Below are 144179 nucleotides of genomic sequence, written 5' to 3'. Positions count from 1 at the left end.
TGAGGGGCAGCAGAGATTCAGATCTTTAGGAAACATGGTCTGTTTAGCCTGAGCCTGCGATGGAGGGGCTCACAGCATTAACACCCCAAAAGGTCTTGCTTCTCCCATAGCCACAGCCTTGGATTCCAGCAGAAAGCCAGTGTGGTTCTCCCTCTCTGCTTCTGCTACTCTGGCTAGTGTCCTTCTCAGGAGCAGCCATGTGAGATGGGGCACACTTTCACCTCCAGCACAGAGCAGATTCCTTCCTTAGGGTCATTGCCAAGAAGTTGGCCTGGCTACTTCAACAATGCATTCCCCAAACTCACAACAATATCTCTATTGATCTATACATGGAACATGATCAGGCTGTATTGAGAGTATCACCATCTGGCTCTGAGACAAAGTTTACTAATATCCATGATGATCTGATTTCTTAGAACTTTGAGTACATTCCCACACTTAACCATTTTGAGAAAAAATTGGTGTTACTTTTTTAAGAGGAGGAATTATTTCAAATACCTGCTTCCTGACAGGTATTTTAAGAGGAGGAATTATTTCAAATACTGTACCTATTTCCAGACAGCTCCCCCCTCCCCCCCGTCACTTAGGTTGTGATACTTCATAGCTGAGTAGATTAGATAAAGTCTGTAATAAGATGTTAGTGACATAGTTATTTTTTGTTGTCTAGAGTGAAGAACGCTCCTTGACAAGGAAATAGAACTAAAGAATTAAGTGTAGGCAGTTGCCACATAAACGCCCCTCATTTCAACAAAAGGATGCAGATTTAGAGGACTGGAAGAAAACACAAAGTCATTTAGCTCACCCTCTGACCTTAAAATAGGATCCTCTCAGCATTAACCCTCTAAAACTGGGACCCCCAACCTGCTTGGGCCCAGAGGAACATTTGGAAATCTAAGAAATTGTCATGGGCACACACACAAAAACACCAATTTCATAGAAGGAAAAGGGAGGGAGATGCTCAAATGAGCAAAATACCCACCCCCACCCCCAAAACCAACCATACACAGGCAAAACAAACAGGTAATACCCCATAGAAAAGAAAACACTGAAAAACAGGCAGCACACACACACACACAGACACACACCAAGCAAGCAAACACACCCACACACCTGCTTCTCCAATGCAGACAAAACACACTTCCCCAAACAAAATGAAGAAACCCCCCCCCAAAAAAAACCCTATTAGGGAGCAGCAGAGTCCATTTTCCTTTAGCCACTCTGCCCTCTTTCTTTACTTTCCTAGGAAAAATGACCTCAGGCCCCAAATGGCGACTGGAAAAGAAGTCACCATGCCAGATGGAAGCCTGGTCTTCTCTTTCCAGCCAGCCTTGCAAATACCAAAGGTTGAAAAGGCGGAGGAGAACGTCTAGAGAGCCATGGAAAGGTGGAGGGCTGGGGCTCCGCATGGGAGGAGCCTGGGGGTGCCATGGTCCCAGGCCTAGTGTGTGGCAAGTCCCTTTGAGCTGTAGAGCTATGGGCATACGCATATAACATGGTAATCATAGAATTGTAGAGTTGGAGGGGATCCCTGGGGTCACCTAGTCCAATCCCCTGCAAGGCGGGAACCTCAGCATACATACATAGCCCGCCCATCTGGCTGGGTTTCCCCAGCCACTCTGGGTGGCTTCCAACAAAGATTAAAAATACATTAAACACCAGTCATTATAAACTTCCCTAAAGAGGGCTGCCTTCAGATGTCTTCTAAATGTCAGATAGTTGTTTATCTCTTTGGCATCTGCTGGGAGGGCGTTCCACAGGGCAGGTGCCACTACCAAGAAGGCCCTCTGCCTGGTTCCCTGTAACCTCACTTCTCGCAGTGAGGGAACTGCTAGAAGGCCCTCGGCGCTGGATCTCAGTGATATAATAATATATTTTTACAAAGCTTTCCTGGAAATTCTTTTTTTTAAAAAAAGGAATCAGCAGCTATCTAACAAAACAAACAGCAAATGTATAATTAAAAGCAGCAGAAACAACAAAAATAGAACTAGCAAAGCTTTGTAAATAAAAGGTTGCTAGCTGTCTGGCAGAAACTGTATAATGATATTGGTGCCTGGCTGGGTTGCCAAAAAAGGCTCATCTGCATAGGATTGTGCAGAACATTCTCAGGAGAACTTTTTTCTCAGGAGAAATTTGGGGAGGGGGTCAGGGGCGGTCAGCCCTGTTTAGCTACCTGAGGTTCCAGGGATATCTTGTGAGAACTTGTGGAGCACACTAGATCTCACAAGATTTCAGTGAGATCTCGCCAGCAGCTCACTGCCTCTTGACTTCTGCTGCCCAGCGTAGCTGCCTCAGCCTTCTCATGAGCAGGTGGGCATCAGCAGGGCATCGGTGCAAAAGCGGGAAGAAGAAGTGGGGTGGGAAATGTTTTATGACTTTGGTGTATTATTTCTAATCTACATGCGCAAACACACATGTCCTTGCTTGAAGCAGTTTTTGCTACTATTCTTGTGTCGTAGCAGCAGTCCTCCTCTGACCACCCTCAATGCATTTGAGAAAGGGGCTACCAAAGAGAAGAGCTGCTCTGTGCATGGAGGTGGGGATTTTCTGTGAACTGAAGGAGCACGGAGTATGTTAAGATCTTAAGGAAGCTAGGGAGATTCCCGTGGGAGAAGGTGCACCTGATGTTCTGCCTGGCCCTGGCCCTGATTTCTCTGTCTTTCATCACTGGAATAATAGGCACCTGCATTAAGGCAGGCGATTCCTCTTTGCTGTGGAGTGCCAGAGCTGTGTTCTTGCCAAGATCCAAAAACCTTAATTCCAAACTTTTAGTGCTAGGAAATTTTGACATCATCTCTGTTTAGTGCATGAAGGTTATTTTGCACATCAGTTCATTATGTGCCTTTCATTGCATTGCATTTTTACACTTTGCATTTTAAACAACACAGACAGATAAGAAATTTTGACAGTGCTGGTTTTTTGACACTTCATGTTGGCATTGTTCCACTCACAGCTGACAGGCCTCAGTGAAGTTTCCAACATGTCATTTTTAATTTTTAAACTCTTCCAGAGAAATGACACAGCTCTTTTTAACTAGCTCTTCTTGGGATTAACCCAAACAGAACCCACAGAATTCAAACAGAGAACTGGAATTCTTCACATTGTCGGAGCCAAACCTGAGCAGTTTATCACAAACCACATCCAACTAATCCTTTCTAGGAGCAAGGAGTTTCAGGATTCCAAAGTTACTAACACACAAATGAGCCAAAGCACATGAAAGTCAAGAGCCAAGCCAAGCCAGAGATACTCTTGTTGGCATCTATCTATTTTGAGAGACAATGGAGTGTGCCTCCAGGGGTGAAGTTTAACTGCTGGAGAATCACAGCGCCTGCTGTGGTTGCAGAGACCAGTAACTCATAACTGCTGCCTCCTGTGTTGTTTGTGCAGTGTTGGCGGCACCAAAGTGACCTTCTTGAGGCACAAGCCTGGGCAGTGTGAATGGAGGTCCTGGGCTGCCCTGACGACAACTCATGTGGTCCAAAGGAAAGCAGAGCGAGACGTTTCCCACCAGTTGGGCTGCAACATTGCAGGAAGGAGGTGTACAAGATACCATCCAACCATTTTAGGAACTCCACTTTGGATTTGTGTAGGGCTACTCCTCAGCCTTTCTTTCCTCCCAAAGGTGTCCCGCAAGGCAGCAGTTAATGGGTGTTTGCTCAGTGTTTACTCCAGAAGCCTTTCTCATGAACGAGTAGCTGCAAGGTGGCGGAGATTTAGGGTAAGAGTTTTCCTTCTCCTAGATAGGCTCCCTTTCCAGGTTGACAAGCCCCATCTGCCCCTCACGTCCCTCTACAGTGTGTGCAGAATACGCTTTCTTGACCATTAAGTGCATGATTAATACTTTGAGCCCTGCACCAGTTGATTGATAATATATATTTAGGAATGCACCTAAGCATTCCTGTGAAACTTTAATGAGGCAATAAGCAATGAAAGAAAGCACATGTGAAACAAACTGGTGTTCAGAAGCTTCTCCCTCAGCAGTGGTCTAAATGCCTAGCAGGCAGTGGTAAATTTCTCAATTTTAGTACGCAATAGTTTGCTCCCTAACTCTGCACCACTTCAGAAATAGCTTTCCCTATGTATTCTTCCACAGGGCTGTTTTGTTGTAAAATAACTGGTGGTCCCTCAGCATAAGAAGGCTATGGCACCCCATCCATTGCATTTTCGGGTGGGGGGGAATAGGCCTCTGTGCACATGGTCAGCGGCAGCTGGGGTACATTCAGATATCTGGCATTGAGAAGGACCACTTGGTGACCCTGTGTTTGGGCCACCATCTGCAGCCTTGGCAAAGAAAGGGGACAGCAGGGAAGGCTCGGTTAATGAACTAAATGTGTCATCTTTGCCTCATGGTTCCTCCATTCTGCCAGTCCTTGCCCTGAGCAATGGTCAGCCCTTAATACCAAGCTCAGGCAGAGTCAGTGTGCATTGGAAACAGAGAGAGACATACTTTGTGTTCAGTTGCTATTGAATCGATTGTGAGTCGTACGCTTCCAGTTCATCAGAGTTGGCTCTAGAAACCGCCAACCGGCCTACCCACCCCACAGGTATAATCCTCTAACATTATAACAAATATATAATCACATAATGTTTACAAACTTGTTTTTCAATAAATTCAGTTGGGAGTTCTTTTTGCTTCATGGTCCCATTCAATTTACAGCCTGCCTTAGCAGTTTAGGATCAGTCTGTTCAATTCCTACGTAATTGGGCATCACTTAAAAAAATAAATAAATCTGTGATGCTGTTAGGATTGTTTCCAGTCTGAGGGAACAGCACATATTTTTGAATGAATTCTTTCTTAATTTAATTTGGGTCAACCACTTAGAGATGCAGAGAAGCGAAACGCTTAACATGAACAGTAGCATTGTGTCCTTCTGACCCACTTAAATTTAAAATTATTTTAAATTTATTTGAGATTTCTTTCAAAGTAAGCAATATAGAAGTCTTATTCAATAAATAATTGTATACAAGCTCTGGCTTGTGGGTCCTCTCCTTCTAGACTCTGATGCAGCCATGTGACTAGATACCCAGATATGTTAATATAGTTGTTTCACTTCTTATCCAGGGAGTTGGTTTCAAGCTACCATATGCATGCAAAAATTGCACATAGCCAACATTTTGGTTGCTCTTGGAGCCACCCCGCAGCTAGCCAGCCTGCCTTCTGTAAGGCAGCCAGTGATCGGAGAGAGAGAGTCTCCAATCCCAGAACTGGTGTGGCAAGCAGGCCTTGCCTAACAAAGGACTCAGCTACACAGCTGCAAATATAACGTTTTAAGTGTGTTTTAATGCATTACAGTGGTACCTCGGGTTACAGATGCTTCAGGTTACAGACTCCGCTAACCCAGAAATAGTACCTCGGGTTAAGAACTTTGCTTCAGGATGAGAACAGAAATCGTGCGGCGGTGGCATGGCAGCGGGAGGCCCCATTAGCTAAAGTGGTGTCTCAGGTTAAGAACGGACCTCCGGAACGAATTAAGTTCTTAACCTGAGGTACCACTGCATACAAATATGACATTAGATGGTGAGCTTATAGCAAATTAAATATATTTTTCAAAACATTTTTTTTAAAAAGCATTTCCACAGTGTTTTTTATATGTGTCTAGATTCCACCAAACAAGACCAAGAACTGAAAAACTCTTTTCACGCTAAGTGCACTTGGGGTTACCTGGCACAGAAGGAGCTTTTAAGTTCTCGGCCTTGCCTGCCAGGCAAAGTCTGTTTGACACACTGGCTCTGGGGGTGTTAGGGATGCTCCTGTGAGATCTCATGGGACAATCTGACTTCCATGAGACATCACGGGAAAATCCTCATCTTGCCCTCATAATTGAAATTGGGCAAGCTAAATTCATGTACTGTATGCAGTTTATACATAAGGGGTTTCAGGTAGCAATTCTGGATAAATGAATTTGAAATAAATAGATACATGGTGTTTTGTAGGCTTTTAACTTGTGCTGTAGTTTCAGAATAGCTTGACCATCTGCTTTCTGGACTGATCCAGAACAACAACCCAAAATACATTTATTTGCTGTCCAGGTGGGGAAAACAGCAAGTATGCATGTAAACATCACATATGAGGGGAAAAACATCTCACTCCTTACAGAAACACTTGTTTTTCTTTCTTAGAATGCTATTTTTGGGAGATGGGAGCAAAGAAAGTTTGTGTATGAGTGGATTTTTCACTCTTTTGGCTGATTTGCAATACTGCATATCAAAAACAGTTAACACAGGCTTCTTCTTCTTCTCCTTTTGCACTTTTGCAACAAATAAACCAAACTTCTCCAAAATGCTATCTGACCTCAGCCACAAACTCAGTGCCAGAGATAGGGTGGTGAGGGCACCGAGCTAAGGGGGTGCATAATAATAATAATAATAATAATAATAATAATAATAATAATAATATCTATTATTGCCCAGTGAGTTTTATAGTTGAGAGAGAGCTTTGATCCTCAGTTTTTTACAACCAAGATCAACATGTCATCCTTGCCTAAAGCTTGGTGCCAACATACATGGCATTTTTCTGAGAGCCAAGCCTCTCAATTTAGTTCTGTACACCATATAAATTTTAGCAGATCTGTTTGGTTGTCATTCCGTTTCACTAATGCTTGGTCATTAGCACAGAGTCGCATGTTCTGTTCTTAAATGCACACACTACTTTTCCTAAAGTGTAATGTCAACAGATAATCAGAGCAGTGTCCAGAAAGAAAGAAGGGAGGCAAGAAAAGCACACACTGTTCTTCCTGCCTGTGGCTCTTCTGAACACGCCTGGTAAAGGCACATTGTGTCTGGGAAACAAAGCAAGACGAAAAGTGTGCTGGTCCAACATTTCAGCACATTCAAATACCTGCCACTCACTGCTACCCACCAGTGCTTAACTAGCTAGTGATTACTCATGAATGACAAAGATTCAGTAGTCATAAAATCACAGAATCTTAGAGTTGGAAGGGACCCAAGGGTAATCTAGTCCAACCAACTTCAATTCAGGAATCTCAGCTGAAGCATCCATGACAGATGGGCACCCAACCTCTGCTTAAAAACCTCCAAGGAAGGAGAGTCCAGCATCTCTCCTGGGAGTCTGCTCCACTGCTGAACAGCTCTTACTGTCAGAAAGTTTTTTTGAATGTTTAGATGGAATCTCCTTTCTTGCAACTTGAAGCCGTTGGTTTGAGCCCGCATCACACTGTTGACTCATGTTCAGCTTATGGTCCACCAAGACCCCTAGATCCTTTTCACATGTACTACTAGTAAGCCAGGTGTCCCCCATCCTATATTTGTGCATCTGGTTCTTCCTGCCTAAGTGCAGAACCTTACATTTGACCCTGTTGAAATTCATTTTGTTAGCTTGTGCCCAGTATTCCAAGCTGTTAAGGTAACTTTGAATTCTGACTCTGTTTCCTGTGGCATTAGCTATCCATCCCAGTTTGGTGTCATCTGCAAATTTGATGAGCATCCCCTCAATTCCTTCATCCAAGTCATTTATAAAGACATTGAACAACAACGGGCCCAGGACAGAACCCTGCAGCAGCCCCCTTTTTTCCAGGATGTTGAGGAACCATTAATGAGTCCTCTTTGGGTTTGGTCAGTCAACCAGCTACAAATCCAGCTAACAGTTACCTCAATCAGCCCACATTTTACCAGCTTCCTTGCGAGAATATCATGGGGGACTTTGTCAAAGGCCTTACTGAAATCAAAGAACACTCTGTCCACAGCATTTCCCTGATCCACCAAGTTTGTAATTCCATCAAAAAAAGAAATCAGGTTGGTCTGGCATGTCTTATTTTTGAGAAACCCATGCTGGGTCCTAGTAATCACAGCATCCTTTTCTAAATGCTCACAGACTGACTGTTGAATTATCTGTTCTAGGACCTTCCCTGGAATCGATGTCAAGCTCACCGGTCTGTAGTTCCCTGGTCTTCCTTTCCCCCATTTTTGAAGATGGGGACATTTGCCATGTTTTCACCTCACCTGTTCTCCAATAATTCTCAAAGATAATAGACAAGGGCTCTGAAATTACATCTGCAATCTCCTTTAGTACCCTCGTATGCAGCTCATCAGGCCCTAGAGATATGAATCCATTTAAAGTAGTTGGGTGTTCCCTTACTACCTCTTGTCCTATCTTGGGCTGCAGCTCCCTCCTTACGTCACTTATTCTGTTTTCACCAGGCTGGGCATCACTTTCCTTTGGGGTGAAGACACAGGAAAGTAGGTGTTTAGTTCCGCCTTTTCTCTGTCACCCAATAGCATTTCTCCGTCTTCCCCATTAAAGAACCATAACATGGTGAAAGGATCCCCCACCCCACCCCATCTTGGGTTGGGCCCAGTTTTCTTGAACCATAAAAAGAAATGACATGCAGAAAGCTGCTGTTGGTGGGAAAAGAAAGGTTTTTAAAAAAGAATTCCTGGATGCCAAGCAGGGGCAAAACTTGGCTTTCTTTCACTCGGGTCCAATACCGAGTTCGGCACACGCATAAAGGGCATAAAAAGTAGGCAATATATTATTTGAATAGAAAGTTGTATTTTTTATAGTATTTTAATTGGTTCCTTGTGTTTTCTTTCAGGAAGAAAGAAGGCAGGCGTGGTAATATGCACCCACTCATACAAAGAGCACACAGAAACACACCAACTTGCCAAGTTCCTCTGAGCCCCAGAACTTCAGAGCACATTTTTTTGTAGCATGGTTGAGCAAGAGAGACCAGGATCAGGCCGTTTCATGTGTGGGTGCATGTTTTCCCCCTTCACATACAGTGGTACCTCAGGTTACATACGCTTCAGGTTACAGACTCCGCTAACTGAGAAATAGTACCTTGGTTAAGAACTTTGCTTCAGGATGAGAACAGAAATCGTGCTCTGGTGGCACGGCAGCAGCAGGAGGCCCCATTAGCTAAAGTGGTGCTTCAGGTTAAGAACAGTTTCAGGTTAAGAACAGACCTCCGGAATGAATTAAGTACTTAACCTGAGGTACCACTGTATTGCCAAGGAAAGGCTGTTCCCACTTCACCCCACAGCTATGAGCTCTGCACGTCAAGCACTTCCCACAGGAGAGGCTCTGCTCAGCACCAGCCAAGATAGAACTATAATATGGAATGGAATGGAAACTGTGAGAATGATCAGGCACATACCAGAAAGGAAGTCCTAGAACTCCGTGCTAACTCTCCTCATGAGAAGGCATTCCTGAGACCACTGCAAAGAAGACCCTCTCCCAGTCTAACTGCTGGGGAAGGTGGGAAGGGCGGCTGTTGCTGATCTTATGGGCAGGTGAATCGAGGTAGTATTAAAACAACTTTGCTTTCTTTTAATATTTTATGGGTATTTGCATTTTAATGTACACTGCCCTGGAACCCATGTGCAGTTTAGATTTTAAGAAACAAACAAATAAATAAATAAAATACTGTAGGGAATCTGAAGCTCTTTGAGTAAGGCTAACACCAACTCATAAGACTCACCTTCCTAACATAATCAAAATGTGCAGTATGCTATTAGGAACTATCAGTACTCTTCTAAATTATTCAGTGCCATGTGGGGAGTTGCAATGTTTGTGGATTTTGCTATTATTTGTGGGTTATTTTTTGCAGTTTGGTACATATATTTAGCATACATATTTATACAAGTGTGTGTGAGAACTGTTTCTCTTTCATGCACCCCACGACTTCCTGAACATATTTTTAAAAGCAAATACATACATAAATACATTCAACACACGGTATTTGCTTGCTAGCTATATGGAACCCAGCTCTGAGGGGACTTTGGAAAAAAGAGAGCTGGGGGAGTGGAATGGATGGAGCTGAGCTGCCCCTCCCCCAGGGGCTTTGAGAAAGGGATGGCAAGGGGATGGGTCCTCCCTTTTCTATTTTGGTCAAATTGCTACTAAGCGAAAGGAAAGAGTTTTTTCAAATGAAATCTCTGGTCTGGACCTTGTGCAGAGTAGAAATGATAAATTCCCCACCAGAAGAAAGTGTTTCAAAGCTTTACTGCAGAACAGGCTTAAAATAGTTACAAATAAATGTTGCAAAATACAAAATAACACATTGCTCTTTAACAGCAAGCAATGTGGTCCCATCTCCTTATAGTCCTTTCTTCTTCTTTATAGTTTTCCTCTCTCTGGTCCCAGAGAGAACTCGTTCATCACTGTGGAGCTTCCGTGACTGACTAAGATGCTGAGTTTGCAGGTTTCATCCTCCTGCCGACAGACATTGCAGCTTCGGTTTCTAGTGATAAATCATCAATTAGTCTAGGGTTGCCATATTTCAATACGTGAAAATCTGGACACACCTTTTTAGGCAACGTTGTTGAGTTTTTGTTTTTCGGTGGGGTTTTTGGCCTAAAGTTGTTGACATTGAGCTTATTTTTTCCCCACCCAGACACTGGTTCCTACAGTGTCCGGGAAATTCTGGACGTATGGCAACCCTAAATTAGCCTAAACCCTCAAATGGAAACATCTAACCTTCCTTTGCTGCATTTGCTCTCTTGTCTAATACAAACCTCTCTGTGTAGCATTTTAAATACAATGCATTCAAACATAACATTTTTTGCAGGTTAAACTTATTTCTGTAACAAAAAGCACTCCATTTTATAAAAAGCTTTTTTATTAAGATTTCTCCCTAATACAGAAAAATTACAGCATATATATATATATATATATATATATATATATATATATGTATCTCCGGTCATTCATGTCCAGACCCATATGTTCAGTTCCATTTCTGTTGTGTTTACATTGGGTATCCCAAACAAAAAGCATTCTTGATTTGGTCTGGTGCTACTTCAGAAGCATTTGATCTGTTTTTAGCAACTGCTGGAGATCAAGTGGATTTTGCAGACCATAATTCTAACTCAGTAAACGGTGGTTGTTATTGTTATTTTAGGTTTCTTGCCTGCTCTTCATCATGAGCTGAACATCTTGCTGCTTCAACAGCCAGGAGATTCAGCTGCAGAATGCCACTTGTTGGAACATCAGATAACAAAGGGAGCGGGAAGACGGAGCTACACCTTTGCCCTGATGAGGTGGCTATTGTGTCACTGTCTATTTTATTGTGTTTAAAATATATTGTAAGCTGCCTTGAGAACTTAGGTTGGTAGGCAAGGTATAAATGCTCCTAAATAAAATAAACATTGAGGCCTCTGAGGGGATTACAACAATTTGAGCATATTAAAAATAGTTGAAACAGATTACAGTCAAATGAACAAAGTGGGTCCTAAAATGTGTATCGCTAGTCAGGGTAAAGAGCATACAATGAAAACACCATAATGAAGGAGCCAGGTGCATTTCTTTGGGGAGGGAATACCACAGCTTATCCCTGGCTATCCCCACCCCACCCCCCAAAAAAAGTTTGAGGGCAGTGGAACTCCCAAGAGACCCCTCTGCTGTACTCAGTACCTGAGAGGATCTGTAAGGGAGGTGGGAAGGTATAGATGTTGTGCCTGAACTGAACCTTCTGCTGATAAGTTTGGAAAATGCTTCACTATGGGACTGTGGAGAGAGCCTCTCTTCACTATTGTAATTTGGAGGCATCAGTCGCCACCAAAACCATGAATATACATCCTAACCTATAGCTATTAGACGATATGGTTTCATACAGTCCTAGCATATATCCATGAGCAAAAAGCAGAGTGGACTAAAAGATTACTGAACGCTCACTCCCTGGAGGCCAGTGACATTTGCCAGATCGCAAAGATCAGCAGTACAGCCTGATCTCACCTCTGACTGAAGACGCTGCACTCTGCACGTGTTGGGGGTCTGCGGGCATCTCTGCAGGGTCACCTGCCCAGTGATGTATTTCATGGTTTGAGAGCCAAGTTAATGACAGCAAAAATGAGTCCCTCTGATATTGTAAATGAATATCACTTGCAGAGTGTTCAATGCTAGCTTTTCCAAAAGCATTGTGCAAGAGGGACGAGCAACATCAGACTAAGTATAGAGTATAAATTAAATTGCAGGTGAACAGCTGCTCAATATTTTGCATAGAAAATCAATTTTCTCCCTCCTCTCTCCCTTTCTCTCTCTCTGATATAGAGTTGTAGAGTTGGAAATGACCCTGAAGATCATCTAGTCCGGCCGCCTGCAATGCAGGAATATGCAGCTGTCCTCTACAGGGATCGAACCTGCAACCTTGGCATTATCAGCTCCAAGCTCTAACCAACTGAGAGAAAAAGGTTGCAGTGGGCTACATCCCAAGTTCACAGAAACCTCAGGCAACGCAGTTATGGCATCAACAAAAGTGTGTGCTAGTAGAAGAGGACTTTTCTGTAGCCCCACCTCAGTTGCGGAACTCTCTTTCATGCAAGACTCTTTTGCTCCTGTCTCTTTTTAGCTTCTGTTGCCAGGATACAATTTTGCTCAGGCGAGCTTTTTATTAACCTTGGTATTTTAAGCTGACTGTGATGTTTTCGTTCCTCTTTCATGCTGTTCCTGTTTTTATTTATTTTTATTCTTTTAATTGTTTAATTGTTGATGGTTGTTTGTTGGAAGCTGAGAGCTGCCTCAAGCTCTTCTTTGGTTAGTGGATAGAATTTATTCTAAATCAAACATAACGGGTGACATCCAGTGGCCTCAGCTCACTAGTGCAATGGACCTCCTCTTCTTCCTCTCCTACCTGCAGCTGCTGCACACTCTCAATATCTGTTCTGAAGGACTCGAAGACTATCTGGAGCATGGAGTAGGGTTTGGGGGTTTGGGTTGGGACTGCAGGGGTGGGGGGAGAAAGGGGCAGCCCTGCCACATCTAATAGCATGACATTGGATGTCACCAATATGTACCTGCTGAGAATGCTTTTCAAATCATGCACATTTCATTCCACACTATTATTCTCCTCCCCTCCCCCCATCCCAGCATCCAAAAACCCATCCAGAATGGCCACATTTCTGTTTTCCAGATATCTAATTAATGATCAAAATTTTATAGTGCTTTCTGTGATTTTACTATTCTGAAATGATGTATAATATATGATGTGTCTCCATTCCTGGGACCATGAGGTGAAGGGCAGACCATAGATAAGTTAAATAAATAAACTTTTAAAAGCTGCTGTCAGTGAAAGGAAGAACATTTTCCTAGGCATTGGCAACTACCCAGTTAACAGAAACACCTTCTCCATTCATCAAAGATATGGGGTATTTCCTCTGGGAAACTGGATTCCCCATCCAGCCCATCATTGCCTTCTGCTCCTGTTCCAGCCTCTGAAGAGCCTCTCCTGATTCAAATCCCTAGATAACAGCCCTGAACAGAAGTCTCCCAGTGCTGTCCTCTGCTACTCATCTGGCAGATAAGTGTGTAGCCATAGTTTTGTGGGGCCCCCAGTTCCCAAGCTGTAGAGTTGCTTGAGGAGGATACCCAGAACCAACAGGGTTGCACCTCTCTCCATGTCACAATAAAGGTAATCAATCAGAAAGATCAATATGTTTTCAGAGCTCATCCGTACTTTGCTTTGCTGCCTAGAAAGCAACTTACCATTTCCCCTGCCACTTTCCCTGGGAAAACCTGCTCTTTACTGCCGAATTGGAGGAAACATCAATCCTTAGAAAACCTGATTGAAGTTTGCTCCAGTTCAGCATTAAGCAGCGGGTTTTCCCTTGGGGAAAGTGGCAGGGCCAGCAGAAGTGTGGACAAGCCATCAGTTTTGAATGCAGGCCTAAAGCCAGATGGATTATCACCTCCAGCCAGCATGGTCAATTGTTGGGGATGATGGCTTAGTCTATCAGTAATCAACTCTGTTGGTTTCTGATGGTTTGGGGAAGCAGGTCTCCTCTGTTTGCCATAGGAATCTGAACAAAAGGCTCTCTAAACTTCCAGGGATTATCATTTTTTTTCTACCTGTGACCTTCTTCTCTGTCTCATCTCTCATGAAACAGGGGTCACATTATATATGACATTAATTAAATTATCTATCAAACTCATTGGTGGAAAATGTGTCTTCTTAACTACCTCCTTTGTTGAGAATTAAGTGCTTCATCAATCTTGAACATATCAATCTACATATGCAATTAAAGCCAGGTAGAATAATGACTAATATCAAAGGGTATACAGTACTACAACAGGAAAGTAGATCTGTTCATTAGTCATTTTGTTTAAATGCCTACACCTCTTAACTTTCACTATGAAATCTGGAGAAAGGCTACGCCTAGTTTCTCTGCCAATACATGCATGTCTGTGGAGCATTTCTGCGCAATTATATGTGCTCAGGAGCAAAAACGGGATAACAAAGAGAAGCCGTGGATGAAAGAAGGTTGAATTAGCATGTGCAGGAAAAGGAAGGGGCAGCACCAAAGCATTAGGTAAAGGTAAAGGGACCCCTGACCATAAGGTCCAGTCGTGACCGACTCTGGGGTTGCGGCGCTCAACTCACTTTACTAGCCGAGGGAGCCGGCGTGCAGCTTCCAGGTCATGTGGCCAGCATGACTAAGCCGCTTCTGGCGAACCAGACCAGCGCACGGAAACGCCATTTACCTTCCCACCGGAGTGGTACCTATTTATCTACTTGCACTTTGACGTGCTTTGGAACTGCTAGGTTGGCAGGCGCTGGGACCGAGCAACGGGAGCTCACCCCATCGCGGGGATTCGAACCGCCGACCTTCTGATCGGCAAGTCCTAGGCTCTGTGGTTTAACCCACAATGCCAACCGCATCGCCTAACAAAGCATTAGGAACCAACGAAAAGAAGAGATGTCAAGGTTCCATGTTACTAAATGGGTAGAAATTTATTAGAAAGTATGATATTCCCAGTATATTTTGGCACAGCACCTTCTTCATAGACAAATAATTATACTCTACTTATTGTGGCAATTCATTAAGAATATGAGACAACATGCTTTGAATGTATCCGAGTAGTAAAACTGCAAGCCTAAACAAACTTCCCATTAATTCAATTGAACTTACTTCTGAGTAGACATGCTTAGGGTTGCTCTGTAAGTGGACCTGCAATATCTTTGTCCTGAAGTGAGTTATGCCCAAATGTATCGAATTACATGCTCTCATCCAATCCAGCAAAGGAGGTCTAACATGGAAAGAGCCTAATACACAGTTAGTGCAGACGCTAACACACTTTCACATTTGTATTACATTGCAGTGCTACTGGGTTGACTGATTTACTCTTTTGATGCACTTCCTCACCCAGTTGTTTCCTGTTGGCTAAACTACACTGAATGGTCCCCTCCCTTCCCCACAAAAATTGGAATGTGTTAAGAAATGCAGCAATAATACAATTGGCTGGATGTTTTCTCCTATATGCGTGCTGTTGTTTTTTAATGTCCAGACCTTAATCATGATGATTTCAAATACACCACATAGCAATTCTCTTTGACTAAGAAGCACTCACCCACTTCTCGCTCAAAGACGTCTCCTGTGTCAAGGCTCTGTTAACAGCAGCAAAGCAAATCAGAAGTGCCAATGGTGACCCCACTGGTATCAGTGACACCCCATGTTGCCGCTCTTGGACTTTTCCATGACTGTGACTCACTGAGGCCACTTACAAAATGTTCAAATATATAAAAGGGTGTCACATAGAGGAGGGAGAAAGGTTGTTTTCTGCTGCTCCAGAGAAGCGGACACGGAGCAATGGATCCAAACTACAAGAAAGAAGATTCCACCTAAACATTAGGAAGAACTTCCTGACAGTGAGAGCTGTTCGACAGTGGAATTTGCTGCCAAGGAGTGTGGTGGAGTCTCCTTCTTTGGAGGTCTTTAAGCAGTGGCTTGACAACCATATGTCAGGAGTGCTCTGGTGCTGTTTCCTGCTTGGCAGGGGGTTGGACTCAATAGCCCTTGTGGTCTCTTCCAACTCTATGATTCTATGAAAATGGTCAACAGAATGGGAAAAAAATGTATTAGACCTCTACCATGTGCTCTCCAAAAATAATAAGAGAAACTGATACATATATTTGGATTTTTCTCTTGTGTCTTATACTTCCTCAGCTACAATTAATTATGTGGTATTTTACCCTATTTCCCCGACCCCAGCCCCTATCTAGATGTCCTTTTCCAGCTTAAATTCTTATTTCATTTTTATGGCTTCACGCTTGAGATGCAAGTCTAGCCTTAGCTGGCAGAACCATTATATCCATTACAAACATGTGCTTTAGTATGAAGGGCAGTGACCTCAGTGCTTCAATGTTTAGAGAGGTGAAGAATAATTGCTTCTCAATCATAGATCTTGCCTTCTGCCCAAGACTCTTCCATCTCTGTGTGTCTCTGAAGCTCTAGGTACTAATATCTATCCATCAGTTGTGGGATTGGCCTTCAGAATATTATCATTCTGAAGTTCAACCCCTGGAACAAGTTCTCATGCTCAGTGGCCTAAATCAGCACCATGACTCCAGTCCACCAGAGTTGGACTTCACCAAGATGCCATGAACTGGACTCCTTTCCAAACCACCTGTGTTAGGAATTCTGTCCTATAATTTTTCTATTGAAATGGGATCTTCAATGGTGATGCTGATTTCCAGCTAACTGAGATAGCTTTGATAAAATTTATCCATGTGTTTCTCTACCCCAGGCATGGCCAAACTTGGCCCTCCAGCTGTTTTGGGACTACAGTTCCCATCATCCCTGACCACTGGCCCTGTTAGCTAGGGATGATGGGAGTTGTAGTACCAAAACAGCTGGAGGGCCAAGTTTGGCCATGCCTGCTCTACACAATTAGGGTTGCTGGCTCCCCCCAGCTCTTTCTACTGGCCCAAATCTCTAAAGCACAAGAGTGCATATTGCTTCTCTTGGGTTTTTGTTTGTTTTACCCCAGCTTTGTCTTGTCCTTAACCCAAAACCACCACCCCAAGCCCTAGCTTATTCCAGTTATGGATTCTGAGATGATTTAATTAACATCTTTGATCAACAATAAAATCCTCATGTCTCCTGTACATTGTGTTTCAACAGGTAAAAGCCTGTCAGTGCACTGGTACTTCCTAAATACAGTCACACAAACAGTAGCAGACAGGGGATTATCTACAACAGAAAAATACCTGCCAGTAAGCTTTGACACTTCAATGTATTGGCTGTGAACATATTTGAGGTACAAGAGGAGTGTGATGATCCCAGCCATGACAATGTTTACAAGTAAATATATATATCGTGTCTGGATGATGATCTCCTCATTAAAGTTGAGTATTTTCCAGGGTGACCTCTCTGGCTGCCATCTTCTCAGTCAGCTGGTGTGGAACCTGCTCTTGCTAGGAGGCAATTAACAGGTGCTTTTCTTGGCTCCTTTCCACTGGCACTTTCCACGCAGCTTGCTAAGCCATCTTTTGCTTTTCCACCAGGGTGTAAATGTTCTTCTAAAGACTGAATTCAGCTTGCCATATGATTCTGGGCTGATTTCAGCCCAAACTGCACATTGCACACAGCAGGCCCATGCTCCCCCCTCCCCCCTCTTGCATAATGATTAGGAAGGGGAAACGTGATCATGTGACCTCATTGCACTGCAAAATTCTGTGCCTTATTCCCCTTCATTGCCTGCGGCTTCTGTGGGCATGGAAGCCTGCAATGCAATATTGTAGCTTGGGTGAAAGGACGGAGAGCGAAACCTCTGTTTTGAGAGGTGGGTTGCCAGACATAGTTCCAGCTTGAGAACTTTTTACCTGGGATTCAAAAGGGGGGCACAAATTGCTACCCGTACATTCATCCACATCATCCTACATTTGCTAGTGTTGATGAAAAAATAAATGAACAACAACAACAACAAAAAGAAACCAAAATATACATCTTTGCAATTAATCCATTTTTGTGGATTTCTAAATTGTTTGTTACAAGTCGTGAGCAATAAGTGAGTTGACTGGACTTCTGTCTCCATTAACATTTGGCAACCACCCACAGTTTAGATGCCTGATCAAAACTTCTTTGTTTCAACCCGAACCTCTCTGAACATATAAAAAATTACATGTATGTGTTTTAAAAATTTTGCTAATTTTATTTGTATATTGATAAGACAGAATTGTAAAAGTCCTATGTATACCACTTAGGAATTCTTTAATTAAGTAGACTTCTAAATACATAAATATCCCATAGTGTTGATAGAACTTGTCACTGGTTGTCATGTCATGTTTCACAGATCAAGATATGCTATACATGGTTTTTAAAAATGATTTCTTAAATTTGAGGGTGTTTATTCTAAAGTAAGTTAACTTAATGCCCCCTCCTCCTTGCCACCTCCCCTGAAACGACTATCATGAGACATTAATGGACTATTTGGATTACAATGTAATCATGATGGGAGATATGAATGGAGTGGTCTCTACAAATATGGACAAAGCACTAAGACAGGTGGTTTCTAAGGATGGGAGACTACCTAAGACTTTTTTTGAAATGACAGATAATATGGACTTCATTGACATCTGGAGAACAAGAAACCCTCTGGAGAGAGAGGGAACTTTTTTCTCTGAAGCAAAAATGACCTGGACCAGAATCGACCAAATTTGGGTAACTAGTGGAATGGCACCTAAGATAAAGAAAGTGGAAATCTGCCCAAAGACTTGCTCCGACCATAACGCCGTAAAGATGGAAATGAACATAGCAACAGCTGGTTCCTTCAGATGGAGGATGAATGACTCCCTATTTAGAGATGAAGAGGTGTACAGAAAGGCCCAGAAAACTATCAAGGACTACTTTGAGATAAATCTGAAAACAGAGGTGGAGAAAAGAACAATTTGGGACGCAAGTAAAGCCGTCATGAGAGGATTCTTGATACAGCAGAATACCTTAAAAAAGAAGAGACAGAATGAAAAGAAAGATAAGATTTTGGAAAAAATAAAAGAAGGTGAAAAGAAATTGAGATCAAAGCCAAAGTCTCATGAAATTTTAAGAGAAATAAAGTTCTACCAGAGACAGTATATGGAATTGATGAACCAGGAGATAGAATGGAAAATAAAGCAAATGAGACAAAAGACATTTGAATCGGCAGATAAATGTGGGAAACTTCTGGCATGGCAACTGAAGAAGAGACAAAAGTTGAATATGGTTACAAGCTTAGAGGTTGAAGGAAAGAACATTTTTAGGCCAAATGAGATTAGAAACTGCTTTCAGAGTTATTTCAGGAAACTTTATGCACAAGGGCCGGTGGAGGAAAAAGAGATGGAAGAATTTCTTAAAAAATATGGATTACAAAAAATATCTGACCAAAGTAAAGTGATTTTAAACCAGAAAATAACTGAGCAAGAAATAGAGGGAGCCATTCAAAACATGAAACTGGGAAAATCTCCAGGACCAGATGGCCTGACTTCCAGATACTACAAAGCTTTGAAAAATTGGCTGATTCAACCGTTTAAGGAAGTCTGCAATGAAATTTTAGAGGGGAAGAAGGCACCTGAATCGTGGAAAGAAGCATATATTACACTTATACCAAAATCTGAGACTGAAAAGAACCAGATCAAGAACTACCGCCCTATATCATTGCTTAATGTGGATTACAAAATTTTTGCAGACATTTTGGCAAAAAGACTGAAGAGGGTTTTGGTGGGTGAGATTCATAAAGACCAGGCTGGCTTTCTCCCGGGAAGACATTTATCTGATAATGTGAGAAATATAATAGACATTATGGAGTTACTTGAGAACAATATTAACACTAAGGCAGTATTAATATTTGTGGACGCTGAGAAAGCCTTTGACAATATTTCTTGGAGTTTTATGAAAAAGAATCTCAAAGGAATGGGGGTAGGCCAAGGTTTTGAGAATGGTATAGGTGCAATCTATTCTGAACAAAAAGCAAAACTAATTGTAAATAACGTGGTTACTGAAGAAATTGCCATTGAAAAAGGGACACGACAGGGGTGCCCAATATCCCCACTACTTTTTATAACTGTTCTGGAGGTTTTATTAAATATGATTAGAGGGGACCAGCTGGTAAAAGGGATTCAGGTCGGAGCTAAACAATACAAGTTGAAAGCGTTTGCAGATGATTTAGTTTTAACTTTGCAAGAGCCAGACACTAGTACGAAAAAAGTTTTGGAGATAATACAAGTTTTTGGTCGAGTGGCAGGTTTTAAGTTAAATAAACAAAAAACAAAGGTACTGGGAAAGAACTTAACAGCGGAGGAAAGAGAGAAGTTTCAGAGTGAAACTGGATTAATGGTAGCAAATAAGGTGAAATATCTAGGGGTTAATTTAACAACTAAGAATGTGAACTTATTTAAAGATAACTATGAGAAATGTTGGACAGAAATTAAGAAAGATTTGGAAATATGGTCAAATTTGAGACTTTCCTTGTTAGGCCGAATTGCTGTTATTAAGATGAATGTTTTGCCAAGAATGTTGTTTTTGTTTCAAGCATTGCAGATTGTGGACAGAATGGATTGTTTCAAGAAGTGGCAGAAAGATATATCGAGATTTGTCTGGCAGGGCAAAAAGCCCAGAATAAAATTTAAGATATTAACTGATGCAAAAGAAAGAGGGGGGTTTGCCCTGCCGGACTTAAAACTGTATTATGAAGCAGCAGCTTTTTGCTGGCTGAAAGATTGGCTACTTCTTGAGAACACAGACATTTTGGACTTAGAAGGGTTCAATAATAGGTTTGGTTGGCACGCATATATATGGTATGACAAGGTAAAAACACACAAAGGTTTCAAAAACCATATTGTTAGGAAAGCATTATACAATGTTTGGATTCGTTATAAAGATCTGCTGGAAAATAAAACCCCTAGGTGGCTGTCACCAATGGAGGCTAAGGAAGTCAAAAAACTTAATATGGAATCTAAATGGCCAAAATATTGGGAAATTATAGAACAAGAAGGAGGAAATGTGAAATTACAGAGCTATGAGAAACTGAAGTCTAAAGTAAGAGATTGGCTTCATTATTACCAGATAAATGAAGTATTTAAACAGGACAGGAAAATTGGCTTTCAGGTGGAAAAGTCAAAGTTAGAAACAGAATTGTTAGAACCCAATACTAAGAATTTGTCTAGAATGTACAATTTGCTGCTGAAATGGAATACACAGGATGAAACGGTTAAATCAGCTATGATTAAATGGGCACAGGACATTGGTCATGACATTATGTTTGATGACTGGGAACAGTTATGGACCACCGGTATAAAATTTACGGCATGTAATGCCTTAAGAGAGAACCTTATGAAAATGATTTATAGGTGGTACATGACTCCAGTCAAGCTTGCAAAAATTTATCATTTGCCCAATAACAAATGCTGGAAATGTAATGAAACTGAAGGTACTTTCTATCACCTTTGGTGGACGTGCCCAAGGATTAAGGCCTTCTGGGAAACGATATATAACGAAATTAAGAAGGTGCTTAAGTGTACCTTTCATAAAAAACCAGAGGCTTTTCTCCTGGGCATAGTAGGCCAATTGGTGTCAAAGAAGGATAGGACGTTCTTTATGTATGCTACAACAGCAGCAAGAGTGTTACTAGCAAAGTATTGGAAGACACAAGAACTACCCACACTGGAAGAGTGGCAGACGAAGGTGATCGACTACATGGGACTAGCAGAGATGACGAGCAGAATCCGTGACCAAGGGAAAGAGACGGTGGAGGAAGACTGGAAGAAATTTAAACTTTATCTTAAAAATTCTTGTAAAATTATTGAGTGTTAAAATGTCATGGGTAAAGCATAGCAGATTTGCAGCGATAAATGATTGGACAAGAGGAAAGAAAAGGGTTAAAGAAAGGAATTAATAAGTAACTCAGACCAGGGGTTGCTGAAAAAATTTAAAACAGGGATGCAGAAAGGGGAGGCATGGGGAAGTCGTTGAAATTGGGTATATGAAAAAAATTATGAAATTATACATGTTTATATGTTTGTTTGTTAGTGTTTGTTGGTTGTATTGTCTTATATTCATGTTGAAAAACCAATAAAAATTTTATAAAAAAAATAAAATGAAACGACTATCATGAGAGTCGGGGGAACTTTTATTTCCCCTTAGACACCTAAGCCGAATGCACCTGGCAGTAGGTTCCAGTACGTCCCTGTTTTTATTCAACTAGCTGACCCAATAAAATACAGTTTTACAAACTATTTTGTATTTCTTCTGCCTTAGGTAGGATTTGATTATAGCAGTTTCATCAGTTTGCTTGTAACAATAACTAGACAGCCGTAAAGGTCTCTCCCATCTCAATCAAGAACCGAATGAAAAAGAGTGGGAGCTGGGAGTCTCTGGAGACCTGAAGAAGACTTGTAGCAACACACTCTTTGCCTCTTGTATCTTCTGCCCAAAGCTCAAAGTTTCAAGAAGACTGGGGACTCCACTACATTAGTAAAGAAAAAGTGCTTTATATGCGCTGTAACACGGGGACTGTGGAGTCCCGTCTTTCACCAACACGATTTCCCATAATCAAGTTTGCAACGTGTTTTCCTGAAATGCTTCTCTGATGTGTCTAGATCCAGCCTGGGTGAGGAAACCTCATCCTATGAAGGAGTCTGACATCCTGGTTGCTCATTCCAAGGTGTGCCTGCTTGGTCCCCACATCCCAGAGCAGTGAGAAGTTCCAGAAGGGGCACTGCCCCACTTTGGTTTCCTTTGAGTACAAGGCAGCAGCAGACCAGGCAGTAGCAGGAGGGAGAGACCTAAGCCAGGCCTCCCCAAGTCACCCTTAGTCTCCTGAGGCATTGTGAAGTCCTGTGGTACTTCACCCTGGGCTTGCGGTGCCCTAGTTTTCCAGGGACAGTCCTGGAATTATGAAAACCATCCCGGCTTCTGATTTGATCCTGAAATTCCCCTATTTCCTCTGTCTGTGCCACCACTGCTGACCTCGATGAGGAGGAGAAGGAACCAGCACTTGTCCCAAGCGATGGCAGCTGCTGCTGCTGCTACCAGGGACCATCCCATGGCCTCTCCATGGCCGCCGCTGCCGGCCTCCTCCCTTGGGCAGCTCATGGCGGCTTCTGGAGAGTGGAGGAGGAGGAGGAGGAGGAGGAGAGGCCACTGTCCCCAAGGCCCAGCCCTGTGTGATGCCCTAGCTCTGAGAGGCAGGCAGAGGGCCATCCTGAGCAGGAAGAAAGGGGGAGCAGAGCACAAGAAGTCTTGTTTTTTAATAATAATAATAATAATAATAATAATAATAATGTTTTGTGCATCTGTGTCCAATCCTGCCCCTTTCTAAAATTTATTTAGTGGTGTAAAATTGGGATTAATGGCTTTTCTCCCTTTTTCTGATAGGAAGTGCTCTGTGAGGGTGGGGAATGACATTCGATGTCAAAGCCTGCTATATATGACAACCCAAAGTTTCTGGTGTTTTATCAAAGTGGCACAGCTAAATGGTATGATTTTATTTGTTCCTCAAAAAAAGCAGAACTCCTTCAGGGATAATACTTCCTTTTGTGTTGGATAATACTGTACAAAGAACGCCCCACCTCCCAATAATATTTTACAAATATCCAAAAATTTGGCTCTTTGGATTCTAATTAGTGCTATGTCAAGAGCAGCACAATGTCAAGATCTCTTCTCTTCTCAATCTAACTCATTGTTCAGCTAAAAAAACCAAGAGTACACGCTGGACCAAAATCTCATCTATGTCACTTGCGCTGGAGAAAGATGCAGAGTGTGCTTTGTGTAATAAAAAGGGAATGATATATTCCATTCGAGCTCATTATGCACTTCAGGTTATTTGAGGTTGTCCTAATTAGTTGAAATGAACAGGTGGCAGTAACAGCTCAGCGTAGAAAGCAAAGATTTAGATGAATAAACATTGGCTGCTTCTACAGTTGGGGGGGGGAGAGCTGGGCTTCCATGAGGCCATCTAGTGGCAGACTTTGGAATCGCTATATTGGCCATTTTAAAATTGCTCAGCAGAAATATGGAATTAAAAAGAAGGAAACAGCAAGCTTATTACCACCTTCACAACTTGGCACCAGTTAACCTATGAGATCGCCTTACCCTGCATGTGCCCACTTGGCCGCTTCGATCAGTGCAATTGGCACTGCTGCAGGTGCCACATAATACCCATTTTCTGCACTTGTGAGAACTAGACCATTTAGTGTGGCAGCCCCTGCACTTTGGAACTCCCTGCCTATTGAAATCAAGCAGGCGCCTCACTGTACTCTTTTCAGCGCCTGATAAAAACATTCCTGTTTAGACAAGCCTACCGAGATGCTTTGAAATCAAGGTAATTTTAATCTGTTTTAGCTTTTTAACTTTTGTGATTTTACTGTTTTATACTTTGTAAACCACTTTGAGGGTTACACACACACACACACACACACACACACACACACACACAATCGACCATATTTTGCATGATGGCTCCTAAGATCAAGGAGGAGGTTTTTGGCTATGTTTGGATATTGTTGGATGCCATTTCGAATCAAGATGGCAGACTGAACCTTTCAAAACTGTGCTGAATTTATCTACTGATTTTCAAACTGCAGTGAGTGAGTTTGTTTGTTTGTTTGTTTGTTTGTTTGTTTGTTTGTTAGAATTCCCAAGCAGTGCCAGGTTAGAGGCTGCTAGTGTTAAATAAATTTAAATCAAATTGATTTATCGTGTTAGCGTTTAGCAATTGTGCTTAACCTTCACCCATTGAAACCAATGGCACTTTCAAGTGCACTACCTTGGCTGGATCATGCTCTTTGTTCATTCCATGTGCTCTCTTAGAAGTCTCCACCAATAAGGCCTCAATGCTGCACAGTTTAGTCATGATTTATTTATTCCATTTATCTCCCATCTTTCTTTTAACTAGCTCAAAGCCGCCACCAATCCTGCAAAGGTAGGTTAGGCCAAGAGAGAGGGGCTGGTCCAAGCTCACCAAGTGAGGGGGCACCTGAACCTGGAGCTCCCTGCTCCTTGCCCATCACTCTAACCAGCAGATTTCATATAATTTGATTGTTGTATGTGCCTTGTCCAAGAAAGTAGCCTAATTATTTGAAAAAATAAATAAATGCAAAGTCAAGTGTTTTGCACGATTCTAGGCCTCACTCTCACTTTGCTCACATATTTTAAGGAAATCACAATGCACCGTGACAAGAAAACCTTGTCCTATAAATATTTTTGCTGCTCAGGACTCAGTCGTCACACATTCCATTCCCGTCTTCAGCCTTATTATCCTTTTCCAGTTTGAGATGTGATTTATGATGCAAGTGATTCAGGACCTCACCTCCGTAAGGGTCCCTCCCAACAGGTTCATCAATAAGCAGAAATGCCACAAACTTTCTTTATGTGGCCACTCAGGTAAATAAAAAGGAGCAAAACTATGTAGCACAAGACAGGGTTGAAACAGCTTCCCAGCAGCTTGGAAAATGCAGGGATATGAGCATTATATTTGCAGATTTCTCAGCTTCTAAAGATGATAGTTTGAAAAAATAATAATTTAAAATTGCTAAGTGATCTCCCATGATAAAGTCACCCTTATTCAGTTGGTAACCAATTCATACACAACTGACATTGTTCTGGGAATATTTAACAGGTTACATTATTAGCCAATAGTATCAGGCTCCTTCACTTCACCTATTACCAATATGTTAGGCTTGAAGAACCAAATTAAGGAAGACAGAGGGACCAGGGGGTTATTTAAATACATTAGTGTCTTTGTTTGACATCTCTAATTTCATATGCTAGGTTTTCAGTAATAATTACACCAAAAATAGAAGCAGAAGTTTGATGTAGGCAAACAACTTGTTTTAAAGACTAAATGTCAGACATAATCTAGTGCTATTCCCCTGCTTGTCTATCACCCACCTAAGGAGCTGTTTTGAACACACCAGAAAAGACTCAGCTTCGTCAAAATGCCATATCGAACTATTTTGTTATTTATCTCCTTATTGCAATTGTTTGTCTCAACTCAGACCCTAAATAAACCTACACATGCATATTGTGCTGAGTTTATACATGACCTGAATCTATGGTCAAGTACTATTATTCTGCTCTATAATTTAGAAGATATAGGCTTTTGTCTAACCACAAATACATTTATCCAAGGGAAAGAAAATAGAACAAGTGATCTTATCACTACTGCTGTAATTCTGTAATTTAGCAATTTCTGGGCTAGTCTACTGTAATGTCCTCTATGTGGGGCTGCACTTGGAGACAATTTGGACATTGCAGCTGGTGAAGAGGAGAAGGTCCTGCTGGGTCAAGTCAATGTCTAATCCTCGCATCCTGTTCTCACAATGGCAAACCAGATGCCTCTGAGGAGCCTACAAGGAGGACCTGGAGGCAGCAGCACTCACCCCCCAGTTAATAGACCTTGGTAGTCCTGCCCTCCATGAATTTGCTGGTGACCACCACTGTCTCTTGTGGGAGAGAATGCCGCAGTTTAACTATGTACTGTGTGAATAAGGACTTTCTTTTGTCTGTCTTGAATCTTCCAACATTCAGCTTCCTTGGACGCTCCTCAGTTCCAGTGCTGTGAGAGAGGGAGGGAAGCTTTTCTCTATCCACTTCCTTCACGCCATGAAGCAAGTTTTATACTCATCTATCCTGTCCCCTCTTACTCGCCATTTCTCTAAAGTGAAAAGCTCCAAATATTGTAACCTCTCACACTGATCATTTTGGTCACTCTCTTCTGAAATTTTGGGGTGAGTGGACAGAACTGTCTATAGAACCTGCATGCGGTTGCACCAAAGAGTTGCATTATTTCGGCAATTTTATTTTCAATTCATTTCATAATCATCCCTAGCATGGAATTTGCCCTTCTTCTTTTTTTACAGCTGCTGCACAATGAGTTCACATCTTCCTCAAAACAACCACTACAGTCCCAGAGGCTCACTTGTGGTCAGTCACAGCCAGTTCAGACCCCATGGACATATTTGTGAAATTAAGCTTTTTTGTCCCAATGTGGATCACTTAGAGTGAATTGCATTTGCCAATTTCCTGCTCATTCACCTAGTTTGCAGAGATCCTTTTGGAGCTCTTCACAATCCCTTTTTGTTTTAATTGCTCTGAACAATTTGGCATCATCAGCAAACTTGGCTATCTCACTGCTCACCCCTAATTCTAAAGCATTCGTGAAAAAGTTTAAAACATAGGTCCCAATAGCAATCCTTGGGGGGCTCTACGTTCTACCCAGTCAGATGGGGTCTCCCTTGGGGAGCAGCCACAAGGCTCTAGAACTTCCTTTCAGGGGAGATCAATAAGCCTCCTCCCTTCTGTCTTTCAAAAATAAAAAAATAAATCCAGAAAGACGTTGGAATTGCTGCTTATTTAAAAAAGCCCAATGGCGTTCCAAGCAGGACATTTGGGTCTCACCACTATTTAACATTCCCACAGGGATGCAGTGTTGGGGACATGGAGGGGAAATGAAGTGGCAATTGGATCCAGCCACCTGGAGTTGTTTGGAAAGCTGTCCAGAGCGTTGCTGCTGTCCAGCACTGTTGCCAGAAAAGGCCACTCAGGCCCACCAGTGGGGGAGGAAGAGGCAACCAGAGGACCCCTTGCCTTCCTTGAGCTCCCTCAGACATGGATCTGGTCCCACCTGAAAAGCTGAGGTCAGTCTCTTGTTCCTCTGCTAGAGAGTCTGGTTCACATTTAAGTTCCCAGCACTGGCAAGACCGTCAGCATCATTATTATTCTTCACCAGCAGACATTAATTTCCTTTATCCATCTGTAATGAGAACCAAAGTCCCCTCCATACATGAATATTTGGGGTCTTGAAGGAGGGTGTGTTTTGTATTCAAGAGATTAGCTCATATACTTTACCTTCTGCTACTGGAGTTGCCATGTGAATTACTCTTTCAGAGAGATTATTATAGCAAATCCTTCCACACAAATGCTCAGAGTACAAAATCAAGCTGCTGTAAAACATCTTATGCACTTCACTAGGAAAAATTGCAAGCGGTCTTTTTTCTGAGAACTGTGTGTTTTATAGTCCTATTGGACTCCTCTTTTAAACAAAGAGGCCTGCTTATTAGTACATAGTATTGCAGAACAATGCTAAGTAAAGAAAAAAAATCAGGCCATAGTCATGGGATACATAAATCATGTTTATGTCTGCATGTTCCCCTCAGAGTGATTGTATGAGATGTTACATTCTTTCTATTTGCTGTCTGCCTGTTTTAGTTTTTTTTTCTTCATTGGCAAACTGAATCAAAGTGCAAAAAATGGTTGAGAAACGCAAATCCTGCTCCTGAGTGTCTCAATGGCAGCCCCAGATTAAGGCCGTGTGGGTGGTTCCCCCGCACAGGGCGACAAAAGGAGGGGGCGCAGAATAATAATACATAAAAAGAAGTTATTGTGAAAATTATAAATATTATGGGAAGGCACCAAATTTTGTCCTTGCTCCGAGTGTCATATTACCAAAATCTGCCTCTGTCAATGGGCAACATAGGTCCTCATATTTGAGAATGAGAACTAAGGAAATCTGCAGGGAACAAAACAAGTCCATTATCTGCTGGGGTGACATACACGGCAGTGACCAGGATCCAAAGGGATACATATGATTATTACATGTGTGCACTGGGGCTTTTCTGCTAGCGGGAGAGGCTTCTCAAAAATAAACCTATCTTGGCAACCCCAGCATCGCACCGTTCCAGGATGATGCATTTCTGCAAGCCCTGTTCAAGAGAGGCTGTCATTTTCATGGCCTCAGTGCATTGGCTACAGAAATGGTGATGATCTGTGGCTTGCTGAATTAGAAGTTCCTGCAGGGTCATAAATGCTACTCTAGGGGAGAAATGCATTTTTGACAAGATGTTACTCACAAAGGACTCCTTATTAGCCTTTCCTGTGCCAGCTAGCACACAGCTGCATGAGACGGAATAAGAAGCGAGCTGCATCGTTTTGCAGCGCAGAAGGATGACTCTTTCTCTATACAGGCAACATTAATTAAGGAGTAGTAAGAGGCAGGAGGGGGAAGCAGTAGCGGTGTTCACTGCTTCGAGGAACACTACAGGGCAGATGTAGGCACAGCAATAAAGGGCAATACAGGAAAGAAGAGGCTTTTCATCAAAGCCTATTATTTAGCTTAGTGAACAATAATAGCTTAACTGCTGCTCAGACTGCTGCCCTCTGAAGTGCATATTATTTCAAGTATTTCTAGATATGAAACAAGGACGGCATGATCCTGCATTTTCAAAAATAAAAAGTGGGAGAAAATCAAAATGTTTTCTGACATTTTTCCGTACTTGAATTATAAGGACTTCGAAAGAAAGAAAGAAAGAAAGAAAGAAAGATCAGCACAATAGCTTAAAGTTTCCCTGAATGCCTATTTCCAGCCAAAGAAAATTGTGGGTTCAGATAACTGAGAAATGAAAAAGAGAGAGGCAGTTTCTTAAAGGTTTGTCATGTTAAACGTTTTTGCCCAGTTCTATTTTTTAAAAGCGTGACAGCTTTCTTGCATGCATCTCTAAGGTGATTGCCAGCTGCAATGTGGGTTTTGTTAACTTGAAATGCAAGAATGGCCACTTCCAAAGCATTTGTGTAGCACTTCACCAAACATCATTTGCTGAGGTGAATTTAGGATTAAAACTGTACACAAGTTAAAATGGCAGCCTTACTGAAAACTAGGATTCAACCAGGCTATCACAAGCTGGGCGTAAAGCCTAACTGGTGCTGCCCAACCTATGCTATGCTTCTTAGATCTACATTGTTTAATGTTTATTTATTACAGATTAAACCCCCTATGAATTTAGGCTTCATAACTACTGTAGCTACTGATCCCTTTCCTCTCCCAGGTCTTGTGTGTGCTTAAGGAGTCGAAGGCAAGGGAAGTGCCAGTATAGCACACAAAAGATGGGTTGACAGAGGCTGCTTTAGGGGATCATGACGAATTCAGTTGCACCGGGCAGGCACGGGGCATCGGGGCCCCGCAACTATTGCCCGCAACGGGGCAGGGGCCACCGCAACTATTGTTCAGAATGGAGCATGAGAGGTCGGGGCCTGCCAAATTTGGCATTGCACAGTGCACCGCCGAAATCTGAGACCCCAAGTTCTGCCACTGGGAATCAGGAAACACTATGGGTGTCCCAGAAAGTGGAGGAGAAGCCGTGGTAGTTTGTTAAGGGGTGTTTGGAATTGCAACTCCTTGAGGGTTAAACCACAGTGCCCAGAATTCTTTGACTGAATGAATGTGCTTTGAATGTATCTTAAAGGTACAGTTCTAGTTACAGGTAGGTAGCCGTGTTGGTCTGCCATGGTCGAAACAAAATGAAAGAATTCCTTCCAGTAGGACCTGCAGAGACCAGCTAAGTTTGTTATTGGTATGAGCTTTTGTGTGCATGCAGATACAGTGTGAGATATGGCTACGGGTTATGGGATGGGGCAAACACCACTGGGAGGGTGAAAGCAAGAAAAAGTCCTCAGGTCCTCAGATGTGCCAATAAACTCATTAGCAGCTCAGATCCAGTTTTTTCTCCTTCCTCTTGGCTCCTGCAGCTGAGGCTGGATGCTGAAACATTTAATACTGTTCTTCCCAACACACTGTTAGGAATTGCTGTTGCTGGGGGGTGGGGGGTTGCAATCTCTTCCCACAATTCAGTCTCCTGAATCTTTCCCATCCTAAGTGGAAATACCAAATCGAACCCTCTTCTGCATTTTTTGCACACACCAGAGGAGTGGACTTGGTCATCTAAGCCTAAGATCCCTTCTTTCTATGGTATTCATTTATTAAGCATATGGGCAGCTGTTGCAAAATACCATCATTGAACAACAGTGAAGAAAATGATACCCAGAGAAACTGGGATATATCAGAGCTTCATGAATGAAGCTATTTAAAAAGTTTGTGTTAGAAGAACAAGCAGTAGATAAAAAATCAAATGCATTCAGAACTCCAGTAGAGATAGGCATTGTTCTCAGGCATGTTTCCTGCTTTTTTGCAGCTCAATGTATGCATATTTCTTGTAGACAAGGCCTTAGGGAAAGAGGGAATTCAAATGAGATGTGCCATAGCTCAGCTGTCTGCGTCAGTCTGATTATCCTTTCATATATTCAAGAAGATTTACAAATGGATCGGCGTGCGCTTTCATTCTGCAAATGCCCTTGTCTGCACGATAGTCAGCAATTCCCAACTATGGTCCTCTCAAGGACGCTTGTTCTTTGTGCAGAGAGGTGGCATGATCTTTATAAGGGAATATCTCTGGTTCCTTGGTGCTAAATAGCAAGGATAACTGATGGGTAATTTTGCCTGCATGCAGTATCAAGCCTCACTGTAAAAAAACTAACACAGAAATCAGACTTAGTTACACATACATGCGCTAGCACACTGTGGAGGCCCACTATTCCTATGTTCCTTAAACTACAAAAGTGTCTTTAAGAATGATTTTATTTTGGGAGAAATTATCACTCTACACTGCCCCCTTCTGGGCTACAATGGCGTTTTCTTGCTGTTTCTATTATGCAAGAACTTCTACTCTTTTTAGTTAGTGCACTGCTCTTCTCATTCATTCTTATGTCCTAGTCCTGAAGGGTAACACATTTCTTTAGCCCAAAACATATTTAGAATAAATTTGCACAAGTCAACCTGTAGTTTCAACACAGTTCCAAGTACATACACATAAAAACAATGGCTTACTAATCTTGCTAAGCTTATTGTAACATATGCAGCATAAGGACTTTACAGTTGATTCAAAATACTATGGACTGCATTGCCATATTAGAACAAAGTATTCTTTGCCTTGTGATCTTGTTTTCTGCATTTTATTTTTCTTCCTTTGCAAACCATGGATCTACAACTTGTCTTGAAGAAACTTTACTAGACAGCTGTTGTCAGTGCACTTCCAGATAAGCCTTCTTCAACCCTGAGTATCCAGATATTCTTGGAACTACAACTCCCATCATCCCTGAGGGTACTCCAACAACCCCTAGGAAGCCCAGGTTGAAGGAGTATAGCAAAGTCAAGAGTGGGCAGTGGGGTGAGGTGGGGAGGCAGCATTCACCTGACCTCGTGACTGCTGACTTTGCTCCTACTTAACAGAAGGTCAGGAGGAGGTGGTGAGGAGGTTGGTGCAGTGCAAACGCAGCAGCAGGAGCACTGAGTTGCCTCTGCTAGTACATTTGCAGCACACTGACTGCCCTTCAAGCAGCAGGGATTGAGCTGTCAGGAGATCAGGTGAGCACCTTTGGCCCAGCACCCCATCTGGCCACCTGTTCCATCCTAGCATGTTCATATTACTTGTTAGCCTTTCAAATGGTCAACCAAATTACATTGTGGAGATTGTCCTAATATTTGAGATTGAGGAACTAGGAATAAAAAGGCCATTCTTTCACATCTGTTTGAGTCAGCAGTGTGTCGGTGTAACATCACCAACACTGATAGAGACTGTTTTGATAGCATCATGATTATTACTGCAGTCTTTGTTTTCTAACAAAGTTGAACTTTTAGCTCACTTACAGTGTCTTCGGGTTTATTGTAGAGGGCTCACCAGCAGTAGATATGTAGGTTGTCTGGAGGCAATCTTGAGAACAAAGCTCTGAACGACATACTAGCCATTCCAAATGTCACCTTATTTTTCCTTCTTACTGCATCAAGCCAACTACAAAACAGGGGCAAAATGCTTTGAATACTATCCAGGAAAAGCAATGTATCAATAGAGACAACTGACTCATGTAGTTTACCAATGGGTCATTGTTAGATTATTGGCTATATTCACAATAAAACCCAAGCACTTTTTTTAAAAAAAAAGCATAGTCAACAATATATAGAGACCAGTTTGGCTATATAAGAGGCTTATCTTCAGTTTAGATTACTGTTCAGTAAAACCCACAACTGTAAGAATCATAAAACCATTTGTATCATAAAGAATCATAAAACCAATTGTAGAGTTGCAAGGATCTCTAAGGATCATCTAGTTCACCCCCTGAATGTCAGAATATGCAGCTGTAGTGAACCTACAACCCTAGTGTTATCAGCACCATGCTCTAACCAGCTGAGCTATCGAGTAGACCACTTTTAACTCTAGACTACAATCATCCTGTACAATCATCCTATGGAAACACATTTCCTGTAAAAAGAACATCAGATGATGAACTTTATAGACATTTGATTATATGGACTGCATTCATAGACACATGCTGTCCCCTAATCTATAAGTGTGTGTTTCAATGTATGGCTAACATCTTTAATTATTCTTTTAGGATGCATTACATTTAGTGAATTATATCAAAATAAGGCATTTTAGAAAGTAGGGCTTTCACAGTACTAAGAAGAAAATACTCAGAGAAATGTTAACTGAACCTATCATGTAACTAGATATGGACCTTATGGACCTAACTTAGTCAGGTTTCACTCTGAGTAAAACTTTGTTGAATATCTCTTTGTAAGAGGTGGGAAAGGTTCCAACCCTTTTCCAAGCAGGTTTCTCACTGTGAGCTCTCCATGGTGCTGAGGCAACTGGCCATGTGTGACCTGACTAGAACTCATGCAGCTACAGTAGCAACTAGGGGGAGGGATCTGCAATGGTGTCCATGGGGACTTCTCTCCTAAGGCTCCAAACTTCAGGAGTGGGTGGTTTTATTTTTGCAAGGGAAAAGAGATAATCCTCCCTCACATACACATGCTGTATCCATGGTCAGGATCTACCCCTTGTGTGTCTGCAATTTTTCAATAAAAAACCAGAACTGCAGCTAATGAATGTTTGTTTGGCCCTAAGGCAGGATTAGCAGTTTTGCTGCTGGCTGAGAACTTGATTTCACTATGCTCTGCTTGAATATTTGAAACAAAGACATCATGGCTCTCAAGTACTCTCTCTCATCCAAAGAAAAATAAACCCTGTAGCAGTATCCTGGATTCCCTGCTGCATTTAATGTTTCAGTAAGTGAATATTGGAATAGGAAAACTTATCTGATTAACAAGTATTTATTTCTGGGGCTGAACTATTTGTAATGTTCATTATGAAGCTGCAGTCCTTCAGCTAAGAGCAGACACCAAAGTCCTGACCTTTTGTGTTCCTTGAAGTTCCCACAGTATTTTTGCAAGACTAGATGTATTAAATATAGCTTGTGGCCAGGTTCCAACCTGGGCAATTATATTCTGCCTTAAATCTCTTGTGCAGTTCTAAATAGTACTTTGCACTTCCTGACACCTTTAGCTGTGCTTATTATATACTGAATGCAATTGGAGCTGAAAATATAGTAGCTCTATTTAAGGAAAATACAAACTGAACATTATTGGCAAGTGAACATTGTTGGAGTAGTTATCACAAACAGGAATGTGCAAAGGTTTTCACAGCACAATCCTATGAACATTTACCTGAAAATAGGTCTGTGTTCACTCTTGAGCAAATGTGCTTAGGGCTGCAGCTGAGGAGAGTGAGAAATTCAGTTTTAGTTCTGATACTCAGTGCTAAATTACCTGGAGTGGCTTTTCTGTCTTTTTAAATGTAAGTACTATTTCTCACTGAAATAATGACCATGCAGGCACAGAGGCACCATTAATACCATGCAGACAAATGTTTCCAGGCTTGATTTATAACTTTCATGGTCTTTTATTACTGTGGAGAAGGAGGGAAAGAATGTGTGTGTGTGCGTGCACACACACACACACACACACACACACACTGTATGGAACTGTCATGAGCCTCTCATGTTCTTAGTAGCAATGATATGTGCAGGACTTCCGGGTTGGCGCCTCCGGACAATGGCAGAATTCCTCTGATCGGGAGGAATTCGCTGCGTGGAAATTAGGGTCTGGCCGCCACGGCGAAGGTGGGGACCCATAAAAATCACAGGCGGGATAAGCCTGTGAACGTGGGATTCGGCTGGCACCTTTTGCGCCTCCCCTACTCGCGGGGAAACCCGGTTTCGGGGATCCGGAGCGACGTGGGGTGAGTGGCGCGGTGCTTTGAATCGACTCCTTTTTTCACGGAGTGAAGCCGCATTGCTGTTGCCGGAGAGCGCTGACTTTTTCCTGTGGACAATTTGATCTTGAAACAACTACCCGTGAGTAGAACGGAAAATTGGATTTTTAAACGTCTTAATTTGGCACCGAAACGGGGAGGTTTTAAACAGGAAGTCCGCCTCCCCCTTTTGTAAATAGACTGAAGCAAAGAGGCTGCAAGCTAAAGTCTTGGAAAGTCTTCTGTAAAGAATTAAACCTCCATCGGCTAAAATCGTTAAACCCCCCTTGGAAGCAGGAGAAGAGGGGGGAAATTTTAGATCGTCTAAGCCTGCAGGAGAGAGAGTGAAGAAAGATAAATTACCACCGTTTTGAACCTTGAAACGGGCTGCCAGTGTGATTAACGTTTTGGGAAAGTTCATTGACTGTGAATAAAACGTATGTTGACAGATAGTTAAACAAGAGAAATATATTTTTTCCATTGTTTCCCTCTGCACTTAAAAAGGAGCAAAAGTAACTGAAAATTGAAACTAATTTTGTTGCTGGATCTGCGTTTAAAAGGACTGATACAAATAGAAATTGTTTCCTCTAGAGGGAGCCTTTGAAACTGTTACAGGAGTGGAGCTGGGGAATTTTCCAGCTGCAGAGATAAAAGACCGTGAGAATCAGGGATTGACCTTGGACTGGTAAGAATGTCGACAGAAGAAGCCTTAGTGATTGCATTTTGCAAGATAAGTGCTTCATTGGAACAGCTTCATAAGAAGACGGATGTGATGACTATTAAAATTGATAATCTGGGACAAAAAATGACTGATTTGGGACAAAAAGTGAACATCTATACAGAAACTACTCAGGAATTGATTCAGGAATCTACTTTGACATGGCAAGTTGTGGAGAAGACGAGGGAGAAAGTTATTGTTGAACCTCAAGTAATACAAGTGGAGAGAGCCCCAGCCTTACAGAGGCAATTTGATGAATATAAGTTGTTGCCTTCTATGACTGAATTTAGAGAAAGTCAGATTTTGAGGATTGGAGCCCCGCTTGGATTGGAGAAGGAAAGTTGGACAGATCCCCTTATGCAGGGATGTTCTGGCTTTTGGGACCTGGATTTAGGTCAGGAGGAGATTGGAGTTGTGGGGGCCTTCAGTTTTGGAGGGATTTTGAAACACGTCCTGAAATATCTTTTGGACTTTAGTTTTGACAACGGAGAATGGGCTGACCTGTCGAGAAGGAACAAAGACATTGTTAGGTTGGAGCTTCCTCGAGATCTACTCCTCAGCGCCAAAGGAAGGAAATTAAGAACAAGATCAGCAGAAGATAAAGTAAAATGTATGTATAAATATGAAGATCTGCAGAAGGGACATGGAAAAGAGTTAAGAGCCTCGGACAGAAGATCCCCAGGTTGATGGACCATATGGAATTGATAGTAAGGACTGGCAGAATCCGAGACCAGGGAGAAGAGACGGTGGAAGAAGATTGGAAAAAAGTTTAAAATTTATTTATAGAAATATTGTAAAATTAATGAGTGTTAGAAAAATGTTGGAATGAAATTACATGGCTTTAGTAGAAATGTTATAAGGAGTTAAGTACAAATACGTTTTATGGTATTAAAGGTAAGATAAGGTTAAAATAAATTAAGATAATTATATGACAGAAAACAGAGAAAGATGGAAAGGATTTGCTGAAATAATTAATAACTAGAACACAAAAAAGGGAGGTGTGAGGAGGTCGATGAAACAAGTAAATGAAAGACAAAGATATGGAAATATTGGATGTGTTTTTTAATTGTTTTTGCTTTTGTTTTTGTTTTGATGTATTGTTTTTTGTTTTTTTATGTATTGTAATGTATTGATTTGTTTTGTTTAATCTTTCTCTTTTTTTCTTCTTTCTGTAATCTTTAAACTTTTAATAAATATTATTTTTTTAAAAAAAGATACGTGCAGTGCATTGGAAAGTTCAAACCTAATATCTCATGAGAAGGGAGTTGAGGCTGGGGGGAGGGGACCTTGGGTGACCTAGTGAATTCAGAGTCTGAACAATGATAGTGCACTTTCATAGAATCATGGGATCATAGAATTTTAGAGTTGGGTATGTTATAACAATGTCCCAATGGGAAAACCTGTGAAAGAATAATTGGAAATCTACTACGTGCTAAGCCATAAAGGAAAACTTGTTTAGAAACGCAACATCGGTGGTATTTAACTCCATGGAAATTAGCCAAAATATACAAAGGAGCCAAAAGTAATTGTTGGAGATATGGAGACCAAACAGGCTCACTGTACCATATGTGGTGGCAATGTAGCAAAATAAAGAAATTTTGGGAGGAAATCCACTTTGAACCAGAAAAAAAAGTTAAGAATCTCATTTATTAGGAAAGCAGAGGCGTATCTATTGGGCATTACTGATTCAGATATTCCTAAAAAATTTAAAGATCTTTTTTTGTATGCAACAGTGGCAGTGAGAATTCTTATAGCTACAAGGTGGAAGAGCGACATAATTCCTTCTAGACAAGAGTGGATACAAAAATTGACTGAATATGCTGAATTAGATAGTCTATCTGAAAAAATAAAAAATAAACCGAGAATTGAATTTGTATCAAAATGGGAGGCCTTCAGATCATATCTTAAACAAAATTATACCATGTTGAAATCTGTAGCAGCTTTTGAGTGATCCCAGAAGTTTTTAATAATTGCTTATATAAATATAAACATTTATAAATGTGAAAATATTAACATAAAAAACAGTATTTTGACATGGCAGTAAATTTATGTAAAAAGAATTAAGGAATAAATGGGAGGTCGGGTATAAAAGATAAAGAGATTTTAATTTTTACTGTAACATGAAATTGCAATCACAATTTTTTGTCATAATTTTTATCTCATTAACAGATTGTGCAAATTTTATTTTATTTCCTTTTCCCTCCCCTCTTAAGTTGTACCCCCTTTCGGTATTGTTTTCTTTTTGTATGTAATAAGCATTGAAAAAAATGAAAAAAATTAAAAGAGAGGGGGAAAGAATTTTAGAGTTGGAAGGGATGACAAGGGTCAACTAGCCCAGCCCCCCGTGATGCAGGAATCTCAGTGAAAGCATCCATGACTGATGGTCCTCCAGCCTTTGCTTAAAAACCTCCAAGGAAGGAGAGTCCACCACCTTCCGAGGGAGTCCATTCCACTGTCAAACAGCTTGTACCATCAGAAAGTCCTTCCTGATGTTTAGCCAGAATCTCCTTTCTTGCAATTTGAATTCATTGGTTCAGGTCCTGCCCTCCAGAGCAGGAGGAAACAAGTCGGCTCCATCTTCCATGTGACAGCCCTTTCAATAACTTCCTGGTTATTTACTAATTCTTTCCAAAGCAGCAAAAGAGCAAATGCGCAGCTTTTTTTTCTAGAAGGAAAAGGAAATGTTTCATTTGTTAGCTTTGTTTTTAGCTAGGCGAATCAAATATTTTATTTGTTTTCTATTTTAGGTATTTAATACAGGGGCCTCAACCAGGAGACCCAGACCACAGAGGGAAAAGAAACCCAACTGTTATGAAGATATTAATCCTTAAGACTAAGAGAACAACAATAACCCGTAACCCATTAACTGCACCACATCATCACCCAGGCCCAGCTGAGGTCCATGATTGTTGTTCAGCTGGTTGTTGCTGAAATGCTGGCTACTCAGCCAAAGTAGGCATAGATCAGTGCTGTTGTGGCATTTATGAGGGAGGGTAGAGAACAGGATGGATCCAGACTAACAGCGCAATCCAAATCATACCTACCTAGAAGTAAATGCTTTTAAATTCAATGGGGCTTACTCCCGGTAAGCTGAGTTAGGATTGCAGCCTTGACTTAAAGGTAAAAGTAAGGTTCACCGGAAGCGGCTTAGTCATGCTGGCCACATGACCCGGAAGCTGTACCCCAGCTCCCTCGGCCAATAAAGCAAGATGAGCGCCGCATCCCCAGAGTCATCTGTGACTGGACCTAATGGTCAGGGGTCCCTTTACCTTTAAAGGTAAAGGAACTCCTGACCATTAGGTCCAGTCATGGCCGACTCTGGGGTTGTGGCAAACCAGAGCAGCGCATGGAAACGCCGTTTACCTTCCCACCAGAGTGGTACCTATTTATCTACTTGCAGTTTGACGTGCTTTGGAACTGCTAGGTAAGCAGGAGCTGGGACCGAGCAACAGGAGCTCACCCTGTCGTGGGGATTTGAACCTCCTACCTTCTGATCGGCAAGCCCTAGGCTCTGTAGTTTAGACCACAGTGCCACCCGCATCCCATGACTCAGGTCCCACTTATTTCAGTAGGAACTGGCCTAAACCCACCTACATGGGAAGAAGCTCCACTGAATTCAGTAGAACTTGCTTCTAAGTAGACACAGTTAGGACTGCAGCATAAATGTTCCTAGCTTCCTGTCCAGATCAGCCCACTGTGCTTAGCTTATGCACCGAGTTTGTGAGAAGGCAGGGCAAGAAGGACTCTTGGGCAGCAACCATGTCAATGAACACGGAGGTACCTGTTCTCACCTTATTCACTTCAGAGGTGGTTCACACAAAACACATTGCCAATGAACTATACCCTAGGTTTGTACGTTTACATTATAAACCCATAAAAATAATTCAAAAGATTCAAAGCATTCGGAACTTTGATGTTTTATCTCATTGGTAGCTGATTCAACTTTCTTCTCTGGATTTATTACACAGTAGGGGATCTTTGACTTGAAGAACTTGGGCAAAGAGAACAGACAAACAAATATTGAACTAAATGTAAGTGTATATTTCATAATATGCTTGGTATTTTATTAATACAACCATCAAATTGCAAGTCAGAAAGAGGGTGGGTGGGTGCTCACACCTGGAAGACATTTAAATATTTTCATGCGGCATGCATCCATGTTCTTATTCTGGTTTAGCCTTTTCTAATCTTTACATAACTCACTAGTAAGTGAAAAAAATATTGCAGGCTTTCCACAAGTAGCTATTTTCTGAAGTCGCCCCAGGAAATTTGTGTGATATGAAATCCACATGCTTACATTATGTCCTTCACACAGCCTTGATGCGCAAAGGCAGCAATAGCATTGTGTGTGGCCACTTTTGCAGTTTGTAACCTAATGGCAGCAGTATTTATTTTCAGATTGACGGGCTGAAAGAGACCAAACCCTGGAAAATATCCATGAATTCTACCCAAATTATACTTGCGATCTCTTCTCCCAATCCACTTAATACAATTTTGAAGTCAAAAATGTTGTCTTGGTCACATGCTCAAAGCTTAAGCAAAGAAACTCCAGGGAAGTATAGCGATCCTATTACCATAGCAATATAAAATAGGAAATCAACACACATCAGCTTCTTTAACTTGATTCAGAAGACAAATGAGAGGAAAGAGGAACTGCGGACCTGAGTTGTACAAAGGCCGTGCCAGGATGTGGCAGGAGCAATATGTTCATCAAGTTCCTAGCTTGGTCCTGGGAGCACTCCTTGTTTAGGCTCATGCTGGAGTCACTTTGAATCGTGGATCTGGGAGTGTTGTATCAGTGTAATTAAACTGTAGCAAAAGTATTATTATTTTTTGAAAAAAAAATTATTCCTTATTCTGAGGAAAAACAAGAGGATTTTTTGTTTTGCTTATCAGTCATTTTCCTCTCACACCTCTAGGTCAGGCACGTCCAACCAGAAGTAGAGTGTGATCTACGAACCAATATAAAAACTGGCAGTGATCTCCCACCCAGGGATGGGAGCAGGGTGGGCAGGCGATGCCAATCCTGCCTGTTACCCCTTCCTTCCTCCCTCCACCCCCCCCCATCAAAGAGAGCCACTCAGATGATTCTGATGCCAGTCCTGCCTCCCTCCACCCCTGCGCAGGCAATGCTCTTGCTGGTCCTGATCCCGCCTTCCCTCGTCACACTTCCTCTTCCAGTTTACTGTACAATGTTTCCTCAGATAACTAGCAAAAATGTGCATGTTCCAGATAAGTGTGGAATTTGAAAATCTCGTTGCAGAGGAAGGTGTGCCATTCCCTTCATCAACATACCGCCCGGAAGTAAGAAAGAAATTTCCACAAACTAATGTGGAAAATGTTGCAAAATGCAATCCTGGCCCTCCTGAAGATCTGGATGGATGGTTCTTATAATGCAGGGGTCCCCAAACTACGGTCCGCAGGCCAAGTCCGGCCCGCCAGGCTCATAAATCCAGCCCGCCAGCCAAAACGCCCTGCCGGGTTTACCTCAGTGCGCGGGGACTGACTTAGCGGACGGTGAGAACCTTCTGCTCATGAGTGAATGTGATGCCATTTCTTCTTTCATCGCGGCCTTTTCCACATTCTGCATAATCTAAATAGGATCATTTGTTTGTATAGTTAGGTTACTTCCTAAACAAACAATGCAAAATTAAGAGACAGTCTTTTTTAAAAAGAAGAAGAAGTAAGTGGTTTGTACCCTATGGCTGGGGGTGCTAGGATGGGAAGCACCCACGTAATCCAGTGACGTTGCATCGGGGAGCATCTTGCTTGATTTAGTTTTTCGGGGGGAGAGATAGATAAAGAGATAGAGAGAGAGGTTGCATTGGAAGTAAGCAAGGGCACCGCAGGGACTTGAACCCCGTCCTGGAAACCAGGAGTGCCAACCACCAGTGCCTTTTGCTCTCTTTTTTGGCAATGCAACAAGGTGAAAAGCAAAACCTGAGAGAACACTCTGAATACAGAATGTTCTCTCAGGGGGAAAAACCCTTAAATGTTATGAAGTTGCAGACAGAACACAATCAAGGATTTATCCCTTGCCAAGCAAGGGATATTCATCTAGATGTGTTTAAGTCACAGAGTGTCATGTTGACTGCCATTCATTTGTAGGACACAACAGAGAGACTGGTTCCAGTCTTCAAACGCTGCCTTTAAGCTCACCTTTTTCTTTGTCCCTCTGAAGTGTGAATTCATGGGCCTGGAAGTTCCTTCTGCTGGTCTGTGAAAAGCAATCGGGACTCATTAGTTTGTCCCCGGCCCTTTCCCACCAATTCCAGAGAAATGTTTTTGGAACACAGCTGTTCTGACTGACCTGACTTCTGCAGGAAGAGCTGGCTTCACCTGAGTGTGGTGGGCTCTTGGACAGAACTGTGAAGAGATCAAGCGGGGGAAATGAAGAAGCCAGCACTAAAGGATTGTACTGAAAAAGATCACTGAATTGTGGAGTGTGAAGTTCACTTGCCGTTAAGTTTCCTGAAGGCTTGCAAAATTCTATTTCTTGTGTCACTGAGATGCACCTGGAAGAGACTAGGGTCTTCAGCAGCCCTCCCCTCCAGACACAGAAGAGCAAAAACAGCCGGTTACCTAAAGCAGCGAAGTCAATCTCACACTGCGGATGTTCACTTGATGGATCATGAGCTCTGACACCGCCTCTTACTTGTCAATGGAGCAGATCTGCTTCTGGCACAGGTAGCTCTGTGAGGTCTGTAAAAAAAAGAGCTGGAACAAAACAAGGATGGCTGTCCCACCAAAAGATGTACCTTATTGTGTGGTGATGGCACAGGAAAGGGCCTCCCCTGCAGCGGTGTCCCGACACGAGAAGTCCCTCCAGGTAGAAGCACAGAGAGCGACCACATTTGGCTTTCGAGTTCGCAGCTCTTCTGAAAAAGGGATTGAATAACCAATGTTGCTCAATACAAACTCTTTGGAGTATTTAGTTTGCATATTTGATGTATGATTCCATTTAAAGCCTACCTTTTCTCCAATGGGCTCACGGTATTTGAATGGTCCCCCTCACTGCGACCTGAAAGAATCTTTGTACAAAGAGTTGCAAGCAGAACACAAGAGAGATTTTCTCTTTAGCCAAGCAAAAGGCTGCTACAAGTACAATGGAGCATTTAGAGACCAGTGGTTAGTTATGAGTGCCTATAGCCTCCTCTGAGAATTCAGAGGAAGCAGCCAGCCCCCACCCGCCCACCATGCACCCCCCACCCCCCCCAGGGATCCTTCCAGCCCCCAGCCCCCAACCTCCACCCACCCCTGCCACCCCAGGAAAGAAGCCAGCCCCCACCCTACCACACTGCCCCATCACCACCCCCCAGGGAACAAATCAGCCCCCATCCACCCACCCTGCACCCCCCTGGAAGCCAGCCCCCACCCAAACACCCTCTCCCATTCCCACCCCACCACCAGGAAAAAAGCCAAACCCCACCCAACCACCCTGCACCCACCCCTGCCCCCCAGGGAAGAAGCCCCCCAGGAAAGAAGCCAGCCCCCACCCAAACACCCCTGCCCCCCCAGGAAAGAAAAGAGCCCCCCAGGAAAGGAGCCAGCCCCCACCCAAACACCCCTGCCCCCCAGGAAAGAAAAGAGCCCCCAGGAAAGAAGCCAGCCCCCACCCAAACACCCCTGCCCCCCAGGAAAGAAAAGAGCCCCCAGGAAAGAAGCCAGCCCCCACCCAAACACCCCTGCCCCCCCAGGAAAGAAAAGAGCACCCAGGAAAGAAGCCAGCCCCCACCCAAACACCCCTGCCCCCCAGGAAAGAAAAGAGCCCCCAGGAAAGAAGCCAACCCCCACCCAAACACCCCTGCCCCCCCAGGAAAGAAAAGAGCCCCCCAGGAAAGAAGCCAGCCCCCACCCAAACACCCATGCGGCCCCGAGAAGAAGCCAGCCCCCACCCAAACACCCCTGCCCCCCCAGGAAAGAAAAGAGCCCCCCAGGAAAGGAGCCAGCCCCCACCCAAACACCCCTGCCCCCCCCAGGAAAGAAAAGAGCCCCCAGGAAAGAAGCCAGCCCCCACCCAAACACCCCTGCCCCCCCAGGAAAGAAAAGAGCCCCCAGGAAAGAAGCCAGCCCCCACCCAAACACCCCTGCCCCCCCAGGAAAGAAAAGAGCCCCCAGGAAAGAAGCCAGCCCCCACCCAAACACCCATGCGCCCCTGAGAAGAAGCCAGCCCCCACCCAAACACCCATGCGGCCCCGAGAAGAAGCCAGCCCCCACCCAAACACCCATGCGCCCCCTGAGAAGAAGCCAGCCCCCACCCAAACACCCATGCGGCCCCGAGAAGAAGCCAGCCCCCACCCAAACACCCATGCGGCCCCGAGAAGAAGCCAGCCCCCACCCAAACACCCATGCGGCCCCGAGAAGAAGCCAGCCCCCACCCTACCACACTGCCCCCATCATCACCCCCCAGGGAACAAATCAGCCCCCATCCGCCCACCCTGCACCCCCCTGGAAGCCAGCCCCCACCCAAACACCCTCTCCCATTCCCACCCCACCACCAGGAAAAAAGCCAAACCCCACCCAACCACCCTGCACCCACCCCTGCCCCCCAGGGAAGAAGCCCCCCAGGAAAGAAGCCAGCCCCCACCCAAACACCCCTGCCCCCCCAGGAAAGAAAATAGCACCCCAGGAAAGAAGCCAGCACCAACCCACACACCCTGCCCCCCCAGGAAAGAAGAGAGCCCCCCAGGAAAGAAGAGAGCCCCCACCCAACCACCCCTGCGCCCCTAGGAAAGAAGGCAGCCCCCACCCAAACACCTTGCACCCACCCCTGCCCCCCCAGGAAAGAAGGCAGCCCCCACCCAAACACCTTGCACCCACCCCTGCCCCCCCAGGAAAGAAGGCAGCCCCCACCCAAACACCTTGCACCCACCCCTGCCCCCCCAGGGAAGAAGGCAGCCCCCGCCCAACCACCCTGCACCCACCCCTGCCCCCCCAGGGGAGGAGCCCCCCATGAAAGAAGCCAGCCCCCACCCAAACACCCTGCACCCACCCCTGCCCCCCCAGGGAAGAAGGCAGCCCCCACCCAAACACCCTGCACCCACCCCTGCCCCCCCAGGGAAGAAGGCAGCCCCCACCCAAACACCCTGCACCCACCCCTGCCCCCCCAGGGAAGAAGGCAGCCCCCACCCAAACACCCTGCACCCACCCCTGCCCCCCCAGGGAAGAAGCCAGCCCCCACCCAAACACCCTGCACCCACCCCTGCCCCCCCAGGGAAGAAGCCAGCCCCCACCCAAACACCCTGCACCCACCCCTGCCCCCCCAGGAAAGAAGGCAGCCCCCACCCAAACACCCTGCACCCACCCCTGCCCCCCCAGGGAAGAAGCCAGCCCCCACCCAAACACCCTGCACCCACCCCTGCCCCCCCAGGAAAGAAGGCAGCCCCCACCCAAACACCTTGCACCCACCCCTGCCCCCCCAGGAAAGAAGGCAGCCCCCACCCAAACACCCTGCACCCACCCCAGCCCCCCCAGGAAAGAAGGCAGCCCCCACCAAAACACCCTGCACCCACCCCTGCCCCCCCAGGAAAGAAGGCAGCCCCCACCCAAACACCTTGCACCCACCCCTGCCCCCCCAGGGAAGAAGCCAGCCCCCACCCAAACACCCTGCACCCACCCCTGCCCCCCCAGGGAAGAAGCCAGCCCCCACCCAAACACCTTGCACCCACCCCTGCCCCCCCAGGGAAGAAGCCAGCCCCCACCCAAACACCCTGCACCCACCCCAGCCCCCCCAGGAAAGAAGGCAGCCCCCACCCAAACACCCTGCACCCACCCCTGCCCCCCCAGGGAAGAAGCCAGCCCCCACCCAAACACCCTGCACCCACCCCTGCCCCCCCAGGGAAGAAGCCAGCCCCCACCCAAACACCCTGCACCCACCCCTGCCCCCCCCAGGAAAGAAGGCAGCCCCCACCCAAACACCTTGCACCCACCCCTGCCCCCCCAGGGAAGAAGGCAGCCCCCACCCAAACACCCTGCACCCACCCCAGCCCCCCCAGGAAAGAAGGCAGCCCCCACCCAAACACCTTGCACCCACCCCTGCCCCCCCAGGAAAGAAGGCAGCCCCCACCCAAACACCTTGCACCCACCCCTGCCCCCCCCAGGAAAGAAGGCAGCCCCCACCCAAACACCTTGCACCCACCCCTGCCCCCCCAGGAAAGAAGGCAGCCCCCACCCAAACACCTTGCACCCACCCCTGCCCCCCCAGGAAAGAAGGCAGCCCCCACCCAAACACCCTGCACCCACCCCTGCCCCCCCAGGGAAGAAGGCAGCCCCCACCCAAACACCCTGCACCCACCCCTGCCCCCCCAGGGAAGAAGGCAGCCCCCACCCAAACACCCTGCACCCACCCCTGCCCCCCCAGGAAAGAAGGCAGCCCCCACCCAAACACCTTGCACCCACCCCTGCCCCCCCAGGGGAGGAGCCCCCCATGAAAGAAGCCAGCCCCCACCCAAACACCTTGCACCCACCCCTGCCCCCCCAGGAAAGAAGGCAGCCCCCACCCAAACACCCTGCACCCACCCCTGCCCCCCCAGGAAAGAAGGCAGCCCCCACCCAAACACCCTGCACCCACCCCTGCCCCCCCAGGAAAGAAGGCAGCCCCCACCCAAACACCCTGCACCCACCCCTGCCCCCCCAGGGAAGAAGCCAGCCCCCACCCAAACACCCTGCACCCACCCCTGCCCCCCCAGGAAAGAAGGCAGCCCCCACCCAAACACCTTGCACCCACCCCTGCCCCCCCAGGGAAGAAGGCAGCCCCCACCCAAACACCTTGCACCCACCCCAGCCCCCCCAGGAAAGAAGGCAGCCCCCACCCAAACACCCTGCACCCACCCCTGCCCCCCCAGGAAAGAAGGCAGCCCCCACCCAAACACCCTGCACCCACCCCTGCCCCCCCAGGAAAGAAGGCAGCCCCCACCCAAACACCCTGCACCCACCCCTGCCCCCCCAGGGAAGAAGCCAGCCCCCACCCAAACACCCTGCACCCACCCCTGCCCCCCCAGGGAAGAAGGCAGCCCCCACCCAACCACCCTGCACCCACCCCTGCCCCCCCAGGAAAGAAGGCAGCCCCCACCCAAACACCTTGCACCCACCCCAGCCCCCCCAGGAAAGAAGGCAGCCCCCACCCAAACACCCTGCACCCACCCCTGCCCCCCCAGGGAAGAAGGCAGCCCCCACCCAAACACCCTGCACCCACCCCTGCCCCCCCAGGGAAGAAGCCAGCCCCCACCCAAACACCTTGCACCCACCCCAGCCCCCCCAGGGAAGAAGCCAGCCCCCACCCAAACACCTTGCACCCACCCCTGCCCCCCCAGGGAAGAAGCCAGCCCCCACCCAAACACCTTGCACCCACCCCAGCCCCCCCAGGAAAGAAGGCAGCCCCCACCCAAACACCCTGCACCCACCCCTGCCCCCCCAGGGAAGAAGGCAGCCCCCACCCAAACACCCTGCACCCACCCCTGCCCCCCCAGGGAAGAAGCCAGCCCCCACCCAAACACCTTGCACCCACCCCAGCCCCCCCAGGAAAGAAGGCAGCCCCCACCCAAATACCCCTGCCCTTCCCAGGATAAAAAGAGCCCCCCAGGAAAGACGAGAGCCCCCACCCAACCACCCTGCACCCACCCCTGCCCCCCCAGGGGAGGAGCCCCCCATGAAAGAAGCCAGCCCCCACCCAAACACCCCTGCCCCCCCAGGAAAGAAGCACGCCCCCCAGGAAAGAAGAGAGCCCTGACCCAACCACCCCTGCTCCCCAATGAAACAAAAGAGCCCCCCAGGAAAGAAGCCAGCCCCCACCCAAACACCCCTGCCCCCCCAGGAAAGAAGCCCCCCAGGAAAGAAGAGAGCTACCCCCAACCACCCTGCACCTACCCCTGCCCCCCCCCAGGGAAGGAGCCCCCATTTAAGAAGCCAGCCCCCCCAACCTTCCTGCCCCCCCCCCGCTGCCTCCAGGTGGGAGATCACTGCCAGTTTTTATCTTGGATTGTGGATCACGCCCTACTTCTGGTTGGAGATGCCTGTTCTACTCCTTGGGAGCCACATTATAAATACATTGAAGTTCTGCCCATTAGGAAAGGAGCTTATCTGTAGTCCCCCAAAAGCATCCCACGTTGGCTGCAACCTGAGCTAACATGAAATTAAATGGAACTATGTTGTCTTCTGCGCCTCTGCTTTGCTCTTTCTCACATGCACAGCTTTCTTTCCCCTGGATTCCCCCGGACCCTTCTCACTTTCAAGTCGTACCTCTGTTAAAATCTCCCCAATCTTGGTTTTTCTAACTTTGGCAACAGAAACCCCTTCCTGTTCTTTTTACGAAATGGCTTCTCCAGTTGCCTTTTAAATGAAAAGCCTTCTATTTTCTATATTTATTCTTCATGCTGCTTCATCTCCTCCTACCCTTGACTGGGCTTCTTTTTACATCCAAACAATTGTTGGTTGAAAGGTAAAGAAACTTGATTTCGCCCCTGACATTCTTTCATTTCTCTTAATTTTCCCTTGGCTTTTCTAGTCATCAGGTGTCTTTGTTTATCTTGATTCTCTTCATCTCGGTATCTTCATCTTGGCATTTTTATGTTTTCAGTTTAAATTTTGCTTTTGGGGCCTTTCTCAAAGTCTACCATCTGTCCACAATGTATTCTCCCTGTTTTATTAGGATTAATTATTTGATAGTCTTCTATTTTCTTTCAGTTTCCTTTAATTTAAAATGTTTTGCCTCTCCTAACACTTTTTCCGGAGTTACTGAAATAAGATATCTATCTATCTATCTATCTATCTATCTATCTACAAGCAATATTTAAAATTGTCAACTATGAAAGTGAAAATTCGTTGTATCTTTTTAAAATTGTAAATAATATTTTTTCCATGCTGTACAATTCCTTTGTTTACTTTAAATATATATATTAACTATAGTTTTGAAAAGAAATCTAACCTAAGCTGGTTTGAGTTTCCACTTCTTGCCCCAGCCTCCCTCTCCTTCTCCAGTCGGCTCTGACCAGTGAAAGGGTTCAGCCAGTACTGTCGCCAGGGACAGTCTCACTCACTAGAATCTGGCTCGCTCCTTCCACCACCTGTTAGTCAGATGGACACATAAAAAAGTCCCATGGCGCATTAATACAGTGGATACAAATGTGTTTGTTTTCAACATAGGATCACTGCGCATGGGTGAGAAAATAGTACCGGCCCAACTCCCTAGTAACAGGGTTGCTGGGATGCCAACTTGAATAAAATATGGGATGGGGGGCAGTAAGCCCCACCCTACATAATCAATCACATGACATGGCGCACCCCCCCCCATTTGAATGGCAATACCCATCAACTTTTGGGGGGAGTTCCAGCCCCCTCAAATATGGGAGGGGGCTTAAGAGGAGTTAGCTCCTAAACTGGGGTATATATCATTCCTGGATCAATGTCTTTGCTTGCTTGGCTATGTGTAGCACCTGCTGTGCCTTTGAATGGCATTTTGCCCATGTATCACACTGATGGGAGCATTAAAGATTTGAGTAGACACTGCAGTCGGAGTTTGAATTTTTCATTGAGTGGGAGCCAGGAAACTCTCCTCCACTGTGTGCTTTTGTGAAGGTTCTCCTGACCCTCCCATGGCCAGTTTTTTGGGGGGATCTATGCTCATCCCTTTCCCTATAACAAGATGTTCTGCTTCCTCCAATAATTTCTAGCCAGTTGTAATTGAAAGAGGCATCATGAAGAAACATATCCTAGGTTATCCAACCCCCATAAAACAGGAATGTGCTACACAAATGTATGTAGGTTTTTGAATGACACTCTTTACTACTGGTTGGAAGGAGGGGTGCCAACCTGAATAAAATATTGGGGGGCCATGTAAGTCCCGCCCCTCATAATTGACAAGGCATGGCGAACACATACCATTTGAATAGCAATGTCCATCACCTTTAGAGGGGCAGCCCCCTCAAATATTTTGTAGGCAAAAAGACCTCAGCCCCTAGGGGTTGTCTCTGAAAGTTTGGAGTATCCTATGGTAATTTGTGAGGGACGCGGGTGGCGCTGTGGGTTAAACCACAGAGCCTAGGACTTGCAGATCAGAAGGTCGGCGGTTTGAATCCCCACGACAGGGTAAGCTCCAGTTGTTCGGTCCCTGCTCCTGCCAACCTAGCAGTTCCAAAGCACATCAAAGTGCAAGTAGATAAATAGGTACCGCTCTGGTGGGAAGGTAAACGGCATATCTGTGTGCTGCTCTGCTTCGCCAGAAGCGGCTTAGTCCTGCTGGCCACATGACCCGGAAGCTGTATGACGGCTCCCTCGGCCAATAAAGCAAGATGAGCGCCGCAACCCCAGAGTCGGTCACAGGGTCCCTTTACCTTTACCTTTATGGTAATTTGTGGACTTGTGGAAGGAAATGTAAAATAATTATATGGACTATGAGCATCTAGTGAAATCTGATGGTGCAATTTTAATTATCCTAGTTTCTACCTGTTACCCTTTTGAAATCATTCAGATCTTCTGAATCAAAAGCTGTATGTATCTAAAGTTGTTTTTGCTTTAAAAGCTGCAACTGGCCGTTTTCTGCTTTTATTTTAGACAAATTTATTTTAATTTTAGACAAATTATGAATGTAATCCTTGTTTTGTAGGTGGCAACAGATGTTATTTATGAAACAGTTTCTTTTTTGGGTTTCCCAGTGCTTTTCTTCACTTAGGAACAGATGGAGTTTGATTTTCAAAATTACTATAATCTTGGAACAAAATGTCATTTTTATCCAGCAAGGCAATGACACAAGCAATGAAGACCCCATGTCATCTGGATCCTGAGGTGCAAGAATATTGCTTCTGTATAGGAGATTTTAACATGGTCATGGATTAGGCTGTTGTCAGAGCCAGAATTTTTCTATACCTCTATAAAATGCATGCAGGTATGGCACAATTTAGCATTGTTTCATGATAAACAGGTTTCTTTCCAGCAGGCTTGTTAAGGAACGAGTTTCTCAAATGCGTATCAGAGGTAGAACACAAGTTTTGCACCCCAAAGTCTCCTGGAGAGGAAAAGGGGAAACCTGGACATTCCGGAATCAAATCAGAAACCAGGGCGGCTTCTGTAATTCGGGGACTGTCCCTGGAAAATAGGGACACGGGGAGGGTATGCTGCTACCATTCTGCCACAAGGATTATTGTGGGCATGTTTAGCAGAAGAGAACACTAGGAAAAAGAGAAACAACCCCTGGCTGCTAACTGTACAAAACCACTGTCAAGAAAGTGTGGGGATAATGTTGGCCACTATCTCCCCTTTTGTTGCGATATGCCCTTTGTGAAGTTAGAAACACTGAAGTCAGTTGGGTTTGCTTTGGAGCAGACATGGGCTGTCTGTCTTCTTGAATGAGACTACGATGCAGGTAGTGTTTGCACCGTCAAGCCCAGGCCTGAGTCCACACAGGAGCAAGTCTAAAACTGCAACACCAGAAGGATCTGGTTATGACTCAGACTACAGAGGCTTCTGAAGTTCATAGTCCATTCAGAATACAGATTTGTGCAGTCCATAATGCTCAGCTGCGTTATTCAATGTCACTTCCCCATTCAATTTATACAGCCTGACCAGGCTGCTTGGCAGACTAACGTGTGAAAGTTATTTTCAATGAAACTCATAAGAAAACTCTTGCTGATCACAGTTGTTGCAGGAACTCCCCCCCAATCATTCGGTTTGTACAAACATTACACACACACACAACATACGCGACGTTTCTGTTATAAATTCATAGTAAATCAACCATACATCGGATTTACACTGGTCCACTTTTATTTTACTCCATGAAGGAAGGACTATCAAAGGGGGATGGTTTGATACAGGATGGCCATAATCCCTTAACCGTACCAGCACATACACAGGAGCCCTACCCAGTTGGGATGACAACCTGGATGGTCCCAGACAGGAGACCATCAAGGTCACAAAGGACTTGCATATGGGAGTGGATTCAACATGGACTGGAACAAAGGCTGAAAATCAGATCTTCCCTCTGGGGGCAGGAAACTGCCAGCTCCCCTTTGCCTCCTGGAAGTGACTCATGGGGAGGGGAAAAGGAGGAACCAGCCAGGTGACAAAATACTCAGGTTACCTCCACAACTCCTCCCTCAACCCCTTTTTTTGTGATGTGTCAATGATGTAGTTGTGATGTAGTTCTAGGGGTGTAGTTTGGGGGATTAGTAACTAATAAAAGTTGGGGTCTTCTTTTGTTCTGGGCTTCCATTTTGTTTCATGTGGTGGCAGGTGGGAGTCCTGTTGCGATAGTCTTCAATAAAGACCAAGCCTACTGGCTGTTGTTTTGCTCTGGTATTCCTGGCTGGTGTCCTTGTTTGGATTTCTCCGTTAACACAGTAAAACTCCATAACCTGCAAAGCCAACTGATTTGTAGGTGTTTGCACAGGGATGACTTCAAATCTGCAAAACCAGTTTGGCACGTTCTTCACCTTTTAAACTGGGGGAAGTGGAGTTCCCTTTTACTCTTAACAATTGGACAATCAGCATAAGTTTGTTTGCAAATGATTTTGACTATACAAACAGCAGACTGGGAAAGTGCTTTTTAAAAAAGGCACTTTCAGAAAAATAAAATCTGTACTGCACCTCTACGCCCCTCAAAACATTTCCTTTGTATCATTTATTAAATCTCAGCATGGCTTTTTGGAGTGAGCTTCTTATTTTCTGACTTAGAACAAGGAAAAGCTGCACCTGAAGTAATCTGCCCTGAGTTAGAGACCACCAATTGAAACCAAAGATTTTCTGCTGTCCTGTTGTGATAGCTGATGAAAATAGTGTGAGTAGTAACCTTTTCAATGTAAATAGAATGTGCCTTCTAGCGGCAGCTCTGGATTACCTTTTCCATTCCTCTTTATGTCCCTTGATTCCCTGCAGAGACAAAGCTATAATCTTTACATTCTCTATTTAGATGGAAGGTGGTGCTGGATGCAACTCCAGGTTCCTAAATCAAACTAAACCAGCACTTTTGAGGGATGATGAAAACTCCTGGCCTGTGAAGACGCTCTGGAAGATGGGTTTGCCTTTGGCATGCGTCGCCATACGCCATACCAAACCTCACAGTAGGATTCAGTACTGTTAGATGAATAATCTCTGAAGTATATCATTTAATCACACACACACACACACACAAGTGCATCCAGATTCGCAAATATTTGCATGGACTATATTAAAGCTCCCAGTATTGTGGGGGGAGGTTCAAGGAAAAACAACAACAAAGGCAAAATGTTATTTGGTATAGTCAAATGTAAAGCAACGGTATTTGATTTCCAAAACTGCAGTGGTTTTCCCAACTCAAAAATAACTTTGCATGTCAACACAATATGACGCATATCACCTCGTTAACTATTTGTATGTTAGCATGAGATTTAATTTTATCTACTCCTGTAATTATTTTATATTTATTGTAACCAGCTTCTGTTTATATTATGTTATTCCACTGTATGTCGGTGTTGCACCGTAAACAGTGTCTGATAAAAAAAATTAAAATTTATGAACCAAACATTATGGTTTCAAGAAACTGAATCTTTAGCTATTCATTACCTGTGACAACCTTTGCAGAAGATTTTTGCCATATAGTAACCATGAATGTTTCATCTCAGTGCAACTACAGGTAAAACTCGGAAAATTAGAATATCGTGGAAAAGTTCATTTATTTCAGTAATTCAACTTAAAAGGTGAAACTAATATATGAGATGGACTCATGACATGCAAAGCGAGGTATGTCAAGCCTTTATTTGTTTTAATTGTGATGATCATGGCGTACGGCTAGAAAAATCTAGATTTCAAAAAGAAATTTTGAATAATGATGTTAAAATTCTATCTAAAATGTATAAATTATTACTTGAGTGGCATACAAAGGATGAAGAGGTTAAAGTGGCAATGATTCAGTGGGCCAAAGATTTTGGTTATAATATTCAATTTGATGATTGGATAAGATTGTGGAAAGAAGGAATGAAATTTACTGCATGTACTACAATAAAAGAAAATGTTATGAAAATGTTATATAGATGGTATGTAACAACAGTAAAATTTGGAAAGATGTATAAAGTTAGTAATAAATGTTGGAAATGTCAGGAGAAAGAAGGAACATTTTATCATATGTGGTGGGAATGTAAAAAAAATGAAAGGTTTCTGGGAAATGATCTATAATGAATTGAAAAAAATGTTGAAATACACTTTTGTTAAGAAGCCAGAAGCTTTTCTGTTAGGAATATTAAGAAATGATATAAAAAGGAAGGATGAGAAGTTGTTTTTATATGCAGTAACAGCGGCAAGAATTTTGGTGGCAGAAAAATGGAAACAGGAAGAAATCCCGACGAAAGAAGAATGGAGAATGAAGCTGATGGAATACGCAGAATTAGATAAATTAACGGGGAGAATTCGGAACCGACGAGACCAAAGATTTACCGAGGACTGGAATAAATTTACAGAGTACATTAAAAATATATGTGAAGGACAATTAATGTTTGTAGGTTTTCAAGAAGCTCTGTGATAATAATGGAGAGAAATACTGTTTTATAATATTTGTTAAGACTAATATGGTTTTAAAAAAACCCAATATAGATGGAAGAACTGTGAAGAACTGTGATAATATGGAAAATTTCCAGACAGGCTGAGGGAAGTCTAAAAGTATAAAGACTAGAACTGGATGTAAATTTTGGATGGAATGTTTTTATTTTTGAAAAAAATGATATATATATATATATATATATATATATATATATATAAAGATCATGGCGTACAGCTGATGAAAACCCTTAATTAACTATCTCAGAAAATTAGATTAAATGAAATCAGCAAAACAAGGACTGCAAATAGAGCAATATTGGACCTCTGAGAAGTAGAAGCATGCATATGTACTCAGTACTTGGTTTGGGCCCCTTTTGCATCAATTACTGCCTCAATGCGGCGTGGCATGGATGCTATCAGCCTATGGCACTGCTGAGGTGTTATGGAAGAGTGTAGCCGTCTACCAGGAGATTTTGGAACACTTCATGCTTCCTTCCGCAGACGAGCTTTATGGGGATGCTGACTTCATTTTCCAGCAGGACTTTGGCACCTGCCCACACTGCCAAAAGTACCAAAACCTAGTTCAATGCCCATGGGATTACTGTGCTTGATTGGCCAGCAGACTCGCCTGACCTGAACCCCATAGAGAATCAGTGGGGCATTGCCAACAGAAAGATGAGAGACATGAGACTGAACAATGCAGAAGAGCTGAAGGCTGCAATTGAAGCATCCTGGTCTTCCATAACACCTGCATGGTTTTCATCAGCTGTACGCCATAAACATCACAATTATAACAAATAAAGGCTAGACATATCTCGCTTTGCATGTCATGAGTCTATCTCATATATTAGTTTCACCTTTTAAGTTGAATTACTGAAATAAAAGAACTATGGATGGAGGCTCACAACATTATACAGGAGGCAGCAACAAAAACCATCCCAATGAAAAGGAAATGCAAGAAAGCAAAGTGTCTGTCCAACGAGACCTTACAAATAGGGGCGGAGAGAAGGCAAGCAAAATGCGAGGGAGATAGTGAAAGATACAGGAAATTGAATGCAGATTTCCAAAAAATAGCAAGGAGAGACAAGAAGGCCTTCTTAAACGAGCAATGCAAAGAAATAGAGGAAAACAACAGAATGGGAAGAACCAGAGATTTGTTCAAGAAAGAAAGATAGTTCCAGAAAGACATCTTCTTCTGCTTCATTGACTATGCAAAAGCCTTTGACTGTGTCGACCACAGCAAACTATGGCAAGTTCTTAAAGAAATGGGAGTGCCTGATCACTTCATGTCTCCTGAGAAATCTCTATGAGGGACAAGAAGCTACAATTAGAACTGTATATGGAACAACTGATTGGTTCAAAATTGGGAAAGGAGTATGACAAGGCTGTATATTGTCTCCCTGCTTATTTAACTTATATGCAGAATTTATCATGTGAAAGGCTGGGCTGGATGAATCCCTAGCCGGAATTAAGATTGCCAGAAGAAATATCAACAACCTCAGATATGCAGATGACACAACATTGATGGCAGAAAGTGAGGAGGAATTAAAGAACCTTTTAAAGAGGGTAAAAGAGGAAAACGCAAGATATGGTCTGAAGCTCAACATCAAAAAAACTAAGATCATAGCCACTGGGCCCATCACCTCCTGGCAAATAGGAGGGGAAGAAATGGAGGCAGTGAGAGATTTCACTTTCTGGGGCTCCATGATCACTGCAGATGGTGACAGCAGCCATGAAAATAAAAGACGCCTGCCTCTTGGGAGAAAAGCGATGACAAACCTAGACAGCATCTTAAAAAGCAGAGACATCACCTTGCCAACAAAGGTCCGTATAGTTAAAGCTATGGTTTTTCCAGTAGTGATGTATGGAAGTGAGAGCTGGACCATAAAGAAGGCTGATCGCCGAAGAATTGATGCTTTTGAATTCTGGTGCTGGAGGAGACTCTTGAGAGTCCCATGGACTGCAAGAAGATCAAACCTCTCCATTCTGAAGGAAATCAGCCCTGAGTGCTCACTGGAAGGACAGATCCTGAAGCTGAGGCTCCAAGACTTTGGCCACCTCATGAGAAGAGAAGACTCCCTGGAAAAGACCCTGATGTTGGGAAAGATGGAGGGCACAAGGAGAAGGGGACGACAGAGGACGAGATGGTTGGATAGTGTTTTCGAGGTTACCAGAATGAGTTTGACCAAACTGCGGGAGGCAGTGGAGGACAGAGGTGACTGGCGTGCTCTGGTCCAGGGGGTCACGAAGAGTCGGACACGACTAAAAGACTAAACAACAACACTGAAATAAATGAACTTTTCCACGATATTCTAATTTTCCGAGTTTCACCTGTATACCTCAGTGAAGATCATATAGCCATCAGTTAAATATCATTGGGTGATGCATAACTTCATTCCTATTACCTTGCAACCAGAAACTCCATGAAGTTAGTTAGAATGCTATCTTATATCTGCTTATATCTGACTTTAATGTGAGTTTTGTTTGTTATGCAGGGAGGGGGTCACCAATTTTGGTATTTTCCCATTATTTCTCCCTTCTCCTCCCAGCTTAAGCAGGCCTTGGATACAGCAGTAATTCTCCTTATGTATCTCTCACAGTGTAACTATAGGATTGCTCCGTCCATTTAACTAAAGTTTTAAAAGTAATGTTTTAACAAATTCATTGATTTTGGGAGATGCTTTCAGATGAGAGTTTATTGCTGAATCGGTTCTGCTCACGGGCAAAACTATTTTTGTAGATTCTACGCATCATCATCAAAATGTCAGCCCATATGTCCTTTACATTTTCATGTACCACGAGAAACCTGGTAAGTGAAATAGGAGAAGTAGTCCTCGAAATAAGCGCGGAACTTCAGGGAGAAAGAAGAGCGGCAGCGTCTGGCGGCGGAGCAGTGCTTTGGCTGGGCGGAGAGCCGAGGCGCGCGGCTGCGGAGGAACACTCCGCCCCCTCGCAGGTGGGCGGGGCAAGGGCGGGCAAGCGAGCCGGAAGCGGAAGTGGTGGTGGGGCCGCGCTTTCTGCTGCGCGCGCGTGCCCGCCCGGCTTCCCGCCTTCCTCTCCGCCCGCGGCGCCATCAGGTAACAGCCCCGCAGCGAGCGCTGCTAGAGGGGCCGGGGGGGAGCGGGGCGGCTTCCCCGGGAAGTGGCCTGGGGTAGCGCAGCGGCCCCCCCTCCGGGGCGGGCGGAAGTCCGCTCCTGAGGCAGCCGTTAGGCGCGCGCGGCTGACAGCTCCTTCCGGCTTCGCTGGGGCGGGAGGCGGAGGAGGCGCCGCGCGGGTTCCTAGACCGGCCTGCCGCTCTAGGGCGCGCGGCCGGCTCCCTCTCCAGTTTCCGCCGCTGAGGGAGCCGCGAGGCAGCCGCCGCGTCGCGGGAGGAAGGTGAGGGGGACCCGATTCCGTGGCCTGGAGGGGCGGGGGGGGGCCTCCGCCTGCCCCGCAGGGAGGAGAGAGGGAACGCGGCGTGTTCGTGGGTTCATTTGTTTGCTTTTGCTCCCCGCAGAAAAGCAACCCTGTTGTTTCTGTGTGTGGAACTTGCATGCCGAGTCTTCATCCTGAGATCTCAGGAGGGGTCGCAGCATGAAATGAGAACACAAGGAGACACGGCGGAGCAAAAGCAAAGCCACAACCCACAGGCACATTGAGGCCCCGGGGAGCAGGATGGGGGTTTTCTGCCTGGCCCCTCAGGGTGCCCAGGGGAGGGTCCTGGGGAAGCACAGTCCCCGAGGCCTCTGGAGAGGAGGCAGGGAGCGCCTCCCCAGCTGACGGAGGGTTTGAACCCTGGCCTCTCCCAGGCCTCAAACACTCTGGCCACGATCCTCATCATTATTCATATTCTTTATTACATTTCTATACCACCTTTTGTCTGAGAATCACAGGGCTGTTTACCATATTAAAAAACAACGATACATAACATATTAACAAACAAAACAATGACCCAACCATCACCACACACACACAGGGTTTTAAAGGCCATAGCTTGTTTAATTAGCCAAATGAAAGAAGAAGAATTAGTCTGGGGGAAGAGGAATGTTTTTGCCTGGCACCTATGGCACACTGGCTCTGATTCTGGGGCTTGGATTGCCACCTCCTGTTTTTCTGGTGTTGCCTATGTTCTATCAGCAGCAGCCTAAGTACAAAAGCACAAAGTTCAAGGTGGTGAAGCTTTTCTTTTTTTCTTTGGCATGGAGTTGAGTGGCAATTAAAACATTTCTTCCTGCTGAACTCTTCTGAGTGTTATGGTCCTGTTTAAAATACAGGGGCACAGCCTGTTTTTAAATCTTGACAACAGTGAATCCTTGCAGCTTGCCATAGTCCTACCTTGATATTTGTTTTTATTTACCACCTACAGCACATTCCTCCTGTGAAGATGTGTGTGTATACTGCATAAGAGCTGCTTAATTTGTGTGGTGCCTGGGTTTCAAAGGTATGTGTGAGTGGTTGGTCACGGGGGCCAGATTTGGAACGAATGTGAACTTTTAATGCCCTTTTTAAAGAAGTGGTTAAAATTAGGTAGAGTGACTGCTTTTTGTCAGTCCTAGGCAGGGCAAGAGTTTGATTTCTAAAAGAAAAGAGAGTTGTCAGTAAACACTTCAGCTGCTTAATGTCTGTAAGTTAGGCAGCTCTTAGAGACACCAGGAGCAGGGGCCAGTTAAGAGAGAGAAAATGGGACTCATAGATGGGCTCCAGCTAGCTGGCCAGTCAACTCTCAAGCTTCAGAATTATTCCTTATTATCCTAAATGTGGTGAGGGCAGTTACTTAGTAGTGTGGGAAATATAGTTTATGCATGTTTAGAAATACTGTTGCTTTGATTTCTTCATCTGATCAGATTGGAGGCCTGGTGTTGGGAAAGAGGTTCTGGGTCAGATTAAGCCTTCATATGCACCACAATGGTTGAAAAGCTAGAGTGTTTGGTTTGCATCTAAGAGATGTGAGCTCATGTCTGTTTTCAGACATGATTATACAGTGTTGCATTGGGCAAGTGGCTTTCTCTCAGTTTTCTGTTTATACCAACCTATCTTACAGGGCTTTTGTTGGGAAAACAGACTATGAATAACAACCCTTGCTACTATCCCAGAAGCTAGAAGATGCTCTCCTCTTTGCCGCCACTGCATTATGACATCATCAACCATATATAGGAGCTGCTGCTTGCCTTTTTTGAAACATAGCTTCATCTTCCAGCATTCTGAAAGCATTAGGAGATAGATCAGGAACTTCTGGTTTGTGGTGGTACAAGTGGGAAGCTTATAATCATTATGTACTATAAGTAAACATGAATTGATGGTGCTTGAATGTTTTGACAAGTGGGAGGCACAGGCTCACTTCTCATATCATTCCAAGTTATATGCCTCTATCCTACTGAGGCAGACCAATCTTGCCCCCCACCCACCCAAGTTTCTCCGTTTGGCCCCCCAGACCACTTTGGGCATACTTTCCAGCTGTACACCTGACATCACACAGGCAAAGCCCCTTTGCTCAGCTTCCAGAGCACCCAACAACCAGCTGCTTGTTAGGAACACCTGACAAGTGTCTGTGCAAAACAGGATTAAACTTATCAGCTGATGCAAAGGAAGGGCGATCCTGCTTTGCCCAGGTATGTAAGAGAGCTCCCTGCAGAAAACCTGCTTCGTTTGGCTGTGCCTTCAAAGCAGAGATGTGATACATATGTGCCCTGAAATGTAAGAGGTTGCATCCTATGATATTTCTACGCTGAACTTAGATATGTGCAAGGTAGGTGCAGTGACTGTTCACAACACCACTTGATAATGCATTCTTCGTTGACTTGCTATGCTAAGGTAGTAGCCGTTTTGCTGTCTTATCAGCACAGTCTGTTTCTTTGGGGCTTAATCAGGCTCAAGAATTTACTCAAGTTACTTCCCAGTACCTGAGTAAATTTAAATTTCCAAAGCAAGGAATAATTGCTACCAACAGTTATTACTGTTGTGAATGGTCACTGTACACACTTGCATATTGCATTTTGCATCTCATGCTCGTCTTGTGCTACTGTTAACATTGGGTGATAAGCAGCTATGAATTGCGTGTGCAACTGACTTATTGCACAGTTTAGATTTCCTTGTCTACCCAAAAATATTTTACAGAGGATCAAGGGACACTCTGGAGCAGATGGTATCACAGGGGACTTTGAGGGACGGCAGGTGAAGGGGACATTCTGTTGCATCCACCTGCCTATTATTGAATGTTGCCTATTCTTTCCCTCCATGCATCTTTTTCAGTCAACTGACACACTAAATGCTTCAGCTGACTAATTCTTGATTGTTAGTCTGCTGTTAGAGAAACCAGGAAAAGGCCCACAAAAAAAGTAGACAGCTATAGGCTTTTGCTGACTTAAAGCACATTTCATGAGCCTAATTTCATAAAGGCCTAATTTGAATGACTGTTTGAGGCATCTCAAACAGTTGGCTGTTCAAGACCTTTATGTAGTTGAAGAAGTGGGTGTTTAATTCCACCAAAGTTTATGCCATGATAAGGTGCCACAAAACTTGGGGTTGTAATTAACACAGTGCTAAAGAGATAGTATTATCAGCAGAAGTATTTCTTCTTGCCTGATGGATCTCCTCTCTCTTCCCCCTGCATGCTGCTATGGGGATTTTCCTGATCCTCCAGAGCATCTTTGGGAAGTGTTTCCTTAGTATCTGATAAGCAGGGAAGATAAAAGTAAATATGTTGTAGGTGTTAATAATTCAGTCCATAAAAATAATGGAAAATATTCCTGAATGATACTAAACATTATTATTCTATATGGGATGAAAGTGGGATGACTCCTTCCTAGTGTTGAACTAGATCCGTGATGGCTAACCAAGAAGAGTCCAAGAAGTAAATTCTAATTTGTGAAAAGTACCATGTAAGCATAAAATTGAGTACATATACAGTAGCTACCTTCTCCCAATGACTTGCTGTGCATTTGCTTCAAATATGCTGAACCAGGGGACAAGTGGGAGTATAAATCTAATGCATTCATAGCTGGACCACTACGTGTCTCCAAGTGTGCCACAAACATCCCTTTTCCAAACCCAAAATACTATGTAAAGGAGGAAGTAGTATTTCCACAATGTGATGTTTTCATATACCATCAAAAGTACCAAGTGACTGAAACTGTAAATTTGTTTTAATTCTATATTGAAACTCTTAATGAACTATTTCTGTGGGAAATGTTGGTGCCTGTGTAGGTTCAACAGATAAGGAAACAGACAGGCAACTGGAGAACACCTTGAGATACATAAAACTACATTCTTTTATGGATGAAATGGTTTACATTTGTCAGAATCTGATTACTCTTTTTGTGACTTACTTAATTTTAACACTAAGGCATTACATAATGAACCATTTAGTGCATTTTAGGTTTTTTTTTAAATCCATCACAAGTCACTGAATTATTACGTAGTGTCTGGTAATGCAAGTTGCTTGCCACCTATTTAAAACCACTAGATGTGAAGCATGGCTGATTACTCTTTTGTTTTATTTGTTCTAATACAGTAGTTCTGTACAATGGCTAAGAGAGTAGCAGAAAAGGAGCTGACTGACAGGAACTGGGATCAAGAAGAAGAAACTGAAGAGGTAAGGAAGGTTAATGCTTTTATTAGAAATAAAATTGAAATAGTTGCTAGAATCAATAGGAAGATCATGGAAAACTAAATGATTGCATTTTATTACTATGTTGGCACTGTATCGCAAGCTAAACATAAAAACAACAGATTACACCAGGTAAGCGGATTCTCCCTTGTAACTTTCATAGATCTATGGGCAACAATTAATTGCAATCACATTCATATAGCTAGTATCGGGGCTGGCTCATTCACGAGGCAAGTGATCCACAGGCTGCAATGGCTGCAGCACACCTCATGGAGGCTGGATCCGCTGCCTTCTTGGCAGCTCCCCCACCCCCACCCTGCAGTGCTATCTCTGCAGCAATGTCTCAACAGATAGGAGGCACTGCTTTTCTCCTCTCAACCCTAGGGAGGAAATGGCAGGAGCTGCCTTCTGGGGTCACCATCTCCCCCTTCACATCCTTTGATTCCCACTTCAGCTCTCAAGTAAGGTTGATTTGTTCCTGATGTAGATCTGCATTCACTCCTTCTTCCCTGGTGGGGAGGGGCACCATTTCACGGTTTGCCTCAGGTGCCAAAATGTATTGGGCAGGCCCTGGATGGTTTTGTCAGTTATATGCAACGGATGTGTTTTGCCTAAGAGTTGCAGTGTCAAGATTACATTTTGTGTAGTGAAAATTAAGGCTGTTATTCTAGTCCTTTGTCAAATAAGTTCAACAGAAAAAGCTTAGAGGTCCTGGGGTGCTTGTGGTGCTAGGCTTTTCAGTAATGGCCCATCTCAGAGCATCATTAAACATTTTCACATCTTTGCAAATGGAATGCACTTCCTGAAATCATTCAAAATGCCAATAACCAGAGCTGTTTCTAGTCTTCCTTAGCAGCTACTACCTACATTTCCATAAATCTGTTTTATTGGATTGGAAAACTTGCAATCATCTCGAAGGCCATAAGTGAAACCTAATGCCATTAAAATTAGTTCAGATTTTTTCCTTTGACCTTAACTGTACATGAGTTGCGTCATATGTTGTATCAGCAACCTAATAACTTCATGAATGTATTCAACTTTGGCTTCTTGTTTCCGGTGCTCCAGGAATGGAGTTTCTCCCAACACTGTGTGAGAGAGACAGATGGAAATAAGCAGATAATGATGGGGGAATTTCATTATCTGTTTTCCACTTTGGCTGGAAGAGGGACCAAGCTCTCACCCGCAGTTTGCCTGGCGGTCTGGCACTTGCTTCCCCATGGAATGCAAGGGCAGGCAAAGGCACTGGGTGCATGGAGTACTCTGGCTGCCACGAACCCCTCCCATCCCGTTCCTGGTTATCCTGTTAATTGGGCTTTAATTGGAGCAAACTACAGGCCAGAGACGATGAGATAAGAAACTGAAAACAACCCAGCTACAAAGATGTAAAAGGTTTGGACTGAGAGCGGAGGCAAAGGGCCTTCTCGGTAGTGGCGCCTGCCCTGTGGAACTTCCTCCCAGCAGATGTCAAGGCAATAGACATCTATTTTACTTTTAAAAGACAACTGAAGGCGGCCCTGTTTAGGGAAGTTTTTAATGTCTCATGCTGTATTGTTTTTAATATTCGTTTGGAAGCTGCCCGGAGTGGCTGGGGAAACCCAGCCAGATGGGCGGGGTATAAATAAATTATTATTATTATTATTATTATTATTATTATTATTATTATTATTAGATACCCTAAATCAGTTAGGATCCAATTTGGCATGTTCTGACATACTTAATGCGTCAATTTTACTTAGTTTTACTTATTTCACAAGTTTTCCTAATATCCCATAGTAGTTGCAATGAAAAATTTCATTAAGAAAAAAAAGCATTGAAGTACACAATATATTTTAAATGCTATATTCAAACAGAAACCTGTTAAGTATATTGACATAATTTTTTATGTTATAAAAGGGTAATTATTTGACTTGCTATTGACGCAGCTTTGGGAATGTTTCTTGATAAAGCAGGGTTTACAGAGTCTAAATATTTTTGTAGCAGTCAAGTGATAAACCCTTTATCGCCAAAGATTCACAAGTAGTTTTTGTAAAAAGCTATTATTAAAACTGAATATACAATGTCTATTTGCTTATTATAAAATGTTGAGCCTTATAGTGTTAAAAGTGAATGTGTATTTTGAAATTAGGGTTTTGTAATACAAGGGAATCAAGAGGCAATTTTCTGTGTGCAAGTGGAACCTTGTTTGTTCTAAGAATATAATATTCCTTGCAGGTGGGAACGTTCTCAGTGGCCAGTGAAGAGGTTTTAAAGAACAGAGCAATTAAGAAGGCAAAGCGTAGAAATGTGGGGTTTGAGGTACATAAATGCACTAATTTTATAATAAATGTCTGATTCTTGGTCCAACCATTTGTATTCCCAAAAATGCACAGGTAATTGTTTCTTATGTGGAAAGTACTGTAAATAATGATGCACAAATTCAGCCAAGTATTGAAATGACTGAAGGTTGTTTTGACGAAATATAACATTTCTTGTTTGAAGTGAACTGCACCTAGGAAATTCATATTGTGTGAAATGGCCACAAAGGAGAGCAGAATGTTGAAAACAGTTGGAGGAAGACAAGAGTGATAGAATACTTCCCATATTTATTTCACCACTCTATCTAGGAGCCAGACAGAGAGATAAATCTTCTGTCCTCTGCGCAGCAACCCAGTTGCCATGCCACATTTTCTAAAGTGAAAGTAGCCATTGCTTGCTTGGATTTTGCATCCCTGTTCATGATGGTAGCTGTAGTGTGTAAAAATAATAATCTGGTAAATGTTTTTGATTCTGTCCCCGTCACATCCCACTGCCCAAATACATGCACAGTCTGTTTGAAAATAGGTTTGCTTTTAGTATTATTATTTTAAACTTCTTGCTAGTTCGAAATCTTTCTCTTCCTCAGTCATATTCTTTTAAACAGATCTCCAGGGATTTGTTCAATTTTTTTTTAAAACCCAGAAGCAAAACCAATGTTCTTGGAGTTGCAGGTGTTTTCAGTTTTCAGTTTGTCTGTTAAAAGCGATTTTATTGCTGGTGAATTCCATACTGATTGCATTCACATGACACAGCAAGCCAAACTGTGACTTACCAGGATCTCACAAATGTACAGGCTCCCAGAAAGGAGCCTGCAGCCACGTTGTTCCTCCATGGTCTTTTTACTGCCATACTGAGCTAAGCCAAAGTTTGGCTCAGTTTGTCATGTGAACCAGGACTCATGATTAAGGTCTCGCCTTGCAGGCAAAGCCAAGCCTTTGTTTGTTAATGTGTGTGTTACTGTTGATTGCTCTCTATATTGAAGGGTGGGGGTAGCCCTTCAGCTGGCTCAGGAGTGAGTGATTACTCTGAGCGCTCAGGTTTTGTCCACATGGGTTGGGTTTTCTTTAATCAGAAGATACCATTTGTCTTGTGATAGTGAATCTAATTTCACAATGGCTCAACATATATTGGCTGGTCCACACATACATGTACACTTCATTGATACCCATGGGTTAAAGGCAAGTCAAATGTCTGAACTATCTTCATGGAAAATATACTTAATGTTTGGTGATAAGAACATTCCATACTTAGTTTCCAGTGATGTCTGGAATGATACATTTCATCATTTGATGAATGTGTGTGTGAGAATCAGACAGGGACCAAATATAATACGTCCTGTAGAATATTTACCTTGAATAAGGGAAGCAAAGATTTTGTATGGCTGGACATTAACATAATCATACTGATGGAACTTTGTGGGGATACAGTTAAAAAGTGAGATGACTGTTTTACATCTCTTTCAGGCTGAGAGTGGTGGAGCTTTTAAAGGTTTTAAAGGTTTCGTTTTGCCGTCTGGAGGTGGAGGATTTTCTGGCTTTGGCAATGGCACCGGAACAAAGCCTTTAGGGGGGCTATCCAATGGCGGCGGCAGCATTGCAAATAGCTCATCGTTCACCAATTTAAAGACAGCTGCTGAAACAACTACTACATTTAGTAAGTTCACCAATAAAAGTTTCTCATCAGACGATACTTGTAAAAATGTTTTTAATGATATTAAGGGAGTTGAAAGGTTTGTGTGAGTATGTGTCACATCCAGCCCTCATATCAACAAGCAGATGGAGGTGATGATCCACTTGGCATTGTGTGCTTCAAAAAGCTGTTGGGCAAAAAAAATAATAATCACATATCCATGCATGGTTAAAATGGTTAAATATGAGCCAAACATTTTGGATGTTCAGTATATAAATCACTTACATAAGCTGATTATTTACCTATTGTTCATTTATCACATCTTTAAAGTTGCACTATTCCCCCCCCCAAGAGATCTGCACATATATGAACATACCAATTACTACATATTTTTGTTTCTCTCCCCAAGGCTATTTAGGTTGTGTTAGAAAGTAGTTAAGTGTTCATAGGCATCTATATCTGGATATATTGTATATATTTTATTATACACACATATACTCATTATTTATATTTTACCATTATTAAGTTAAATTATAATATATTATTGTAATAGCACATTATAGTATGGAGCATATATATTTTTCTTGTTATATGTTGCCTAGGAGCACGTAAGGATTTATAGTGTCATTCATTTTTTCATTTCAATAAGTTATGAAGAGGGCTGGTCTGTCCTACCCTGAATAGACCATTTGTGCAGTGTCCAAGTTCCTTATGAGCCAGTCTTCCACCTTTGGTATCTCTTGACTTTTTCCATGCTTGCTCTGCTATCATAGTGCTGCAATAAATGAATGATAATTTCTTCGTCTTCTTGAACAACTACTTCCTTCACATATAAAATCTATACATTTATATCAAATGACCCATTAAAAGTACTAAGTTGGGCAAAATATTTTAATTTCACCTATTTGCTCTTGGGAATAAGGGACGCGGGTGACGCTGTGGGTAAAAGCCTCAGTGCCTAGGGCTTGCCGATCGAAAGGTCGGCGGTTCGAATCCCCGTGGCGGGGTGCGCTCCCGCTGCTCAGTCCCAGCGCCTGCCAACCTAGCAGTTCAAAAGCACCCCCGGGTGCAAGTAGATAAATAGGGACCGCTTACTAGCGGGAAGGTAAACGGCGTTCTGTGTGCTGCGCTGGCTCGCCAGATGCAGCTTTGTCACGCTGTCCACGTGACCTGGAAGTGTCTGCGGACAGCGCTGGCCCCCGGCCTCTTGAGTGAGATGGGCGCACAACCCCAGAGTCTGTCAAGACTGGCCCATACGGGCAGGGGTACCTTTACCTTTACTTATTTGCTCTTGGAGCCTGAACTGACTCTGGCTGGTTGGCAATGAGACCTTGGGGTCATAGTGGATACATTAACAAATATATTGACCCCAATATCATGACGGAACAGAGCTCTGGTTCCCAGTCTCACGATGGTACAGCTATCCATATAGATAGAAAGATAGATAGAGATAGATATATACCGGTAAGTAGATATATTTAAAAAATTGGCATTACCTGGAACAAATCAGTAGAACAAATTCAATAAATAGAATGGGGGGGGATGCATTCTAGAAATGGGTTCAGGTCAGGTTTATGTACGCATACAGCATTGTAAAGAAAGTTCATAAAATGCTCTTCTTTCTAATAGGTTCTGTGGTGTCCAGTGGTTCAGTGAATAATACTGTAACTGAGAAAAAGCCTGTAAGTGTGGAAGCAAATGGTGAGAGCCAGCAGCCATTGTCCTCTGGATTCACTGAGAACAAAGCATGCAGCCCTGATGCTTATCATAAACAGTTAGCCGCTCTAAATTGTTCGGTGCGTGACTGGATAGTAAAACATGTAAATGCCAATCCACTCTGTGACCTCTCGCCGATTTTCCGAGACTATGAGAAATATTTAGCTGAGATAGAGCAACGCGGAATGAATAGTGACAGCGGTTCTGAAAGTGACAGTAACAAGACAGTTGGAACTCAGCCTGGGTCTGCATTTGGGAGTCCGAATCTTCAGCAGAGTTCAACGTTTTTCTTCAATAACAACAAATCTGAGAATGCACCAGGAAAGAAAACAGAAATGGAAAAGAAAACGGAACCAAAACTGGGGTCTATGTCAACTGTCTCCTTTACTTTTAGCAAGAGCGTAGACAACTCTGGTCTGAATTCTGGTGCATTACCTAGTTTCTCATTCTCTCCTGGAAGTGCAAGTTTATTTGGAAAAGATACAAGCCAAGGCAAGGTTGTTTCTTCATTTTCCAGCAAAGCACTAGATATTCAGACAGAAAGTGGTGGCAGTGAAGATAAAGGTAAACATTTATTGTTTTAGAAGTTGAGAAATGGGATTCAGTCCCATGTTTCATTGAAATCTGGTGAGCTTCCTGCTGATGTGCAGAATTGGACCCCCTAGAAATCTGTTTCTCATGCCCGAGGACTCTAGGATAGGGTGTCACTGAGGATTACAAATAATAGCTGGCTGCCTAGGCCAGCTAAAACTTATGGACCCCTGCAGGATGCCTTTTAGTATTGGGTGACTTTGAATAGAATTTGGTGCTTTACTAGCAATCTGTGCTGCTTTTTCTACTTTGAAACTTCCATAACAAATGTTTGTAGGTGAAATTATTGAAAGCCCTGCTTTGGTTCTCCTTCCATTTAAATAACCTTAACTATAGATGGGGTTAAGCAGGGGTTGGGGGATAGGAAAAGGGTAAGAGCACCTCCACTGCCCTGTCACATGATGATGATGGTAATTTTAATTAAAAAAATTTAAAAAAATTGATAATAATAATTATTTATACCCCGCCCATCTGACTGGATTTCCCCAGCCACACTGCGGCTTCCAACAAAATATTAAAAATACAATAAAAAAATCAGACATTAAAAACTTCCATAAACAGGGCTGCCATCAGATGTCTTCTAAAAGTCAGATGGTTGTTTAACCCAGGGTTGGTGTGTTATTTATTACAAAGAATCTCTCTCTCTACAGTATATATATAAACCTTTTTGTTATTTACTTTATAGCAATTAGGAAAAAATAAAATAAGCTTTTAAAGTTACAGTTCACGTAGGTAATTTTAATCAAGAGTGTTCTTTAAGAAATGTAGAAAGCTTATAAGCCATATTTTAATGTTCAAGGCTTATAAATGTAAGTGTTGAAGTAGAAGTTGAGTGGGAAATGCAGCAGTGTTAGTGCTAATCAGCACAGCTTAAAATATATTCTAATATCCAGGGGTCGGCAAGGAAGGTTTACCTCCCCTGAGCCAGTTCACTCCAGCGGAGGTCCCTCTGTGGGCCAGATTGTGTGAGCACGTGCGCCCACAATTTCCGGCGTCTGCGCATGCACAGACACGATTTCCGGTGCCGCGGAAGCAAGTCTCTGTGCCAGTTTAGTGCAGCGCGCAGGTGCCTCGGTTCAGGGGCAGCTCGTGGGCCAGTTAAACGACCCCTTTGGGCCGCTTGTGGCCGATGGGCCTTAGGTTGCCGACCCCTGCTAATATCTGTAACTTCTTTCTCTCTAGCACATTGTTTGAAGATTGTTTAGAAATATATTTTATACTGATGACCCTACCTTTTTAGACATACTGTGATCTTGCTCACATGCAACCAGAAGCTGAGCTGTGGTTTGGCTTAGTGTTATGGCCGAACCTTGAGCTCATGGTTTGTTTTCCCCAAACAAGCAATGGTGAGTGGTAAGCCACAAACAAACCTTGGTTTCAGGTCACAGCTGTCTGGGGCAAGGCCAGCCATGAGCCCAGGTTTGGATGCAATGCCAAGCCAAGCCATGGTTTAGCTGCTGGAAGTGGAGCAACGAAGGAAAAGTAAAGCACTTGTGAGTTGCTCCTTGTCAAGCCATAGTTTGGCTTACTATGCCATGTGAACCAGGTAGCTGTATCTGATACCTAATATCCCCATGTTTTTTTCAAACATCAAAAGACTTTTATGTACTGCAATGTCTTTTCTTGTATATACGTAACACTTACCTGAAATTATTCTTCCTACAGGGGGTGATGAAGAAGATGAGGAGCCACCAAAAGCAGTAGTGAATGAAATAAAGGAAGACGATGCCTTCTACTCAAAGAAGTGAGTTGTGTTCTTTGATACTATTACCACGATCATGCTCAGAGTTCAGTCTGCTTTTTTCCCTAATTTTGTGTGTGTGAGTGAAAGTCTTTAGCAGTTTATAGTGCATTACAACTACAAAGTAAAGGAAATTTCTTTTGCCGAAGCTATTTTGTGTATCTTTATACTACTGGAGTTCAAACTTTGATAATTCCAGAGGGTACAAGTTACAGGTTGCCTCAATTTTGGCCCCGAGTGACTCAAAGAACTGCTTAGCCTTTGTCTCATCCAAAGACCCACAGTCTTTTTGTCAGCAGCTGGTTTTAAAACACTTTAAAGTTTAAAGGCAGTTTTATGTGCAGCTGGGGGGGGGCTGCTGTTTCTCAGAGTAAATCTGAGGCCCCCTTGAGCTCATGGTTCTTTAAATCTTGGCCATTATTTTCAGTATACTCTGGAAGATTCTAACAAATAGTTTTATCATGTTCCAAAGACTTATTTTCTGGAAGGACTATTTATATAACTATTAGTCTGGCTAGTTCCAGCTTGAGTTTAAATGTATTATTTGTTTCTATGCTGGTGTTTGCCACATACAAGCTATTTGGAGGCTTTTATTCACCTTTCACATTCATGCACGTTCTGTAAAATGAATCTTGTCTATGTTTATTTTTTCAGGTGCAAAGTTTTTTACAAGAAAGATAATGAATTTAAAGAAAAAGGTATAGGAACGCTACACTTAAAACATGCAGGAAATCAGAAGATTCAGCTATTAGTACGGGCAGATACCAACTTAGGTATGTTATTATTATTATTAGTTCAGTAAACTTCCAAGCCACTGCTAAGTCAAAGGCTTCTGGCTTCTTTCAAATAATTAAGATATTTATGATGGTCCTTTTTTGCTCTCATGCCTACAGCTGTGTAGAATTTTACACATAAGTAAACAACAGGCACATCTAGCAGTGGCTGTGATTTGTGTCCGAAGTTGGATGTGTGCAGTTGCTAGCACATAGTTGGATGACTTCACAAATTATTTGTGTTTGGAATCTTGATGCAAATCAGCATTGACAGCCAATATTCCAAGTTTGGCTTATCAACCATGTAGTGTTTGGCCACTGGATCTCAGGAATTGGTTTTTCTTTTTTAATTGCTAAATATTAACACAGTGAGGTCTTGCCCATTTTTAGGAATAGTAGCTAATGTGATGAGGAAATGAGTTGAGGAAATAATGGAGGCTTGTAAGTCAGTAACAGAGCACAAGCTTTTCCCAGGTAAAAACATCTCTTGTAGCAAGGAGCTGTGGCTGAGACCTTGAGAGAACCACTGCCAGGTGGAACAGCCTGTGGTTGGCTAGGTGGATCAGTAACACCTGATTTTCTCATACCTCAGGTCACCATACTACTACCTAAACATTCATATTTTGTATTTATTTTGCTCTTTTCCCAACTTCCACTCTGTTGCAGGCAACATATTGCTGAACATTTTGGTGCCTCCTAAGATGCCATGCTCCAGAACAGGGAAGAACAACGTGCTCATTGTCTGTGTTCCAAATCCACCCATTGATGAGAAGAATGCTACCGTCCCTGTTCCTATATTGATAAGAGTGAAAACAAGTCAGGATGCAGATGAGTTGCACAAAATTTTACTGGAGAAGAAGGAGGTCTAAAATCTGGGCTGTTGAAAATTACAGACGAAACTTGCCAAACTGCTGCTGCTCATTTCCCCTCTCTTGACTCTGCTAGTAACTTTTTAAACCACTTCTGACATTCTAAGGACTGTTTAGGAACTCTGAAGAGCTTTGGTGAGGGAAAGAAACTAAGATGGCCAATAAAAGCTTTTAACTTGACACAAGAGTCAATTCATCCTCCCTTCTAATTTGAATATCTAATGCATGAACCATATTTGAAGAAAACTTGCATATCAAAAAATAAACATTTTTATTATACAGAATAAAACTGATTTATACTCAAATGGTGTAAAATACTACACTGGAAATTGTGTAGGAAGAATTTTGTGTGGGTGGAAAGAAATTTGACAAACCTCGTTATCTTGCATCCAAGTTTGAATTGAAATCCTCTCCTAATTGTGAAATCACAGTTCAGATTGTGTTGAAGGAACAGATGTTTTAAACTGAACAGTACAGTTTTTGTGTTTTAGTAACAGCTGTTAAAAATCAGTACCCTGATTTTTAAGGCCAAAGTTGCAGGTTATTTTCTCATTCCCCTAGAGAAACAACTGAGGGAAAAGGTAGCATGGCTATATTTTTTTCCAATCCAATCCTGTCTCTTGGATTTTATCAAACCTGGAGCATCTTGTGTTGAGATATTTAATGGACTTTCTTCCATTGTACTCTTGCCAAAGCCTTATCTTCAGGCTTGAAAATTCTGTACAGTCCCCTTTAATGTCAAGGGGCTTGTGCAAGAGAGCTGTGAATTGTGCCCACACTATTTTGGGTGTGCGCTAGTGTGCATTTAACGGGATCAGCAGTCAGACCGTGAATACCCTGCTATTTAAATAGTTGTCTTACTAATGTAGCAGTAGCTAGTAAAGCCACACATAACCAGTCCACAAATATTGGTTATCATAGGTTCCGAAACATCTGAATCTTTAAAGTTCTAGTCGTACCTTAAAACTGGAAGGGAGCTGGGATGCTGTGGAAGCAGGGCCCGTATTGATTATGAATTGGTGCCTTTTTGCATCAAGTTTTAAGTGTTGGACTTCCTAAAAAGTAAATGTGAGAGTATTTCAAGAGTTAGCACCCCACACTGAAATATCTTGGGGTACAGTCCAGCAAGGAGTAATCTGACCCAATCCCCATTAAAATAAATCGGAGTTACCATTTATGTTAGTGAGGTTTGGGCTAATGAGCTTCACACTGGATTGTTCTCTTTAGCATTCAAGATGGTGAACAATCAGAAATGCTAAGTTGCATGTTAATATTATAAATGGGAACATGCATATGGAGTCCAGTCTTACTGTTAGAGGCTCAGGTTGAATGGCCAAGAGCTTCAGGAATATTGTGCACTCTTGTCTTTGAGAAATAGTGTCTTAAAAATCCTCAGTGAGCTTTGTTTGCTCCCCCGTGTCTGGGCAAACAGCCTGCTCTTTTTCTAGAAAGCAGATAGCCTGTTCCCCCACCCTCCTCTAACATAATTTTAACATTGAGAGACTGTTAATATTACAGGTATGCTGTGTATTTTGCACTTGTCTGATTCCTAAAGTGCAACTGTGTATATGTAACAATTTTTCAGTTACCGAGTAGAATAAGAAATAGCATTTCATTGACATGCAGTTTGTTCTCATAATTTTTTTGCTATGTCTTACGTGATGCTGCTTCTGTAAGAAATCCAGAGTGCGCATGTTGCTTTTCAAAGTTAAAAGCAGCATGAAAGAATAATCGTAATGTCCATTAAATGTTTGCAAGAGCTGGTCAAAAGGCGTTGCTTGAAAGTGGTTGTGTTATGGAAAGTGGTCAGTTACTTCTTTCTTAGAGCAAGCATAAAATGGGATTATTTCACGCTGCTGCTGAGGAAGGCATTCCAGAAATGCATTGGAATTTCCTGCACCTCTTTGAACGTATGTCTGCTGCATAAAAATGTGAAGATCCCTGCTGTGGGGGCACCTGGGCCATCATGTGTGGGTTGTGACATGATGTAGCGCAAGCTTCCCAGGCACTGCCCTTCACTCACCCTCTTGGGGAAAGCTCCATCAGCCTTCTGCAACCTGTCCACTGCCAGATGCTTAGACTGCAGCCCCATCTAGTAGGTTTTGGATGGAGCTCCTATGAGCTGTAGTCCAAACCTGGAGGGCACCAGGCTGGAGAAGGCAGTCATAGATACACAGAACAAATGCATAAACCAGCAGACTTGAAATCCTAAATATAAGTGTTGACTTTGTGATTGGCCCATCGCTTTCAGTAATAAAAATTATTACAAGAATAACAATCTGAATTACTAAGTGGATCAAAATTGGCTTGCTAAGAAAGAAGGAGAATGTGCATAGACTGTGTTTTGTAGGTTTCTGATGTTGATCATGTTGGCTTGCTCCTGCTGTGAAAGGTAAGATCTCATTTTTGTGTGTTGGTTTTACTCTCAGAGTAAGTTTAAAAGGCTGTATAAAACTGGACGATCATTTTTCTTTTGCACAAAATTGTAGCTTTAATTATATTAAAAAATCTTAATCAAGTCTATTGATACTTGCTGCATAACAATAAGGCAGTGTCTTAATTTGCAGTCTGATCACTTGTCGCCTTGTAGACACAGTGTTTGTAGTCTGACTATATTGCTGTAGGATTTAAGTGACTGTTGTTTGCCTGTTGCCTGTTTGCAAGATTGCCAACCAAACTTGCAAAATCATTTTTACATTTTGACAGAAGTAGAGAGTCTAAAGAAGTCCATCTACTGATTTATTAGATACTGCTGCTTTGCACGTGCAGAGTTTTCTCTTGGAATGACAGGATTAAAGGCCTAGCTGCCACTGAGCTGGTCACTGGTGTCTGAACCGCATCTCTTCAGACTGCAGACAGGGGTTCTCTTGATTGGATTCACGTTGGCTAGAATGGTTGTAGCCTAGCCTTCTCCCTGACATTCAGGATTCTGTGCGGAAGGAATTATTTTGTAGGAAAGAGTGTTTTGTTACATGAGCCCCGTCTGCCACTCAGTCCAGATGCAGGCCTGCCAATCAAGGGAGAACTAGGGCAAACCTCAACTTGTTTGGGGAGTGTGCTGTTTCTCTATTTTTTTAATTCTTCAAAAGGTTTGTCATCAAAATTCTGTCTAGAAGGGGTGTGGAGAATATTTGGCTACTTTTGCTCTGTTCTCAATCTGCTACAAGTAGTTTGTAAACTGAAAATATGTCGCTACATATAAGAAGCAATAAGTACTGTATTGCATCTTGCTTTAACTCCCTTTGCAACACAATGTAATTTGACAACTGTTCTGTCTAATGCCTTAAGTTATTTTCAGCAGAAGTTGCTAAACTGTATACCACAAATGTAAACATTTGATAAATTTCACAGTGCATGGAAACCATGTACAGTATAAAAGCTTAATGAACAATCGACATGAACCTTTCTTTCCATTTGACTGTCAACATTTTTGTTTGTTCCCCATCTCATAGGACGCCATCTGAAAGGCTAAACAAGAATTGGGACTTGCCTTTTATCATTTTTCACATGTCCATTTGCTAGCTGTAGTTCTTTCTAAGGAAATGTATAAAAATCCATGGAAATGTGAATAAACAAATAGGATGTGTGAACTCCGATCTGTACATGTTTGCATTCTACCCCCTGGGCTTGGTGGCGAAGATGGTCAGGGTCAGTGCAGCCAGGTAAAGATGAAATGGCCAGGGGTGATAACTTGGTCGTAGAGCACAGCAGGATCCACATTCAGTCCATTGCCCCTCCAGTTCAGGAAAGACGGCTGACTAGCAGAGCCCTCTGTCTTTGGCCTTGCAGAGAAGGTGAACAGCCGGTGTGGGGATATGGTCAGTCGTGGTCAAAGGCAGCTTCATTTGTTAAGCGTCTTAATGACCTAACATTTGATAATGGAACTCACGCTGCTAGGAGGGGAGGTGCCATTTTCTCTGCCGCACGTGGCCTGGACCCGCTCACTCTGGAGGTGAATTGAAGTAGCCTGTGGGAATTGCAGTGAAGTGACTGGGTGTCCTTGGGAGTGTCCACTTTGGGGCACTTGGTTTAAGTTCTAGGTTTCTTTGCAGAAGATGCTGCAGAAAGATCTCTGTTATTGCCTTGACAGTGAGGAGGATAGTGAAGACTTACCAAAGTATTTCATCTTACAAGACCGTTTTGAAGCAAATGTAGTCCCTTGACTTCTTTTGCAGGGGGGGGGAGTAGTATTGCTGGAGTATGAAGCAAGATTTTTAGTAATAGATGGATTCAATTATTTAATAGATCTTATACTAATGGTGCTGAGAATTGCTAAATTACCATGTCTAGCCACAGCATGCACTGGTGATTTATTGCATTGTGGTATTGCATAGCTCACACAATGCACTACAGTTCTGCTTTAATTTAAAGAAAAAATGGTTTCTGAGGCTCTGGAGAAGTTCGAAAAGAGTATAGATAATCTATTTGTCATCTAGTGATTTGCAGGGGTCAGGCAGGGACACAACTCACTCTGTCATTAGAAGCAAAAGAAGTGCAAGTTGGAAAAACCCACTGCCATTTAACTTCATTTTATATATTTCAGAATATAGCATTCTAAAGTGATGTTTCTACCATATACTTGTCTAATATCGATGCATACATATGACAACTTGAATTTCATGTTGCAGGAGGTGAAGACCCACAAGCATGCTGTCCTAGGGATAATGCACTCTAGCCAGAACTAAGCCAGCCTTTGCCAACCCATTGCCTCATCAGCCCCAACCAGCATGCCTAATGGTCAGGGGTGATAGGTGTTGTATTCAAAATAATAAAGGGCCTGAGGTTGGGCATAGCCTTAAATTGTGGGAAGTGTTTGTGTTTGAGAAACAACAACAACCAATTGGGACCAATCATATACAGTTGAACCTTGGGTTACGTACCATCCTTACGAATGCTTCGGGTAATGAGCTCTGCTGACCTGGAAGTAGTACCTTGGGTTGCGAACTTTGCCCCGGGATGCAAGCGGAGGTCGTGCACCAGCAGCACGGCAGCAGCGGAAGGCCCAATTAGCAAAAGCGTACCTCAGGTTAAGAATGGTTTCAGCTTAAGAACGGACCTCCGGAATGAATTAAGTTTGTAACTGGAGGTACCACTGTATTGAATTAAGTTGAATTGTTTTTTACCCTTGTTGTATATGACATTTTAGCTTTCCTCTCATTTGTTGGGACTTAAACGCTACCTTGGCACACCAAAAAGGCATGGTGTGACTAGTTACTTGATTCTTTTCAATGCCAAATACTCATGCTTTTTTTTTAAAAAAACCTTCCAATTTTGATAGATTTGCCAGGTTGATGCAGCTGCCCAAGAAATGCAAAGGCCAAAACTTGCAGATGCAGAGCTAGTTGTGCAATTTTTTGGCTCCATGGTTTTTGCTACTTTGGATGTAGTAATAAAATTTACTGCTTTGCTATTCCAGCATGATCAAGATGTTGAATGTCCACAGTTCAGTTTTTATGATCACAGTCAGCATCATGGTAGAATCCATCACAGAACAACATAGAATCCATGGCCCATATTGTAGGCATGGACTTCTGAATAATTTCTCACAAATCAGCATACACACACATACTTAGCATAATGTTTTTAAGAATAATTTATTGGCAGTCACTGTTCATCATAGGCGTATGTAATATTTGTTTTTTCCTCATGTACAAAAGTGTTCCTGTTGCATTTTCCTTGCTTAGTGGGCTCAGCTACATAGCTGTAAAAAAATTATAGCACAAAGCTGACTGAGGCAGAAACCATGCAACATGTATATCTGATCATACATAAAGTATGTGAAGCAGGAGGACCACAGTGGTCATTTCAGTCTCTTTATCTTGGCCTCTCACTGTAATTACAATTAGTGTACAAAATACTATTTAAAGAGTATGAGTATAGGAAGTTTATTCCACTGTACACTTTCAGTTGCTGTTGCCTTAAGTGTAATAAATTCAATGGTGAATGAGCACTGACTACGGGCAGCTAATTTCTTGGGCAGATTCTAAACCACTGTGGTCAAAAAAGTTACATCATATTTCATCTCAATGGGATAATGTGCACTTTTGGACCCAGGAAAGCACTATAGTTGTTTGATCTACATAGAATTGTGTGGGCAATACTAGAGAGAAACTGGTTCCTATGACTTTGATGGTGATATGATGAGACAAACATTCCTAATACCCATTCTAGATGGCATTCCATTGATAAAACAGGTCAAGGCTTGGTTCCCATCTGATTCTGTGTGGACTCATTTAAAAGTCACAAACAGGGTCTCAAGCTCCCATCATCTTTGACCACTGGTAATGCTGGCTGGGGCTGACGAGTCCAACAACCTCTTTGGCACAATTGTTCCCACCTTTGCTCTACTGAGTCACTGGGCCTCATGGCCCTCTCTGGGGCAGTGTTCAAAATCAACACTCATTCCAGAAATGTAATTGGATGGTGCAATCTAATGCATGTCTATAGAGGAGTAAGTCCCACGATGCACCATGGTGCTTTGTAGTGCGTGTGTGTATAGAGCTGCAGCCTGAAAGAAAAAGCAGGATCCAACAGCAACAGATTAACATCCTAAGACAGTTCTTAAGATCTCTCTACCTAGACTAGTAGTGTTTAGAATGTTAATTTGTGGTTTCTGGAACCGACTGCAGGAGGTATTGGTTTTGTACTGTCATGGTTTTCATATTGATGTTTATTGTAGCTATTTGAATTGCATTTTGCTTGGGATTTGAATTACTGTGAACTGTTCTGGGAGTCAATTTCTCCATAGAAATTTAGATTTTAAAAAATAAGCAAGAAATTTGCAAATGATGTTCAAGTTCAGTGTACTGAAAGGTATTTCCCTGTTGACTAGCAGCTTGAATATATCTTTGCATAAAAGAACAGTTCTTAGCATTCTGTTAGATAGATGCTAGAATCAACATTTGCCCTGCTTCAGGTGTATAAATGAAGGTCATCTGTCCATATTTAAGAAAGGAAAGGAATGCACTGTTTGTAGTTAAGGTAAATCCTGTCCATCACCCCTGATGGGAGGGAAGGCTGGCCTCATGGAGCAGGGATCCTAAGGCAGTCAAGAGAGATGCACAAAACTAGGTTTATGGCCAAAGGCTGCTTTCAAAAAATAACCATTGGGAAGGCTACTGTGTGCTTCCCATGTGATAGCAATCAAGAATGCTTGTTCCTCAGTTATCACCCTAAGGATTATTAAGAGCATTCTCAGTGTCTGTGCAGTGAAGGACCTCTTTGATGCTAGGAGGCCATCCTATATGAATTAAATTACCTGCCATTGAGTCCAATACAGGATATTCTAATACAGTGGAAAGAATTAACATTTAAAAAGCTCCAACCCCAATGTGATCAAAAAACTGATCCCACAAGTGGGCTATAAAGGTAAGAGTAGGTTTAGTTCTGCATTGTTAGAGTCACCAGGAAGCCACCTTAGGCCAAAGTGTACCGCTTTTCCTAAATGGCTTTCACAAACACCTCAGTGGTAGAAAGCAAAGCCCTAGTGAGGGGGAACTGAGTCAACGGAGGGCAATACCCATCTTCTACCGCCTAACACTCTGCAGCCTAGCTCTCACCGCTCACTGGTCTCTGTTGAAATGACTCTAGTGTGCCTTATAATCAACAAATCCACAGAATCCACAGACACTATTCCTATCTATTGGATATTTTGCTCATACGCATTTCTGTTATCTCATTATGACCTGAATTCATTTCTCTTACTGAGAAACCTGAGTGCAAGAGTTTCTTCTGCCTACACACTAGCTGCTTAAGGTAGCAAGCGAGCTTATCTGGAGTGCTTAAATTTACATCGATGCTCTAAAGAGACTGCCCTCTTACTCATAGGAGGGTATACTAAAGTTGCAGTTCGGGTGGACGGACAGGAAAAACATTTGGTGTTCCAGCGTACAAAGTACTGAACACGCCTGGGTGAATAAGGCCCTGTGGTAACTGAATAGTTCATTTAAGGTATTTAACATTAACCATAAAAATTGATCTAGCACTTAGAAAAAGCAGACCACACCGTCTGAAGGCAGCAGTGGGCGGGGGGGAGCTGAAACACTGAGATGTAAATTACAAAGTGGTTTGGCTGATGTTTGGTAGCAAATAAAAATTAAGGCTGTGTCTAACTAGACAGACTTGCCTCTCGTACAAATGTGGTTTGTGTCAGTATATACAGCAGGGGCAGGGAACCTGTTCCCTTCAAGGCATTTCTGTAGCCTGACAAACTGAAGCAATCAATTTTCAGCTGCATCTGTTGACGTAAAAACACTCAGGTAATCAGCAAGTAACAGTACAAATCTTTATCAGAGTCCCTGCAGTTCTGAGGTTCTTAAAACTACGTTGGGCAGGGCTGTGCAAAGATCTGGTCAAACGCATCCAGGAAGGCTCTGCCAACCCCCTTTGGATGGCTTGAAAAGGGGATTAGAAAAATTAGTGGAGATGATGACTGTTAATGGCTATTAGCCACAAAGGTGATATTCTGCCTCCAGGGTAGGAAGCAAAATGCTTCTGAAGACCAGTTGCTGGAAAAAGCAGGAGAGATGCTCTTGTGCTCCAGTCCTGCTCCAGTATAGGGCTGGCCATTGTGAGAACAGGATGCTGATCTAAATGGGTCACTGGCCTGATGTGGTTTTGCTGTCAGGTATTTTATGTAGCTGCTAAGTTGCTTTGAGATCTTGTTCTATAAAGTGACAAATAAATGCAATAAATAATTGATTAGCATGCAACCAGTCATGACAGTTGTTTTTTTTTTACTTCCTTTTGAATCCGAAACCCTTACGTAGTGTGACGTATGAGGAGACCCTGACGGACGTTCTGCCTGGCCCTGCTCTAAAGATGATGTAAGCCAGTACAAGGAAACAGGTGTAGCCTCCAGCCCACGACCAGTGCCTATAAAGGAACAGGGGTAGAGCAGTGACTTGGCGAAGCTGCCTCAACACTTCTCCAAACATGAGCATTAAGTGGCTCAGCCCACAAAACACTTCTCAAGAGAGTGCAGCATAAATTTAGGGTGGAGGGGATTCTTTGTGTCATTAAAGTCCTTCAAACCCAGCTATGTACAGATGCACATTATGTTCACATATAATCACAGAGCTATTTGGAATTTAGATTTTACATATAGAGCTGGATTTTAAAAGGCACAGAATAGGCTGGCAACAGCCCAACATTTACACCTAAACACAACCCCTGCAAGAGGTGGTTGCATAGTAGCCCCACTGCTGCATAAACCTGACATACAGAAAGGCCTCCAGATCAGCCCCAGAAGCCCCAGGCATTTCGGTAGAAATATGTGGGCATGGGAGCATCTTTACATTTCTATGTATCCAGCTCTTTATGCCACTTTAGGGGGACTAAAACAGGCCTCACCAGCACAATGTGGTCTAGCCTTTACTTTCTGAGGTAAAGCATGACAAGAGGAGTAACTAAGCAGAATCTGACATTAACCTGCAAAACTTGGAAAATTTAAACATGCCTCTAGGAGTGAGATGATCTCTTCCCCTTTTAATCTTTTGGCGATTTGAATTTCAAAGGTGCATATAATAAGAACTGTAGGTAGCCATTTTGCTGAAGAACTACATGTACAATGGCAGCCTGAAAAAGATACAGATTATATCCATCTCTGATCAGTTTAATGAGGAATAATAAAAAATAAATGAACAATTAAGACTTCAGTTGCATTTTTTTCCAAGAATGCTCAGTCCAAAGAATCCCTCCCCCCTTTTGATGTGTTCAGTGGGACGTGCACTAAAGTCACCAGGCTGCCTCTGAATTACATTATCTTAAGGCTACAATCTGATGCACGCTAACCTAGGATTAAGCCCTGCTGAGCACAGGGGGCTCACCTCAAAGGAAACATGCATATAGGACTGCACTGTGAGTTTGGAAATGAATGTGGACCTTTTCTTTTACCCTCATTAACTGCATTCTTGATTTGGCAGGGGTTTTAAAGTATTCCCATTTCATATTCTCACCTCTTCCACATAACATGTCATTTCACAGACTGATGACCTAGGATGAGGGGCAGGGAAATTCAGAACTTGAGTCGCAGCAGGAAAAGTAGTACGAAAAGTGACAGAGGCCATTTTTGGCAGCAGCACCTTGTTTGCTGTAACGTGCAAGTGTACTTTGTTCCAGCATGGTGGACATTCCAGGTTTTTGTGTGTGTTTTTTTAAAAAATCCACAGTGGTTGTAAGTTTCTTTTATAGCAATTTTTGTCACTTGTTTGCAACTGCTGTTTTAAGGAAGCACCAGTTTTAAGAGCTAAGATATACAATCAGCAGCCCCACACAATTTGTTTCTTGACTATACCACTTCAGACAGTCGGCAGAGAACTTCGTGTCTTAATGTCTCCAATAAAACCCTGCCACGTACAGAGTAGTTCAGAAGGCGGCTAACTTCTGCCCCCGACACATTGACTTTTTGTGTGTGCAGGAAAGGCTTTGGTCATTCCTGTTCCCCCTTAACACGTCAGAACGTCCCAACAGCCCTTGTTTCACCTGCAGTAACTCAGTCCATGACCAGGTGCAGCATGCAAGGCTGCAGGCGAAGTGGCTCAGTGCAGGAATGAGAGTGAGGGAAGCAAAGGCTTCAGCAGGAAGAGGGATTCCACAACAAGTATTCAATTACAACTGCAAGGGGAACAATCCATGATATAAAGAGATAGTTGCATTTGATAGGCTGAACTACTTAATGCCATAGGTAAAGTTCACGACAAAAAGTAGTCGTGGAAGGAAGAAAAATAGTAGTCCAAGGTTTGTGTTCCATGGTATTAATCTCCGTGCAGAGAGCAAAATCCCACGAATCTGAGTGGCACTTTCTTGTTTACATTCCTGACTGCTCTCTGCCAGAGGAATACTCTATATTTGTTGCATTTGCTTTAGAATGGAAATGGAACTAATTTTTTTAAATAAAGAGAAACACACCCATCCCTGCACCACACACACACATTTTTTCTTCCCACCCTTTATAGCTGCCAATCAGACTTGTTAATCCATGTTTTAGCTATAAAGCATTATTTTAAAAGGTAGGGCAGTGACGAAGGACAGTTAATGAGATTTACAATTAAAGGAGCCGTTTCAAGAACTGGAGTTTGAGCAAGCTGAATTTCAGGATGAAGGCAGCCATACTGTTATTCCAAAGAACACTTTCAGATGATTTTTCACTTATGGGGGAGAGCCAGGCTCATTCCCAGCACCACAACTGGGATGATGATCACACATAGCAGGAAATGGCACACTGGAACAGTCACCCTACTCATCCTTCCCAATGTGAGTTATTCAGGCTGTCCATCATTTTAAAAAAGAAAAGAAATTAGCAGACATGGGCGTGGTCATGTTGCTCCACAAACACTTCAAATGCAAAACTTATTTGGGGATTGAGAAATGGGGGTGGGTGGGAGAGAGGATATTTATAACAAGACAAGCACCAACCAACAGATGCTCTTCATGGGCAGATCTTTTAAATTCAAGTTTAAGAACCTTTTTAAAGAACTCACCTCAGAGCAGTACCTATGTTTGTAGAGCAGCGAAACTTTTCCTATAAGCAAATAGGTAAGCGTCTTATGCATCCTCTGCTACAACTGCAACCTACTTGGTTCTGCAATCAGCACCCCACAAATACCAACTCTCTGCCCTTGCCAGGATTTCCTTTTTCTTTCTTTTTACAAAATGTCACAGTAGTGTTCTAGAGAATTTTAAATAATTAGGCTTCTGTATACCAAAGCACAGCGAATCACAGAATTAGCAGAACCAAGATCCAGGAAAACGAGTTTCATTATATAGTACTAATGAAAAGTTTGATGTATAAAAGATTTCTAGTAGCCCACTTCAATTAGCTTTAATTTCCAATGGTGTGGTAACTGGCTGAGGTCTGCTGCGTTTTTTGGTACTAGAGTCTTTAAGTTTGTGTTTCCTGCTTCTCATATGCAGACATTCTATGCTACTAGAGACAGGTTTACTCCTAGAAGTAATAGCCATAATGAAACCAAATCACATTTAGCACATTTCTTCAAAGTGTTGAGCTCACTCTTTCAAGCCTTTTTGGCTGTACTTTTCGCTGATCTTTGGTAGGTGAAGATGTCATTGCGGAATCAGTTTTTGCTACGTGAGCCTGAAAACTATATCACTCATGGGAAGCGTAAAGACCAAGACTTCAAGTTCCATTTGGTCTGCTCCATCTAAGTCCCTAACTTCCCTTTGCTCTTATACTATTCTGCTACCCTATCAACTTTAAAACACATACACAAAGTTGTTTTATGATGCAACAAAGGAGTGTTCTCAACCATCTCTCAGAAGTTCATTGAAGTTCATTGGTACATCAGTATGAAATCCTATGGACATTTCTCTCGAAATATATAAAGGTTAATACATTCTGTACAGGTTGGTTGGTTTTCAGTTATGAAGTAAACACTGTAACAAATGGTTCATAAAGCATAGTTTTAAACACAGCCCCAACTTTTGTGTTGTTGGGGGTTCTTTTTGTTCTTTATTTCCCCCTTTGTCTTCTTTATTGGTCAAGTTATTTCTGCCAGTAATAACTATAAAGAGATGTAGTCTTTTTTTGTTGTTGTTTTTTAAAGGGAGTATATAGTATGTATAGCAGAGGGAGGAAGGAAGAGGCACTTTTTGAATGGCTGGCTGGTAATTCCCAAAACATCCCTTTTTTCAGTGTTATGTTAAGTTTCTGACGCTAGGTGGTGCTGCTGTGACAGAAGAGCACTGTAGTTGTTGTTTTTAGGCACTTGGCTGCATGGCTTCCAAGGCAGTGCCCAGCTCTCTGCTATGTCATCAGAATCGGTTTCTGCCGCACCTCCAGAATATCTAAGCAAACAAGAAAGATGACAGGATCGTGGTGAGGATTCCGGGCCACAGTTCTTTGGCTATAATATCTCAATGAGTAAAGATGATTGGGCCTCATTTGCAGAGATCTTGAAATCGTTGGGGTGCTTCCATATACCGTATTTTTCGCTCCATAAGACACACTTTTTTCTTCCTAAAAAGTAAGGGGAAATGTCTGTGCGTCTTATGGAGTATGTGCGTGGTCCCTGGAGCCGAATTGCCCAGGGGCAACAAGCAGATCATGCTTCTTCTTTTTTTTGAAAGAGGGAAGTGGGTGTTGAAAGAAAGCCACTGGTTGTTTGCCAATCGGGGAGAGATATAAGGGACGCTAGAGATAAAGGAGGCTGCGTGGGTGAGGGGAGGTAAAGACAGCAAACTTGCAAAGCAGGGAAACAGGAAGACTAAAGCAATAAAGAGAGAAATTAGAAGAAAAGGAGGAGCCAAAAACTGCTCCAGCGAAGGAAAAGACACTGAGGCAAACAAGAAGGAAGGGAGTGTTGAAAGGAAACAGCTGATTGGTGGGATCAGAAGAGAGATAAGGGACGCTAGCGATAAAGGAGGCTGCCTGGGAGGGGGGAGGTAAAAGCCCATGGATCCTCAGGATTTTTGCGTTGGGTCACCCCAAATTCACCATCAGATCACAGACCACAGCATGAACCACAAAAATCATACATCCACTGTTTCGTTCAGAATATATTTCTTTTCTTGTTTTCTTCCTCTAAAAACTAGTTGCGTTTTATGGTCAGGTGTGTCTTATGGAGCGAAAAATACGGTAAGCTAGAACCCTCACATTTTAAACCACATGTACTCAACATTGGCTTAGTGTTTAAAAAAAAATCAACTAGGAGGGGAACATTATTTCCTTTTGGCTGAAATTGGGGGGTAGACAAAACATACCCCGAAATGGTTAAAGTGCTTCCACACTGTCACAAAAGCTGAAATTTGAAACGCACACACAAACATTCAAAGACACCCTGACTATCAAGGGCGGTGAGTCTAATGGGGGAAATGTACCTTTCTTTCTTGAAATGAAGGTGCTGCTGCAGCAGCTAAAACCTTGTAGACGCAGCCATCCAAAGCACAATGGCTTTTGGCAGAGGGTGAAAATGGGGTATTGCTTTGAACTATCAAAACAAGAGACATTGTGAGTTGGATGCTGGCTGTGGGCTGGATCCAGCCCTGCTGTGCTGCTTGCACAATGAGACTTCTCTCCCCTGCACAACTTCAGATTCCTCTCGGAAGGGTTGGATGATCCTCCAAAGACCGAAGCAGGTTTTGAGGGTGTACAGGAGAGGAGAGGAAAAGGAACCTCTATTGCAAGAGTGGAACTCTGCAGCATTGGACGCAACCCTAAATTATTTGCACTGAAGTGCAATGGAATTTGAATTATAACTAATTTTTCACACTGATTTCAACAGGATCGAAGTGCAACTAGCTCAGTACGGATCCAATGCCAATGTCCCTAATTCCATGAATGTGGGTTAATACTGCTGTGACAAGCTGTAGCACAGGCTCTCCTATGTGGTCCCAGGGCTGCTCAAACTCTCCTGGAGGTGCCGGAAGGAACAGAAGAAGAAGCTCACTTCAGTACTTAATAGATAATGACTGAATTCTCTTCACCACTTGCCAGCAGCTCCAGTTGTTTGGGGTGTCTTCACATCGGTACATTATTGAAAACTTACCCAGCTGTGGTCCCTTTTAGAGTTAATTCACGCTTTTGAGATAACTGTCTCTTGGACAGAAGGGGCACACTCCACTGGGAATGTCTCCTGCACAAGCGCCCATATGCAGAATGGGAGACGTTCCTCCATACCTGCCACTCATTTCAGCAAGGCATATGCAGGAGAAGCTGCTGGTGAGCGTCAGGGTTGTCCCGTTCTGAAACGTGGATGAGGCTTTTCTCACCTGTTAAGATCCGATGCAATGGCAATGTGACGTAGGTTAGATGTGCATAGAGAAGGAAGTTTTCATCTGTTCTGTTTAGCTTCAGCCATGAGCCCACCAGAGATCTTCCCGTTCCAGACAAAGACCGCGAGCGTAGGTTTGTTGCGTTGTGCAGATCTGCCAAAATACAACAAGGCTGCAGGAAGTAAGCAAAACATTACTGCCCCCAAGACCATTGTCCAGCAAACAGACTGCAAGGCCCTTCAAGGGCAGCACCCCATGTGCCAAGACTACCTTGGGAAGCTACAAGGCAAGGGATGAATATCACAGCCATGCACCCAGCAATCACAGGCATCCTGCCCTCTGAACAGGAGAGGCTCCATTCAGCAGTGAGAGCTAAGAGCTGTGTGTGTTTTATATACAAATCAGCCCATTATTCAACTCAATACTACCTTCTCTGACTTGGAAACTCTTGAAGTTACCTGCTCGGTTCCCTGTGATTCGGTTGCTGGGGGCATCATGAGCAGAATGTGGAACCTTTTCTGAATTAAATGCATGTCCTTTATCACTGATTTATTTACAATGCCATCATCAGGAATGAAGGATGGCAAATGTCTAAGCAAGTCCATCTTCCTCAAGATCCTAAGCCAGTTAGTCAAAAGTCCTCCCCACTACACAGAATAGCTTGTTCTGCATCACCTTAGACCTGACCTACAAACACAACAGAAAATGAGTTGATAGAATTCTGCAATGGTAAGTTGTACCAACACATTTTGCATTTTGGAGGTGGGGAGCCATTTCTGAAGGCTCCCTCACTTAAAAAGCTCCCTGCAAGTAGAAAACGAGCAACACCTGGCAGAAAAGGTTCTAGTCTTGCCCTCCCCCACTGGGCTAGTTTTTTCCACTTGCAAAGAGCTTTTTAAGTAAGGGAACATTCAAAAACGCAATTTCCACTGCCTTCAATATGAAACGGTAATGTCACCTCATTATCCTGCATGTGATCTGCAACCTCAGGCAGATTTATTGTCCAGTCCTGCTAATCTCACAAGATAACCTCCCACCACAATGTAGTGTTTTCCACAGTTGCAAATACCACAATCGGGTCCACTAGGAGGTTCCATGGGTCAAAGTGATGATAATAAGCAAATACATCTAACTTTAGTTTGCAAAGGCATGAACTCTAGTTCTCAATGGGACTACTACCTCAGTTCATCTTTTCTCATTTTTGTGTGTCACAATCCAAGCCTGATTTAGTGACACCTGTGTACACCAGCAGCAAGCATCCCTTAAGCCCAGCCATGCCTCAAGATCACTCTTCTCTCACCTCCACTATCATCATCCCTAAAGAACTCTTCACTGTCATTGGCAGAATGGGATTTCTTCATTTCAGCAATTCGATTCCGCGGCACTTTCCTTTTGAGGGATGGGGAGAAGAAGGAAGGGCGGTTGTTGCGTTCCGGAGTTGGAGGTGTGCTGAATGAAGTGACCTGAAAGAAGAAAATCAGAAATAAATTGGGAAGGAAGGTTATGAGATAATATTGACTGCTCTATGTTTTGATTGACATTGTATTTTATTTTGAACCTCATTCAATGGTTATCTGCTCTGAATTGCAGTCTGGTGGATATAAAAACTGCTTCCTGAACACTGTTTTGAAAATGCATTCTTCTGGCTACTGAACAAACACACATGAACAAACCACCATTTATGTACAGTGACCATTTAGGGACAGCTGACCCTTTAATGCAAAATAGCCAGTTTTTCAATACAGTGATTGCCAACTGGCAATATAGAAGACATACCTGGACTTCAAAGGCAATTTTACTTAGATCCTCTAACTTTAACAGAGAAGGAGATATTTAAAGGTTTTCTGACAGTTTCACTTTAGAGTCAAACTGGTTTCCAAAGCTGCAAGATGAATTCTACTGTTTTGGTTTTTATTTGACGCAGACATCCTGCCCAACAGAGGTAGATTTGAACAGCAAAGATACACTTCTGGCTCCTCAACAAACGGAGTTCTCCAGAGTCCAAGATTGGAGAACTTAACTCACTCTCTCATGTAGAGGCGAACTTGGGTTTGAATCTTCCTCTGTCCCACAGGGAGACGTGTCACCAGTTGAAACGCGACTCACGGCCATTTCCGCGTGTCCTTTTCCTTGTGGCCCTTTCATTCGCACAAATTCCATATTATTGTATTTGTAAAAGCCAAAGGACATCCTTTGTGCCATTTTTGCTGCAACGCTTACCTAGAATGAACAGTAAAAATGTAAGACTGGTTATGGGATTCCCAGCCCAGGGAAGGTTGATGCCTGCCTTGCTGTCATTCAGGCGCCAGGCTGAGGCATTCTGTTATCTCAGGGGTTAATAATAATTTAGATCTGTGGAAAAGCCAGATTCGTTTCTGTGGAACTGGTATTTCTAAAACTGTCCCTTAATGTCCATTCCGTGCTTTTAAGAACTTCACCTTTTAGTGTGGCAGCTCCTCTTCTCTGGAACTTCCTGCCTATTAATATTTGGCAAGGACAATTCTACTCTTATTGACACCTGCTAAAGAGAGTTCTGTTTACCTAAACAAGTATTTTTATTATCTACATTTGCCTAAAAAAAATTTTGATCTATATTTTGATCATTTTATTGTGTCTGCTGTTTCTAAAGTCTGCATTTACTATTGTTTTATATTTGTGAAGCCCTTTCCACTAGTTTAGGCCAGTATACCTACTGCAGCCTTCTATGGGCAGAGATGCCCTTTTCAGTCTTATCCATGCTCTGGCCATGTTCGGTTTCAATAACTGTAACTGAATGTGGGCGAACCCTTGAAAACATTTGGAAACTTCAGCTGGCTCAGAATGCAGCAACCAGGTTGTGGACCAGGACTTGCATATCTGAGCATATTTTGTCTGCACTAGAAAATCTTAACTGGCTTCCACTTACCGTATTTTTTGCCCTATAGGATACACTGGCCCATAGGACGCACCTCGGGGTTTTTTGGGGGGGGGATGAATTAAAAAAAATTATTTCCCCCCAACCGCGGGGCTGGGGCGGGGGAAGCCCGAGCTTCCCGACCGCAGCCCCCAGAACAGGCTGCCGCCCGCAAGCCTCGCGCGCCCAGGGGACCTCCCGCCAGGCTCACAAGGCTTGCAGATAGCTTCCTGAAGCCCGGAGAGCGAGAGGGGTCGGTGCGCACGGATGCCTCTCGCTCTCCAGGCTTCAGTGAAAGCCTGCATTCGCCCCATAGGACGCACACACATTTCCCCTTCATTTTTGGAGGGGGAAAAGTGCGTCCTATAGGGCGAAAAATACAGTATGTCTTGGATACAAATTGAAGTGCTGTTTTAGCTACCAAACTCTTAAAAAAGAAAAAAAAAGTGGCAGCACTGTATCTAAAGGACTTCCTTCTTTCATACAAAGCTGTTTGTTTATTAAAGGTCGTCTTTGGTGATCTTGCTCCAGAAGCTTCCACCTTCAGATATTAGGTGGGTGACAACTGGTGTGAGGTCTTTATCTGTGGCAGCCTAGGGAATTCTCCAGGCAGTCTGGTTTGATTATACACAACCATTTAGGCACATGGCTAAAAACAGAGGATAATCTAGAAAGTTCTTGAAATGCACAGAACATTTTTGCATGAAGCTTGTACAACAGTCTGCATTTGGACTGAGAGTTTTCTACACCCAAACACCTTTCACATTTCCAAGAGAACTCAAGTGGATTTTGCTTCTCCTAGTAACAGTTTATGGCTCCTTAAGAAATTCTGGCTTTACCTTCAAAGAGTCAGAGGTTTAGGAGTAAACTGGGAGTGAACCCTCCCTGCTCCCTGACCACATAAGCACTTTTCTCCCAGTGAGTTGTAGCAATGCAGCACGACAAGGTAAAGTGAGGAAGGGACCAGGGTAGACTTATCCCTCATGTTGTTGTAGAAAACAGGCACCCCACTTCTCAATAGTCACTTTAGGCATAAATGAGGGAAATGCAGGAATACCTAGTGCAGTCACCTGTGAGGTATCAACCTAGCTAGGCAGGTGACCATCACCAAAAGGGCTCTCACCCCATTGTCTTTTTTTTAAATGCTTTTTTGAATTCAAAAAAAGCACACATTCAGAAAAAGAAAAATACATATTCCCACATGCTTAGTTTCTTTCCTTATACACAATTTCTATAATGACTTCCCATCACCCCATCGTGGATCCTAAATGCTTTAATCATGTGTCACACTTTTCATTATCAGTCCAAATCAATCTCCATTATTTTATTTTCCTATAGTTTTCCATATTTCTGCAGGGCTCTCACCCTATTGTCATAGACCTTCTTGAGGGCTTCATAGCGGATCGATCCCTGGAAGATGACTCCTTGGAAGGTGTTGCTTTTGTCACTGGCCACCAGCTCCACACAGACCATCTCACCTTCTCCTACAGTCATATCGCTGAACACCTAAATGAACATCCAAAAAACTTGCACTTAGTAGAAGGAGGAAAAATCAGTAGCTCTAGATAGCTAAAACTTCATTTGCTGCCGCCTATTTTACATAGATTGCAAAATACAAACGTCCTTTTCAAGGCACACGATGCAGGACTTTGTTTCAGAAAAGCAAATTCCAAATGATTGGCCTGGAAGCACTAAAACCTGTAGCAGTTAAAATGTATCCTATTTTATTTTTTTGAGCAAGAAGGGCAGTAGGGGGAAGAGCATTAAACATGAAATTGCCCAAAATGCTCACAAAGCATAACTTAATACAATATAATGCTGGGGGGGGGAGAGAAATTGAGGGTTGTGTGACTGAACAGAAAGGGAACCAATTTTCATTTATCTCCCCTTCCCCACTGAAGACACCTCTGCTCTTCCTAAATGGGGCATGGGGTGGGGGCAATCATCAGAAAGTGCTTCCCTCCCAATTCTGATGACATACGTTCGACTGTCCACTGAGGAACACAACACAATCATGGTGAGGCTGCAGTCCTCTCTCTGGGCCCTTGGGAGGTACAGGGAGAGAGAGACCACACACCAGGTCTCCCATCACGTCATCAGCTGAGCCAAAAGGTGGTATATGGGGGCCTTCTTATTACCCCCAAAGACCCCCAAGTCCAGGGGAAATTTAAGAGCTGACTCGAATCTCTCCCTTTCATTTCTAATGGGAGAGAAATAGCGAAGAAGAAGAAGGAAGGAGGAAGAAGAAGAAGAAGAAGAAGAAGAAGAAGAAGAAGAAGAAGAAGGAAGAAGGAAGGAGGAGGAGGAGGAGGAGGAGGAAGCAGAAGGGCAGAAGAGTACAAAGGTGCTTCTGCTATGCCAGCAAGAGCAGGTTGGGGGGCTGGATATGGTGGATTAACAACCTCCAGTTTTGCCCTGGGCCAACCTTCAGAGTGTCTAAGGAAAAGGACAATCTCTAAGCCTTTGGCAATATCTGATAAAGGTAAAGGGACCCTGACCTTTAGGTCCAGTGGTGACCAACTCTGGGGTTGCGGTGCTCATCTCGCTTTACTGGCTGAGGGAGCCGGCGTACAGCTTCCAGGTCATGTGGCCAGAAGGACTAAGCCGCTTCTGGCGAACCAGAGCAGCACATGGAAATGCCGTTTACCTTCCCGTCGGAGCAGTACCTATTTATCTACTTGCATTTTGACGTGCTTTCGAACTGCTAGGTGGGCAAGAACTGGGGCTGAACAACGGGAGCTCACCTCGTTGCAAGGATTCGAACCGCCAACCTTCTGATTGGCAAGCCCTAGGCTCTGTGGTTTATTTGATAAAATACTGCAAAATTTTGACATGCAATTTATTTAACCAGGTTAAACAGTTACTGAGCTTTTCCAAGTCTTTCCTTTGGGCTTTGAACTTAGAATCATAGAATCATAGAATCATAGAGTTGGAAGAGACCACAAGGGCCATCGAGTCCAACCCCCTGCCAAGCAGGAAACACCATCAGAGCACTCCTGACATATGGTTGTCATGCCTCTGCTTAAAGACCTCCAAAGAAGGAGACTCCACCACACTCCTTGGCAGCAAATTCCACTGTCGAACAGCTCTTACTGTCAGGAAGTTCTTCCTAATGTTTAGGTGGAATCTTCTTTCCTGCAGTTTGGATCCATTGCTCCGTGTCCGCTTCTCTGGAGCAGCAGAAAACAACCTTTCTCCCTCCTCTATGTGACATCCTTTTATATATTTGAACATGGCTATCATATCACCCCTTAACCTCCTCTTCTCCAGGCTAAACATGCCCAGCTCCCTTAGCCGTTCCTCATAAGGCATCGTTTCCAGGCCTTTGACCATTTTGGTTGCCCTCCTCTGGACACGTTCCAGTTGGTCAGTGTCCTTCTTGAACTGTGGCGCCCAGAACTGGACACAGTACTCCAGGTGAGGTCTGACCAGAGCAGAATGCAGTGGCACTATTACTTCCCTTGATCTAGATGCTATACTCCTATTGATGCAGCCCAGAATTGCATTGGCTTTTTTAGCTGCCGCGTCACACTGTTGGCTCATGTCAAGTTTGTGGTCAACCAAGACTCCTAGATCCTTTTCACATGTACTGCTCTCAAGCCAGGTGTCACCCATCTTGTATTTGTGCCTCTCATTTTTTTTGCCCAAGTGCAATACTTTACATTTTTCCCTGTTAAAATTGCTTTACAGTATTTTGCATATGTCTGTCTGCAAGTGATTAACACATGTAGGTAAGGTTCTTCTATGTTTACAGGTCCTCTGTACCAACAGAGAAGCCAAGAGCTGGCCTAGGCTCAGAGGGGAGACCATCAGGAGCCCCACATAATCTGCTCCAAGCTTTCTAAGGAAAAGGAATACAAGTAGAGGAAACAAACTCAGATGTGTCCAGATGTTCCCATGCAATGCAGTTACGTTACGTAAACACAACACTGTTGGCTGGAGCTACCACAACTATTTGAAATTAAAGACAAGCACAAGAAATGGCATCTGTTCTTGTGAGTGACCTACCTCTTCAAAGTTGTCAATCATAAAAAATATGTTTGGATAGCTGATCTTCGATTCCTCCCCTTTGCTATCCATAGGGTGCTTACTTGGAGATGCAAAGACTTGCTGGAAGAAACCATTTGGAAGATGTTATTAGCTTGCTGCACGGATATTGGCATGTACATGAAGGGAAAGGGGCTGAGATCAAGGCTGTCCCTTCAAGTTTCTCATGATGAACTGCACTTCTCACCTGGGATTTCTTTTTATGAATGTGGATATCCCCTCCATCTGAACGAGTACACACCGCACAAGTCACTATGTAATCCAGCTGAAACAACACCAAGGCGTTGGAAAAGAAGCATTAATGGTTGTACACAACCAAAGCAGAATGACAGCCTTAACAGCTTTTTCATTAAGCTTTCCTCCCCGGCGTCAGCAACTACAGGAGAAAATGTGACCTTCCTGTTTCCATTTCCTCTCTGATTCATAAATACTCTGGTCTGCTTTTTAAAGGCAAGTTCCTTCCCCAGTCAATGTCTAACTGCTCTGCAGATACCCTCCTCCCAGGACACACACAGCCTAGTTCAAAAACAGCACTTTTATCAAACAAGGATCATGCAACCAGAGATTTCAAATCAACATACAATTCCTCACCTCTGCAGCTCCTCACCAGGTGCACAATTTCTACTTTGCCCCTTGTTTCCACAAGTCTTCCTCCTCTTCTCGCTGACGTTCCCTCATTCAGTCCCTTCTTACAGCCCTCTTTCCCCAACATTCCTTGATCTGCAGCCTTTCCCAACCACTGTCTGCTCTTGTTCTGAGCTACCTGTTTCCTCTTTCCTCTACTCCTCCTTTGCCAGATCTTTCTGCTTACCTTGACCCTTCCTAAGATAAGAGCAGGTCAGCCAAGGGCAGGAGTGCCAGCTTGCGCCCGGGATCGTGGGTGCAGTGCAGCATGCATGGCCCTGGCACTTAAATTTGTGGGCGCTCAGGTCCCTTCATGAAGAATTTTGTGGGTGCTCAGGCCCCAGGGAGTTGGCACCTCTGGCCAGTGGCAGCCAGAGACACTTCTACCTGCAGAGGTTTCACCGTCACAACTTTAATATCCCTACTCTGTGACAATAAATATAGCAGGCCAGAGAACAAAGGCCAACAGAAAGAGGAGGACTTCTCCAAGGGCAAAACCAGCCTGAAAGGGGAACAGAAAGCTACATCCGCACATCTGAAACCTGGGGGGAGGGGGGCCAGAGGGATTTTATTTTTTTAAAGTGCAGACACCATCTTCAAAATTTTGTACAGTGAAACCTGCAGGGGATGGGGGTTGGTCAAAATTTTGAAAATGGTATAGGTGCGATTTATTCTGAACAAAAGGCAAAACTTATAGTTAACAACATAGTGACAGAAGAATTTAAAATTGAGAAAGGGACACGACAAGGCTGCCCAATTTCCCCATTGCTTTTTATTTCGGTCCTGGAGGTTTTGCTAAATATGATCAGAAGGGACCAGTTGATTCATGGTATTCAGGTCGGAGCTAAACAATATAAACTTAAAGCCTTCGCAGATGATCTTGTATTGACATTACAAGAGCCTGTACCTAGTACCAAGAGGGCTCTAGAATTAATCCAGGAGTTTGGTCATGTGGCAGGCTTCAAGTTAAGTTTAATAAGTTTAAAACTAAGGTTTTGGAGAAAAACCTGACGCCAATGGAGAGAGAGAGGTTTCAGAAAGAGACAGATTTAACATTGGTAAAGAAGGTAAAATACTTGGGGGTGAACATGACTGCTAAGAATGTAAATTTATTTAAAGATAATTATGAGAAATGTTGGTCAGAAGTGAAGAAAGATTTAGAAATTTGGTCGAATTTGAAGCTTTCCTTGCTTGGTCGAATTGCTGTTACTAAGATGAATGTATTGCCGAGAATGCTGTTTTTGTTTCAATCACTGCAAATTATTGACAAGATGGACTGTTTCAAGAGGTGGCAAAGAGATATCTCTAGATTTGTCTGGCAGGGCAAAAAGCCCAGAATAAAACTTAAGATACTTACGGATGCTAAAGACAGAGGGGGGGTTGCCCTGCCGGACCTTAGACTTTACTATGAATCAGCAGCTTTTTGCTGGTTGAAGGAATGGCTACTTCTTGAGAACACTGACATTCTAGATATTGAAGGCTATGATAATGTATTCAGGTGGCATGCATATTTGTGGTATGACAAGGTTAAAGCGCATAAAGCATTTAAAAACCATATTGTCAGGAAAGCACTATTTAATGTCTGGATAAGATATAAATATTTTTTGGAGAATAAAACTCCAAGGTGGTTATCACCTATGGAAGCGAAAGCTATGAAAAAACTTAATATGGAGGCCAAATGGCCAACGTATTGTGAAATTTTGGAACAAGAAGGTGACAAGCTGAAATTGCAGAGTTATGAGAAGCTTAAAGGGAAGGTGCGAGACTGGTTACATTATTTTCAAATAAGAGAGGTTTATAATCAAGACAGAAAAATTGGTTTCCAGGTGGAAAAATCAAAGTTGGAAACAGAATTACTAGAACCCAATGCTAAGATATTATCAAGAATGTATAATTTGCTGTTGAAATGGAGTACTGAGGAAGAAACGGTAAAATCTGCCATGATTAAATGGGCACAAGATATAGGACACAATATTATGTTTGCTGACTGGGAGCAGTTGTGGACCACTGGGATTAAATTTACGGCATGTAATGCCTTAAGAGAGAATATTATGAAAATGACGTATAGGTGGTACATGACCCCAGTCAAGCTTGCAAAAATTTACCATTTGCCCGATAATAAATGTTGGAAATGTAAAGAAATTGAAGGCACATTCTTTCACCTTTGGTGGACGTGCCCGAGGATCAAGGCTTTCTGGGAGATGATTTATAATGAATTGAAAAAGATATTCAAATATACTTTTGTGAAGAAACCAGAGGCCTTTCTCCTGGGCATAGTTGGCCAATTGGTGCCAAAGAAGGATAGAACTTTTTTTATGTACGCTACAGCAGCAGCAAGAATACTCATTGCAAAGCATTGGAAGACACAAGAACTACCCACCCTGGAAGAATGGCAGATGCAAGTAATCGACTATATGGAAATGGCTGAGATGACTGGCAGAATCCGAGACCAGGGAGAAGAGTTGGTGGAAGAAGATTGGAGGAAATTTAAAATTTATTTACAGAAGCATTGTAAAATGTATGAATGCTGATGACATTGAAATGAAATGAAGGGGTTTTAGTGACGAGAGTAAAAGTTTGAAATTATAAATTTGGGAGGTAGGATACTTAAGGACAAAGTGGTAGGATATGAATTTGCTGAACCAACTGTCAAAAAGGGATACAAAAAAGGGAGACGTGAGGAAGTCAGGAAAATAAGTTAATCAATGTTGAATAACTAGAAAAGAGTGATTTGTGTTTTTTCTTATTTTACTTTTGTGTGTTGACTGGTGTTTTTTTCTTTTTTCTTTTTTTCTTTTTTAGGTTAAATGTTTGTATTTTATGTATTGTGAAATCTTGTTTTTGTGTTTTTATTGTTCTTTGTTTGGTGATGTCCTTCTCTATTGTTAAATTTAATAAAATATTATTATTTTTTAAAAAAATTGTGCAGTGGTACCTCGGGTTAAGTACTTAATTCGTTCTGGAGGTCCGTTCTTAACCTGAAACTGTTCTTAACCTGAGGTACCACTTTAGCTAATGGGGCCTCCTGCTGCTGCCACACAATTTCTGTTCTCATCCTGAAGCAAAGTTCTTAACCCGAGGTACTATTTCTGGGTTAGAGGAGTCTGTAACCTGAAGTGTATGTAACCTGAAGCGTATGTAACCCGAGGTACCACTGTAGTTGAGAAGTTACCTGCTTTTTGATGATACGTTTGAATTCTGTCACACACTCAATATACAGAAGGGTAAAATAGCTTTTTTTTTACTTATGTCGTTTTCCATGTCTTCTTTTTAATTGTCTATTGTAGCAGTACACCAGAATCAAAACAGCCTCAATAGCAAGGAGGTGAACCATTAACTTTTAGCTCCCCCAAATGAAAATGAAAATTTTAGCTCCCCCAAATTGTCTATTGTAGCAGTACACCAGAATCAAAACAGCCTCAATAGCAAGGAGGTGAACCATTAACTTTTAGCTCCCCCAAATGAAAATTGATCACCAGAGAAGGGTTCCTGCTTTTTTAGTTGACTGATCTAACAATTAAATATTGTTGGGCTAAAAAAAAGGGAACACAGCACATGACAAACGTTCTAGAATGACCCAGCATCTATTTGAATCCAATCTTTCCTTAAACAGTGCTCAAGTCAGCTAAAACCACAGATTAAAACTAAATGTAAATCAACAATATAACAGCTTTAAAAACTGAATCATTTCTCTCTCTCTCTCTCTTTTTAAAAAAGTCAAGATTCCAAATTTTTAGCAAGAAAACTCCCAGGCTGTACATGATGTCTAGCATCTTCAATGAGTAATAAAACTGCAGAGAAGTCTAGGCTGTCAATTAAGTGGAAACAAAGATCTGTCTCTGTACTCCAACATACTGTGCAACAGCTAAGGCAGGAGCTGCTAACCTGACACAATAGGAGACAATTGTCTTCTAGATCAGAAATGACAGGCGCCAGCTCAACCTAGAACCGTGTATATTCCAACATAGTAATCTCGCCAGGATTGTTTTCATGTATAGCTGATATAATTCAGAATGGTTGTCCACTGGTGCACAGCCAATGTATGATTACAGTAAATTGCACAGACATATATGCATTAAAAACAGAATCTGTGTGGTTTGAGGTCAGGGTCTTCCAGAAATGAAAATATTAAATCAAGGTTTAAAACCAAGAACGGCTTAGCATTATGTAGGAACACAACCAGCGTGGAAAGAAGAGACCAAGGTGGCCCAATTAACCAGGGTTAAACAAGAATGTTAAGATTTGGAAAAACCAGTCTTCAAGAGTCGTGCTTAGGTTTGTGTGGCCACCTTATCTCCAAACACCAAGCTATAAAGACACAACCAAAGAACAAATGGAAAACAAAACAAACTATGGGGGCAAACGTCATGGCTCATCAGTGAGACAACTCATGGTTTGCTGAACAAACCTTGTTTTAAAACCAATGATGGCTTAGAATTACATAGGAACATAGCCAGAGTGACTCACATGGACCTTTCCCACAGTTTGGACAATCCCAGGATGAAGAGAGTCCCATGTGATCACGCCTGCCAATGCCATTGCAGTCATTTATACACTTTATTACTGCTATGGAATGAACCCACAAGTAAGTAGTTTCCATCTTCTTAGCATATGTATTATTTAGACCCAGGGTAGAGAACCCGTGACTGCCCAGATGTTGCTGGACTCCTGCCAAACCTGAGAATCAGTCATAAAGGCTGAGAATGATGAGGGATGAAGTCCAGCACTGGAAAAGCCAGAAGTTCACCACCCCTGATTTAAGAGGATACCTGAACACTTTCTTTTTGGTGGTTTGGACAGTTACTAGACACTTACAATGCTAAGAAAAAATCGACAAGGCATTAGCAAAAGCCACATACAGAAGGGCACACACAGAATGGAGTAAAGCTGGACCTCTGAGGTTTATGTGATGGGTGTGGGTTAGTGATTGTGGATGTGAGAAGAGCAGAGCCCAGACACAGGAACTAGCTAGGCAGAGGAATGATTATTTCACAAAATCCAAGAGACTGGTTCTTGTGCCTCTACCTGCCATGCTACTGAATAATGGAAGGTAAGTGGCACAGTCAGCTTCTGGATCCTCTCCCTTTACCCTTAAGTATTTGAGAAGCACTGAAGTTGGGCTCCCCACCCCCTCCCCTGAGAAAATCAAGTTGCCACCTCTGAATGCAAATTCTGGGACAGAGCTGATTTTCTTTCCAAACTTAAGGAACATTCCTGTATTGCAGGGGCCTGGACAAGATGACCTTCAGGGTACTGTTCTTTCCAACCCTACTATTCAATAATTCTATTCTCACCCCAAGAAGGCACTTTAAGAAGTTCTCTCTTTTCCCTTGTTGTGCCTACTGGACAGCTTCCATTACATTATCCTATTTGCACTAAGGAGAAGGACGATGCTTCTTCAAAATAATCCCCAAAATACTGGTCTTGCCTGGCAGCCAGCTAGGAAACAAAGCTGCATCTGGAAATGATAGGCACCATTGGCCTTGGACTGACTCCTTAGATGCCTTCCTCCAGCTTGGCGCAACCAGCAACACAGGTCACCATCAATTCACAAGCGACACATAAGCCCCAGCACTCCATGAAGAGCTCATATATGGATGACCACCTCGGATGCAGCCTTATACTATTTAGCTCAATATTGTCAACACTGACTGGCAGTGGCTCTCCAGTGTCTCAGACTGGAGACATTCCCACCCCTGTCTGGAGATGCCAGGAACTGAGCCTTTTGCATGCAAAGGAAATGTTCCACAGCCTTTGCCCTTGACCAGGCAGCCCGGCTGTCAAAACGCAGGCAATTTTGGACAGATGAAAATCCTATATCCGTATGAAGCAAAGGGCACAGAGCCAATGAAACGGCCTCCCCATCACAACCACACACAGACAAAATATCTGTGTTCCATAAAGGGAAGGGGCTTCCTATATTAATAAATCAAAGCCTGGAGAAACAGAAAGGTTAGGCTACCTTTTGCAGGATAAGGTTCAAGCAGACACTTTCCTCCCAGTCGATATCTGGATCTCCCAGGCCAGGCAGCTTTTTAGAATCCCTGCGGTACACTTCCACTTCAACCTGCTGAGGGGGGGAAACCAAAAGGTGTCTTTAAGTAATGGGAAAACTCATATTTGAGTGGCTACAAATTTATTAAAAGCAAAGGTAGCCCCTGCCCACAGGCTCACAGTAAAGAAACATAAGCAAAGGAGAAGGGCAGGGAGATTATTCAAAGCAGTGGTCATTCAAGGTTGTAACTTCCAAAAATTGGGTTTGAACCTCAGATTATCACAAGTCTTTTGCAATTCTTTTCTGTGACTGAGAGGAACAGTGATAAGAAGCAGTGGTGCCACCACTACTCTAATTCAAAGTAACCATTATGACCTCCAAATACTTCTCCCTTTGGACTTTAACTCAACCAGCTCCCAAACTCTCTCCTCCCCCCTTTTAAAGTTTAATATGAGAGGTGTTATAGCTCAAGGCTGCCTAGAAGTTCCACTCATTTCGCAGCTTATGCACAGTAAACCCAAAGAATTGCAATAAATAAGCTGTTTTTGCAATTCCAGAATGCAGCACCAGATATTTCTCAACAGGAGGCTATGGAGATTATTGAACAGACTGGGAGAAGTTGGGCCCCTATATCAATTGTATGTGCAATAGTTGAGTTAGCACTTCTTTTTTCAATTTCAGGAAGAATTGCACCTATAGCCAAAAGTAAGATTCTCTTCTGGTTGCTGTTGCTAATTCCTTCTTTCCCAATCGTCCCAGGACACAGATCGAAATCTCGCCCAACTCTTGCATGAAAATCAGGGTGGCATCCAGCTGAGAATAAAAATTGTCTTTAATGTCTTCATCGGCATCCAGTGTTGGTGCATAAGCGCTTAGAATAGTAGCCTGTTGGTTTTGGGTGAGTTTTATTCAAAGGTTTGAAAGTCGCTCATTAATGCCAGTAGGGACTTCTGACAAGAGCTTCACAAGATCATTTTTGATAGCAAAGCCTACTTCATGTATTCAATGTTCTTGTTCATGTAGACCTTTCCAAAAGAATCTGTAGCCTCCTTTTTCTTCCTTCAGTTGTCCCTCTTCTGCTCTGCGAGTTTCTTGAAGCGCTGCAATATTAATGTTAGAATGTCTCTTGTGGTGATGGCAGTTCAACGCTCATTGTCTGTGTTATCCAACAAAGTCCGTATATTCCATGCTCCAAATTTCAATTGTCTTTTGTGATCGCTGAGTGGTGACCCCACTGGGTGCAGTTATCCAGTCAGGGGAAAAGGGAGACAGACTATGTTTTGGGCGCCTTTTCTAGCCCTTGCCCCTATTTAGGGTGAGCAGAGTGGATCCTAAAAAGGACTGCTCAGTCATGGATACAGCTGCCGAGCTGCTCAACTGCCTCATTCCTTGAGTCAGAACGACTGAATCTGTATCCACCGCCCATGTGCTGGTTCATGACTAGGGGCTTCCAGATTTTACACTGGGAGGAGGACAACAGGAGAAGGCAGGATAATGCTTCTGAGAAGGCTGCTGGATGAGTGGACCACAGAAGGACCACATGAGGAGGGAGGGCAGACAGTGCGTGACTTTCAAGGAGACACAAGATTTCCACACCAGAGAGGTCAGGCACAAAGCAGCCCTTAGTGAAGCCAAGATCCAGAGAGTGCCCAGGGCAGTGTGTGCTGAGAGTCAGTTCAGAGGCAAATACTGAAGGAAGAGGAAAGGGAGAGGAGACAGGGAGGCAGCTAGGTCAGAGGGACTAGCCACATGAATGTTGAAATTTCACCTCACTGCAGAGAATGGGCACTGTTGCCGAGGAAGGTGACTAGCCAGACATCAGGAGGGTGACAGAGAACAGCAACATGGGGAGGCAAAGGACATCAGAGGGTAAAAAAGCAGCAGGATAGGGATGTGGGGGGTGAGGAGCAGGGGAGGAGGAGGGGCAGCATTGGTGGGCTGTGTCAAAGGGAGGAAGGCCATGTTTCAGCAAGGAAAAGTAATTGAAAGGATCAAGGGAACAGACTATGGAGGATGACCACTTTCTCCCTAAGGGCACAGCAGCAGTTGGGGATGCTCAAGGATTTGTCCAGGCCACAACATCAAGTGAAGTGACTTGATTTGCACATCCCAGACTAATCTTCTTTGGTTTTTGCACTTCTCAAAGTTTGACAAAAACACAGTTCCCAGTTCAGAGAAATAATTTAAAAACAAAAGCAAAATGCATACAAAAAGGCAGTGTGGTTTTATTCATATAGCACTGATAATTATTTTATTATATTTTACATAAACACAACTCAGGGTTGTGTCTGATTAAGTAGTTTATAAAATTATTCTAAATCAATAACATTATTTTGTGGACAATTTATGCGAAAATAGGAATGTTTGCACAGTTTGTTTTTTGCAGGCGCAGCGTAGAGTATGAGAAGGGGAAGAGGAGCTGGGCAGAGAGATGGGCAGAAGAAGGTGCCGCTTGCCAAGAGAAAGAAATATGCTTTCCATGTTAACAAGACATCTTTGTTTGGGGTTGAATGCAGCATCCCAGCAGTGTCTACACCGTAAGCACACGCAGAGCTCTTACTGCTCATCTTATTGCAGAGCCTGACACCAGGCCGCAGTCAGGAAAAGAGGGGCTTCCAAGAACACAGAAGGTGGCCATCCTTGGTCTATATATCTAGGTGCTCTCACCACACAGGTTCAGGGCACTGACTGTTCCACTGTGTTGAAGACCCAAGATCAGCCACGGTAGGAGAAGCAAAGAGAGCCAAAGGAGGTTCTCCTTCCTCCTCACAGTGTTTGTCACCTCCAAACACTGTGATTTCTCATTTTCTCCAACTTAGACCACAAATTGATGGCATATCAAGCTGCCACTTTCTCCTCTCTCATTGAAAACAAAATTGCCAGAGCTACCTATGCCACAATGAGCCAACACAAGCATGCACAGATCCACATTTCTGCCATGACAGGAAGCAATCATTCTGCAGGAAATGGAAAATTTTGCATCCTCCTCCTCCTCCTCCTCACACAACCACCTCTGCACTGGTGAGAAGATTTACTCTATACAGTGCTTCCAGCTTTCAGGTCGCATTTTATGTCAAATCAATATACATTATCATATAAACATCTGGTTGCACTTTGGCTTAAACGAGACTCATAAAAAGGAAGAGACATTTCATCAACCTGTAATCTATCACTAAATCAAGCTTTTAACCTATCAGAAGGAAAGAACACGCTACTAGAAGTGGTGTTAGTGATACCTAAGTAAAGGAGGGAATGACTCATGTATATTTCCCTGCTTCTCTTCTGCTCCAGCCTTCCCCATTTCCTGCTTCGCTCGATGGCTCTTCACTCCATCTCTCCCACTCCCTGGCTTGCCTTATTTCCCCCAGCACATTGATGCTGCCACAGCAGCTGCCACCTACTCAATTCTTCACCTGGGCAGATGAGTTGGAGATACTGACGGATGCCTAGAAGAGCCATTTTATTTCCTCTCCTGCAGTTCTAAGAGAAACAGAGTAGTCCAGATTTAGGATAACAAATATCCTAGAAAGAGAGGAATGCATAGCCCTGTGCAATAGTTCTTCAAACATTTTTTTCTACCTTCTGTTGCTTAGAGGTGCATGGTGAGGAATTCCTGTGCACCTCACACAGGGTCTAGGTAAAGGTAAAGGGACCCCTGACCATTAGGTCCAGTCGTGACCGACTCTGGGGTTGCGGTGCTCATCTCACTTTATTGGCCGAGGGAGCCGGCGTACAGCTTCCGGGTCATGTGTCCAGCATGACTAAGCAACTTCTGGCGAACCAGAGCAGCGCACGGAAAGGCCGTTTACCTTCCCGCCGGAGCAGTAGCTATTATCTACTTGCACTTTGACGTGCTTTCGAACTGCTAGGTTGGCAGGAGCAGGGACCGTTGCGGGGATTCGAACCACCGACCTTCTGATCGGCAAGTCCTAGGCTCTGTGGTTTAACCCACAGTGCCACCCGCGTCCCTCACACAGGGTCTAGTGCCACATAAATCGAGCATGTGCCCTGACCCAACCAGGATTCTCTGGTAGCTGCATATGGCAGGGGAAAGGTGCCAGGACTGGGTAGGCTCTTTCTCAGAGAAAAAGCTTCTCATGAATGCTTCTCATGAATGCAGCCCACCTCAAGAAGCTTCTGAGGAACTCCAAGAGCTCTCCAGAACACATTTTGAAATCCACTGTGATATAGCCTTGACTCTGAGCAAATTCTCAGGTACCAGGAAGTTTCAAATATAGTTGTACCTTGGAAGTCGAACGGAATCCGTTCCAGAAGTCCATTCAACTTCCAAAACATTTGGAAACCAAATTGCAGCTAGCAAGCTCCTGCAGCCAATCAGAAGCCGCGAAAGCCCCGTCAGACATTTGGCTTCCAAAAACAGTTCGCAAACCAGAACAGTCACTTCCAGGTTTGTGGCATCTGGGAGCCAAAACATTCAAGAACTAAGCTGTTCGAAAACCAAGGTACGAGTATTCACAAGTATATAAATATACACAGAAACAATTCCTGTCTCACAGAGACAGTTCTTCACGTTGCGTCAATGTGTTTTGATACAGCATATGTGTGATTTGCTGCTCTCTCACAAATGGAACGGTGTTCTCTATGAGAATAAACGTGAGCAAAGCCCTATTGCAGCCCTTAAGTCTAGGGCTGGGAAATACGAAGCCCAGGGATGGACTGTGGTCCTCCCAGTCTCTCTAGTTAGCCCTTGAGACTCTCCCAAGACCAGGCCCCTCTTGTCTTGCTCTGGTTTTGCCTGGCTGGAATGTATCCCTGAACTGCAATAATGGCTCTTGTTTGCCTGGAGGGAGAAGAGAGAGAGAGAGTAGAAACATTGGACTATTCACAGTTGAATGTACCCTGTTGCATCTGTTGCCCATAGCCTGACCCACTTCTGCCCCTGCCCATCACTGCCATCCATCCCCCAGAAGATTGCCTGTGAGGGAACGCAAGTCTCTGGCTGAGAAATGTTTGCTACCCATGAGCTATATCATACAATCACTTTTGAAAAGCAACAACAACATCAGGTTACAATCTTTACATTTCATAATGTCCAATCTAGAAACAAAATGCATTTGTCTTCTGACTTCCAAGTGGATTTTTTGTTCATCACAAAATAGCTCCAAATCAGGTCGATTTAAGGGTACTTGTGGCCAGCTTCACAAACTTTATATTCAGGGAAATGTGGTGAGTGGTTGTTAAGTGGGTATGTTTCATTTCCTCTGGAATTTTATAACATGAGCTAATACCTACCACATGATCGCATGCACAGACTGTCATACAAATGGCCTCCCGGTTCTAAGTGCTATAATGTGGCAAAGCACCCCAGAACACATAATTGTAGTATTCTTTCCCATGTCATTGCCTAAGATCATGATGGCCAAATATTTCATGTAAAAATATATTTAATTTTTATAAGCCAGCACATCCCAAGAGTCTATCCAAGCTTTACGGCATCTCTCGACACACAGCATTGCTCAGAATGCAGGCAATGCCAAAACACAAATTGCACTTAACCTGAAGGAAAATGTGCCTCTTGGGTGTCAGATTCCATTACACAACTTACCTTCTTCCCATCTGTATTGTCTCCACCAACGTATGACAGTTTCCTTCGGACATAGAAGAGCATGTCATCTTGCCGGGGGGCCCATTTCTCCATAAAGTAAGTGGAAAACATCCAAGTCCAGAATACAATGCGGTCATCTTTGAAACAACCTTTTAGAAAAGAGATCCATATTGGTTGGTTGGTTTGATTTATTCCTTGTCTGCCCTTCGCCCTAAGGTCCCAGGGCAGGTTACAACATTAAAACACAAGACAGTAGGCCCGCAACTTACATGCATTTAACTTGTGTGCCTTCAGCATTACATATGTGGTAAATAAAAAACAAAAAGAAGTGGAAAGGTTTCCAGGAAAAATGACTTTGGCAATCCCAACCACCACTGAAGCCAATGGGTTTTGATAAAAAGAATTTGGGCTTTAGGCACGATCCCTGGAATGTAACCGCAGCATAAGTTGCAGCATTACTGTATTAAAAACCAACAGCTTACAATCACAATCAAGATGACAATTAAGAACCACCGAACCCACATTGCAGCGGTTTTTAAAACACCAAATGCCTGACCTTGTAATGCTGGCCAATTTTTTCCATTTGTTTCCTAGCAGGATCCTACCCGGTTAAGTCCCACCTTTTATTATGTGGCAGCCATGCAAACCTCATATATAACGCAACTTCCTTTGAGAGTGGAGGTTTGAAACAAATGTCTCCCTTGCCAACCGGCCCCAGGTGAGATGCAGCTCCAGTTGGCTCTCCCCAACCCCAGGGAGTGAGAGGAGGAGAAAACTGGCCAAGAGGACAAAGTATTGAACTGCACTTTGCACTGGGCCTTTGGAAGAGGCAATCTCAGCGGCAAAAAGGAACAGCAATGACATTTAGGAACCCATTTCTACAGCAGTGTCCCTGCTTGCCCCAGCAATAATTTAGATTCATGATCAACCATTATTAGTCGTTGTCATTAATACGAGGCAATCATTTTCAGCTTATAGGCAACTTGAGCAAGGCAGCTTCCTTGCTTTGCCCGCCCTCAGCTTCAGCTGCCATAAGCATGCTGATTTCAGAGGAGGGGAAGTGGAAAGGAGAAGCATAGCTGCTTCCTCACACTGAGATGACTGGAGATGTTTCCCCCAGGACAGGGTGTTTTCAGACTGTTGGCTTATTGAGGTCCCATTGTGTTTGCAACAGTGACCACCACACAGCTCCAGCACTACCGGAAGGAAGACTTCATCCTGAAAAAATGTACAGTATTTCTGTTTGCTCAGACATCATAAGGGGGAGAGAACAGAAAAGTCAAGCATCATTAGAAAGGCACCTTGTGCAGATCATGTGAAGCAGAGCTTTTATCACTATTTACTACAGGTTATTCCTGAGCCTTGTCAGCTGGTGACGGAGGCTTGCAGCTCACTGCCAAGAGAGTCTTGGCAAGACCCCACATAAAAAGCAAATCATTTAATTACCACTCCTGCATTAGCCTGCATGAAATATGCTACTATCTTGAAAAGGTCCCCTCTTAATTACCCTACAGGGACCCAAAACGGCATGGGGGAGAGGAAGGGAAGCTGCACACCCAGTCCCTGCTGCCAGCTGAAGCACTTCTAGCAGAAAAAACAAGATCATTTGTAGGGTGAATGAGGACAATCTCGTGAGCAAAAACAACTCACCGATTTTGAAAGAGCAGGAGCACAGTCACTTTGCCTTTACTCCTAGGCAAAGGCACAGCCATAAAACTCAAGTGACAAAGCTCTTCCTTCAGGCTGAATATCTGAAAGCTGTTTCCTAGCGGGGGATGTGAAAGCCTACATACCAGTTCTCTGTATGCAGGGTCTTTTCTTTCAGGGAAGACCACTTTAATTAAGCAATCTTTAATTATCCAAAAATTTAAAAGATTCAGCATTTATAATGCAATTTTATATAGTGCTGCTTCTGAGTGCTCAAAGTTCTTCCTGTACATCTTTTAAAGGATCTTTTCCACACCCCTGCAATGTTAAGTCACCATTATCCCTAATAATAATAATAATAAATTTTATTTATACCCTGCCCCCCTCCCTGGCCAGAGCCAGTCTCAGGGCAGCTAACACCAATAAAATCACAGTAAAAACATAATAGGGGGGAAAAGAAGGGGGGAAACCAATTTAAAATACAGGTTAAAATGCAATTTAAAATGCAGCCTCATTTTAAAAGTAGATGATAGATCAAGACCATAAGGGGAGGGAAATATAAGGGTCAGACTGAGTCCAAACCAAAGGCCAGGCGGAACAGCTCTGTCTTGCAGGCCTTGTGGAAAGATGTCAAGTCCCGCAGGGCCCTAATCTCTTGTGAAGAGCATTCCAGCAAGTCGGGGCCAGTACTGAAAAGGTCCTGGCCCTAGTTGAGACCAATCTAACCCCCTTGCAACCTGGGACCTCCAAAATGTTGTCATTTGTGGACCTTAAGGTCCTCTGTGGGGCATACCAGGAGAGGCGGTCCCGTAGGTACGAGGGTCCTAGGCCGCATAGGGCTATAAGGGTCAAAACTAGCACCTTAAACCTGACCCTGTACTCCACTGGGAGCCAGTGCAGTTGGTAAAGCACTGAATGAATGTGATCCCGCAGCCAGCACCCACAGATGGCGAGCCAAGTCAGATGACATCACATATTTAAGGCAGAAGAGGTGAGATCTGAAATGGGAACTTCTTAACTGATAGCCACTATGCTGTACTAACTCAATAAAGAGAAGCTGCCAAGAGAGGCTAACTATAAAATATAAACATACAGCAGCTTGTCATAAAATAAAACCTGCCTCCCCAAAAAACAATCTCATGGTGCTTCAGTTGGCTGAATAAGAACCTGACCTTTCTCAAATGTCTTATATAAGTAGATCATGGCACTGCAGCTCACTATAGTTGCATTGGTGGGGTGGGGTGGGGGACACCTGAGCATAGACCAGGGACATCCAGGTTCAAATCTCCACTCAGCCACAAGGTTCACTGGGTGACCTTGACCAGACCCTTGAGGAACACTTGAGGGAGTTGGGCGTGTTCAGCCTGGAAAAGAGGAGACTGACATATGAGAGCCTTCTTCAAATATCTCAAGGGCTGTTACATGGAAGATGGAGCAGGCTTGTTTTCTCCTGCTCTGGAGGGAAGGACTTGAACCAACAGATTCAAGCTACAATAAAGGAGGTTCCAACTAAACATCAGGAAGAATGTTCTGACGGTAAGAGCTGCTCAACAATAGAATGGATTCCCTTGGGAGGCTGTGGACTCTCCTTCCATTGAGGTTTTTAAGCAGAGGTTGGATGGCCATCTGTCATGGATGCTTCAGTTGAGATACTTGCATTGCAGGTTTGGACAAGATGATCCTCACAGCCCCCTCCAACTCTACAATTCTATATCAACTTCACATTCTTTACTGAGACTGCTTGAAATCAATTTTCTGGATTTAAAATTGCAGGACGCCTGAAATGGACAGATGAGCTGATAAAAAATTCTGCTGTGATGAATACAGCCAACCTACACACGCTCTGAACTGGCCTATTATGTCCCTAAAGCTAATGTGAACGTACAAAATAATTGCTTGCCATGGTTCATGGAGAATCACAGCAATGCCCTGAAGTGGTTAAACTGAGAGTTCAACTGGCTTCATTATTATCAGATAATGGAGGCTTACAATTTGGATAAGAAAGTTGGCTTCCAGGTGGAAAAATCCAAATTGGAAACAGAACTGTTAGAACCCAAAACTAAGACTTTGTCAAAAATGTATAATTTGCTGTTGAAATGGAATACTCAGGATGAGACGGTTAAATCTGCAATGATTAAATGGGCACAAGACGTTGGACATAATATTATGTTTGCTGACTGGGAACAGTTATGGACCACAGGTATGAAGTTTATGGCATGTAATGCCTTAAGAGAGAATATTATGAAAATGATATACAGGTGGTACATGACCCCAGTCAAGCTTGCAAAAATCTATCATTTGCCCGATAATAAATGTTGGAAATGTAAGGAAAATGAAGGTACATTCTTTCACCTTTGGTGGACGTGCCCTAGGATTAAGGCTTTCCGGGAAATGATTTATAATGAATTGAAAAAGGTATTTAAATATACCTTCTTGAAGAAACCAGAGGCATGTCTCTTGGGCATGGTCGGCCAATTGGTGCCAAAGAAGGACAGAACGTTTTTTATGTATGCTACAACAGCAGCAAGAATACTTATTGCAAAGTATTGGAAGACGCAAGATTTGCCCACTCTGGAAGAATGGCAGATGAAGATGATCGACTGTATGGGATTGGCAGAAATGACTGGCAGAATCCGTGACCAGGGAGAAGAGTCGGCGGAAGAAGACTGGAATAAATTTAAGGACTATTTACAGAAATATTGTAAAATTAAAGAATGTTGAATGATGTTGGATTGAAATTAAGGGGTTTTCAGCTGTAATGTTTTGAGATAAGGATTTGCTGAGTAAATAATTTGAATTGGAATACAAGAAGGGGAGGTATGAGGAGGTCAGGGAAATATGTCATTGAAAATTAAGTATTGTGAACTGTATGTGGTTTGATTTTTTTTGCTTTTTTCTTTTTGTTTGTATAAAATTGGAAACTTAATAAATATCTTTATAAAAAAAAAGAGAGAGTTCAACTGAGATGCTAAAGCCCAAGTAATAATTGCTACAGATTCTTTCCATGCCTGCACCTGCCCACTTTTAACATATTTCCTTCCTCCTTTAAAATGCAGAAACAATCTGTATAAATAAAGCATCTATTCTGAAGCATCTCTCCCTGATACATTTTTATTAGGACTGAATAAAATGGCTTTGTTCAGCTGATCTAGACTTAGTGAGTGGTATTCATCTAAGTTTTACTCAGATTACCTACTGAAATCAAGGGACCTAGCATTAATTTCTGTGTAAAACTTAGTTGAAAAAATCCAGTAGGTTGCAGGTTTTAAAAAAGTGTTCAGGTGCTGAGATTTCTGTACTGCAGGGGGTTAGACTAGATGACCATCAAGGTCCCTTTCAACTCAAGAATTCTATAATTCTTCTGGTAACCTAAATATAAGTATGTTTTGCAATCTATTCCCCATTTCTGTAATATTCTTAAAGGTTTGTGGTGCTAATGTCAGGACTCAAGTCTGCAGCAAATCCTGAACTTGGTACCTGAGAAAAATCAAGGACGAATTCAGTCTGTGTAGCATAAAACCGATTACAGTCAATGGCAGGAACTAAAGCCACACCATCAGCGACAGGTCAGAATGCATCAGCCGGCAGGTCCCCAACTTCTGTAAGTGTCCAGATTTGGCTTGTTTGCTGGGCAAAGGAATAAGGGACTCTGCTGTTGCGACGGTTTGTACTTGCTCAGACCGCCTTCATTTTGCTGTGCATCTGCCTTGCCTCACCCCCAAGCTTGCTAGAAGAAGGATCTGCCACATAGCTTTTCCATCAACTGATTTATAAGCCTTTTATTTTACCTTCTCCTTCATTAATTCCAAACCCAACTGCTCGCTAGTTCTGAGATGGCTCATTGCCATCATACTCAATATTACTATTAATATCACAAGCAGTGTATCCTTCCCACAGTAGAGAAAGCACACACAGGTTAGAAAAGGCACCCTTCATTAAGTGTAGCAAATTTGCAACAAAAATAAATTTCAAGGCAGCAGCCTTTGGGCCAACCTGTATTCTGTTTTACTTACTCATGATCAATCTTGCAGCACATATAACCCATTTCTGGTCATCTTCTTCTTGAGCCCTTGCAAACAGCTGAATCATTTTGTGCATGAGACTCTGTTAGTGTAATATGAAATACATTTATCTGTGTCCTTGGGAGAGCTGTTGCTAGTCCAGGTAGACAATACTTACCTAGGTGGATAACACACTACAGTATAAGGCAGCTTCCTTCCTTTCCTCCTGACATCCTTCTCCCAAGCAGAGAGAGTGCCCTGCAGATACGAAGGTACTTGCATTCCAAACTGTTTCCAACAGCACCACCCAGAAGCTTCTGGGAAGATCAGAAACAAGGCATGGAAAAAGCCCCTTGCATTTGACACTCAGATATGCTGACTCTACGGGCTCTATGCTCAATGGGGGAGTATCTGCTTTGCATGCAGAAGGTCCCAGGTTCAATTCCTGGCATCTCCAGGTAGGACTGGGAGAAATTCTTGCCTGAAACCCCAGGGAGCAACTTCTGAGCCACATGGATCAGTGGCCTCATTCAGTACAAGGCAGCTTTCTGCTCCTCTGAACATGCAGTTAATCAAAACTAACAGACCTTAAGACATACCTTCTGAGCATATTCCTTACCTACTTGGAAAGCCATCTGAACTAGTGAGATGTCTTAGCAGTAAATAATCTAACTACGCATTCGATGAAAATGTATTTTTTCTGCATCTATTACTAATCACTTTGAGTACAGTGGTACCTCGGGTTACATACGCTTCAGGTTACATATGCTTCAGGTTACAGACTCCGCTAACCCAGAAATAGTGCTTCAGGTTAAGAACTTTGCTTCAGGATGAGAACAGAAATCGTGCTCCAGCGGCGCAGCGGCAGCAGGAGGCCCCATTAGCTAAAGAGGTGCTTCAGGTTAAGAACAGTTTCAGGTTAAGAACAGACCTCCAGAATGAATTAAGTACTTAACCCAAGGTACCACTGTACTGGATGATCCCAAAGTTCTAGTATTATGAGGGGGAAATATATTGCCCCACAACACTGATTGCTCTGCTGGTCTCCCCTCCCCCCCCAAAAAAACCCTCTAAATGCTACTAGATAGTATTGTACTGGAAGCACAAGTGATTCTGACAAAGGATGCAAAGGATAATAAGGCTGTAAGCCACACAGAGTTCAATACAGCTTACTTTCTTGTGACAGCATTTTGGGTAGCAAGACTGCATCCCTAGGTCACCTCAATTCTGATTTTTGATTTTGCAGATTCTTCATGACATCAGAATTTGCGTCACATACATTTATTTCTACATTCAGACACACCATTCCCTGAAGCACACCAACTGCCCCAAACTGATGAGGATGAGTCAAAGACACAGGCCTGTGTAGTGGATCCCATCACTCACTGCCCCCAATTAAGCCTGTAGTGAACCTGGCTCTGCTGCCCATCACAGCCTGCAGTATTTTCCCGTGTATAATATGCCTCCATGTATAAGACAACCCCCATGTTTTTTAACCCAAAATTAAGAAATTAAGTTGTTTAGCTTTTTTGGGGGGGGGTGAGGGAGGTCACTTCCGCCAATTGCTCACCTGCCTGCCCGCCACTGCCAATCGCTTGCCACAGCCACTGCCAATTGCACACCTCACCACAGCCGCCAATCGCCTGCCCACTTGCCACCACCAACAGCCCACCCACCTACTTGCCGCAGCCGCTAATTGCCTGCCCAATTGCTACAGCCACAGCCAATCGCCAGCAGGCCTTGCTGCAGCCACCAATCACCCGCCCAATCACCGCTGCCAATCTCCTGCTTGCTGCTGCCATTAATCGCACGTTCCCCCCTCTGCATTCACCATCCGTGTACAAGACGACACACAATTTTTGCCTAATTTTTTTTTTTAGCAAAAAGCACTGTCTTATACACGGAAAAATACTGTCATTTAGAGAAATTGTAGCTTACTCCAACTGTGGCTGGTTCAGACAAATGAGGATCAAATCATGATTTCGGATGAAAAACTCTCCTGAGACTCACCACTGATAGTTCTGATAATGCTGAACTGTGACTTAGTATTGTGTCTCAGCCAGTGTCAGATAAACTTTTCTATGATTGAGAGTTTGGCAAATTCTGTGGAGTGTTTTAGAGACAGAAGGTACATGAAGGAGCAAGCCACCTACTCACAACTGTCTTCTGTGTATAGAAACAGATATTTATTTCCATATAATCACCTCTAGATAAACACTGCTGTTATTGTACTCTGTGCTAATGAGTGGCTTGGCTGAGGTACTGTGCAATGTTATCAGTGTCTGTGTACTGTATGATACTTCTCCCTAGAGATCTGAAGGCCTGAGGACATGGCTTCTGACAATTCTTCTTATCCAGTGGCATTTATCAGTTCAGGGTGACGGAGGTTTCTGGCCTCGTTTAATATGATGAAAAGGTTGTGGATTTAACTTCCACGTGCTACTTGGCTAATGTTCATAATGTCACAATACATCAGAAAAGTGCATCCTAGTAAATGCAGCCACCACACGGATAAAGGGGTTTGCTACAAGCACTGACTTATCCATCCTTACTTTGTACAAATTCTTACACTGTGAGGTTGTTCCCTGTTTGTGAAATGCTGTCCCCAAGGAGGTTCGCCTGGCGCCCTCATTATACGCCTTTAGGCGCCAGGCAAAAGCGTTCTTCTTTAACCAGGCCTTTGGCTAAGCAACATCCAGTGCCCTTTTAAAATGTGGGGTTTGGGGGGTGTCGTATTGGATTGTAGTTGTTTTTGTTTTTATTATGTATTTTGTGTTTTTATATTGTGATTTTATGTTGTAACCACCCTGAGACCTGCGGGGATAGGGCGGTACACAAATTTAATAAACAAAATAAATAAATAAAAATCAAAAGGTTTATTATCCAGTTATTTCCTCTCCACATGTATTATCTTGTTGTAATCTTTACAACAACCCCACAGTTCAGTATTGGTTATCCCTACATTATTTGTGTCTCTCTGCATGTACTGGAGATAAATCTAGAGGGGAAATTAATTTTGCTTCAGGTTTTAATGTGAACCCACTCAATATCAAAAGGTACTAGACAGGGCTGTCCGCTTTCACCCCTGTTGTTCATAATGGTCTTGGAGGTCTTGCTGAATTCAATCAGGAAAAATGAAAGGATAAAGGGGGTGACAGTAGGCCAAAATGAATATAAAGTCAAGGCCTTTGCCGACGACTTGGTAATAATGGTGGAAGATCCGATGAATAGTGCCCTTGAAGTGTTGGAGGAGATCGAAAAGTTTGGTGAGGTGGCAGGCTTTAAGTTAAATAGGAAAAAAACCAAAATTATAATCAAAAATATGGATCAAACAATGACTGAAGTGCTGCAGCAACAAGTGGGTATTGAAGCTGTAAAAAAGGTTAAATATCTGGGAATATGGATAACACCAAAAAATATCGATTTGTATCAAAATAATTATATTCCGGTGTGGAATCGAATTAAGAAAGATTTGGAGGGATGGGGAAGGTTAAAATTATCTTTTTGGGGTAGAATTTCAATGGTGAAGATGAACGTGCTCCCAAGGATGCTATTTCTATTTCAAATGATTCCAATATTAAAAGGAGTAAAGATATTTGAGGAATGGCAAAGAATGATTTCAAGATATGTCTGGCAGGGCAAAAAGCCGAGAATTAAATATAAACTATTAACAGACGCAAAAGAAAGAGGAGGCTTTGCCCTGCCAGATTTAAAATTATATTATGAGGCGTCATGTCTTTGCTGGGTAAAATAATGGATAAAACTTAAAAATACCAAACTATTGGATTTAGAGGGTTTTGATGCTAGATTTGGGTGGCACGCGCATCTATGGCAAGGGAAGAAATTGGGCTACAAATCGTTCGAAAACCACATTTTCCGGAAATCGTTAATGGAAGTGTGGGACAGATATAAGAACATATTAGAAATGGGAGTCCCACACTGGTTATCCCCATTAGAGATTATGGGAGTTAAGAAAATTAATATGAGAAATAATTGGATTACTTATGGAGATTTGGTGGTAAAAGAAGATGGGAAATGGAGACTGAATCCATATGAGCAAGTAAAAGAACACGTATCTGATTGGCTGCACTACTATCAGATAAGTAATATGTTTAAAAAGGATATGAAAGAAAGAGGGTATAAAGAAAAAGATTCAAAATTCCAAACAGAAATTGTTAATAACGATTGTAAGATAATTTCAAAAATGTATAAAATTTTATTGGAATGGCACACGATGGATGAGGAAGTCAAAGCGGTAATGATTCATTGGGCCAGAGATTTAGGGTATAACATAGATTTGGAGGATTGGCAAAAAATATGGAATGAAAACTTGAAGTTTACAGCATGCACTACGCTGAAAGAAAACACCATGAAGATGGTATATAGATGGTATATGACCCCAGCTAAATTAGCAAAAATGTATAAAATTTGTAATAAATGTTGGAAATGCGGGGAGAAGGAGGGTACATTTATACATATGTGGTGGGAGTGCAAAAAAGTGAAGGGATTCTGGGAATTGATTTATAACGAGTTAAAGAAAATGCTGAAATACAGCTTTGTAAAGAAACCAGAGACCTTCCTATTGGGGATAACTAAAAATGATATAAATAGGAGGGATCGTAAACTCTTCCAATACGCAATAACAGCTGCGAGAATATTGCTGGCCCAAAGGTGGAAGCAGGAGGAACTTCCAAATATGGAAGAATGGAGAGAAAAATTAACAAACTTTGCAGAACTTGACAAATTAACTGGGAAAATCAGACTTCAGAGAGATCATAAGTTTTTAGAGGACTGGGGAAAATTTAGAGATTATTTGAAAACTGTATGTGAGGAAAATACAACGCTAGTGTGTTTCAAAGAAGCTTTGTGAAAAAAATAGGGAATATTGCAAAAATGGGAAAGAGGATGGAAAAATGTATTAAAATGGTGATACTATAATTAAGGAATGTGTAGATAGGAATTTAAGTATGGATGATTGTCAGAGGAGTTGAGGGAGGTCCAATAAGTTAAAATATGTGATGTCAAAAATTGTATGATTGGAGATATTATGGAAAAATTTCTTTTTTCTTTTAATAAATATTATGAAACCGTAAAAAAAAAAAAAAAGAGAACAGAAATTGCGCAGCAGTGGCGCGGCAGCAGCAGAAGGCCCCATTAGATAAAGTGGTGCTTCAGGTTAAGAACAGTTTCAGGTTAAGAACAGACCTCCGTAACAAATTAAGTACGTAACCAAACGAATTAAGTACGTAACGTATACTAGAGACAGTGGCTTGTAAAAATACTGTACTGTATTAGCCAATTGTGTTTTTAAAATGTGTCTTTTAGGAGAAATCTGCATACACTTTATGCAGAAATGAGAGTGAAGTGCACTCAACACTGCAAAAATGAGAAACTGGGAAAAACCAAAGGCAACACATTCTTCCCTCTCTAGCTGAGCCGAGGCTCTCCAAAGGCGTCCTGGAGAGTTCAGGGCAGAGGCGAGATTTGAACTCCACTCATTCTTGATTTGTAACACGGTCTCTAAACTACAAGACTGCTTCAGCTCTCTCTCATATACCACGAAAGAATCTCCCCTTCCCAGCCAGGGTCTCAAGCAGCTGTAGATTGGTTTTTAAGACAAATATTACACTAAACATCAATCACTATGAACAAGAAACAGAAGCACAGTAAGAGGGGAAACAGTACTTTTCTGCTTGTACACAATGGAAATTGCCAAACTGATTTTCAATAAAGGAAAAAGATTGCCAACATTCTATTCCATTATTCCAATACAATTTAAAGTGTTTCCAGTCTCTTTCGAAGTTATTAACACTCCACAGAGTGTTACATTAAAGAATTCTGATAACTTGCAAAGTAATGAGCATTGAATCCCAAACAACCTTTTGAAAAATCTCATTGGTTTCCTAGCACTGGCAACAGAAGTCAGTGTGGGAAGTTATTTTGGGCATTGCTACAAACTGCTCTTTATTCTACTCACCGTTACCTACAGAACTGACTGGATGTTACATGCATGTTGTAGGATGACCAGTACAGGTTCTCCAGAGAAATGCGAAGGGAAGGAAATGTGTTGGCTCTCTAGAATACGGCTTTGTTAACAGCACAACACTTATGTACCACATTTCAAACATTTGGAATGTTTTGCTTATGTTGTCTCAATAGCTGATCAGAACAAGAGTTTGTGAATGTGTTGGCCGTGGTGTCTTATGTGCAACGGCTTTTGCGTTCATTTCCATTAATTTATTTACACTCATATTGTGCTATTCACGTATCGATCTTATACAAACACAATGTCCAAACAGCTGACCCAGTACAATCTGTGCTGGCCAAACTCCTCTCCATCTGTAGCATGCAGACCCACAGGGCCCTATGTCTTGGATAATAACAGCTGGAAAGGCCCATAAACCTTCTAGAACATCTTGGTGTCTGAGCCAGTGGCTTATGAATGGCTTGCGTCAACTGAAGACAGAGTTGTTGTGGCCAGTGGTTGCAGAGGCTTTGCAACCTGTGTGTACTTTATTAATACTATTCTACTTAACTAATACCTAATTAGTAGTTTCTTACCCATCTCAAGCATCCTAAGCCAGTGTATATAAAACAAGTTTAATGCAGCCATAGAGCTTCTGTGGCCAGTTTACATGTTTTCCTCGGAAGGCGGTGGACTCTCCTCCCTTAAAAGAATGTTTCAGAGAGAGATGCTTCAGCATAGAAGCTTTGTTTATGCAGATGGTCCAGTATAAAGGAGGCAGGAGATGTGTTAAAAATTGGGCAGATGCAGGCATGGAAGAACTCAGTTGCAATTTTTACTTGGGCTTTAGTATCTCTGTTGAACTCCCAGTTTAACCTCTTCAGGGCATTGCTGTGATACTCCATGAACCATGGCAAGCAATTATTTGTACATTCACATTAGCTTCAAGGATGTAATAGACCAGTTAAGTGAACTGTAGCGTAAGAGAGCAGACCAACAGATATGTAGGTTAGGCAAGGCAGTTAAACGCCACTCATCTCATATAAAATCCTCCAAAATTTCACACTTGAAAACAGAGATACTCTTGTGTAATTGCGGTATTCATTTTCTCACACCAATCTGAACACACATATTCCCCTGAACATTTACAAATTGTGGAATTCTCTTCCCTGCCTGCTCTACGCTATGAACATCCATTGTACAGAATCTGCGAGACTATGCACATGGGCACCATGTACCAAGCCCTTCATGTTGTTGGCATCTGTCTGCCTCAAGAGACAATGGAGTGGGCCTCTAAGGGTGAGATCAAACTGCTACATTAGCAACATCCATGGTGCACAAGCCTGGGCCATGTGTCTGGGGGTCCTGGGCTGCCCAGACACCAATATCCCCCTCTCGGCCTCAATGATGTGGTCCAAAGGATAGCAGAGCAATATGCTAGGCACCAGCTTGGCTGCAGGAGCTGCCGGAGGAAGCTGTACAAGACACCATCCAACCATCTTAGGTACTACACTCTGAATTTGTGTAGGGTTTACTCCTTAGCCTTTTCTTCTCCCAAAGATATCCCTCAAGGCACTGGAGGTTTAGGACCAAAGTTTTCCTTCTCCTAGATGGGCTACCTTCTCAGGTAGATGAGCCCCACCAGCCCCTCACTGCGCTCTACAGCATGTTCAGTAACTGCCTTCTTGACCACTGGACTCATTACTGGTCATGTCCACTAAATCCGCTGGAGCCTGTCTTTGCACGCAGGGGAAATCTACCAAGGCTCACCTGGTTTAGCTGGCCAGTCACGTGCTGATAGGTTCTAGAAACCACAGGTAAGAGCTGTATCAGTCCAGCAACTGTTTATATGGGAAAGGTGCATGCCAGCCCTAGGCACGCTTACTTGCAAGTATCCCACTGCAAGTTCATTCCATGAGGTTTCCTTTCAAAGTGACAGGGCTTCAGACTTCCTTCTTCCCCATTTACTTCAATGGTGCTTGAAAAGGAATGAGTCGGGCACTGTAAAACAGTTCTAAGATTTAGGAGGAGGAGCTTGGAAGCTAGAGGAGGATACCTAGTTAGAAGACGGAGCCTGGCAGGGTGTGATTGGGACACACAAACCACACAGCACCTTGAGGGTGGAGCGTGTCAATAGCAAATATTCTTGTGAGGTAAAAATAGCTTGTTCTCTCCATTTTAGCTACCTGCATTGAGAACTTCTTCCTTCCCCTGGAGACGCTGAGACCAGAGGGCCTAGCCCAGGGGTCAGCAAACTTTTTCAGCCATAGGCCGGTCCACTGTCCCTCAGACCACGTGGTGGACTGGACTATATGGGGGGGGGGGGAATGAACGAATTCCTATGCCCCACAAATAACCCAGAGATGCATTTTAAATAAAAGGACACATTCTACTCATGTAAAAACACACTGATTCCCGGACTGTCTGCGGGCGAGATTGAGAAGGCGACTGGGCCGCATCCAGCCCCTGGGCCTTAGGTTGCCTAGCCCTGGTCTAGCCTGTTCAGTGTTTTAGCCATTCCATTCTGTTTCCCTCCCACCTGACTTTCCTTCCCTCCCAAACAGTTAGTTACTCACAAACAAATGGGTTTTTTTTGGGGGGGGGTTGAGAACTCCAGCGAGAAAACCTTGGCACAGCACTAGGTGAAGCCCACGCTTACCAGAAGCTGTATGCATGCAGCACTCTGGTATTATCCTTACCCAGCCCCAGATTTCTTGCACACATCAAAAGTGTTTGTAGGCTCAAGGGTTTGGAATGAACTTATAAACCTCAAATTGCTAAACCCTTTAGCATTTACAGGAAAAAAGCATAAAAGATTATAATGAAAATATTAGATGAAGCAATCCACTATTACCGAGTTTATTCTTGATCCTCTTATTGACACACAGGAGGAGCTGAAAGAACTCACTAATCTTGGGAAATATCACAAACCAGTCGCATTACCCCACTAATGTTTAGCAGTGGACCAGGCTGCCTCAGAAGGTTGTGGACTCTCCACTGGAGGTTTTCAAGCAGAGGCTGGATGGCCACCTGTCATCTTGAGATTCCTGCAGTGCAGGGGGCTGGACTAAATGACCATCGGGGTCCCTTCCAAGACTACAATTCTATGGCTCTATGATTCCACATTGTCTCTTTTTCTCCAAATTTCCTTTGCCACAGTAACATCATCATTGGCTATGTAGACACCATTTGCTACATGATCCCCAGTTGGCCAAGTGTATCTGTTAGTGATCCAGAAAGAAAGAAAACCAGCAAGAAGAAGTGGGAGTGTCAATGAAGCAACACCAGGAAAACAGCAGCAAACCTTTTGGGGGAAAGTTGAATATTCTCATAATTAAATGTTATGGGGAAGAGTTGCTTTAGCCTCCTCCCTCCCTCTCCCCCAGGTCAGAGAGAGAACCATTTCTAGCCTGAAAATCAAACCAGGATATTCTACCCAGCCCAAAGATGCTGCTCAAAGTAACACATTAAATAAATCTGAGACAAATTTGTAAATGTGAGTTTAAAATGCACACGTGCATTCGTAGGAGAACAGTAATTCAAGAAATGCCTCATTGTCTCATTAAACAGCAGCCCTTAAGAACACAAATAGGCCTGTGGCTGTCTTTCAATTCGGAAGAGGCTCCCACACCGCATGTTTTCACTCGGCTGCCAGATCCCAATGCCCTTTAAATGGACTGACCTGCTCTATTTCTTCACTGCTTCACATGCCAACCCCATTTCTGCCCGTCTGCAGTGTATGAGTCACTGGCAAACACACTCCTACACCTCACGCCAAACTCGTTACTCATACAACGAAGAAGCTGCCAGGCAGAAAAGTGGGACAATGGAGTCAAAGACTGTGGATCCAACTGCTGCAGAGGAGGAATCCAACTCTAAATTTCTGACCGCTACACATGGGCTGAAGTTATCTATGCTTCTCTGAGTGCCTTGCTGAGATACATGCTCAGCAGGAATAATAACAGCAAAATGCCAAACAAAGAATTAAAACCAAAGCCATGTATACATTTATCATACACACACACACATACCTAGATCTGCTATTGTGTCTATATGCACAGACATGCGAACTCATACACTATATGTATGTTCTTGGAAAGGACTAAGTTTAGGAACAAGCAATAACCTCTCTCAGAATCTTGACTGGGGACAGCTCCATGCTACAGACAGGTACTTACTACAAATAGGTAGCTTGCTCTGCTGCACAGACCAATATAAGGTTGCCAGACGTCCTCCTTTCCCGGGGACAGTCCCCGGATTTAAAAATCAGTCCCCTGACAAAATCCTATCATTCCTACTGAAGTTGAAAAGTGTCCCCGGATTCATTGAAAAAAATCTGGTAACCTTAGACCAATATCCCTGTGTTTGCTCCACAAAGTTAGCAATGACCCCGTTGTTGTTGTAATTGTAGCATTTATTTACAGGAAGTAAAAACCTGGCAACATACCATGGGTTAGAAGCGACAACATTAGCTCTTGTGTTTTTAAACGCCCCTATGGAAACACACACGGAGGGCAGAAAACGTTAATGGTTCATGCTACACAGGCCAACCCACCCCTGCATTGCCTAGACCAGCACTGTCCAACAGGTCGATCGGGATCGACTTGTAGATCATGTGATTGCTTCTTGTCAATTTCTGTCGATTGATCTCTCTCCCCAAACAGCCCTTTCTCTGAGGAGCCAGCACACAGGGCTTCTCTCTCTCTCGGTTAGGTTAACTCGAAAGGAAGGGGTAGGTTGGATCCAGGGGAAAGGGCTTCTACAGGTTTCATCCAGTTCTTAAGGTGGTGCTCGAAGGCTGTCAACTCTGCAGTTGAGTTTACCCAGTTTCTGTTTCGAACTATGGAGGAAGCCGCTGTGGTTGACATGCGTCCCTGACTCATTTGAAAAACAGCAAGAGTCCTGGGGTACTTTAAAGACTTAACACATTTTTATGGCATGAGCTTTTGTGAACAACAATCCGTGCATCATGTTCTGATTGTGTAGGACCCTGTCCTCAATGCTATTTCCTTATGTTATTACAAGTATACAAAGTATTTATTTTTTAAAAATATATTGATTTATGATGAACTTTACAGGTTTTATGGAAGCGACAATCATTTGTTATTATTTTTATCATAAGCTCAGCCAAATATAATAAGTTGAAGTTGAAGAATGACAATGGGAGAGAGTGGTAGATCACTGCCAGTTTTTGATATTGGATGGTAGATCTCAGGCTACTTGCAGTTGGACCTGCCTGGCCCTGACCATACCCTGAGTGTCAAGGGTGCACCCCAGACAAGGAATGCACACGGCAGAGAGTTAACCCTTTACTGTCAAAGATAACACATTTGTATATATATACAAAATATATATACACTTTATATACCAAACATGCAGCTGCAATGAAATTTATTTCTTGCCAGCCAATTTCACTGGATCACCCTGGTTTTCTGAGAGAGGGAGAGAAACTTCTATCTACTTGCTCCACACCACACATCATTTTATATGCCTCTGTCTTGTCCTCCTGTGCTCCTTTTTTCCTAAACTAAAAAGCCCTAGATATTCTACTCTTTCTTCAAGAGAGAATGTGCTTCAGTCCCCTTTCCCCTTTGTGCATGTTTTCCAGCTGCACCTCCTTTTTCAAAGGGAGTGATGGGAACTGCAAGTGGTTCAGATTTCTAACATGATAGGCAGGTAGATCAGGTTACAAGTAATCACAACTGTATCCTGCCCTTTCTCCAAGGAATTATGGGCTGTGCATATAGGGTGAACCCTCTCCCCAACTGGGTTGGGGGGGGGGAGGGAGAGAGAGAACAAGCATCACTCAAGTCTCCTTCTCGGCTGAGCAGATATTTGAACCCAGGCCTGCTCCTGCCCAAGTCTGCCCACCCTCCAGTATAGACCACAGGCACCTGGCTCCCAGAACCCTCCTTTCCCTTTGTCCTCTGTGAAGAGAGACGCTGAGGCAACTCCCCTCCAGCATCTCCCTTAGTGTCTAAAGATACTAACTGACAAGGCTTCAAATAAGAAAATCTAGGGCAGCCTTAGGGCATAGTGAGAGATGTGCAAGAAATCCTCAGCACAGAATTCACATTTCAAGAACGGGCCAAGAAACCTAGTCAGCATTTTAAGCAGCACAAGCTCTCCTGAAATAGAGGTGCAGACTCTTTCGTCAGGCATAGGAGGCAACCATATGCAAAACGCCATGGTAATACATTAGCTTTAGACATCTTAGCTTTGGGGAATCTGGTCTAAGCCATGTCTGCTGTGCTAATTCTACAGCAGGAGGGACACCTGTTGCCCTCTAGTGGTTGGAGGACTGCAACTCCCATCAGCTTCCACCACCATGACCAATGGTGACCAACAATGGGAGCTGTTGCACAACAATATCGGCTGCCCCAGCCTCGTTGTACACCTTCAAACTTGCTTTTGGCCATTGCAGTTGGTGTCCACTTCATGTCTATAGAACTGTGTCTCAACTTGTGGTTCTCTGACTGAGAAAGCCTTCGCAGTATTAGCCGAGGTTGCTTTATCTGAAGGTCCGTAGTGCTGCAGCAACAGGTAAACCACTACCACCGATCTGCTTCTGCAGTGCAGCACAGGAGCGACAGCCATGTTTGCGCTCTGTTTATACACTGCTGCAATGAAGCCCAGCATGAGCTGCCTGCAACCTAGAGCACTGCCCAGAATCCTTTGCAACATGCAGAGATTCTTCAGCAGATAAAGGTTCATTTATAATCCACAGATTTAAGGGGAGGGCGTGAATAGGAGCCAACTCTTAGGGGCCAAGGTCTCTTTAGCTCCCCAATAAAATATTTGAGGGGGCTGGGTCCCTCAAAGTTGAGGGACATTACCATTCAGATGGTGTGTATGCACTACATCTTGAGAGTGATTATGCAGGTTGGGGCTTACCTGCCCCCCATATTTTTTTCAAGTTGGCACCCATGGGGGGGGAGTAAGTTTCAGGAGCTGCTCTCACCCCAAATACATTTACAACTTTCCCCCTTTCAACCTCCCATCTAAGGTAAGTGGTGAAAGAAAAAGGGGAAAGATAGGAAGTCACTCATCTAGGCATCTTTCTTTTACTTTCTACATGCTTCCTGGAAACAGTTTAATTTTACCCACCAATTAAATGCTATACAACACTCTTTAAAATGCCAACCTTAAAATGTCCACAATCCATTGAACCTGCTCCATAAGCAAGATAAAGTAAAGTTGAACTATTTATTTGTTCCCAATGTAATCTAAAATACTGTACTGGTCTGGTCTGCAAGGCGCACTAAGCCAAAACTTGGCCTAATGATCAGTTATGATTAAATGGGCACAAGATGTAGGTCACAACATTATGATGGAAGATTGGGTTAAATTATGGAAAACTGACTTAAAATTTACAGATTGTTCCCTATTGAATTACATGAAGATGATGTACATGAAGATGATGTACAGATGGTACACAACACCAGTGCAGTTAGGGAAAATGTACAAAACTAGTTCAAATAGATGTTGGAAGTGTAAGGAAAAGGAGGGAACATTTTATCATATGTGGTGGGATTGTAAAGTAATTAAAAAAATTTGGGAAATGATATACAATGAATTGAAGAAAATGTTCCATTTTACATTTGTTTAAAAACCCGAGGCATTTTTGTTGGGGATTGTAGGGAAAGACCTTCCAAAAAAGTTGAAAAACATCTTCATGTATGCGACAACGGCCGTGAGAGTTCTGGTAGCACAAGGATGGAAGACTGAAGAAACTCCGACTAAAGAATCATGGCAAAAAAAATTGATGGACTATGCAGAACTGGCAAAACTGACACATAAACTACGAAATAAGGATAACTGTGAGTTTAAGGATGAATGGGAACCTTTCACAAAGTATTTGAAGATGCAACAAAGCGAACTGGACTCCTTGGCAGGTTTTGAATAAACATTCACAATTTTTTTACTGATAATAATAAGCTAAACAGTTGGAGGATCTATACAACTCTGTAACATGCAGAAAATAGCATTATTGGAGAAACCAAAGACTGGAACTGAGGGAAGTCGGGGGGTGGGGTGGGGGGATGGGTTTTATGGGGGGAGGAAAAATGGGGGGAAAATAAGGATATGTTTTTGGAAAATATGTTTTGTTATAATTTTGAATAAAAATTATTTTAAAAAAAACTTGGCCTGATGAGACTGTGTGAGCTCCCAGACACATTGCCCCTCCCTGGTACCTTTCACTGCTGCAATGCACTGAGCGAAGCCAAGGCTTGGTTCAGTGATGTTGTCCAATGTGCTTAAGCCGGGGGCAAAACTAGGCTTTATTTCCCATGGGTGAAAGACCCAGTTTGGCACACCCAAGTGCATTTGCGCGCGCACACACAGGCTGGGACCCTCAATGATGCGCCTCTGGAGGCTTCACCTGGGGCAAAAATCCTGGCTAGCCCCTCCTCCACCATATCTAGGGCTCTGGGTCAAGCTCTCTCTTCTCACTAACCATAAGCTGATCTTGGCAATAGCCTGTGGTTAGTGAGCAGAGAGAGAGCTTAACCTTGATTCCTGGTTCAGAGAAGTTGCTCAGCTAAATCTTGCTTAGCTTAGTACACCAGAAAACCTCTTATTTCCTTGCTTTCCCTCTCAAAGCAATTAAGAATATTTCCAATTAAAGGGCATCCAGCATGTTGAATCTCTTTCTCAACCAGAAGCCTTTGTACTCTTAATTACAGGTTTGCTCAAAATCTTTGGTTATAAAATTAAAATGCTGAGATACAAAGAGAATCATTTAAAGGGACGCCTAAGGCAGATTCTGCATTGCAGGGAGCTTTAAAAACAGCTTAGAAACCATCTGATGAACGAAGAAGGAAAATCATTGCCCTTGCCTATTTTATTTATACAATTCGTATCCCACTTTTCTATAAACAATTATATCCACAGCATCTTACAAGACCCAAATAATGTTAAAATAATCACTAAATTTAGTACATGCAATTACAAAGGAAAAAGCAATAAAAAGCAGCAGCAGACTAACACAAAATGGCTATAGATTAAAAGCCTGCTTTAATTGGGAGAGTTTTTAAAGCTCAGCTCAAAACAAGAAGAGCAGGAGTCCAACACATCTTCTCGGGAAAGGAACTGCAGAATGATGGGGCCACTGCCCAAAGGCTCTGCAGCTGCCTGTGGTCTCCCTGAGGGTGCCAAACAGCAGGGCCTCTGAAACTAAGCTTAGAAATCAGTCAGCTTCATGTGTGGAAAGAGGACTCAGGAGTTGTCCTAGCTGTGGATCATTCAGGGATTTTAAAAGGTTAGCATAACTTTGAAAGCACTTTAAACTGAGCCTGGAAAAGGACCGCCAACCAGTTTGAGCTAGCATCGGATGAACTACTGAATATTCTTTGATCTCCAGCTCCACTCAGAGACATTTTGCAACAGCAGCAATTTCCAAAGCATCTTTAAAAGGCGACTGCAAGGGCAAGGAACCTCTGGTTCTTGATCAAACCTTGGCCCAAGAGGTTGTTGGGTGAAGTCACACCCACCTGCCATACACCTGACTTCATACACAACATCATATATGACATCAGGTGTGTGGCAGCGCAGGCCAGGCCAGGCCAGGCCTTCACAGGAACTGTTGGAGGCATATAGTGGGCTCCGATTTCTTCTTCGCAAGGGAGTACACTCCCAACCGTCCCTTGGCTGATGAGGAAGAGGAGAGTGTCTTGTTCAAGGATGGGGAAATAATTTCCATTCACTAGAAACTGCTTCTCCCTCTTAGCACACCTATAGAGAATCCACAGTAATCCAATGTGAATGGATCTGGCGCGAGAATTATCATGGCCAGTTCTGATTTGTCTCACTAGCTGAAGCTAGTGTTTCCCCCCAATATCATCATCTGACTAGCCAGACCTTTGGGCAGGAGGCGGGAGGTCTATGCACTTAATCTGTTCCTGCTGCCATTTGGACTGTATCCATGATAAAAATATAAGGTATTGTTTGTTTTGTTTTAGGTTTTATATTGTGGTTTTGGCTTTTAATATATTCATGTAGGGTTTGGATGTAAACATAAGAAAGAAAGAAAGAAAGAAAGAAAGAGAGAGAGAGAGAGAGAGAGAAAGCAGGGGGGGAACCACTGGATCTACAAGCTGTATTTTGGATGACTGGGGTGGGGGGTGGGGAGAAAGATTGTCATTCCAGTTAGAACAGACAATATCTAGTTTGATCATAATTATTTTACAAAAATGACTTTAAAACCCATCCTACACTACCTTGGCCTGAGGCAATACAACAAGGGAAAACTAGGCCAGAACTGAAAGTGGGGAAGGTGGCAGTAATCCCTTCTTCCATAATCTAAAATTCTACACACTTCCAGCAGAGGTCACGTCAACCCTCCAGAACTATTTTTCTCCAGTTATATCTCACATCTTTTTGTTTTAGACAGCTGTTTGCCAGATGGGGCATGATAGCCATTTAAATACATACACTAAAAATGATAAGAATATAAAAATATAAAAAGAGACCTGCTGGGCTGGACCAAAGCTCCCTCTAGCTCAGAATCCCCCTTTTCCACAGTGACCCACCAAATGCCTCTGGGAAGGGCAGAAGGGGGCCTGTTGCTCTTCCCTCTGGCAAGTGAAATGGAGTGGCATATCATCCCTGGAAGCTGCATACAGCCACCATCAAACACAGCTAATAGTCAATGACAGACTTGTCTAATGAATTTCCCTTTAAAGCCATCAAACCTAGTCATCTTCTTAAGCAGTCTTTCTCAACCTGTGGGTCCCCAGATGATGCTGAACTACAACTCCCATCACCCCTAGCTAGCAAGGCCAGAGCTCAGGAATGATGGGAGTTGTAGTCCAACAACATCTGGGGACCCACAGGTTGAGAACTGCTGTTTGCGGCATAGAAGTTCATAATCTGAGGCTATTCCTTTTGTCTGTCCTGAAATTCCTGCCAAGCTGGTTAATCAGATGACCATGAATTCCAGTATTCTGAAGGAGAAAACCCTCTGTGTCATAGAATCATAGTCATAGGTCTACACTGTCTGTTTTGAGGTGCAGTGATTAGAACTCTGTACCTTCTTCAAACTGTTTCCAGTTCCCTTTAATTGCCACTGCCTGCTCATCATCATCATCACTTTTAATTTGTATACAGTCTTTCTATCTTACAATACCCAAGAATAGAAGCTGAAGAAACAAAAAATGTACACCTTATAACAATCTAATGCAATACAAAAATGTGATAATAAAACATAACTTTAAAATAAGCAACCTACATAAAATAAAATAACATTCAACAATCATTAGAATAGTATAAAATAATATTTAATATTATTTTAATATATAATATTAAATATCAGCATATAAAAATTAAAACAGAAACTCACTCTAAATAATTTCTAAACTACAATCAATAAAACAATGGCAAGCCACACTGCATAAAATAATACAATACAAATTGAGAAGCAGAGACTGGAGGGTGGAGCAAGGCAGGAGGAAGGAGGCCTCGCCTGATGAAGTCTCTTCCCTCACAGTTCTTCCTCCAGGCACAGCTTCCTTATGAGGACTCCCAGGGCCGGGGTGTGTGTGTGTGTGTGTGTGTGTGTGTGTGTGTGTGAAAATCCCCATCATTTCAATGCCTTCCGGCATCTGCTCCATTCACAAATGAGCACTTTACACAAATCTCACTAGATTATCAAGAGGCTCAACTGTCAAAACGAATTGCTAAAATCTAATAGTTAGATGACATTGGGATGCGGGTGGCGCTGTGGGTTAAACCACAGAGCCTAGGACATGCTGATCAGAAGGTCGGGGGTTCGAATCCCCGTGACGGGGTGAGCTGCCGTTGCTCGGTCCCTGCTCCTGCCAACCTAGCAGTTAGAAAGCACATCAAAGAGACATCCCGCTGTCTCCCGACATGGTTTGGAGGCTGGCGGAGGGCTTCCTCCTCCCCCAGCCCCGCAAGCTCCCAGAGCGATGCCAAAGCTGCGCGCAGCTTCGGCATGGCTCTGGGTCCCATTCTGGGGGAGGGGGAAGCTCGGGCTTCCCCCGCCCCAGCCCCGCGCCTGGGGGGGGGAAATAAAATTTTTCCCCTTTATTCCCCCCCCCCCCCAAATCTAGGTGCGTCCTATGGACCGGTGCGTCCTATAGTGCGAAAAATACGGTAATACAATTGAATAAAGTCATAGTAACTCATTGCCCAGATACTTCTTGATCACACAGAAGCTTATTCCAAAACAACAAAAAATGGATTAGCTGTATGTACAACTGCCACTTCTCTCCTTCCTTGACTTATGCCCTTCCCAATCTAAAATCTAGACTGGGAACTCCTGAGCAAAAGGGGCTGCTGTTTTGCCTTCTAAACACCATGTTTTCAAAACGCCAAGTTATTTTTTGTCAGATGCAGAGAACATGTTAGGGCTCCTGCTTGGATTCCATTGGCAATGGTCCCCTCTGGCAATAGTGTGGCAGAGCAGAACACACACACACAGACACACCCCGCCATAGTGGTCACTGTCAGTGACACTTTTGCACAAAAATAGGATATGTCATACCAAGATGGTTGAGTTTCTGTTGTTCTGATCGAGAAAATGTCTAGTTTCTAATCGGGAAAATTAATTTTAGACTTTTCTTGGCAATGCGCTTTAATACACACTTCCTGTTTCAATAAACTGCATGCGCATTGAAAGGGGAACCATCTCTGATGGTGCCTCAGAAGCAGACCAGCAAACAGGGTTTAGGAAGATGAAAGCATCTAAAAGCTAGCTGGTAGACAAAGCATTGCAGAATAGAGAGTTATGAATACATACAGAGCTGAAGCAATCACCTTGACAAAATTGCAGCCACTCTAGATCACTTTTCTCTGTCAAATCATGAAAGCCATTATTGTCTCTGCCATGCCATGCCCTGACAGGGCAAGTGCCTTGGGAATACTTGTTAGTTTAAAGAGGCAAGGATGGTGGCACTAGACCATCATTGCTCAAAGGCCAGCAGAACCCTGTTGCAAAAGGTAAGTGGCAACAGAAAAGAACAGAGTGACCCAGATACCCTCTTGCCCGCAGATTGGGCATACCAGTCAAGTTTTTAAGATGCATTTTGGCTGTATATATAATAGGTGCAAAAGCATAAATATTGAGGAAATATAAAATTAGTGTGTTAAATACCTTCAATATCTTAAGACATTTAAGACATTGCTTACACTGTTTGAAATTTTCAAGAGCATAAAAGTATTTCAGCAAAAAAAAATCCAGGCAAAGCTTTGAATTGGATTCAATATTTTGTGACATTTAAGCTACATGAAGCGTATTTTACTGATTCAGCCCCCAATTAAGCATTACAGTTCAAAAACTTTTCACTATTGGGAAAACATTTCAAGATATTTACACAGCACATAAAATTAACATGGTTCACTTCACCAACTTTATTATTTATGTACTGTATGTGTTTATTTACTGAAATACTCAGTGCTTTTCTTCGGGGGGGGGGAGGTGCCAGTCCTGCATATCCTTGAGTATCCCCAGAAAAAAATGCACTGGAAATATTTATAAACTGCACTTTTATAGGATATATCAAGGTGGTCAGTTTAGGTCAATGATTTTTTTCTGGAAAACTCACACCAGTGTTTACCAGCTCTATGAATCTGTGCTTCACAGAACCTTAAGACACCACAAAAGTGGTTAATCTTAAGTATGGGTAGTGAAAGCAAACCAACTTCCAACTGCAGTTAATGAAGGTGGCTCATTTCTACAAACCATAGTTTAGATTAGCCACAATTCAGAGTTCAGGTGCCACACTAAACCACAGCACATCGTAACGGAAGCAGGTGCTTTCCATCCCACCTTCACGGCTATTGCTGGAGGACAACTGGTGAATGGGGAGCAGGGGAGCCCAGGGACTGCTAGCGTAGTTCTTAGCAGTAGTAACCCATGGTTTCATATTCCATCTGAATACTGCTACTGTGTTGAAACATATTCTTACAAAGCATCTAGAAGAACATGTTTATGACCGATCTTGCACATTTCAGTTGCTGGCTCCGTTATTGATTTTCAGAGCTGTTGAGCACCCAAAGCTGTCATGCCCTTCAACTGGATTTGCAAATGCTCTGCAGTCTCCTTAAATCAATTCCTCTAAAGCGGACCTGCCTGCTGGGGTTTGGCAGCAGCCCAATGGAGGCTTACTAATTCTGAAACAAGGGATCCCTGGAAGCCCCACTCAGCACTTTCCCATCACTAATAATAGAAGTGAGATCTAAATAATGATCATTTAAATTCTGGAGTTCCTCCAAATGCAGCCCAGGGAGTTCTACCACAGAACTGACTGCATTTTTTAAAAAGTACTGAACTGCAGCCAAAGTTATATGTGGGCTTTTCTTTGGACCTCTGGCATCTTGCATTAATAGAAGAGAAAACACATTCTACTGCCAGGAAGAGATCTGAGTCCCCACACAAAAAGTGGCACCGTCATGAATGCCTGCATTGACGGCAGCACAACAAAACAGAATCAGAGCGCATGCTTAGACCCCCTGGCATCCTTAGTTAAAGGATATTATGGAAGAGCGGGGGGGGGGCAGGCTCTGACTGAGACTTTGGACTACCACAGGCAATGGGGCAGATCAAAGGTCTGGCTGTGTCAGGTAGTTTCATTTTTTTAAAAAAAAGCCTGTTCGCTATTTAAACAATTGTAAACTCTGAAAGCAACATATGAAGAGCTATAGGGTTACGTCTCACTGGGATGTGTTGGCCTTCTGAATAGTTCACCCCAAATTTTAGCTCTTGTTTTCCTTAAGGGGAATTAACACAAGCAGAAGAAGCAAACCACAAGTTCTCCTTACTAATAAAATGGGAGTTAAATACTAAGAACAGATTGCTCACCCTCTGTGACTTCCTGTATACAACTGACAGTAATTAAACACACGCACACCAATCTGAAAAATAAGAGCTACACTTCCAAGTGAATGGCAGCCGAATATTCATCCATAAGGAATTTAAAGAGGTATGTTGTTGTTGTTAAGCTCAGCGTTCAGGGTTTGCTTCCTCTAAGTGCAGATTATGTAGGGGGTGGGGATCTGAAGGTAGTGTCCTAAAGGCTTATCATACTGAAAGCAAGGGGTGTGATATCCAACTAAGTCATACTGCATGACTAACACTGGATATCACTCAAATCTTATGGTTGGAAGGGTCCTTTTCTATAGGTGCCAGAGGATATGAGAGAGAGAGAGAGAGAGAGAGAGACAGAGAGAGAGAGAGAGAGAGAGAGACTAATTGTGCACATTTCTAAGCTGCGCTTTAAATCAAAGACAAGAATGCAGAGCCTGACATTACTGGCTGATGCTATCGAGGAAAAATACAACAGAGAAAGAACCGATACTAAGGTACAGCCAGTTAGAGCTCTGAGCAACAGCAGGATGCGCATGTTAAGGGCAACCCCTCAATGTGCAGCCAAGACCTGTGGTGACATCATCCACTCTGCTGAGCAAGGGGAGTGAGTTAAAATCATGTCCTCCTGTCAGAACTCTGGGATGCCTTTATGCCACAATTCTGCCACCAGGGGAATTGACAAGCAAGCAGAAACCTTTATTAACTTCCTGCTCACATTCCTTTTTCTTTTTCAGCAAGCTGCAAGCAAGACTAAGAAACAAAGCAGACAAGACAATCCTCTTCCCAGGCTCCCAGCCACCAATTAACCTAGATCACCCCTCCCTCCCCTTTGTACAGCTTCAGAAATCCAAACACTGTTTCAGTAAATGCAACAGTAGTGTTGTTTTTCTTTTCTTTTTTGAAATAATTTTTATTAGTTTACAACAAAAACACATACTAATTTCACATCCAGTTTTTCACAAATTATTTCTTTTCTGGACTTCCTTCAGCTTTTCCATAAATCATCCATAGTCATTATTTAAGTTACACATTCCTTAGGTTTATATTGTCATTATTTATGTCTTTCTTTTCTATTCCCTTTAAACAATACTTCTCAATTTTTCACAGTGCTTCTTTAAATCCCTCTAGCGTTATCTGTCTCTCACTTATACTTTCCAGATATTCCACAAATTTCCCCCAGTCCTCAATGAACTTTTGGTCTCTTAAATATCTAATCTTCCCAGTCAACTTATCCAACTCAGCATAGTCTAACAGCTTCATTCTCCATTCTTCCACCATCGGTATTTCCTGTTCTTTCCATTTCTGGGCCAGTAACACTCTTGCCGCTGTCACTGCATATTGGAAGAATTTGCAGTCCTTTATCTCCTTTATCTCCTTTTCTAATATTCCTAACAGAAAGACCTCTGGTTTCTTTATAAATGTATATTTTAGAATCTTCTTCAAGTCATTATATATCCTTTCCCAGAAGCCTTTCACTTTCTTACATTCCCACCACATATGGTAAAAAGAGCCTTCTTTACATTTCCAACACTTGTTACATGTCTTATACATTCTCGCTAACAGTAGTGTTGTTTTGCAACGGTTATCAAAAATATATTTGACACACAAATTAATAGGTCCAACAATCAAATAGAGAATTTTAGTGACCTGCTTTTTCATCAATTAAAGCCTATTACATTTACATAAATGTGCATGTTACCAAAGTCTGACTGTGGATGTTGTCTGCAAGGTAGCTTTTGCTTACAAAACTGTAGCTACACATTGATAGAAAGAGCTGCCAGCTTTAACATTTTATTTTTTTATTCCTCATTACAGTAATAAAAGAGATTTAAATATCACCATCCATTTGTCCCACGTGTTTTCTGGATTCAGCCATTACAAGTTTGACATAGGAACAGACTACATTGAAGAGCTCCCATATCAATTCCATATACCAAGAGTATACCAGGCTCACACTTACGTAACTCAAAGGACACCATTCATACATGAGAGAGGCATCAGCAAAGGGGTGAGCAGGAAGTGTGCAGAATACCACAAACTGCAGAAAAAAACCTGGGGGGTGGAACTGCCCCATAAGTAACTTAAAAGTACAGAATGTTCAGTGGCTCAGATGGGGGGGGGGTGCCAAATGAAATAGGGGGGCAGAGACACATTATGAAGAAAGCACCAATGTCAGGAAAGGTCACTTCCTGATTCACAGTGTAAAACAATTTTTATATGTCCGCTGGAACAGAAAATGATTCAAGAAATCCTGTATTTTAATAAAGGCACAATTGGGCAACAACAAAAAGCCCAAAAGGCAGCAGCAAAGACAAGAGCTCCTACTCTAATTCAGTTCTTCTTTAGCAGGAGAAGTTTAAAAATGTACCGTATTTTTCGTTCTATAAGACGCACCAGACCACAAGACGCACCTAGTTTTTGGAGGAGGAAAACAAGAAAAAAAACATTCTGAATCTCAGAAGCCAGAACAGCAAAAGGGATCGCTGCGCAGTGAAAGCAGCAATCCCTCTTGCTGTTCTGGCTTCTGGGATAGCTGTGCAGCCTGCATTCGCTCCATAAGACACACACACATTTCCCCTTACTTTTTAGGAGGGAAAAAGTGAGTCTTATAGAGCAAAAAATACGGTAAGTGCCAATGCAAATTTTCACAGCAAATACAGTCCATTATCCCCCAAACTGCAGGTTAGGAAAGAGTGTCTTATGAAAGCCCTGCTGTGTAGCTCATACACTGGTCAGGCTCCAAAAAAGAAGCTTCCAGTGTTGTCCAGAGATACTGGACCCCATCACAGGTTGAGAGATGGGCTACAGCTATCCATTGTTTTTATCCTCAGATTGCAGGTCGGTCTGAGAAAATAATGCACAACAAGCCTGCAATACCTCTCTTGCAAGTGGCAGGGGGGCTATGCTCAAAATCCACTGTTAAATGCACACCAGAAGTAGGGTGACTTAGTTTGCCTCCTCTCACCACCCCCTCAGCCAAATCCATTGGCTCGGCTGCAAACTGAACTATTGAACTATTAAAATATTCCAGATGACAAACACTTGGAATTAGGGATTCCTGCCTTTGGAGCTAACTTTTGTGTTATCTACCATATTTTTCGCTCTATAAGACGCACCAGACCACAAGACGCACCTAGTTTTTGGAGGAGGAAAACAAGAAAAAAATATTCTGAATCTCAGAAGCCAGAACAGCAAGAGGGATCGCTGCACAGCGAAAGCAGCAATCCCTCTTGCTGTTCTGGCTTCTGGGATAGCTGCATTCGCTCCATAAGACGCACACACATTTCCCCTTACTTTTTAGGAGGGAAAAAGTGAGTCTTATAGAGCAAAAAATACGGTACATCCTTTTGCCACAGGCTCAGCAGAGCCAACTAGGCAGCTGCTGAGCGTACAGAACTCAAGAGAGGAGCAGTACTCTCCATTGAGGGAAAGGGTGTTTTATACAGATTAGTTTTATTTTTTTATCGTATAAATTTCTGATAATCTTTTACTTTTATCTGTTTTGAAGTAATTCATACATTAGAATTGTTGTTTACGTATAATTGAAATAGATAGTCCATAGAGCAGATTAGTGGTTATGTTGAAGAGAGATTCCAAAAGTTACAACATTATAATTCCCTATTTGGCTACCTGTATGATATATACAGTATCAACAACAAAAAATCTACTGAAGATGTACTTAATGCCTGTGAGAATTTGGAAAAACCACTACTGCAAAAATATTGATGCTGAAGATCTGTGCTGTGAACTTATAACAATAGTTCAAAGACTTCCAAAGTCTATGCAGCTACGAGGAGAACTTCTCTTCATACTACAATAAAAACTCCTGGATAATGTGCCTAATGTTTCTGTTGCTCTAAGGATCGTTCTCACACTTCTTCCCATGTCAGTGGCAAGTGGCGAACGCAATTTCTCAAAGCTCAAACTTATAAAAACTTACATATGCTCAACAATGTTGCAGAAGAAACTAGTTGTTGGCTTGGCAGCTATATCCATTCAACATGCCCAAGCATCAGGGCTCGACTTGAAATAATTGGTTGGGAAATTTGCAAAGGAAAAGGAATGGAAAGTGAGATATGGGTCTTCTTTTGCATTTCAGAAAGATAAGTAAAGGTTGTTGTATTATATATTCTTGCAATTTAAAATAAATTTAGCAATTTCAAGTTTTGTAGTTTTCATTTTTTTCTACAATACATCTGTTTTTGAAAACTGAATTTAGCAATGCGGGGGGGGGGTTGCAGGTGCAAGTTGTTAACCTTGCCTAGGGCTCAAAACAGCCCTACATGTCATCGATACTGCAACATTTTGTTGAAGGGCCCACTTGTTGAGAAGGAAAGAAAGGATTGACCCTCACTGAGGGAGGGAGGCCTTTCTAAGGAAAACAATTATCTGAAGTAGGCAGGACTGAGGTTGTATGTGTGCCCAAAATAAGCTGCCACTCACAAGGACCCAACCTCATGTGGAAGGATGATGTGGCAAACAAGGAAGTATATGTCAATTCCAGACACAAAACATTATTACTCAGATAGATTGTTATACCTTAAAGAGCTGTTATTCCTTAAAGAGCCAGTGCTTCTGATTTTTCTGCAACTGAACCTTGCAAGGTTCAAGCCTGTTTACCAACTACAACCCTTGGAAATCCTCCCCATTGGCCCACAGGCATGAATTCTGGCTACTATGACCAGTCAATACTGACAGACACCACCTCAACTTATCCTAGGGCTCAGCCCTAGCAAGGAAAATGTGTTCTGAGTGAAAGCAAGCCGCCCACCCAGAGTGTTCTGCACAAACTCACACACAAAAAACAGCCCACAACTTTCTTGATGAAGTTAAGGTTAAGTAACAGTGTCTCACGCAAAAGGATAAATCCTTTACAAATCTGGCATGAATTATGCAAAGCATGAATTATGTATTACCATTTCTACTGGAGAAGTATCTAATGGAGATAATCACAGATTACTATGCTATGTGTGACACAGATGACAAAGAAATAGGTGGGTGGCCAATTTTAGATGGCCAAGAGGAAAAAAGAGGGCACACATTTACACATGCTTATATATAGATAGACAGACAGAAAGAAAGGATTGCAACAATTCAAACAGAAGGGCACTCCATCCGCAAATAGTGGTGAAGACTGTGCCCAGGGAGACTTGCACACCTGCTCAGCCTGCTGCCCAGGTGCCAACTGCTGATGGAGAACTTCTGGGCTTCTCCTCCTCTCCCTCTTTGAGCTTTATTAGCCTTAAAGCTGACTTGGGCTTGACAGCCACTCACCAAGGAAAAACAACGTATTCTCGCTCTCTTTTCCAAAGACAGTCTCTATTCTTCACTGTCTCTTGTAAAACCCCATCCTGTATTGCCATTTGGAGAGGCACAAGGGTGCTTTCTTAAGAGGTCACTGTGTTCTGATGCATGCTAGAGAACTCTCTAAGACCAGGCCCTTTCCCTGGGCCTTCAGAAGCAATATTTCCAGGCGGGTGAGTGCATGGAAACTGCACCTCAAACTCTAATGCACAGTAGCATGCTGCTTTGCTGCTGCTTCTTTTCCACCCTTGCCATCCTGAGTCAGGAGTCATCAAAGTTAGTCACCAGGTCAGCAGAGACACCTTCTCATCCTTCTTGATGGCTACACCTGCTGGGTTCAAAGGCCAGCACAAGGATGCCCTCCCCACCCTAGACCTTGAGGGAGAGAGAGAGAGAGAGAGAGAGAGAGAGAGAGAGAGAGAGAGTGTGTCTCTACTGTACACTATTTCCATTGCTGGGATTTTAATCCAACATTATCCAAAACACATTTGTAATTTGTTGTAAGATAATAGGGGAATTCCATGAACATGTCAATCTACTGTCCCATTTTTCATTTTCACATATAGTTACCATGTTCTATATCATTCTAAATTTCCAAAGTTCAGTATCTGGCAAAGGTTTCTCAAAATGGTATTCTACACATGAATAAAATAACCAGAAGCATGATATGCAAAGCATGACTCAGAATTTCTCTAATTTCCCCCCCTAAGAACATTTTTAAAATCTCTCAAGAAAACAGAGTCTAGGTTAATTGCCCTTTATTGTATTGATAGTTTTGGTTTCTCATTTGGAGAAATGACAATAAATTTTGCATTAGGAACAAAATTAGATGAGCTTAGGACACTAAAATGTATGATGGTTTAGTGTGTTACATTAGTTACAAAAACACATTCCCCCCCCCAACAAATGAAAAGAAAAAAACTACATAATTTAACTTCATTCTCTTCTTTGAGATTCTTAGATATATTAATTGAAATGTGCTTGTCATATGTTTCTTGGGACCCATGTAACACAAGAGTGGTGCAACTTATATAGCATAAATGTGTTGTCATGTGACCATTTAATAATAATAGTGAAACAAAAGCTGCATGTTCAGAGGCAGCAATAAATATCCCTCTAAACTAGAGACAGGGAACCTGAGGCCATCCAGATGTTGCCAGATTCTGTCAGCCAGAGTTGGCCCAATCCACACTTGGGCATGGGGGGAGGGCAACCCAACAACAGACTGGAGACAAAGAGCCATGGCTGGCCAGCGTGAGTGGGGGGGTCACCCAGTTGATCCCTGGTCTGATCCAGCAAGACTTTTCTGACATACGTACCAAAACACAGGGCTTGGCATGTATACTGCAATAGGTACTGGACTGGCACTGACTCACACTGTTGTTTAAACCTGGCACATTTGCCAAAAACATCAACCACTCTTGCAGCAGGCAAAACAGATTAAAGGAAGAGGAAAGGGCAGACGCTCCGCGTGGTTTTTCTATTAGGGATGGCAGATCAAGGTATCTGCTGCCTCTGCCTCAGGAACCCCTGCTCTTTGGTGTCTGGATAGAAGAGGGAAGCCATCCCACATTTTCAAGGGTCATCCAATAATTTTCCATGGAAATTACAAAGATGCACAGCAAGCCCCATTTTTAGGTGCATGGTTTTTTACCCTTTTCATAACCATCAAAAAAGAATAGGGTCACACTACTTTTATTCTGAAGGGAACGGAGCCTGGTGAGTCACTGAACCAGCACCATATTCCCAATCTAGATTGGGCCCCTGCTAATGGCACTTTCAGGGCCCGCCAGCTGCTTTTCCTAAAAAATAAAAGTAACCGTGTATGTATGTATGTTTGTTTTTGAACTCTGATTAATGTAACATGCAGTTTGGCCACAAATTAGGCAAAGTAATTAGTCCTATGCAAATATGCTTAATTTCTATAATTTATACAGGATTTCTCCCTTTCTGTTTTAAAAGCAGAACACAAATTGCCCTGCTTATGTGAGATGATGCTATATGGACATCTGATATTTTAACAGACTTTTTCACTGTTACAATGACCCCTCTTATATGTGATGTCACAGACTGAGGATCAGATCTCCTGGTGTAATTAAAATAAACAGCTCCAGTAGGCAGGAGCAAGCAGTTTATTGCTGAAATAGCTGGAAATGGAGATACAACATGACTCTTTATGTGTTATCATAAAGAGGAAATGAAATCTTGGCTAGATTTATTTACAGTACTACATTAAAAACATAAGACTGAAAATATAGAAAAATAGATATATAGTACATGGAAAAAAAATGTAAATAGAGGGCAACATTCCTGAAGTGAAAGGGACTGGTCAAAACTGATGACTGGCCTATACTTAGATACAGCTTCATTATTTTACCTTGTGACTGCAAACATTTTACAGATGTGGTCACATGCAAGTTCATACATATTTGCACTGGAAAAACTGCAAGAGCAAAAATGAATACATAACCTAAGTCACTTTGACAGAGAACAGTATTATATTCAGAATCCCAAGCTACCCACATTGCCTTCCTTGGCAGTTATTTCACAATAGGCTTCTAAAGAGATGGATTGGGCTGTATAGATTTTCTCGAGGTTACTATTTTCTAAAGAAGTGCCTGGTATGAACAACAAGCATTGAGAATATTTAGCCTCTATTTGCACAGACCCAAAGGTAGCTCACTTAGACCCTGACAGACACCATGAAGCCACTCAGAGCAGGGAGGGTCTGATTCAGATGGAGATGGAGGTGGGAAGAAAAGCTAAACAAAAGAGCCTCAAACCATCTAATAAGCTTGTGATTTCACACACATCCAACAACAACATATGACTCAGTCCGACAATAACCAGAGAACTGCTGCATTATCAAACACTGGGAGAGAATTCAGGTGCTGTGTAAGAACTGCTGGTCAGTCCAAGACATCTTGGCATAGAATCATAGAATCATAGAATCATAGAATCATAGAGTTGGAAGAGACCACAAGGGCCATCGAGTCCAACCCCCTGCCAAGCAGGAAACACCATCAGAGCACTCCTGACATATGGTTGTCAAGCCTCTGCTTAAAGACCTCCAAAGAAGGAGACTCCACCACACTCCTTGGCAGCAAATTCCACTGTCAAACAGCTCTGACTGTCAGGAAGTTCTTCCTAATGTTTAGGTGGAATCTTCTTTCTTGTAGTTTGGATCCATTGCTCCGTGTCCGCTTCTCTGGAGCAGCAGAAAACAACCTTTCTCCCACCTCTATGTGACATCCTTTTATATATTTGAACATGGCTATCATATCACCCCTTAACCTCCTCTTCTCCAGGCTAAACATGCCCAGCTCCCTTAGCCGTTCCTCATAAGGCATCGTTTCCAGGCCTTTGACCATTTTGGTTGCCCTCCTCTGGACACGTTCCAGTTTGTCAATGTCCTTCTTGAACTGTGGTGCCCAGAACTGGACACAGTACTCCAGGTGAGGTCTGACCAGAGCAGAATACAGTGGCACTATTACTTCCCTTGATCTAGATGCGATACACTACGGTGGCACATCAGACACAAGGTAGTGGCAGCACACAAAAGAGAAACAGAGAGGGCAGAATGCAACTTTAATAACAACAACAATAATAATTTATTTATACCCCAGCCACTCTGGGCGGCTCCCAACCGAATATTAAAAATAGAATCAAGCATTAAAAACTTCTCTAAACAGGGCTGCCTTCAGATGTCTTCTAAAAGTCGGTTTATTTCCTTGACATCTGATGGGAGAGCATTCCACAAGGCAGGTGCCACTACTGAGAAGGCCTTCTGCCTGGTTACCTTTAGCCTCACTTCTCGGAGCTGGACCTCAGTGTCCAGGCAGAATGATGGGGGTGGAGACGCTCCTTCAGGTGTACTAGGCCAAGGCTGTTTAGGGCTTTAAAGGTCAGCACCAACACTGAATTGTGCTTGGAAACGTACTGGGAGCCAATGTAGGTCTTTCAGGACCGGTGTTATGAGGTCTCGGCAGCCACTCCCAGTCACTTAAACTTGGCTAGGGGCTGGCCATTTCTGAATGCCTAATTTGTTGCAATAAAGCAGCTACAATGGCAGTACAACCAAAAGGCAACGTTACAGAAAAGTCACTCACTTGATTCAAATAAAAGTTCATTGCAGAAACATCCACCACAAATTGCTTTTCCACACTTTCAACCTTCAGGGAACACTTTCCACACCAACTATTCTACTGAGGAACCCACATGCCTGTGCCCCAGAGCCCTTGAACGCTATGGAGGATTTTAGAAAGTGCCCTAGGGTGTCGACTTCTTTCACGTGGGGCTGTTGGACCTCATCTTGACCTTCCGTGAACCCTGAGAGCCCCATAGAACTGATGTTTTCACTGGGAAAGGGAAACCCTGCTGTGCCCCCAAATAAATTTTAGGATGGGGGGGGAGGGAGGACAAAATAACTCAGCTGTTCTACAGGAATGTATTCCTAGGAGTGTAAGCAAGGCAAACCTGTTAGAAGTTTTGACCAACATCTTCAAAGGATATTAGAAGCAACAGAAAACAGATTACTTTTAAAGCTCTTAACCTATTTACACAGAGATTAGGCCAGATCCTATCCAGACATAGACCTCAGAACACACAGCAGGTGTTGGATCAACACAGGAAGCAGTCATAGTCCAATTTCTTTTGGGGGGAGCGGGATGTGGGGAGAGAAAAAGATACTCTTGTTTGCATGGCTTTCTAGATACAGAAGTACACAGCCAGCTTTATTCTCTCAGCATAAAGCTTCAGTTTTGTTTTCCAGTTTGTTTTCTCCCAGAGCAATAAAATCAATGCTGCTTTATCAAATTCCCTCACAGATGGCTATGGACTGTTTCCATGTGATGTGAGATCTCAGCTGTTAGGCAGAGTCCGCACATGCAAAATGCTCCTGTGGCTCCTGTTCTGACAATAGGATCCATGCACCATAAATTACAGCCATGAGTCAGAGATAAGAGAGACAATGAAGAAAAGGCTCTATGCTGGCTATCTGAGCAAGTGTGTAAGTAAAAGAGGTGGGGAAAGACGGAGAACCAAGCCATGTGGATTTCAATTAAACTATGATGCTGCAGTGCTTTCCAGTGAGCCCCCAGAAATGCACACTCTCCATCCCTTTCCTGCTATCTAGCTGTCTTCTCCCACCATCTATCTCAGACTAGTAAATAGCCCAACAAAAACGTTTAATAGCTCAGACAGGCATATCTCTGCTAGCCTTTCATGATGCAAACACAGACTGAAGAGAAAACAGAACCCAGACTCTCTTACCGCTTCAAAGGCCTCTCTGTGGGGAGACAGTTCTCTTTTGCCACAAGCAGTTGGACTAGTGGCCACTTACAACAGTCTCCTGATCAATTTAACAACCGGAAGATAAGACAAACTTTGTCAAATCTAGACAAGCAACCTCAAGATAGTCATGTACTGCTCCATTGCGGTTTTCGGCATTGTTAAGGGAGCAACAGGCATCAACTATACATTGAAGCAATATACAGAAACCCCAAACATGTGGATTTTGGGGCCTAGTAACCATATTTTGACAGGCAGAGTGTTTCTAAGAACTGCTTAGCATGCTGTTTCTCATACCTCAAGATTGCCTACATAAGAGCATGTGATGTGGGTTAGCTAACAGAATAAGACATGCTTGCCACTGTTATATTCACAGATCACCAGCAGACACAAATTCCCACCCTGCTTTCAGCATCTGCTTATCAACTTAGCAGGAATCCCTGAAGTGAACATGAGGGGAGGGGCAGTTTGTCATGAAACTATCTCCTAAAATTACCTTTTTCTTGTTTAGGTAAATAAAAATCTTTTTTTGGGGGGGAGTACAAGGAGTCTTGTATTCTCTTGTGGGGTTTATATGCTCCTGGGCCCACCTCTGGCATATTTTAACCCTTGAAACATATGAAGGAGGGACAGGAACCAATGCGTCCTTGAGCAAGTGCAGAGTACATTTCCTTCCCCACTAAATATCGACAAAGAGCTCAATCTTATCAGGAATCTGGCGGAAGGATTTGCAGATCACAGGAGCCTGTTTCCAAACAGACCTGGGTACTGGCATGTCTTCTTCTTAGAAATTAAGTAGGCCTCTTTTGCATCTGGTTCACACCCTAAAAGATATGGATCTATAAAGTAGCCAAAAACTGGGCTGCCACTTTTATAACAAGAAAGAGAGCGCGATGTCTTGGTTCTGTGCCTTTGACAGCAGCCTCGCCCGCCCAGAGAAACACAACATATGAACTCCCCCTCCTCCCTTTATCTCCATGGCACGAAGAAGGGTCTGCTGCCAGGTTTCTGTGGCTGCCGGGTTGCCTTTGGCCCTCTTGGTCTGTCTCTTCCAGTCTGAAAAGGTGGCAAAGGCCAGCCAAAGCTACGCGCTGCGTTTATTCTGTTTCAGCAGCAGCGCTAGGGAGGCGCCTCGGGGCAGAGAGCTGCCCTGGCGGGGGTGTCGGCCCTCCTCTTCCTCCCCGGGAAGCCCCCCCCCCCGCCACTCACTCACCCAGCCCGCTGATCTCCTGGCGGATGTTGACGCGGTTCCTCTCCTCCACTATCGCGCGAAGCATCTGCTGGAGAGATCGGTCCAGGTCGCCTCCGTCCTCCTCGTCTTCTCTCGGCCCAGCCTGGCCGAAGGGCTTGAAGGATGCCATGCCGACGCCCCCCGAGACGCGCTCATCGCAGTCTGCCGGGAAGGGGGAGCCGCCGCAGGACTTCCCCCTTCCTTCCTTCGCCTCCTCTCTTTCGATGGCGGGGAGGGATCTTCGTTAAAATATATGTGTGTCTTTTTCCTGCCTTCCGCGGAGAAGAATAGAGGGCGATGTGCCGGGCGCGCGAGTCTCCGGCTAAGGGCTGCTTTTGTCAGGGGCTGAGCCGGGGACCCGGCGGGAAGGAAAGAGGCGCGCTCGGCTTCTCTTCCATGGCCCAGAAGCAGCGAGATGGTCCCAGAACCAAGTCCGGCGCCCGGCCGGGCTGCTGCTGCTGCTCCGCGGCGCGCTTCCCCAGGCAAAGTCCGGCGCCGTCCAAGCTGGGAGGCGCTTCCGCTCCCCGATCAGCTGAGAGGCTGCGGCGCCAGGCGCCCGACCAGCAGCACTTCCTGCAACACGCGGCCAGGAGGAGCAGGAGCAGGAGGAGGGGCTGGCAGCCAATGGGCGCGCCCACAAGGCGGGGGGGGGGTCGAGGGGCTGAAGTCATCGCGACACAGGAGAAGGGGAGGGAGAGAGACAGACAGCGGAGACCCCCCCCCCGAGAGACGCGAGGGGGACCCGGCCTGGCCTCCCGGCTCGCCCCCCCTTGCTCGCGCGATGTTTTCTTTTATCGATAAGAGATACCTTAAGAGAACAAAAAGAAACCAGTCCTGTTCCTGCTTGATTTATAAAATAGAACACCGCACTTTTTAAGATGATCATGAGATATCCGGAAAGTATAAAACAGTGCAGCTACGTGAGAACCTGGATCGTGTCCAGAATAGTATACTGATGGTCCTTGACTCTTCCCTCTGCACTCGCCACACCCCGACCCAAAGGGCTCCTTCACACTCCCC

General features: G+C 43.2%; 2 protein-coding genes across 16 annotated transcripts; one reads left to right on the top strand and one right to left on the bottom strand.

Annotated features, from left to right (window-relative positions):
• The first annotated feature begins 56865 nt into the window (after nt 1-56865).
• Nucleotides 56866-72656, top strand: NUP50 (nucleoporin 50). 11 transcript variants are annotated; one of them, XM_053387600.1, is made up of 11 exons: nt 56866-56915; nt 58184-58258; nt 58859-59052; nt 59932-59988; nt 61328-61417; nt 63635-63718; nt 65182-65371; nt 66977-67627; nt 69320-69398; nt 70050-70168; nt 70835-72656. In XM_053387600.1, exons 5-11 carry the CDS (start codon nt 61340-61342, stop codon nt 71035-71037), a joined length of 1404 nt encoding a protein of 467 aa, XP_053243575.1. In that variant the 5' UTR covers nt 56866-56915; nt 58184-58258; nt 58859-59052; nt 59932-59988; nt 61328-61339; the 3' UTR covers nt 71038-72656. The 11 variants fall into 11 exon arrangements, with proteins under 11 accessions (XP_053243575.1, XP_053243577.1, XP_053243579.1 ...); XM_053387602.1 differs by lacking the exons at nt 58859-59052; nt 59932-59988 and adding an exon at nt 59249-59426; XM_053387604.1 differs by lacking the exon at nt 59932-59988 and having other exon boundaries at nt 61328-61408.
• A 10637-nt stretch (nt 72657-83293) lies between these two features.
• Nucleotides 83294-143378, bottom strand: KIAA0930 (KIAA0930 ortholog). Of its 5 annotated transcripts, none has more exons than XR_008330365.1 (10): nt 143142-143378; nt 104893-105041; nt 99294-99401; nt 92895-92972; nt 92669-92770; nt 90026-90166; nt 87793-87987; nt 87068-87230; nt 85765-85939; nt 83294-83841 (listed from the first exon to the last, which is right to left on the bottom strand). XR_008330365.1 is itself a non-coding variant. In XM_053387609.1 (10 exons), the coding sequence occupies exons 1-10, from the start codon at nt 143287-143289 to the stop codon at nt 83801-83803; spliced, it is 1281 nt and encodes a 426-aa protein (XP_053243584.1). In that variant the 5' UTR covers nt 143290-143378; the 3' UTR covers nt 83294-83800. The 5 variants fall into 5 exon arrangements, 4 of the variants coding, with proteins under 4 accessions (XP_053243584.1, XP_053243588.1, XP_053243586.1 ...); XM_053387609.1 differs by having other exon boundaries at nt 85765-85920; XM_053387613.1 differs by lacking the exon at nt 87793-87987 and having other exon boundaries at nt 85765-85920.
• Nucleotides 143379-144179: the final 801 nt, after the last annotated feature.

The sequence above is a fragment of the Podarcis raffonei genome, chromosome 5, assembly GCF_027172205.1.
Source record: "Podarcis raffonei isolate rPodRaf1 chromosome 5, rPodRaf1.pri, whole genome shotgun sequence".
NCBI lineage: Eukaryota > Metazoa > Chordata > Lepidosauria > Squamata > Lacertidae > Podarcis > Podarcis raffonei.
The sequence above is the reverse complement of the archived record's forward strand: the minus strand, read 5'-3'. Positions and strand labels throughout refer to the sequence as shown.

Bases quoted from the DNA above. Each gene is read 5' to 3' on its own strand.
- NUP50 (XM_053387601.1), top strand. From the start codon at position 61,340: ATGGCTAAGAGAGTAGCAGAAAAGGAGCTGACTGACAGGAACTGGGAT. The intron at 61,418-63,634 runs GTTAATGCTTTT...TATTCCTTGCAG, and splicing joins AAACTGAAGAGGTAAGGAAG to GTGGGAACGTTCTCAGTGGC. The intron at 63,719-65,181 runs GTACATAAATGC...CATCTCTTTCAG, and splicing joins GTAGAAATGTGGGGTTTGAG to GCTGAGAGTGGTGGAGCTTT.
- KIAA0930 (XM_053387609.1), bottom strand. From the start codon at position 143,289: ATGGCATCCTTCAAGCCCTTCGGCCAGGCTGGGCCGAGAGAAGACGAG. The intron at 92,771-92,894 runs GTGAGAAGTGCA...GGTTTCTTCCAG, and splicing joins TTCATAAAAAGAAATCCCAG to CAAGTCTTTGCATCTCCAAG. The intron at 85,921-87,067 runs GTGAGAGAAGAG...GTATTTTGGCAG, and splicing joins TAGGGATGATGATAGTGGAG to ATCTGCACAACGCAACAAAC.